This window comes from Budorcas taxicolor, chromosome 8, assembly GCF_023091745.1.
Source record: "Budorcas taxicolor isolate Tak-1 chromosome 8, Takin1.1, whole genome shotgun sequence".
Classification (NCBI taxonomy): domain Eukaryota; kingdom Metazoa; phylum Chordata; class Mammalia; order Artiodactyla; family Bovidae; genus Budorcas; species Budorcas taxicolor.
This window is the reverse complement of record NC_068917.1, coordinates 74,241,269-74,385,447: the sequence shown is the minus strand read 5'-3', so window position 1 is coordinate 74,385,447 and position 144,179 is coordinate 74,241,269. Positions and strand designations below refer to the sequence as shown.

General features: G+C 39.1%; 2 protein-coding genes across 2 annotated transcripts; both read right to left on the bottom strand.

Moving 5' to 3' along the window:
* Nucleotides 1–19,592: 19,592 nt before the first annotated feature.
* ADAMDEC1 (ADAM like decysin 1) lies at nt 19,593–41,684 on the bottom strand. Its single transcript, XM_052645230.1, has 14 exons — nt 41,570–41,684; nt 41,215–41,333; nt 40,330–40,406; nt 38,824–38,902; nt 36,315–36,391; nt 34,897–35,083; nt 34,609–34,671; nt 33,845–33,916; nt 32,671–32,840; nt 32,226–32,307; nt 31,121–31,251; nt 30,159–30,333; nt 24,732–24,815; nt 19,593–19,770 (listed from the first exon to the last, which is right to left on the bottom strand). Exons 1-13 carry the CDS (start codon nt 41,616–41,618, stop codon nt 24,735–24,737), a joined length of 1,362 nt encoding a protein of 453 aa, XP_052501190.1. The 5' UTR covers nt 41,619–41,684; the 3' UTR covers nt 19,593–19,770; nt 24,732–24,734.
* Nucleotides 41,685–62,673: 20,989 nt separating this feature from the next.
* Nucleotides 62,674–136,722, bottom strand: ADAM28 (ADAM metallopeptidase domain 28). The gene is made up of 21 exons (XM_052645216.1): nt 136,671–136,722; nt 129,780–129,883; nt 124,308–124,384; nt 122,461–122,539; nt 120,885–120,961; nt 118,953–119,142; nt 114,255–114,326; nt 112,926–112,997; nt 107,613–107,782; nt 104,567–104,651; nt 100,934–101,064; nt 97,391–97,568; nt 95,541–95,630; nt 84,991–85,186; nt 83,000–83,102; nt 80,408–80,567; nt 79,390–79,470; nt 78,502–78,580; nt 67,270–67,378; nt 66,250–66,328; nt 62,674–62,694 (listed from the first exon to the last, which is right to left on the bottom strand). Exons 1-21 carry the CDS (start codon nt 136,720–136,722, stop codon nt 62,674–62,676), a joined length of 2,205 nt encoding a protein of 734 aa, XP_052501176.1.
* Nucleotides 136,723–144,179: the final 7,457 nt, after the last annotated feature.

Below are 144,179 nucleotides of genomic sequence, written 5' to 3'. Positions count from 1 at the left end.
AGGCTGTATATTGTCCCCCTGCTTATTTAACTTCTATGCAGAGTACATCATGAGAAATGCTGGACTGGAAGAAACACAAGCTGGAATCAAGACATCCAGAAGAAATATCAATAACCTCAGATATGCAGATGACACCACCCTTATGGCAGAAAGTGAAGAGGAGCTAGAAATCCTCTTGATGAAAGTGAAAGAGAGCGAAAAAGTTGGCTTAAAGCTTAACATTCAGAAAATGAAGATCACGGCATCTGGTCCCATCACTTCATGGGAAATAGATGGGGAAACACTGGAAACAGTGTCAGACTTTATTTTTTGGGCTCCAAAATCACTGCAGATGGTGACTGCTGCCATGAAATTAAAAGACGCTTACTCCTTGGAAGAAAAGTTATGACCAACCTAGATAGTATATTCAATAGCAGAGACATTACTTTGCCGACTAAAGTCTGTCTAGTCAAGGCTATGGTTTTTCCAGTGGTCATGTATGGATGTGAGAGTTGGACTGTGAAGAAGGCTGAGCACCAAAGAATTGATGCTTTTGAACTGTGGTGTTGGAGAAGACTCTTGAGAGTCCCTTGGACTGGAAGGAGATCCAACCAGTCCATTCTGAAGGAGATCAACCCTGGGATTTCTTTGGAAGGAATGATGCTAAAGTTGAAGCTCCAGTTTTGGCCACCTCATGCGAAGAGTTGACTCACTGGAAAAGACTCTGAAGCTGGGAGGGATTGGGGGCAGGAGGACTAGGGGACGACTGAGGATGAGATGGCTGGATGGCATCACTGACTCGATGGACGTGAGTCTGAGTGAACTCCGGGAGATGGTGATGGACAGGGAGGCCTGGCGTGCTGCGATTCATGGGGTTGCAAAGAGTTGGACACGACTGAGCGACTTAACTGAACTGAACTACAAAAATATACAAAATTAGATCTCACTTCAGCAGAAGGCACCATTGTCCTTAACACCCATTTTATCTCCCAGTCCTCCCCAGATATCTGAAAGAAACTGAAAAAGGCAGAAGAAAGCCCTCAAACCCCTCAACAAGACCTTTTAATTTTAGTCTTTAAGATTTTCAATAACCGGGAAGAATAGGCAAAGCTAGAGAACGCCCAACAAAATCAGGCCAAATGCCACCTTTTATCACTGCCCTACATGGCTCCAAGCCTCCAACAGCCAACAAAGAAAGGAAGCCACCTGGGCCCTGCTTCAAATGTGGTAAAGAAGACCATTTAGCCCGCTCATGCCTAAAGCCAAGGCCTGCTTCAGGTCCATGTCCCATCTGTGGTATAAAGGGACATTGGAAGGTCGACTGCCCCAATCTCCTTCCAGGAATCCAAACATCCCCTCCTACTCCTGAGCAGGAGTCCTCTGACTCAGCTCTGCCCAGACTCCTTGGACTTACTGCTGAAGTCTGAAGTTACCCAGCCCAGGTTCCAACTCTCATCACATCTAAGGAGCCCAGGGTAACTCTTATAGTGGCAGATAAGCTGGTCTCTTTTCTCATTGACACAGGGCCACTTAATCTGCTATGATTGCCTACTCCGGAAAAACCAAGGTCTCTCAAGTCTCTCTTATGGGGATTGATGGTCTACTATCTACACCATGAATAACTGAGCCTCTACCTTCCACACTTCAAGATACCTCATTTTTCCAATGCTTTCTCATACTCCCTAAATGCCCCACTCTTATTCTTGGGAGAGACTTTCTCTCAAAATTCAAAGCCTCTATTACTATCCCAAGCTCACCCTCTGATGTAGCCTGGCTACTGCTCCTCAACCCCACCTCCTCTTCCCCTGCCCCATTGCCCTCTTTGTCCGTAAACCCCGTACTTCAGGACACAGATAACCCATCTGTTGCTTCTCACCATGATCTAATTCATATCCATCTCAAAGACCCCCTACGTTCCCGTCAGGCGAGTGTATGCTCCTCAGTTCTGTCCCGTCACAACAAAGACTTGGAGCGACGGACACTAAAGCCCTCGGCGTGTCACAGCTCTCGGGAGCGATGGACACTAAAGCCCTCGGCGTGTCACAGCTCTCGGCAGTGACGGACACTAAAGCCGTCGGCGTGTCACAGCTCTCGGGTCTTGGGCAAACCATGTTACAGCTCGTAGACAAATCAGTGTTACAGCTCTATTTTATTTAGAAGATAGCAGGAGAATCCATCCTTGAAGTGTGAGGGCATGTCCACCCAAAGACGCGAAGAGAAGAGAGTGGAGGAGTGCGCCAGTGAGGGAAAGAGAGAGAGAGAGAGAGAGAGAGAGAGAGGGCCCTTTGGCTCCTCTTTTTACATGTTTTCCCCTCCCCCTGGGCCTTCTCTATGCAAATTGGGCTAGCCAGGAGTGCTGTTTGTTCTCCCTGAAGTTCTCACTCCAGTCCTCTGACCTTCCTTTGTTCTATTTTCACTGGCTTTTCCCCTCCTTGTCTTTTAGCCACCACCATTTTGGACTCCTGTTTCCTATTCTAACTACCTAACAGTTCCCCAATCAACCACAACACCCTATCTCCCATAAACATCAACAAGCGTTAAAGCCTATCATCACTAAACTCCTACATCAGGGCCTCTTGCACCCAACTCACTCTCCCTATAACATATATATCCTACCTATCAAAAAGCTAAATGGCTCCTATCGCCTGGTCCAGGACCTGAGACTTATCCATGTGGCTGTTATCCCCATACACCCAGTAGCTCCAAATCCCTATTCTCTCTCTCATTCCCTCTTCCACTACCCACTTCACTGTTCTAGACCTCAAAGATGCCTTCTTTACTATTCCTTTACACCTAGACTCTCAAGACCTCTTTGCTTTTACCTGGACTGATCCAGACAATCATTGCTCCCAACAATTGACATGGACAGTCCTCCCAAAAGGCTTTCGTGATAGCCCTCATTTCTTTGGCCAAGCTCTAGCATCAGACCTAACCTCTCTTGACCTTACTCCAAGTACTGTCCTCCAATATGTGGACAATCTCCTCCTTTGTAGTCCTTCACTTACATACTCTCAACAATACACTATATACAACTTTTCAGTTTTCTAGCTGATTGAGGCTATTGAGTATCTCCCACCAAGGTTCTGCTCTCTCTTCCTAGAGTCATCTGTCTTGAAGTCCTTTTAACACCAATGAAAAGATATATTACTACCAATAGAAAGTCCCCTCTATCCACCCTACCACTCTCTACATCAAAACCAGAGATCCAGTCCTTCTTGGGGTTAGCTGGATATCTATGCCTCTGGATTCCTAATTTCATCCTCTTGGCACAACCCCTATATCAAGCCACCCGAGGAGCTCTTTCAGATCCTATAAAGTTAAAATCAAATATCCTCTCAGCCTTTAACAGCCTTAAGCAAGCCATTCTCTCAGCCCTAGCTCTAACACTTCCTGACCTTTCTCACTCCTTTATACTCTACACTACTGAGAGACACAAAATTGCCCTAGGAGTTTTTAGACAAAATCAGGGCCTCTCTTTCACCCCTGTCACTTACCTGTCAAAGCACTTATATACCACAATTCAAGGATGGCCACTCTGCCTACATACTCTGGCAGCAGCTGCACACCTCGCTCAGAAAAGTGAAAAACTTACTTTCAGAGTACCCACTGTCATTCGTTCACCACATGACTTTAAGGACTTACTTTCTCACAAATCCATGACCCTTCTATCTCCTTCACGCATTCAACTAATTCATGTCACCCTTCTCAAATCTCCCGAGTTTTCCTTTGAACACTGTCCTACTCTCAGCCTTGCCACACTTATCCCTAACTCTTCTGAGCTCCCCCATCCACACTTGCAAAGAGGCATGAGAAGACCTGATGCCCCATTTCTCCCACATTTCCTCAACCCCTTTAAATAACCCTGACTTTACTTGGTATATTGATGGTAGCTCCACTACAACATCAGAAGAAAAAAAAAGTAGCTGGATACGCAATGGTCTCTGATATCAAAATTATTGAATCCCAACCTCTCCCCTTGGGAACCTCTTCCCAAAAGGCAGAACTTATTGCCTAACTTGAGCCCTTACCCTCGCAACTAACAAGAGAGCAAATATATACACTGACTCTAAATATATTTTCCATGTCATACACTCATATGCTGCCATTTGGAAGGAACAAGGGTTCCTATCTACTAAAGGCTCTTCCATAACTAACTCCCCACTTATACTCCAACTTTTAAAAGCAGCTAACATGCCAGTTGAAGTAGGCATCATGCATTGCTGAGGTCACCAGGTGGCCTCAGACTCCAGTTCACAGGGCAATGATGCCTCAGACAGAGAAGCAAAACAAGCCTCACTATGATCATCAACTCAACAACTTATGGTAATCCCCAGCATAAAGCTCCTTTACCTCCCTGAAGAAAAATCACAGTTATTACAAGAGGGAGCTCAACCACAAGGAGACTGGTTACGAAAACAGGGCTGCTATATCCTTCCCCAATCTCAGGCCACACAGATTCTTACAGATATTCATTAGGTCCTACACATAGGCACTAAACTTCTTTGTCATCTCCTAAGACCTCTTATCACCTATCCTAACTTTGGCCACCTCATGCGAAGAGTTGACTCATTGGCAAAGACTCTGATGCTGGGAGGGATTGGGGGCAGGAGGAAAAGGGGATGACAGAGAATGAGATGGCTAGATGGCATCACTGACTCAATGGATGTGAGTCTGAGGTGAACTCTGGGAGTTGGTGATGGATAGGGAGGCCTGGCGTGCTGCAATTCATGGGATCGCAGAGTCGGACATGACTGAGCAACTGAACTGAACTGAACTGAACCTCCTTTCACTCCTACATCAAATTACTCACTCTTTCATAATCTGTTCCTCAGTCTCACCACAGGGAGCCCTGAAGCCTATTCCCTCATTGCCATCACATCAGGCTCAAGGACATAATCCAGGAGAGGACTGGCAAATTGACTTCACTCACATGCCTCCAACATGAAAAATAAAACTCATGCTCACTCTAGTAGACACTTTTCAGTGTGGATTGAGACTTTTCCTACGAGATCAGAAACTGCCTAAGAGATAACACAGTTTGTCATATGAGAAATTGTCCTTTGCTTTGGCCTCCCACTCTCTCTCCAATCCGATAATGGGCCAGCTTTTTTCTCCCAAATCACTCAACAGGTAGCCCAATCCCTTGGCATAACCTGGAAATTACATATTCCTTACTGACCCCAGTCCTCAGGAAAAGTAGCAAAGGCAAATTTTATTCTCAAAATACACCTAAACATACTCTCTCTAGAACTGCAAAGGCCATGGACTGAACTCCTTCCCATGGCTTTGGCTCACCACAGGGCCCGTCTCTTCTCAGTCCTTTTGAGCATCCGAGATCAGGGGCAATAGCCAGGAGTGCCAGCCTACGATGGCACAGGAGCAGCCAAGAGGAGCAACCCCCCCGCCCAATGCCAGGAACGGTGGCTGAGAGGAGCAATCCCACGTCCAAGGAGCGGTATCTGTGTGGGGAGGGTTGAGAGGAGCTACTCCACGTTCAAGGTCAGGGGGGTGGCAGTGAGGAGATACCCCTCGTCCAAGGTAAGGAGCAGCAGCTGCACTTTGCTGGAGCAGCCGTGAAGAGATACCCCACATCCAAGGTAAGAGAAATCCAAGTAAGACGGTAGGTGTTGCGAGAGGCATCAGAGGGCAGTGACACTGAAACCATAATCACAGAAAACTAGTCAGTCTAATCACATGGACCACAGCCTTGTCTAACTCAATGAAACTAAGCCATGCCCTGTGGGGCCACTCAAGATGGGTGGGTCATGGTGGAGAGGTCTGACAGAATGTGGCCCACTGGAGAAGGGAATGGCAAACCACTTCAGTATTCTTGCCTTGAGAACCCCATGAACAGTATGAAAAGGCAAAATGATAGGATACCGAAAGAGGAACTCCCCAGGTCATTAGGTGCCCAATATGCTACTGGAGATCAGTGGAGAAATAACTCCAGAAAGAATGAAGGGATGGAGCCAAAACAAAAACAATACGCAGTTGTGGATGTGACGTGATAGAAGCAAGGTCTGATGCTGTAAAGAGCAATATTGCATAGGAACCTGGAATGTCAGGTCCATGAATCAAGGCAAATTGGAAATGGTCAAACAGGAGATGGCAAGAGTGAACATCAACATTCTAGGAATCAGCGAACTAAAATGGAGTGGAATGGGTGAATTTAACTCAGATGACCATTATATCTACTACTGTGGTGGGCAGGAATCCCTTAGAAGAAATGGAGTAACCATCATGGTCAACAAAAGAGTCCAAAATGCAGTACTTGGATGCACTCTCAAAAACGACAGAAAGATCTCTGTTCGTTTCCAAGGCAAACCATTGAATATCACAGTAATCCAAGTCTAAGCCCCAACCAGTAATGCTAAAGAAACTGAAGTTGAACGGTTCTATGAAGACCTACAAGACCTTTTAGAACTAATACCCAAAAAGATGCCTTTTCATTTTAGGGGACTGGAATGCAAAAGTAGGAAGTCAAGAAACACCTGGAGTAACAGGCAAATTTGACCTTGGCATATGGAATGAACCAGGGCAAAAGCTAACAGAGTTTTGCCAAGAAAATGCACTGGTCATAGCAAACACCCTCTTCCAACAACACAAGAGAAGACTCTACACATGGACATCACCAGATGGTCAACAATGAAATCAGACTGATTATATTCTTTGCAGCCAAAGATGGAGAAGCTCTATACAGTCAGCAAAAACAAGACCAGGACCTGACTGTGGCTCAGATCATGAACTCCTTATTGCCAAATTCAGACTTAAATTGAAGAAAGTAGGGAAAACCACTAGACCATTCAGGTATGACCTCAATCAAATCCCTTATGATTATACAGTGGAAGTGAGAAATAGATTTAAGGGACTAGATCTGATAGACAGAGTGCCTGGTGAACTATGGATGGGGGTTTGTGACATTGTACAGGAGACAGGGATCAAGACCATCCCCATGGAAAAGAAATGCAAAAAAGCAAAATGGCTGTCTGGGGAGGCATTACAAATAGCTGAGAAAAGAAGAGAAGTGAAAAGCAAAGGAGAAAAGAAAGATATAAGCATCTGAATGCAGAGTTCCAAAGAATAGCAAGGAGAGATAAGAAAGCCTTCCTCAGAGATCAATGCAAAGAAATAGAGGAAAAGAGCAGAATGGGAAAGACTAGAGATCTCTTCAAGAAAATTAGAGATACCAAGGGAACATTTCATGCAAAGATGGGCTCGATAAAGGACAGAAATGGTATGGACCTAACAGAAGCAGAAGATATTAAGAAGAGGTGGAAAGAATACAGAGAAGAACTGTACAAAACAGATCTTCACAACCCAGATAATCACAATGGTGTGATCACTCACCTAGAGCCAGACATCTTGGAATGTGAAGTCAAGTGGGCCTTAGAAAGCATCACTACGAACAAAGCTAGTGGAGGTGATGGAATTCCAGTTGAGCTGTTTCAAATCCTGAAAGATGATGCTGGGAAAGTGCTGCACTCAATATGCCAGCAAATTTGGAAAACTCAGCAGTGGCCACAGGACTGGAAAAGGTCAGTTTTCATTCCAATCCCAACGAAAGACAATGCCAAAGAATGCTCAAACTACCACACAATTGCACTCATCTCACATGCTAGTAAAGTAATGTTCAAAATTCTCCAAGCCAGGCTTCAGCAATACATGAACCGTGAACTTCCTGATGTTCAAGCTAGTTTTACAAAAGGCAGAGGAACCAGAGATCAAATTGCCAACATCTGCTGGATCATGGAAAAAGCAAGAGAGTTCCAGAAAAACATCTATTTCTGCTTTATTGACTATGCCAAAGCCTTTGACTATGTGGATCACAATAAACTGTGGAAAATTCTTCAAGAGATGGAAATACCAAACCACCTGACCTGCCTCTTGAGAAATCTGTATGCAGGTCAGGAAGCAAAAGTTAGAACTGGACATGGAACAACAGACTGGTTCAGTCCGTCAAGGCTGTATATTGTCCCCCTGCTTATTTAACTTATATGCAGAGTACATCATGAGAAATGCTGGGCTGGAAGAAACACAAGCTGGAATCAAGATATCCAGGAGAAATATCAATAACCCCAGATATGCAGATGACACCACCCTTATGGCAGAAAGTGAAGAAAAACTAAAGAGCCTCTTGATGAAAGTGAAAGAGGAGAGTGAAAAAGTTGGCTTAAAGCTCAACATTCAGAAAATGAAGATCACAGCATCTTGCCCCATCACTTCATGGGAAATAGATGGGGAAACAGTGGAAATAGTGTCAGACTTTATTTTTTTGGGCTCCAAAATCACTGCAGATGGTGACTGCAGCCATGAAATTAAAAGACGCTTCCTCCTTGGAAGAAAAGTTATGACCAACCTAGATAGCATATTGAAAAGCAGAGACATTACTTTGCCAACAAAGGTCTGTCTAGTCAAGGCTTTGATTTTTCCTGTGGTCATGTATGGAGGTGAGAGTTGGACTGTGAAGAAAGCTGAGCGCTGAAGAATTGATGCTTTTGAACTGTGGTGTTGGAGAAGACTATTGAGAGTCCCTTGGACTGCAAGGAGATCTGACCAGTCCATTCTAAAGGAGATGATCCTTCCATCTTTGGAAGGAATGATGCTAAAGCTGAAACTCCAGTACTTTGGCCACCTCATGCGAAGACTTGACTTGTTGGAAAAGACTCTGATGCTGGGAGGGATTGGGGGCAGGAGGAGAAGGGGACGACAGAGGATGAGATGGCTGGATGGCATCACCGACTCGATGGATGTGAGTTTGAGTGACCTCTGGGGGTTGGTGATGGACAGGGAGCCCTGGCGTGCTGCAATTCATGGGGTCGCACAGAGTCGGACATGACTGAGTGACTGAACTGAACTGAACTGATGCTTATTTTTGGAGGAAGCCTCCTGTTTCTACAGCAATAAATCAGACGTTGTAAAGGAAGTTGCAAGAAATCTGACAGACAGGGCCTCAAGAATATGTCAATGCCTGAGTAATTCCTGGGAAAACTGGTTAAGCAATTGGAATTGGATGCCCTGGGTCCTACCTTTTCTAGACCCTCTCCTTCTATTACACTTATTCTAATTTTCCGCCCATGTTTAATGCGTCTTTTTTCAAAATTTCTTCAGGACTGCTTACTAGCTTTCACCAAACAAACTATCCATGAGCTAACTAACTCAGATTATCTAAGTCAGATTATCAAAAACTTCGACCCCACACAAATCCCCTTGACCCACATTCCAGTCTTTTCTTATGTCACCCCCATCATTTCCCTGTCCCACAAGAAGCAGTTACAGAGGATTGACCTTACGCCCTTTTCCTAAATCAAAAAGGCTAGAATGATAGGGCCCACATGGGGCCTCATTGATAAGATGGCTCATTATGTCAACCTTGCAAACCAATAATAAAATCACAGTGATCCGTGAGACTGACCAAATTGCCCAAATGGCACGCTGTTTTCTCACTGGTGTCTATCTTCTCAAAGCTGAGAGACCACCAGATTGCAGACCTCCAGCTATGTGACCATCCCTTCAGATAACTTTTCACTGATGGGGTAGAAGAAAGACCCTGATAGAAAGGGAGGATGCTGGTTCTCCTTAAGCACCAGTCACCCTCTCTTTTCCCTCTAATAAATTTCCCTTTACTGGCCTGACTGCTGGGCTTCCTCTCTTTTTCTCTGCACTCATCTTATACATCCTAGCTTTGAAAACTTCACTCCACACAAAAATATAACTCTTTTCTTCATGCTTGTCAAAACTTGGAAATAACCAAGTTGTTCTTTAGTATGTAAATGGATAAATACACTGTGATTTCCATCCAGACAATGGAATATTATTCAGGGCTAAAAAAAAAAAAAAAGATATCAAGCATGAAAAGATAGGAAAATGCCTTAAATATACATTACTATTGAAAGAGTGTAAGAAACCAATTTGAAAAAGTTACATACTATATGAGTCTAACTGTATATATGACATTTACAGTGAAAGAAAGCAGATCAGTGATTGCCTGGAACCTGGGGGAGAGGAGGCTTGGGATTGACTGAAAGATGGGCATAAAGGATGGGGAATGGAAATTCTCCGCATGTTAATTGTGATGACATTTGTCAAAATGCATTGAAATAGATCCTTAAAGTAAGTACATTTTATTGTATGCAAATTGTACCTCTATAAAATTGTGTGAAAATACAAAGGGGACAGACGTAGAAAGGGAAATAGAAACTAGAGAAGGGTGCTATCTATCCACTCAAAGAATGGGTGAAAGTGAAGTGAAGTCGCTCAGTCGTGTTCAACTCTGCGACCCCATGGACTGTAGCCCACCAGGCCCCTCCGTCCATGGGATTCTCCAGGCAAGAATACTGGAGTGGGTTGCCATTTCCTTCTCCAGGGGATCTTCCTGACCCAGGGATCGAACCCAGGTCTCCTGCATTGCAGGCAGATGCTTTAACCTCTGAGCCACCAAAGAATGGGTAAATGTTTGCAAATATTTGTCCATCTAGTGGTCACTAAGTCACTCATCACCATATCCTCAGGAAAATATAGGTGAAACCCAGAGACACCTCTTGGGTTGCTTCCATGTTTCAACACATAATGCTGTCTACTTTATACTGGGATTTCAATGGCCAGAAAAAAATTACCTGTTATTTGCTCATTTTTTTCTAGAAGTTTTCATGTTCTAGCAGTATTTAGCTGTTTTCCATAGGAGAGACCAGCAAGGGACTAGGAAGTATATACTTTGTTTCTGACAGCAGGTGTCAGGATTGCCTAATAAAAGAAAAGCATATTCAAAGTTTTTTATTTTTATTTTTTAACAAAAAAGAGAAAGGGACTAATCACCTTGATGTAGCCCATCAGGCTCCTCCATCCATGGGGTTCTGCAGGCAAAAATACTGGAGTGGGTTACCCTTTCCTTCTCCAGGGGATCTTCCTGACCCAGGGATTAAACCCAGGTCTCCCGTATCGCAGGCAGACGCTTTAACCTCTGAGTCACCAGGGAAGACCTAAAATATATGCAGCTAGTATCATTAACACATTGTGAAATTTGACATGAGTGCATTGCCCTCAGTGGCAAGTATACTGGTAAGCTATAGCACTGATTTAATAACAGTTGTTAGAATCTGCCTGCCAAAGCAGGAGCCACAGGAGACACAGGTTCGATCCCTGGGTCTGGGAGGTCCTCTGGAGGAGGAAATGGCAACCCACTCCAGTGTTCTTGCCTGGAGTATCCCCATGGACAGAGGATCCTGGCGGGCTACAGTCCATGAGGTTACAAAGAGTTGGACACGACTGAGCATGCACATTGAAGGGAAAAAGGAAACACTGCCTCATCAAATGTGTTTATGTAAAAAAATACATCCATGTATACTATGAGCAGTATTTCAACTTCAGAAATGTTAAAGTGTGGAAAGATGTTACCCTTAGTACAAAGGAAATATGGTCCCTAACCACATGCTATTTGCAAGTGGCAGGTGAGTTGCATCCCGCCACTGCCTCCCCATGTCCCAGACATCTACCCAGCTCAGTTTCCTTTGCGCAGAGCCTAATTGTGGAGGGTACCTACCAAGCGTCATTATACTTTCTGGCCAATGCTTTAAGAAAACAATAGAGAAGTTTGAGGCCACAGGGTCTGGGATGGTGAAGAATGGTGGTGGCCCCAGTATTTGCTGACGGACACAGGAGGCGGTACACTCCTTTCCATTTATATTTTGGTGTGATTCAGAAGGGAATGGGCTTCTCAGGTAGCGATAGTGGTAGAGAACCCATCACCAGTGCAGGAGATGTAAGAGACAGGGGTTTGATTCCTGGGTTGGGAAGATCCCCTGGAGGAGGGTATGGCAACCCTCTAGTTGCCATGTTGCCAATACTCCACTCCAGTATTCTTGCCTGGAGAATTCCATGGACACAGGAGCCTGGCAAGCTGCAGTCCATAGGGTCGCAAAGGGTCAGACACAAATGAAGCTACTTAGCACACAAGAAGGAAATAAATAATTTTCTCTGCTGTCTGAAAAAGGAGCCCACAGCAGGTGCCTACTGTTTTTTTCCCTTGGCCTACAGTAGGAACTCAATACGTAGAGGGAAAATAAACTAGCTAGCAATCTCCTCACAATGATCATCCGAAGCCTGCAACAGACTTTGATAAACTGTATCTCCCAATGTTAAGCAGAAGCTTTTATTTTTCTTTGCTCACTTTCTTGGAGAAGGCTTTACTATTGAATACTACTTGTTTGCATTTCTTTTCTTTTTTTTTTTTTAAGTAAATTAGCCCCTAATTTTTCTTGTAGCTGAGTTGTGAAAAATATCCTAGCATATCCCAGACAAGAGTCCATCTTCCTCAAACTTACTATTTCTTCTGTTCTGTTTATTTATGAAGGGAAAAAATATTGCCCTAAAAAATCAAATATCAAATGCACACTGAGCATGTTCATGCTCAGTTGCACCCAACTCTTTGTGACCCCATGGGCTGTAGCCCACCAGGCTCCCTTGTCCATGGGATTCTCCAGGCAAGAAAACTGGAGTTGGTTGCCATTTCCTTTGCCAGGGGATCTTCCCAACCCAGGGATCGAACCCAAGCTCCTGTATTGGCAGGTGGATTCTTTACCACTGAGTCACCTGGGGCCTATAACCCAATTTAAAAAATAAATAAAGTTCAGACCAAAAGTAGAACCAAGATACCAGCTTCCTCATTCAACAGTTAACCAGAGAGCAGTTTGTTCTATTGAACTGAATGGATAAAGCTTGGCCAGGGAGGCAGCTTTCAATCCCACCCAGTGGATAAACTTTGTTAAGACGACTTGAAGGAAATGCAGATTGGACCGGTAATTGAGGCTGCAGGAAGGCCTTAATTCAGGGACGGATGCTAAGTAATTGTGGAAGTATATTTCTTCTCTCTGCTGTTGTAACAAGGTCACGTATGCTTCACAAGCACACCGACGGTCGGCAGTAAAGGTATTGTCTCAGGATCATAGAAGCGCTGAGGATTTCCTAGATTAACGGCGGATTTCTACATAGGCTCTGCTGCTATATATATTTTGGCCACACGAGGGCGCACAAAGTCCTAAGTGTTGTCCACAACTTTGCAAGCAGGCTTTGAGTCCGCAACCCATGGCCCTGCCTGGGTCCCTCTTTAAGCTTTCAGACTTCAAATTAAAGTCCACTCGCCCTTCTCCAGAAGTCTTCTGTTTTTTTGTTTGTTTTTTTTTCTCAGATGCAGGAGAAAAGTAGAATAGACGGAGATGCAAGAATAGGAAAAGGCAGGAAATCCTTGCTCCGGGAGGTCCTGCCAATCTCCTTTCCTTGGAGAGCCCCGTCCACTCTGCTCTGTGTCCCCGAAGCCAGGCTGAGCAAATCTGCTGTCTGTGCCCTGTCACTGGAAGCCCGTTCCTTGTCCAGAGCATTCCTGAAAGAGAACGTCCTGCAGGGGAGTAAGCGGCTTTCCTGGAAATTTACAGGGAGGACCCTCGCGGACAGTTCTTAGACGGGATTTTTATTGATGAGTGGAAAAGTTATGACCAACCTAGACAGCATATTAAAAAGTAGAGACATCACTTTGCCAGCAAAGGTCCATCTAGTCAAAGCTATGGTTTTTCCAGTAGTCATGTATGGATATGAGAGTTGGACTATAAAGAAAGCTGAACACCAAAAAATTGAAGCTTTTGAACTGTGGTGTTGGAGAAGACTCTTGAGAGTCCCTTGGACTGAAAGGAGATCAAACCCGTCCAACCTAAAGGATATCAGTCCTGACTATTCATTGGAAGGACTAACGCTGAAGTTGAAACTCCAATACTTTGGCCACCTGATGGGACGAACTGACTCATTTGAAAAGGTCCTGATGCTGGGAAAGATTGAAGACAGGAGGAGAACGGGACAACAGTCTGAGTTGGTGGGATGGCATCACAGACTCAATGGACATGAGTTTGAGTAAAGTCCAGAACTTGGTGATGGACAGGGAGGCCTGGCATGCTGCGGTCCCTGGAGTCACAAAGAGTCAGACACGACTGAGTGACTGAACTGAACTGAACTGAAGCATCAGAAATTGAGGAAGAAACATTAATAGGTAATAACTTAAATAAGTTATCAGCTTATTTATTATGAATTAATAACATAATAATAAAATGAAATCCCTCCCAGTGAAATAAAGGGGAGGCCCAAGGGGAGTGGGAAAAGTACAGAAGATTTCCAGTCCTGGGTCTTCCCTGGAGGTTCAGTGGTTAAGTCTAGCAATGCAGGGGATTCAGCTTCCATCTCTGGTCAGGGAGCTAAGATCCCACATGCTTCAGTGACTAAGAAAATAATCCATAAAAAGAAGTAATATTGTAACAAATTAAAGAAAGACTTTGTAAATGGTGTACATCAAAAAATCAATTTTAAAAAATGCAGTCCTTTGGCTGATGTTTGTCAAAAGAACAGTGCCGCTCTGTGGGAAGACAGCTATGTATGTTTGCTTTTTATAGAGCTATATATCTCTTCCCATTATGAAGATTATAGTAAAGTGTTTTTGTTTTTGTTTTTGTTTTTTTTGAAAAGAACTTTTGTTAGCTCTGCTAAGGGAAACTCAGGAAAGAAGGTATTATTTTTCATTATTCAAGGTTAGCTTGTAACAAGGGAGGAATAACTATATCAGGAATTTTCATGGATCATCAGAAGAAGGAAAATGAATGAGTCCAGCCCAGGAGGACAGTTGGGGCTCCAACATATTGGAAGAAGTTATGCATGCCTCCTATATGATGGATTCGATTCCTTATAAGCAGTCTCTATAAAGCTGAACTAACCATGTAACATTCTAATTTGATTCCACAGCACTGATCTTTCAAACCTTGATTCTCCCTCTCAGTGTCCTCCTATCTGTACCTTGATCCTAATTTCTCACTGATTTCTTAAATTCCATGGACATTATTCTCTCTGAGAAAACAGTACTCTTTTTTTTTTTCCACTCCCAAGATGGGTATGGGAAGACTCTCCCTTTTACAGGTTTATCTTTCTTTGATTATTGTCATTTGTCTAGGAAGTTGCCAAAATCCCGATTAGTTTTATTTCAGAAATTCAAATTTCTGTCCATTTTAGCCAGTCTCTCAGTTCAGTTCAGTTCATTCGCTCAGTTGTGTCGGACTCTTTGCGACCCCATGAATCGCAGCACGCCAGGCCTCCCTGTCCATCACCATCTCCTGGAGTTCACTCAGACTGACGACCATCGAGTCCGTGATGCCATCCAGCCATCTCATCCTCGGTCATCCCCTTCTCCTCCTGCCCCCAATCCCTCCCAGCATCAGAGTCTTTTCCAATGAGTCAACTCTTCGCATGAGGTGGCCAAAGTACTGGAGTTTCAGCTTTAGCATCATTCCTTCCAAAGAAATCCCAGGGTTGATTTCCTTCAGAATGGACTGGTTGGATCTCCTTGCAGTCCAAGGGACTCTCAAGAGTCTTCTCCAACACCACAGTTCAAACGCATTAATTCTTCTGCGCTCAGCCTTCTTCACAGTCCAGCTGTCACATCCATACATGACCACAGGAAAAACCATAGCCTTGACTAGACAGACCTTAGTCGGCAAAGTAATGTCTCTGCTTTTGAATATACTGTCTAGGTTGGTCATAACTTTTCTTCCAAGGAGTAAGCGCCTTTTAATTTCATGGCTGCAGTCACCATCTGCAGTGATTTTGGAGCCCCCCAAAAATAAAGTCTGACACTGTTTCTACTGTTTCCCCATCTATTTCCCATGAAGTGATGGGACCAGATGCCATGATCTTCATTTTCTGAATGTTGAGCTTTAAGCCAAGTTTTTCACTCTCCTCTTTCACTTTCATCAAGAGGCTTTTTAGCTCCTCTTCACTTTCTGCCATAAGGGTGGTGTCATCTGCATATCTGAGGTTATTGATATTTCTCCCAGCAATCTTGATTCCAGCTTGTGTTTCTTCCAGTCCAGTGTTTCTCATGATGTACTCTGCATATAAGTTAAATAAGCAGGGTGACTAAGGCAATGGCACCCCACTCCAGTACTCTTGCCTGGGAAATCCCATGGATGGAGGAGCCTGGTAAACTGTAGTCCATGGGATCGCTGAGTCCGACAGGACTCATTGACTTCCCTTTCACTTTTCACTTTCATGCACTGGAGATGGAAATGGCAACCCACTTCAGTGTTCCTGCCTGGAGAATCCCAGGGACGGGGAAGCCTGGTGGGCTGCCGTCTATGGGGTCGCACAGAGTCAGACACGACTGAAGCGACACAGCAGCAGCAGCAGCAGCAGGTGGTGGTAAACTTGGGGATGAGCAAAGCTGAATAGATGTGAGTGAAGTGAAGCTGCTCAATCATGTGCGACACTTTGAGATCCTGTGGACTGTAGCCTACCAGGCTCCTCTGTTCATGGAATTTTCCAGGCAAGAGTATTGGAGTGGGTTGCCATTTCCTTCTCCAGGGGATCTTCCTGACCCGGGGATCGAATCCAGTCTCCTGCATTGCAGGCAGATTCTTTACCCTGAGCCACCAGGGAAGCCCATAGATGTGAGTAGTGCTCTGTGTTTCTGATATTTTGATGCTGGATGGTCAAAATGAAGAATGATTTTTACAGTCATCTAGAACAGAGTGGTAGCCACTGAGAAAGGGTATTTTCTGATACATCCATTGAGGACAGTAGATTTCTTTCCATTCTGTTCTCTCTGACCCTTACCTTTTCCTTTTGGTGAGCTTCTTGTTTTTTTAATATTTTTTGGTTTTTAAACTTTTGTATTTATTTTTAATTTTTTTATTGAAGCATAGTTAATTTAGAATGCTTTGTTAGTTTCAGGGGTAGAGCAAAGTGAATCCTGTGTGACTATATGAACTCATTTTTAGAGTCTTTACCCATATAGGCCATTACAGAGTGTTCAGTAGAGCTCTCTGTACTATACAATAGGTTCCTACTAGTCATCTATTATATACAGAGTAGTGTGTATGTGTCAATCCCAATCTCCCAATTTATTCCCTCCTGCTTACTCCTTGGTAACCAGGGACCATAGCTCCTCTGTCCTCCACCAGGCTCCTCTGTCCTCCACTGTCTCCCAAAGTTTGTTCAAGTTCATTGCTCCATTAAGTTGGCGATGCTGTCTAACCATCTCATCTTCTGCTGCCCACTTCTCCTTTTGCCTTCAATCTTTCCCGCCATCAGGGTCTTTTTCAATAAGTTGGATATTCATATCAGGTCGCCAAAGTGTTGAAGCTTCAGCTTCAGCTACAATCCTTCCAATGAATATTTAGGGTTGATTTCCTTTAGGATTGACTGATTTGATCTCCTTGCAGTCCAAGGGACTCTCAAGAGTCTTCTCCAGCACCACAGTTCAAAAGCATCAATTCTTTGGGGCTCAGTCTTCTTTATGGTTCAACTCTCACATCCATACATGACTACTGGAAAAACTATAGCTTTGACTATATGGACCTTTGTTTCCAAAGTGATGTCTCTGTTTTTTTTTTTTTTAATTTTTGCAGTATAATTCTATTTATATAAAAATTTTAGTGTGATGGTTAACTTTATGGGTCAGCTTGACTGCACCAACTTGACTGGATGTCATTGGGCCTGGTAAGGCAGATTACCCTCCTTAGGGTAGGTGGGAATCATCTAATCTGTTGAGGATCTGAGTAGAACAAAAGTTGGTGAAAAGAAGAATCTTTGTCTTTTCTTCTTCCTGCTTGCCTGCTCAAACTGGTACATCTCATCTCATTTTCTCCTGCCCTTGGACACCACCAGCTCTCCTGGGTCTCCAACTTGCAAATAGCAGATTTGGGTATTTCTCAGGTTTCATAATTGTGAGCTAATTTCTCCTAACATAAGTCAATCTCTCTTTCTCTTACATAGATACATAGATAGGCAGATGATAGAGACAGACATATATATGTATCTCTTAAAACTTATATTAGAACTCTGCAAACACCATGCATACTGTATTTACATTTGCTTACTCTGTGATATAGATAGATAGATACATATCTATATAGCTCTCTATCTATTTATCTATATCACAGAGTGAATAAATATAAATATAGGATGTATGATGTTTCTCCGAAGAACTCTAAGTTTTGATATAATTTATTAAATATAGTTTATTTAACATAATTTGTTAAGTTTCTCTGCAGAACTCTAAGTTTTAATGTGATTTTTAATTGAAAATTTATACAGGCTGTTTTTTTAGTAATGGTTGTTTCACAACAAGTTCATAATATTCCTGATCATTTTAGCAGTTGACACTCATGAACCAGCATGCTACTTGCTAAATCCCTGTAGCTCAAGCTGTTTTATTATAGGAAACCTCTATCTGTTCATGGAGTGTCGAAGAAATAAGCCTAAAGAAGCCCTTTTTCTTTGGAAGATTTGGGTGGAGTTTCCAAGTGTCTCAGTGGTAAAGAATCTATCTGCCAATGCAGGAGGTGCAGGAGACATGGGTTCCATTCCTGGGTCAGGAAGGTCCCCTGGAGAAGAAAATGGCAACCCACTCCAGTGTTCTTGCCTGGACAATCCCATGGACAGAAGAACCTGGTGGGCTGCAGTCCATGGGGGTCACAAAAGAATCAGACATGACTGAGCAAATAAGCACACACACACACACACACACACACACACACACACATGTGCACACGTACACACACACACACACACAGTGGACAGTTGCGGATATTGACAAATCATGGCTGCAGCATGGCCACCAGTGACATCAGACATACAGTGTCACTGTAACACTTGTAGAGCCAAAGCCACCAACAACGTGAAGGCAAGGAAGGGGGAGGCAGCCAACACCAGCAAGCAGGGCTTTCTGGAAAGCTGCTTGTTTCAGAAAGTTGCTTGCTTTTACCAGTATGTCTAAGTTCTTGTTCTCCTGACCCAGGCATCAGTGGAAATTTGAACATATATTTTGAGTAAATTGTTTTTTTTAAAAAAAGAAAATAGTTCAGAGAAACTTCAAAAAGTTTGTGTGACTGGCCTCAAGTCATTTCATTCTGGGCGTTAAAAGAGAATGTGGCCTTTCTCCTCCCCATTACGATGCCTGGCTCTCTGTGGCAGTGCTGTCAAATGACCAAAGGGAAAATTGTCTAATTATGTAAGGCTTTATCATCTAACACAGACCTACAGCAAAACTGGAAAATATTCATTTTTGAAAATGACCACACAAACAAATTCTTCAAAAAGTTGTGCTTTTATTCACTGTAGTTCATTAAGCCAATAGATGAATGAAGCAATTCTTGGTGGCTAAATGACAGTGTAAGCAATACAAATTAGCATTAAATGTGATGGTGAAAGGATTATACATGATAAGATAAAAAATACTTCATTAGCCTTGACATGATATAGAAAAATATGACACTTCTAAGAGCAAGGAAAGCAGAATACTGAGGAGTAAGAAATGACACATGAGCTTTGCTTTCCTATCTTCCACCAGATTACACTCATCAAATGATTTTATTCTTTCATGGACTAAACTAAAATAAAAGAGGGATTAAAACACAAGTCACTTGCCATTATACAATTCTGAAATGAGCTTGCATAATTCAGTAGAGCATTTTGCAGTGTTTAGTCAAAGACTAATTTCTTCTGTTCTTCAAAGAAAAGAGCTAAACAACAGCTTCAAGATCCTTAAAAAATGCATTTAAAGATCAGACTTATAGGCAGCTTCCCTAAATACATCTATTGACCTGCTGACTGGAGAGGTAAAAATTACAGGAAGTATAAGGACAAGTGAAAAGCAAAATACAGTTACGGACAATGGTAAGACTATGTAAGATTCCTGGCATGTTTGGATTTCTTGATTCTTGTCCTGGCAAGTAGCATCTCAATGAAGCAGATGTTTTGATTCATCCTCTGATCAAAAAAAAATTTGGAAGCCATGGTCTTTATAAATTATAAAATATTATACAATAATAGCAAATATTTATAGAATTTAAATAATTCTAACAACCCTACTGAAAGACAATACCATTAGCTTCATTTTACAGGTGAGAAAATGAAGTAAATAATTTGACTTTAAGTGCTACAAGTATTTTGTACCTAACCTGAGAAAATAATCAAAGTATACCAAGTCCAGGTTCAGTTTTCTTTCCATAATACTAAATTGCCAATATTGGCCAGTAATGGTGCAAGTCCAGCTATCATTCCAAGCCCCTAAAAGAGTTGAATGATTATAGTTTGTGATGATATACTTCTGATCTCTGTCACAAAAGAAGAAGATGGGACTAATTTCTAGCATTTTCTGTAGAGTGGATCACACTAGGGGTTCAACTGAGTGAAATGATACTTGGTAAGAGAATGAATGATGTGTATGCTCAGTAGCTAGTTGTGTCTGACTCTTTGCGACCCCATGGACTATAGCCTGCCAGGCTCCTCTGTCCATGGAATTTTCCAGGAATGAATTCAGAAGCCCTGAATGAGTGCTACTCCTTATCGTATGACTTTGCTGGTCCTTTCCTTGAAGAGATGTTTGTCAGTGATCTTTCAGTTGATTGGATGGGGGTAATTGAATAATTAAGTCTTGTTTGACTCTTGAAACCCCATGGACTGTAGCCTGCCAAGCTCCTCTGTTCTTGGAATTCTCCAGGAAAGAAGTGGGTTGCCATTTCCTCCTCCAGGGGATCTTCCAGACTCAGGGATCGAACTCATATCTCTTGTGTCTCTTGAATTGGCAGGCAAATTCTTTACCACTGACAGAGAAGCCACTTTGAGTTAATTATTCCCTTTATAATCTCTCTACAAGTTCAGTTCCAGAAAAGAAAGTCAACAAAATTAGAAATGAAAATGGAGAAGTCACCACAGACAACACAGAAATACAAAGGATCATGAGAGACTACTATCAGCAACTATATGCCAATAAAATGGACAACTTGGAAGAAATGGACAAATTCTTAGAAAAGTATAACTTTTCAAAACTGAACCAGGAAGAAATAGAAAATCTTAACAGACTCATCACAAACACATAAATTAAAACAGTAATCAGCAATCTTCCAACAAACAAAAGCCCAGGACCAGATGGCTTCACAGCTGAATTCTACTAAAAATTTAGAGAAGAGCTAACACCTATCCTATTCAAACTCTTCCAGAAAATTGCAAAGGAAGGTAAACTTCCAAACTCATTCTATGAGGCCACCATCACCCTAATACCAAAACCAGACAAAGATACAACCCCCCCCCCCCAAAAAAAAAAAGAAAGAAAGAAAGAAAAAAAACTACAGGCCAGTATCACTGATGAATATAGATGCAAAATCCTTAACAAAATTCTAGCAAACAGAATTCAACAACATATTAAAAAGACCATACATCATGACCAAGTGGGCTTTATCCCAGGGATGCAAGAATTATTCAATATTTGCAAATCAATCAATGTAATATACCACATTAACAAATTGAAAGATAAAAACCATTTGAGTATCTCAATAGATGCAGAGAAAGCCTTTGACAAAATTCAATACCCATTTATGTTAACAAAAAACCACCCAGAAAGCAGGAATAGAAGGAACATGCCTCAACATAATAAAAGCTATATATGACAACCCACAGCAAACATTACCCTCAATGGTGAAAAATTGAAAGCAGTTCCCCCAAAGTCAGGAACAAGACAAGAGTGCCCGCTCTCACCACTACTATTCAACACAGTTTTGGAAGTTTTGGCTACAGCAATCAGAGTAGAAAAAGAAATAAAAGGAATCCAGATTGGAAAAGAAGAAGTAAAACTCTACTGTTTGCAGATGACATGATCCTCTACATAGAAAACCCTAAAGACTTCACCAGAAAATTACTAGAGCTAATCAATGAATATAGTAAAGTTTCAGGATATAAAATTAACACAGAGAAATTCCTTGCATTCCTATACACTAACAATGAGAAAATAGAAAGAGAAATTAAGGAAACAACTCCATTCACCATTGCAATGAAAAGAATAAAATACTTAGGAATATATCTACCTAAAAAACAAAAGACCTATACATAGAAAACTATAAAATATTGATGAAAGAAATCAAAGATGACACAGATAGATGGAGAAATATACCATGTTCATGGATCAGAAGAATCAATATAGTGAAGATGAGTATACTGTCCAAAGCTATCTATAGATTCAATGCAATCCCTATCAAGCTACCAACGGTATTTTTCACAGTGCTAGAACAAATAATTTCACAATTTGTATGGAAATACAAAAAACCTCAAATAGCCAAAACAGTCTTGAGAAAGAAGAATAGGCCTGGAGAAATTAACCTGCCTGACTTCAGGCTACACTACAAAGCTACAGTCATCAGGACAGCATGGTACGGGCACAAAGACAGAAATATAGATCAATGGAACAAAATAGAAAGCCCAGAGATAAATCCATGCACCCATGGACACCTTATCTTTGACAAAGGAGGCAAGAATATACAATGGAGAAAAGACAATCTCTTTAACAAGTGGTACTGGGAAAACTGGTCAACCACTTGTAAAAGAATGAAACTAGAACACTTTCTAACACCATACACAAAAATAAACTCAAAATGGATTAAAGATCTAAATGTAAGACCAGAAACTATAAAAATCCTAGAGTGAAACATAGGCAAAACACTCTCTGATGTAAATCACAGCAGGATCCTATGTGGCCCACCTCCCAGCATAATGGAAATAAAAGCAAAAATAAACAAATGGGATCTAATTAAAATTAAAAGCTTTTGCACAATGAAGGAAACTATAAGCAAGGTGAAAAGACAGCCTTCAGAATGGAAAAAAATAATAGCAAATAAAGCAATTGACAGAGAATTAATCTCAAAAATATACAAGCAGCTCCTGCAGCTCAATTCCAGAAAAATAAACGACCCAATCAAAAAATGGGCCAAAGAACTAAACAGATATTTCTCTAAAGAAGACATATGGATGGCAGACAAAAACATGAAAAGATGCTCAACATCACTCATTATCAGAGAAATGCAAATCAAAACCACAATGAGGTACCATCTCATGCCAGTCAGAATGGCTGCTATCAAAAAGTCTACAAACAATAAACTCTGGAGAGGGTGCATAGAAAAGGGAACCCTCTTACACTGTTGGTGGGAATGCAAACTAGCACAGCCACTATGGAGAACAGTGTGGAGATTCCTTAAAAAACTGGAAATAGAACTGCCATATGACCCAGCAATCCCACTGCTGGGCATACACACCGAGGAAACCAGAATTGAAAGAGACATGTGTACCCCAATGTTCATCACAGTGCTGTTTACAATAGCCAGGACATGGAAGCAACCTAGATGTCCATCAGCAGATGAATGGATAAGAAAGCTGTGGTACATATACACAATGGAATATTACTCAGCTAATAAAAAGAATGCATTTAAATCTGTTCTAATGAGGTGGATGAAACTGGAGCCTATTATACAGAGCAAAGTAAGTCAAAAAGAAAAACACCAATACAATACACTAATGCATATATATGGAATTTAAAAAGATGGTAATGATGACCCTATATGCAAGACAGTGAAAGAGACACAGATATAAAGAACAGACTTTTGGACTCTGTGGGAGAAGGCGAGGATGGGATGATTTTAGAGACTAGCATTGAAACATGTATATTATCATATGTGAAATAGATTGCCAGTTCAGGTTTAATGCATGAGACAGAGTGCTCAGGGCTGGTGCACTGGGATGACCCTGATGGATGGGACTGGGGAGGGAAGTAGGAGGGAGGTTCAGGATGGGGAACACATGTACACCCATGGCTGATTCATGTGAATGTATGGCAAAAACCTCAACAATATTGTTAAGTAATTAGCCTCCAATTAAAATAAATAAATTTTTAAAAATTCCAGAAAAGATTCAGGAAATTCAGGAAAGGGTGGTAGTTGGTAAGAATAACTCCATTCATATATAAATAATTTGTCCCAAGTCTTTCCTCCTATTCATGATTTTTGGTTGTTGCTGCCATTTTCAGATTTAGAGACTAGTTTTTACTGAAAGGAATATATCAAAAACAATTAGATTTCCTAGCCCAACTTATGTAGGAGTGTGTAAAATACAAAAATAATCTGTGAATTATGCATTATTGAAGCATTTTTTTTATTTCAAAAAAATCTTTTGGCCATGCCACGCAGCTTATAGTTCCCAGACCAGAGATCGAACCCAGGCCTATGGCAGTGAAAGTACTGTGTCTTAACTACTAGACCACCAGGGAATTCCCTAGGCATTTTAAAAGGAATAAAATTGTCAAATCTTGTAGTGTGTGGTTAAATTTTATCTTCTGACTACCTTGCAATTTCAATGGTCAGCACTTAAACAAGAAAAGAATTTGCTCATCAATTGAGATCTTTGCTTCCCTCATGGTTCAGCTGGTAAAGAATCCACCTGCAATGCAAGAGACCTGGGTTCAATCCCTGGTTTGGGAAGATCCCCTGGATCTACCCACTCCAGTATTCTGGCTTGGAGAATTCCAGGGACTGTATGGTCCAAGGGGTTGCAAAGAGTTGGACACGACTGAGCAACTTTCACTTTCACTTTTCTGTTTGTTATATTACTTTATATTAAACTCATTATTACCTTTCAGAATTTCATACAATTTTAGCACAGGTTTCAGAAGTTCTAGTTTCATGATGACAAAATAGCCACTTTTCTCATTAGTGTATTAGTATATACACAACTCTGAGCTATTTATGTTCATAATAGGGGCTTTTTTTAATTTCTGAAATTAAGTCATTTAAAAACGTAAAATGAAATAAATTGAGTTTTAGCTTTGTTGAACTCAATGTCATATCTTTCTTGAATAACATAAAAATGTGAAAGTTTAAGAACAAAGAAAGAAAAAAAAAAGGTCTTACATGTTATTGCTCAGTCTCTTTTCCACAATTAACTTCACTTTTTAACATACAGGTCATGGCTTCACAGCAAGGATTGGTACATTCCTTTAAAACACACACACACAATGCAAAAGTGGGTTCAAGCATTTTTTCCCTATAGATTAGGTGCACAGAATTCTGGTATAAGATGACAATGAAATTTCACTTTTTAAACTAAATTACTCTGCTATACCAATTCGAGTTGAAATGACCAAGGAAATTTAATGATAGAAAAAAAATGCTGAGTAATGAAAACTATCTCTTAAAAGGAGAAACATAGAATAATCCAAGAATTATCCCAAATAAATTCACCTAGATGATATTATATGTAAGTTAATTTGAAATTCAAGGGAGAATATTTCTATTCTCTTCAAACAGCTTGACAATAGAGAAAAAAATTATTTTTAATTCTCAATTCTTTTTATCAAGCCTGCATAATCCTGATAATGAGATCTGGTAATGAATATATACACCATACCATTCTCACTTGTGTGTATAAATGCAAAAACTTGAGTAAAATATTAGCCAAATACTAGCCTATTGATATAATAATTCTCCATTACAAACTCTGCAGAGCCTTTTGTCACCAAAAATGCAAGGGTGTCTCAACAGTACAGAATAAAGTAACATTATCCATTATATTAAAAGACTGAGGGAAGAAAACAACTAATACTAATGTGATAGATGGCAAAAATTAGTACAAATTAGGCAACCATTATTTAATTATTAGTAAACTATGAACAGTGTTTTGATCATCATGATAAAGAAAATCTATCTGGTGAATAGTAAAAACACATCCAACAAAGTATAAAACAAGAATTATTTTTATGCTATATTATTATGTAAATTCTGATAAATGCTATGAGACAAAAATATATGAATATAATCAGATATATAATAATTATCTATAAACAATAATAATGTTTTCACTGTTTATATATGATATAATTCTTGAGCTAGAAAAGAAAGAGGATCAACTCTAAAAACATTGAGTTAGTTACTAAGATAGCTGTTTAAGATAATAATAAAATAATGTCAAGAACAGTAATAAATGAGAACCTAAATAAAAAGAAAACATATGTATTAACAGCAAAAAGAAAAAAAATTAAAATATTTCAAAATAAACTTTCAAAAAGTTCAAGAACTGCATCAAGAATTTTTTATTTAACTTCTCTGAAAAACTCCAAAGGCAACTTATCTTTTAAGACAATACTTAATACTGTGAAAACACCAGTGGCCTTTAGAGTGAACTGTGAATTTTACAAATATCAACCAGAATCTCAACTGTATTTGCAGGCAAACTGACAAAAAATAAAACTAAAACCAAGATATTTATGGAAGAATGAACACTAAAAAATTACTATGCAAACACTGCAAAAAAAATGTCAGTGAAGAAATTTTCCATTACTGATATTAAAGTGTGTTACATAGTTAGAATCATTAAAATAGCATGATGGTTGTTTGATAATATCTAGACAGAAAGAATGATTATCTTTATTAAAAATAATAAGATAGCATGTAAGATCCTGGAAAATGGATTTTGCATTAAAGAATTCTATATAAAGTATATATACTACTTTTTAGATAAAAAACAGCTATTTAAAAATTCAGTTGTTCTTAAGTTTGGACTGTTTAGCTCTCTTATTCAGCTACAGAAGAAGAAAATCAACAAGATATGGAAAGAATATGGGAACTGGATAATATAGTTAAAGAAAATAAGATATCAAACACCATATAATAGTAGTTTCTCCCCTCCTGTTCTCTTCCCACTCTCCCTGTGTATGTGTGTGTGTGTGTGTGTGTGTATGCTGAACACAGAGCATTTTACCTGTTGAAATTAGAAATACCAAAGATTGTGAACAATTTCAGTTATCCTCCACTCTAGAAACCATATGGGAATATAAGTAAGAATGAGATAAACATAAATCTAAATTATTATAAAGCATCAGATCACTTGTAAAATTTCATCTCATTATAATTAACAGAATATTTACATTATTCTTTGTGATTAAGTTGCACCGTGTAAACTTTTAATATAATTTAATAACTTAAAATTTCTTTTTGTTTTGTTTTTCTTTTTTGATGTACAGGGTTAGTTGCTTCTTGGGATCTTCTCAGATCATGGATGGAACCCATGTCTTCTGCACGGGCAGGCAAATTCTTTACCACTCAGCCACCAGGGGAGCCCTCAATGACTTAAAATTTCTGAATAAATAAACAGCATAGAATGATTATATATCTTCCCCATTGTCACAAAGCCTCTTAAAGTAATGGGTAAATCTTGGGTTGCAACAGGTTTCACCAACTACTAGCTTTGTATTCTTGGATCTAGTTACTTAGCTTTTCTGAGTTTCACTTCTTTTCTAAATTGGGAAAATAACAAACCTGTTTTGCAGGTTTGTTGTGAGTAATAAAGGAGACTGTGATTATGAAAGCATTCGGCAGATTGACATGTAAAAAGTCTCTTCAAATCGTAATTCATTTTTTTAGTCTTAAATAGAATGCTTTCTTTCAGAAACCTAGTCTGATACTGCTAATGAACATTCTATCAGAGATATGCTTTAGGGTACACTGATTTCTCCAAGGGGTTAGATTTTTATGAAGATTAGCCAGAAGTATAGTAATTATCTTAGATGTTCTATGTTAATCCATCTTCTACAGACTTGTGTGATTTTTCTTTTTCCTCTTTACGTTTTAATTTCTCTTTCTCACACACTGCTTGATGCTGCTGCTGCTAAGTCGGGTCAGTCGTGTCCGACTCTGTGCGATCCCACAGACGGCAGCCCAACAGGCTCCCCTGTCCCTGGGATTCTCCAGGCAAGAACACTGGAGTGGGTTGCCATTTCCTTCTCCAACGCATGAAAGTGAAAAGTTAAAGTGAAGTCGCGCAGTCGTGTCCGACTCTTAGCGACCCTATGGACCGCAGCCTACCGGTCTCCTCCGTCCATGGGATTCTCCAGGCAAGATTACTGGAGTGGGTTGCCATTGCCTTCTCCAACTGCTTGATGAAAGAAGGCCAATTCTCTCTCAATGGAGAGAATTTACTTCTGGATTTTCAATTGTTGCATCTGTGTGTACATACTTTGTCTTTCAGTTGTGTCTTACTCTTGGTGGCCCCATGGACTGTATCCCTCCAGGCTCCTCTCTGTTCATGGGATTTTCCAGGCAAGAATACTGGAGTGGGGTGCCATTTCCTCCTTCAGGGGCTCTTCCAGACCCAGGGATATAACCCACATCTCCTGCATTGGCAGGCAGATTCTTTACCACTGAGCCACATGGGAAACCCCTTTTTAATTGTTATTGTTCAACAAAACAATCAGCTGGGAGTTTATGTTATTTAGAAATTTGACTAATACATTTAAGAAAGTTCATAAGTGACATGTATAGTTAAGGATTTACTTTTTAAAAGAATGTACACTTGCTTTATAATGTGTTAGTTTCTACTGTACAGCAAAGTAGAGTATAGCAGAAACTATATGCTTATGTATATCCCCTCTTTATTGGATTTCCTTCCCCTTTAGGACACCACAGAGCACTACAGAGTTCCCTGTGCTAGACAATAGGTTCTCATTAGTTATCGATTTTCTGGAGAAGGATATAGCAACCCACTCCAGTATTCTTGCCTGGAGAATCCTGTGGATGGAGGAGCCTGGTGGGCTGCTGTCCATAGGGTCGCACAAAGTCAGACATGACTGAAGCAACTTAGCATGCATTGGAGAAGGAAATGGCAACCCACTCCAGTATTCTTGCCTGGAGAATCCCAGGGACAGGGGAACCTGGTGGACTGCCATCTATGGGGTCACACAGAGTCGAACATGACTGAAGCAATTTAGCAGTAGCAGCAGCAGCAGCAGTAGTTATCTATTTTATACATAATATCAATAGTGTTTATATATCAGTTCCAATGTCCCAGTTCATCCCACACCCCTGGCCCCTAGAATCCATACATCCATTCTCTATGTCTGTATCTCTATTTCTGCTTTGCAAATAAGTTCATCTGTATCACTTTTCTAGATTCCACATGTAAGTGATACCATATGACATTTGTTTTTCTCTTTCTGAGTTACTTCACTCTGTATGACAGTCTCTAGGTTCATCCACATATCTGCAAATTGCACAATTTTGTTCCTTTTTTGTGGCTGAGTAATATTCCATTATATATATATGTACCACATTTTCTTTATTCCTCCACCAATGGACATTTAGGTTGCTTCCACATCCTGGCTATTGTAAATAGGGCTACAATGAACATTATGATGCTTGTATCTTTTTGAATTATGGTTTTCTTCAGATACATGCTCAGGAGTGGGATTGCTGGGGCATATGGTAGCTCTGGGGGCTTCTCAAGTGGTGCTAGTGGTAAAGAACCTGCCTGCCAATGCAGGAGACTAAAAGACAAGGGTTCAATCCCTGGGTTGGGAAAATACCCTGAAGAATGTCATGGCAACCCACTCCGGTACTTTTGCTTGGAGAATTTCATGGGCAGAGGAGCCTGGTGGACTATGGTCTATAGGGTCACAAAGGATCAGACACCACTGAAGCGACTTAGCATACACACACAGTAGTGATATGTTTAGATTTTTAAGGAACCTCCATACTGTTCTCGATAGTGACTGTACCAATTTACATTCTCACCAGCAGTGTAGGAGGGTTCCCTCTTTTTCCACATCCTCTCCAGCATTTATTGTTTGTAGATTGTTTAATGATGACCATTCTGAGCAGTGTGAAGTGATACCTCATTATAGTTTTGACTTGCATTTCTCTAATATTTAGTGATGTTGAGCATCTTTTCATGTATTTTTTGGCCATCTGTATATCTTCTTTGGAGAAATGTCTATTAAGGTCTACCTATTTAAAGATTTTTTTTTTCTTTTTTTACACTGAGCTGCATGAACTGTTTGTATCACAATGGATCTTAGTCCCTTGTTACTTGTTTCTTTTGCAAATTTTTTTTCCATTCTGAGAGTTGTCTTTTCACCTTAATGATTTACCTCTTTTCATTGATATTCTTATACAATCATATAATAAGCATATCCTGGCTTTTGAAATGCTTTTCAAAAGATGGCTAAAGTCAGTACTGAAAACAAATACAAGCCTACTTTTTACTAAGATGCCAAGTTTGTCTTTAGAAAGAATTTCCAAAAGATCATTTTAAAAGGAAAAAAAAGATAACATTATGAATACCACAGGGAGCTCAGCCCAGTGCTCTGTAATGACCTTGATGTGTGGGATGTGGTTGCGACTGGAGAGAGGTGCAAGAGGGAAATGATATATGTATACATATAGCTGATTCACGCTGTGCAGCAGAAACCGACACAATATTGTAAAGCAATTATACTCTAATTAAAACTAAAAAGAAAGTCACAATAACTCTCTAGTAAATTTTTTAGACCGCAGATATTTGCATACCTCAGAAGAGCCACAATCACAGTCTTCACCTACTTCCAAAAGTTGGTTCCCACACACTGGTTTTGTCCTATTTTTAGGAACCAATGCTTGCAGTAGGCATCTTGGCTTTTGAGATAACATGTATTTTTTAAAATGTGAGCGACTAAGTGTACTGAAATCCTTTGGGAATTTTGAACTGTAACCAGAAGAAAAATGAGAAAGACCATGTTATATACAGTGATAAGTTAACATAAGAATCTGACTTGTCTTACTAGCTCAACAAAAACTCCAAATTTAGTATAAATGAACCATGTTATATGTGGAGTGTGATAGAGCATGAATACTACTCTCATTGGAAAATTCTTTTTCTAGATACCCAGTTGTAGGAGTTGGAAGAATTTCAGATTCAATTCTGCCCTAGATGGCAGCAGTGATGAGCTTCACCATTTGTTATCATTCACTCATCTCACTATTGAAGGCTGAGACGTAAGTGATAATAACAAGGAATAGTGAAAGGAAGTGACTGTAGACTTAGAGGTTCAATGAAGATATTTAACTTCCTATTTATGAGCACTTCAACAGTAAGATATGTTTATTGATTTTTCTATCACAAGTCCTTACAAAGTGCTTAGAATTAAAAGGCAACATTAATAACATAAAAATGAATTAATTGATGACAGGGATTTATAAGGATGTTCTCATCTTAATTATATAAATATTTTTAGAAAAGACTGTTTTAAGCTAAAATTATTTTAAGTTAGATTAACATGATCACTATACTTATAAACTCTACCTTGGTATATTTGGAAATCTTAAATAATGAGTTCTGCTAGCTGGTAAATCCTGTGCATCAAGAAGCTAGAGCATGAATTAGTTGGAAACATAGCCATTACATTAAAAAATGTTCATCCAATTATACAGCCTGCATCTGAATTCTTCAAGATTTAAGAATTTTGTTTTCCTCTAGAGTGACAAGGTCTCACCTTAGATATTTATTCATCACACAACTCCCAGAGGGACACTTGGTGTTATATGGAACATCAGGCATACCGAGGACATGACCTAATTCATGTGACATCACTGCTACAAGAGAGACACTGTTCTTTCTCTTAGCCTGGTGAAAAAAATATATATATTATTTGTGATTTTATTCAATTATTTGTTCATTATCACTGATGTTTGGTATTACAAAGAATAATAGTTTGACATGGAAATTATTGAATCATTGAGCTTCTTCCCCTGTCATTGGTAATTGTAAATTGTAGACATTTGAGACAATTGACAGGACATTGTAAACATTAAAAATGTTTACACTTCAAACATCAAAAATGACATTGTAAACATTTGAAATGATTTGCCATTGGAAATCTAACCGCTGAGCCAGTGCTCAATCAATATGGATTATTAATAAACCATGGTTTAATCATGATAATTCCATTATTCATTGTTGTTGTTTAGTTGCTAAATGGAGTCTGACTCTTTTGTGACTCCATGAACTGTAGCCCTCCAAGCTCCTCTGTCTACTCATTTCCCAGACAAGAATACTGGAGTGGGTTACCATTTCCTTCTCCAAGGGATCACCCCAACCCAGGGATAGGTCTCACACTGGCAAGGAGATTCTTTACCAACAAGCCACCAGGGAAGCTCATTCTTCACAGAAAGTACTAAAAGATATCACACTATGTCCTCAATTCCAAACAATGTTGCTATGATGCCTATGACACTGGCAGTGTTTGGCCGTGTGACACTGACATGAACTTTGTCCAACTTCCCTGGCCATAGATACTAGTGATGATTAATTTGAAGTTACCTCAAATCCCAGAGGGCACCTGGATTTTATTTTTGTTCTGATCTTCCTCTTCTAATTCCCTAACACCAACTAAAGAGTGAAACCTCTGGGAGGGTCAATGTAAAGAGATATTCTGTTTCATAATCCAAGGAATCCTCAGTATAGTGATCTACTAATACAGGTTCATTTCTACTTTTATTTACTGACTCAGAAAATATACATTGTGCTAACTCTAAATAAGACATTGTGCTTGTCTTCATGGAGGTTGTAGAGCCTCAGGGATCTATATGTTTACAAACCTCAATAACAGCGACGGATGATGGGGAGCACAAGGAATTCGAGGCTGCCAGTCCTGAAATTCGAGTTTTGAAGCCAACTCCACTGCGTGAAAGTTACAGGTACATTGTCACAATATGAGTCTTTTGAACCATCAGCTTCTGTCAACTCTGTCTGAGACTTTCCTAGTTCCCCTACCCTTTTCATGTTCATGAGGTCCCAGAAAAGCCACTGCTATTCTATAGCAATTAGAATGACCACATATGGTTATCCCACATCCAAGAGTTGATTTTAGTGATCTGACATGCGTCTGCAACAATCCCACAGGTGAGTTGCTAATAATAGAACTTTAGGCTCTCTGATCACTGAACAGGGAGGCAGAATTGAATAGGAATCTCTGCTAAGAAACCTTTGGGATAACTATCTTCTCTGTCAAAATAGACCTGGCCTTGGCCAGTGTGTGCTTACCTGAGTAGCTGAGCGTGGTCATGGGTCTTCATTTTCCCCAGGTTAGAACGATGCCATTTCAGAAAGTTGTTAAAGGTGACACCTGTGCTGGGTACCACCTTTATCTTGTCACTGTTAGACCATATTTCCATACCTACCAAGGACACTTGAACATCTATGGTATTGTAAATCTGAGGGAAGAACATTTTTCATTATGAACATGTTTGATATTTCTTTTTTAAAAAATTATTGAAGTACAGCTGATTTACAATGTTATGGTAATATCTGCTGTATAGCAAAGTGACTGAGTTTTGTTTGTTTGTTCTCAGTTATACATATATGTGTGTGTCAGGCAAGCGTATGTGCCTCAGTTCTATCTCATCGCAACAAAGATTTGGAGTGACAGACATTAAAGCCCTTGGCGCGTCATAGCTCTTGGGTCTTGGACAGACTGTGTTATAGCTCTCAGGTCTCGAACAGACCATGTTATAGCTCTTAGACAAATCAGTGTTACAGCTCCATGTTACAGCTCTATTTTATCTAGAAAATAGTAGGCAAATCCATCCTCAAGGCATGAAGTCATGTTGACCCAAAGACGGAAGAGAAGAGCAGCGCTCGGGAGAGAGAGAGAAAGAGAGAGACCCCTGGCCCTTTGGCTCCTCCTTTTACATGTTCCCACCCTCCCTGCCCCGGGCCTGCCCTATTTAAATTGGGCTAGCCAGGAGTGTTGTTCTACCTGAGGTCCTCACTCTCGTCCTCGGACCTTCCTTTGTTCTATTTTCATGGGCTTTTCCCTTCCTTGTCTTTTAGCCAAAGCCATTCTAGGCTCCTGTTTTCTGTTCTAACTACCTAACATATATATGTTCTTTTTCATCCTTTTCCATTATGGTTTATCCTAGAATATTGTATGTAGTTCCCTGTGCTATACAGTAGGAAAGATTTATTTAGTTTTTTAAAGATATTTCACTGATTGCAAGTGATGGATAAATGTATCTCATTTTGAAAACAGAAAACCTAGAAGTTGCCTTTGCTACAGTATACAGTGATTTTACTTTGATGTTAATCCTTGTCTACCAAATTTCCCCAAACTGCTGACCTTAATCCATTGTAATTCTACCAATTCTTATTTGCTTAAAATATGGAAAAGCCCTAAACTCCTACATGGAAACATATGTTTATAGAACAAATATCTTACCACATTGAGTAGGTTTATCACATCAAACACAAAGCTTCTTATCACAGTTATATTCTCATTATACATCTTATACTGTAAAATACAAAATGCAAAGAGTAATTAAAATCACAAATTAAAGTGAGAAAGCTGATGGGGATTTTTTAGTTTAAGAAAACATACACATTTCAATGTAAATAAGTGTCTGTTCATTCCATATCTACCTTAATGAGACTTATCTAAGAATCTGTTTCAACAAATTCTATTTCAAATGTAAGAAGTTTTTGGCAAAAGAAAACTTAAGCATTCATATAAAATATAAATTCAAATTAAGCTGAATAAATCATATTAATTTTAATGTTTTCAAGCCAATTGGATATTTTTAAAATTTGATTATGAAACATAAATTCTCATATTTTAATATATGAATGTAATTAATAAATTATAGATGATTTTATATCTATTTTATATTTACATGTTCTAGTGAGAATTTTAAAAAGATATTAATAACCAACTCTTTTATGTTTCCAGTTATTGTGGTTATTTCACTGTTGCTCTCTGCCATTAAGTTTATTTCCCATATCTGAGTACCTTGGCAGCATCACAGATGAATTTTAAAAGAGCGGGAATGAATGAAAACTATTTCTGACATGGCAGGTAGAACAGATAAGACAATCACATGGACAGGCTTCGTATTTTTCATGAGACTAGTTTATTGCTTGCATCTGCTTGATAAGAAAACTGAAAAGTTGACTTAACTACCCAAGAAGCACTCATTTCATACTCACAAAGGCGTTATCGAGCACCAAAAGCAGATCAATGTATTTCTCAGCCTGAAGAAATTCTTCTATCTTTATGAAGAATGAAAGAACATTGTTAATAATGTCTTCAACCTAAGAGATTAAAAAGCTTACAAAAAGATTTATTTATTTATTTTCCTTCAGAGGAAAAGTAAATTGAGGAATATGTAAATAAGGGTTGGACTTTACTCACACAAGCCATTTCTTGGTATACCAGTATTTCATACATCATTACTGGGTCAGTCGAAATGAATGATGGTGGGAAACTGCACTCACCTCTGGAATTTTGAGTGACCTTGAGGTTCGAATAAGGTCCTGTGTCCTGCCAGCATTTCTTACACCACAGGTGTGATTAGCTGGGTTGAGCTCCTCCTGATTGTATGTGAGTACAGCATGTTCTTCTCGGTCTGTGCTTTTCAGAGGCTTTATCATATATCTTTGATCATGATGTGTAAAATAGCCCCTGTGAGACACAGAGGCTCATATTTCAAGATTCTCTGCCAGAGTCACGCCCACTGACCAGAGTGAAGGTATTCCTCTCCCTCAATACCAAGCTCACACGTAGTTTTCATTCATATGTCTTACAGCTAACTTTTGCTAATCTAAGTTATAATCAGTGTTTGTCAATACAAAAATAGATCCTATTTTAATTACCCAGGGCATCCTGAACAAGAAGTACTACGATGAAGCTATCCCCCCAAATTTGAAATTTATACCAGGAGCTCAGTAAATATTTGTCCATAGTTTATTTTCACATTTAGCAAATATTTCTTGGCAGATCCCAGGAGTACAAGGGAGAATGTAGTAAAGGAGTAGATATGTTTCAAAGGATACCTTGCAAAGGAGTAGATATCTTATAGATACCAAGAACCCCAAAGAGAAAGATTGATGAGCAGATCAGCCAGAGGAACAAGTTGGAACTAGTAGTAACTTAAAGATTTTCTCTTCTTAGAAGGAAAATTAGTTCAGAAATATATAGTGAAACTGTATGATGAAATATTAGAAAGCCAACACAGCTATTAAAAACAATTATATCTACAAAAGCATTGTATGATATGGGAAAAAGCTTTTGATGTCATGTGGTATGTCCCATGTTGGACAAAGAATCATGTGTTTTGTTTTACATTTCAGTCATATAAATGATATTTTTGTTTATCTGTATAAAAGACTGAACCATGACCAAACATTAATAATAGTGACACAGAGGTAAAAATTTTTAGTGGCTATTTTCTTATTTGTGCTTTTGCACCCTTTACAAATTTTCCCTAACTGGCAAGAATCACTTTGTAAACAGAAATACCACACAGATACACAAACACACTCATACCCACAAACTTCTAAAAATTATGTTTGATGTGACAACTGCAGGGTAGCATCTTTAAGAAGATAAAACAGATGGTTTCAGGGAATGAAGGGTGGATGGATAATAAATATGAAAGTGAATCCAGATGTCATCATGCTCCTGAAATTAGTACTTGTTTAAAAATTATTAACTCTAACTTTTACTAGAACTTCAGATAATGAGATAATTGCAAGGATGCTACATTATTCTTCACTTTAACCACATAGATTCAGCATTTTATCAATGGAGACAATTTTAACAAAATAGTAAGAAGACATGGTGTCCAGGAAGACTCAATATTATGTAACAATATAGTGCTTGATGTTTAATATTTTTACAAGTTGTAACTCACCTCAATCCATCACAAGTACTAATGCTGGCAACAGAGTCCTTTTCATTTAGGATGTGTCCTTTATAGTAGCAGTGTTCCTAAGGTTGGAAAAAAAATTTTTAACTACAAAAATAAATGTATCACAGTTGTGCTGAAAACTCTTATCTTGAATATGTAAGAATGTTCTTCAAATAGTGGCTGTAACCAGACTAGCTCCCAGAAACAAAAACATGGAGAATCTCAGCAGTTTTATGGACCTCTCCATCTATGACCTTGGAAACTCTCCATATTTGGTGGTTGAGCAGTCTTTGTGACACTAATTCACACTAAAGAAAAGTTCAGGAAATTTGAACGTAAATGGACTAAGTAGGCACTGCACTTGAGAAGTAACCAGTTGCTTTATGTGGTCTACAGCACTCCCCAAGAACTCTCAGGTTCGAGTGCCAACTTTGGAGAACTTAGTACCCTGTGCAAGCTCCACTATGCATTACATATCAATAAAACGAGGTATTCATTTTTCTAAATTCTAGAGTCCTCAAGAGACCATACCACCATGTCTGAGACCCTCTGGTTTATGGGTCCAACTCATTTTTTTAAAAACTGGTGTGTCAGTGGTAGCCCTTTACTAACCTCAAAAGCCCAGAGAATTTTTCTACAGCTAGAAATTCAGACTGGCTTCCTGGGTGACTCAGTGGTAAAGTCTGCCTGCCAAGCAGGAAACACAGATTGGATCCCTGGGTTGGGAAGATCCCCTGGAGAAGGAAATGGTATCCCACTCCAGAATTCTTGCTTGGGAAATCCCGTGGACAGAGGAGCTTGGTGGGCTAGAGTCCATGGGGTCACAAAGAGCTGGACACGACTGAGTGACTAAGCCACCACACAGAGATTCAGACATTTTGGCACTTCATATAAGCAAAGTAGGGGATCACTTGTGTAGAACAGTCCAAGAAAGCTAATGAATAAACTCTTGTTCAAAACAAATTGACTTTCCTCAGGGTCTGACATTCCATCTGTGTCTTTCTTGCCTTTACAAGAAACCTTGTCATTATAACATTTTCATTATAACAAGGTCATTAACATTTTCTTGTAGACAAGTTGGAAAAGGTATCATATTAAGATGTCACTGGCCCTTCACACTAAATAAAGTCACTCAGTCATGTCCAACTCTTTGCAACCCCATGGACTGTAGCCTGCCAGGCTCCTCTGTCCATGGGATTTTCCAGGCAAGAGTACTGGAGTGGGTTACCGTTTCCTTCTTCAGGCCATCTTCCCGACCCAGGGATCGAACCTGGGTCTCCAGCATTGCAGACAGGTGTTTTACCATCTGAGCCACCAGGGAAGCCACACTTAAGTATGAATTAATTTGTCAGATACTTTCCCCAAAGGTCAGTGTTAGCAAAACTCCAGATGCCCTTGAAATAAGAGAGTAAGAATGGAACAAAGGGTCGTTCTGTGGCCAAAGTCTTGTTTGTTTTTTTACAGAGACATAGATGTTTGGGACCGGAGAAGGAAATGGCACCCCACTCCAGTACTCTTGCCTGGAAAATCCCATGGATGGAGGAGCCTGGTAGGCTGCAGTCCATGGGGTCGCTAAGAGTTGGACCAGACTGAAGTGACTTAGCAGCAGCAGCAGCAGATATTTGGGACACCACAGAGGGTGGCTCTGAGAAAAGCCCTAGCTTGATAGTACTCATGACTGAGCCTTTTTTTAAAATTAAATTTATTTATTTTTAATTGAAAGATAATTGCTTTACAGTATTGTATTGGTTTCTGCCAAACATCAACATGAATCAACCATAGGTATACATATGACTGAGCCTTTTTATGTTCTCTTCGTGTTCCTTACTTGACCTTGATCCTCTATGTCTGACACCTACACCTTGGCATCATTTCTATGATGGTGTTTTAACTGGATAAAAATTTTATTAGCTAAATAATATACCATCGTAAATCTCAGGATAAATGCATTTATCACTACAAAACAGTAAATAATGGCATAACATTTTGAGTACCTAGGAGAGAATATTTCTAACCTGGTGATAAAATGGTTTAAGGGAAAATAGATTTTTCGTTGCTTCTTAAAGTGCAACACTTGAGGGACTTCCCTGGTGGTCTGGTGGTGAAGAATCTGCCTTGCAATGCAGAGGTTGTGGGTTCACTCCTTGGTCAGGGAACTAAGATCCCACATGCCGAGGAGCAACTAAGCCCGTGCACCACAACTAGAGAGTCCATGCACCACAATGAAATATTGACCATGATGCAATGAAGATCCCGTGAGCCACAATTAAGATCCAACACACTCAAATACGTGAATATTTTAAAAAGTTTAATGCAACACTTGAGAGCCTCCTACTACTCCTATCTTTTTAAAAAGATATAATTCTTTTTTTCACCTGTTGTCTCCTTGGTCATAGATGAGCCCCTCGCTTTCAAGTCCTTTGATTTTTTTTTAAGTTGACCTTGGACTTATGAATCTCATGATGTAAGCAGCTGATCCAAGTTAAGAGTCCCAGAAAGCATTCAGACCTACCATGTTCTGAGGTCTTGTGGTGATTTCTTCTCCACCAGGTGAGTAATATGTTTCAGTGTAGTCTGGTCCCAGGAGATGCCTGTAGAGAGCAGAAAGGTGAACAATACTCTCATGGTGATAATTAAGGCTAATATCCCTGATGCGATCTTCAGCACTACAGGAATGATAATGTTTACATTGAGAAAGAGCTGACTTTCTGCTGCACTGATCTTTTTCCAATATCATGAGTCTGCTCGTAGAGCAAATCAAACATTCAGTTATACCTCTTTGGAGGACAGAAATGTCTTCCAATACTTTACTAACACAGAAATCAGAGAGTGATTTTTCTAACTTCAAATGTATTATTGGGATTCTTTGCACCAAGAACGCAGCCTCTAAGCAATCTCGGAAGGGTGTTGGGTCACAAGTACACATAAAGGACCACTGCATTCAGGGAGAAGTTTACTGACTATTATAGAACTTGGTGTAACCCTATCCCCTGAGTATCTCAAGGCTGTGTGCCCTGAATTAGCCTTAGATATAAAAGCAGAGACATTGCTTTGCTGACAAAGGTCCATCTAGTCAAAGCTATGGTTTTTCCAGTAGTCATGTATGGATGTAAGAGCTGGACCATAAAGAAAACTGAGTGCCAAAGAATTGATGATTTTGTACTGTGGTGTTGGACTTCTCTGCTAGAGAGTCCCTTGGATTGCAAGGAGATCAAACCAGTCAATCCTAAAGGAAATCAGTTCTGAATATTCATTGGAAGGACTGATGCTGAAGCTGAAACTCCAATACTTTGTCCACCTGATGCAAAGAACTGACTCATTTGAAAAGACCCTGATGCTGGAAAAGATTGAAGGCGGGAGGAGAAGGGGATGACAGATGAGATGGTTGGATGGCTTCACCAACTCGATGGACATGAGTTTGAGCAAGCTCTGGGAGTTGGTGACGGACAGGGAAGCCTGGTGTGCTGCAGTCCATGGAGTCGCAAAGAGTTGGACATGACTGAGCGACTGAACAAAACTGAGCTGAAGTGATGTATCAAATGGATAACTAATGAGAACTCACTGTATAGCACAGGGAACTCTACTCAATGTTCTGTGGCGACCTAAATGGGAAGGAAATTCAAGAAAGGGGATATACATATACGTATAGCTGATTAACTTTTCTGTACAGTAGAAACTAACATAATATTTCAAAGAAAATATACTCCAATTAAATAAAAGTACTGGAAAGTCACATCAAAGGTTTGAGTTTTTCTGGCTAGAATATATTTGCAGCAAATTCCAAAATTACCAAGGAAGAAAGTCGTTTGTGCAGCTGCCTTTGTTTTATACTTTGCATATAATTTGCTAGAGAAACATCAAGCTTCTTTGATAATATTAGCACAAACTATTAGCATCCAATGATCAATATGCTTCATGTCTTCTTTGTGAAATTACACTATATAGAGTTTCAAGATTTATTTTCCTACAATTTTTTTAGAATAATCCAGCGATTAGACGTGCAGAAAATACAACTTACTCAGCTTTTTGTAGGGAAAGAATGACTTCTTCTCCATTTAACATGATCTGATATTGAAGTTCAGGTTCATATCTTTCCTAAAAATATTTAATAACAATGATAATTTACATTTCTGAATCTATCTAAAATAATTATAATGATATAGGTAGCTGTACTGAATAATAATTTAAAATGCATGTAAGATAAAAGCAGTTCTCATGCTTCTAAAAGTTCTCATGCTTCTAAAATATGTAAAAGAAAACACAAATTTTACACCAAGATAGATTTCCAAAAAGTACAATAACATGGTAATAATACAGATCAAATTCACTCTAATATGTAAGATAGGGACTTATCATTTGCTCTAACGTATGGTATACAGTTCTGTACCCTAATGGATCCTAATAGGGTAATAATAAGGTATATATTTTTACTGCTTTAAAGCTAAACCAAATACACTAAAAAAGCTCAAACAAAAAACATACTAAAAATTAAAGTAAAAATTATAAAATGAGGAAAATATTTGCAAAAAGGTAATAGCCAAAGAGTATCTTCAACACAGTAAAAAAAAAAAAAAAAAAAAACTTGCAAATTAATGAGATAAATTTATCTCCCAGAAATGGCTGCCATTCCTGTCTTCCTTTATTTTGTTCTCCCCACAAACTTGGAGAAATGTCCAAGTTGCTTTATTCTTTCTGATCCAGGGAGTCAGTTAACTTCCTTCCTGCTGCCTCAGTGCAAAAAACCATTTGAAGAAAACCTATGCCCTTTCCAGGGCAAAGGGGAGCTTTTGTATAAATGGATTTCAAAATTAAACTATTAGATGTTGACTGTGACATCACTTCTACTAGCAAAAAGATCATTTACTGTCTCATTAGATGACACCATAGTCAATCCATTGCTTACCTCTTTGCTATGCTTCTCTGTTTGGTTATTCTGTATCTCTCTTTTGTGTAAAATGTGTAGTTTCTTAGGATGAACTACTTCATACAGGTCTGATTCAAGTGTTTGTCTTATGGCTATTGCTAGAGAAAGAGACAGAATATTGATATAAAATATGTAAATATTTTTGTTGACTGGTTTATTGAAATCGCATGGAAGACAATTCCCATTGAGAAGAGGAATGCTGAGAAGAATAATTTCCTTCTTCTGCTTAAGCTTTGATAATAAAAAAAGTTTTCTTTAGCTTTCTCTCCCTCTCCTGGAAAGACATGACAATGATGAAATAATTCTTTGGAATTGTCAGTATATTAGTGCTTACCTTGAGTCTGAATGATGAGCCCAAGGATGGAGAGCAGGACTAAAGACATGCTGGCTACTGCAGGTAGCTGAGAAGTCCTGCCCAGCACAGAGTTGTGATCTCCCCAGTTGTCCAGTTTTATCTCCCCTACTTCACTGTCCAGCTTTATCTTCCCCCTACTTCTCTTTACAAATTGAAAAAAAAAGTTTTAAAAACCTCAAACCTTCTTTGGAAGTTTGGGGAATATTTCCTAATGGCTTTGAAAAGTTGCCAAGACATTGCACTGTCAAGATCATGAGAATGTTCCTCATTTCTGAGAGGTATTTATGTCTGTGGTTACATCTTGTTAAGGACTCACATTTGGGCAACTGCTTGGCCCTGGTGCTCCAATAGCATGGGAAAGTACCTACTAAGACTGAGATATCTGTATATATAAGACAATCTATCAGTCTCAGTCTGTACATGTTTTGAAAAAGTGTGTGTTGATTTTCTGGACCAGCAAAAGATATAAATGCTTATAGAGAAAACTCAAATTGAGGGAAAAGTAGTTGGTCACCCAATGGCCCAACATTATGTTTATATTTCTTTGATTTCAGATGACTTTTTTTTGGATAAAATACTAGAAACAGTATTATTTAGTAAAAAAGGTAAAACAATTTGAGATTCTTGGTATCCATTGACCTGGTATTTCTCAGAGTTAACTCTAAATTATATTCCTATTAGTGGAGTTTGCCCAATTTAAAAATCTATGCCCTTTAACTACTGAGTTTTTTTGTTTTACTGATACATTTGGAAGTTTGCAAGCATCAGATTGTAAGTTTTATAGTAATCTCTCCATGTCTATGCTTCTCTTTGTTTTTCTACATTCTTTTGAGTCATTTAAGTTTTCTCTATAATTTTCTATATCTTTTGCTGGTCTAGAAGATCAACATTCTACACGTATCCTAGTATGCATGCATGCATGCTAAGTCTCTCCAGTCATGACTGTGTGATCCCATGACTGTGTGATCCCATGACTGTGTGATCCCATGGACAGCAGCCCACCATGCTCCTCTGCCCATGGGACTCTCCAGGCAAGAATACTGGAGTGAGTTTCCATTTCCTTCTCTGATTTAATTGCTAAGTCACGTCTAACTCTTTGGAACCCCATGGACCTTAGCCCACCAGGCCCCTCTGTCCATGGGATTTGCCAGGCAAGAATACCGGAGTGGGTTGCCATTTCCTTCTCCCATATCCTATAGTAGTTACCGATAAAATTTAGCAAAATGAAATCCTAATAACATCTAACTACCATCAAATAATACAAGATCCTGAAATGGTGTAACTCTTATCAGCATCCCACCCCTAGCCACCTTACATGTTGTTGTCAGGTGTTTTAATTCTACCATGATTTTCATCCCCTGGTCATTATAGTTAGTTTTGTGTTTTATACAGATGCTATTTGAAATTACTCATAAGCATACCATCTTCTTTTCTCCAAGGTTCTTTTTTGTAAAACATATTTTCTAACAAATCATCTCTTAGAGTAAACAGTACTGTGTTTTAAAATTCTTTCCCAGGAGACTATATTTATTTCACTATATTCTTTAATGGTAGTTAGGTGGGAATACAGTTTTAGGATGACAATAAATGTATCAGCATTTGGGAACTACTATTTTACTGGGGTTTTTTTTGGGGGGGGACCTCATATTACTGTTGAAAATTCTGCTTTCAGGCTATTAAAAAACAAATTAATTTTTTTTTTTTTTTTTGCTATTTATACAAATAACAGGGCTTCCCAGGTGGTGCTAGTGGTAAAAGTACTTGCCTACCAATGCAGAAGACATAAGACATGCAGGTTCGATGCCGGGGTTGGGAAGAGCCTCTGGAGGAGGGCATGACAATTCACTCCAGTATTCTTGACTGAAGAATCCCATGGACAGAGCAGCCTGGTGGGCTACAGTCCATAGAGTCACAAAGAGTCGGACATGACTGAAGCAACTTAGCAGCAGCAGCATACTACTAATATTGCAAGATAAATTAAATATTTATTGAGATCATGTTAATTTGAGTTTACACTAAATTAATACTGCATTTCTGGGCATTTCAAGATGACCCTGATACTGTCCTTGAAAATGAAAGTGTAAGTTGTTCAGTGGTTTCCAATTGAACACCAATTCTCCCACATTGCGGGTGGATTCTTGACCGTCTGAGCCACCAGGGAGGCCCAAGAATACTGGAGTGGGTAGTCTATCCCCTTCTCCAGCAGATCTTCCTGATCCAGGAACTGAACCGGATCTACTGCTTTGCAAGTGGATTCTTTACCAGCTGAGCTACCAGGGAAGCCCGATACTATCCTTAGTATTCCTGTAATAAAGTCTAATAATAGAGATTAATCTACAAATAGATACAGTATATGCAAATGGTAAATATTGTGACATAGGCTTGTGCATTATATTCAGGTAGATTTTAGAATACATCATTTGGTGCGGGGGGGTGAGGGTGCAGGGAGAGGGTCAGATTATTAGCTAGAAAAGAAACAGTGGAAGGAGTATTTTGGTGAGCGAAAACTAAGTGATAAAAGCCAATGGATATGTAGAAAACACAAATGTATGTATAACTACAGTCCATTTCCATGACTTGAATACAGCATAAAAAGTATGTATTCACCCCATCCTGGTATTCTTGCCTGGGAAATCCCACGAACAGAGGAGCCTGGTGGGCTATGATCTACAGGATTTCAAAGAGTTGGAAACAACTTAGTGACTAACCAACAACAAGCTTATGGAGAGACAAATATTAAAGGCCTTGAAGACAATGGTTCATATTGGTACATATCTTAGAAATAGTTAGGTCATAAAATTATCACATTTGCTAATTGATTAGATGTAGCAACTAAGAGATATAGAAAAATCTTGAATGATATTTAAGGTGGAGTTTGAGCAACTGTATGAATTTTACAGATGCCATCTTCCAGTTTGGTCAGTTAGTGGGAGTTGCAGTTTAGTTAAAACTCTTAAAGGGAGGATATATAAATCCTGGTGTGTCCTTCAGGAGGACGGTACCCTGAAGATAACAGATGTTTAAAAATATGAATGTTCAGTGAAAGAAGTTTGTAAACTGCACTATCTGCCCAAGATACTGATGCTGTTTGTCAGACAGTTGAGTATCAGTCTATAAATTAAAGCTGGGGAAATAGCAGTGAAAGAGTTGTTTACTTAATGCATCTGGAGGGAACAAGGAATGATATATACATGTACTTTCTGAATAAAATATTCAAGGAATTACTAAACATAGGGCTTAATTTATGACCATAAAACTAAGAAATCATGGCAAATATCCTGACCACAGAGAATTTTGTTCCCATAAAACTCAACAACTTAACAGTAATTGGAAAGTTTCATAATAAACTATACTTGGTGATTAGGGAAGTTGTTTAAATACTGTTTCACTAGAAATAAAACAGCAACATAAATAAAAATGACAAAATCCCTTAAAATGTAAATATTTTTCATGCATTCTTTTATTTGGTAACTGTAATAGATTTCAGTCTTTGATTCAAAGATTATGATTCCCAATTTATAGATGACTGAAAGATACTTAGTACAAATCACCCAGAAGGTATGTAATGTAATATCTGTCTCTTAAGTCACTGACGTAGAAGCATTGCTTGATATGAGAAGTAAAATATTTTAAATATTTTATTGAGGGAGATATTCATGATGGCTTCAGTTGCTTCAAGGAAAAAGTCTATTTTAAAAATATGAGAGGATAGTGATTAGTGGGTTGAGTGAGAGGTTTGAGATGAGAAGAGAGGGTGTAGAATAATTAAACATAGGGGTTGATACATATACACTATTGATATTATGTATGAAATAGGTATCTAGTGACAATATACTGTATAGCACAGGGAACTCTACTTAGTGCACTCTGGTGTCCTGAATGGGAAGAAAGTACAAAAGGAGGGGATATATGTATGTGTATATACATGTATGGGCTTCCCAAGTGGTGCTAGTGGTAAAGAACTCACCTGCCAATGCAGGAGATGTGACAGACCCAGGGAGATTCAATCCCTGGGTCAGGAAGATCCCCTGGAGGAGTGCAAGGTAGCCCACTCAAGTCTTCTTGCCCATAATTAAAATTTATTTATACTCATCAACTAAATAATTGACAATTATTTCTCCCCCAAATAAAAGAATTCACCTGGCTCTCATATTCCTTCCTCTTTCCCAAGTCCGACATTGTGTTGATATTACCTAGACTTCAATTCAGTTCAGTTCAGTCTCTCTCTGACTCTTTGCGACCCCATGGACTGCAGCACACCAGGCCTCCCTGTCCATTGCCAACTCCCAGGGTTTACTCAAACTCATGTCCATTGAGTCAGTGATGCCATCCAACCATCTCATTCTCTGTTGTCCCCTTCTCCTGCCTTCAATCTTTCATAGCATCAGGGGCTTTACAAATGAGTCAGTTCTTCACATCAGGTGACCAAAGTATTGCAGTTTCAGCTTCAATATCAGTCCTTCCAATGAATAATCAGGACTGATTTCCTTTAGGATGGACTGGTGAGATCTTCTTGCTGTCCAAGGAACTCTCAAGAGTCTTCTCCAACACCATAGTTCAAAAGCATCAGTTCCTTGGTGCTCAGCTTTCTTTGTGGTCCAACTCTTACATGCATACATGACTACTGGAAAAACCATAGCTTTCACTAGATGGACCTTTGTTGGCAAAGTAATGTCTCTGCTTTTTAGTATGTTGTCTAGGTTGATCATAACTTTTCTTCCAAGAAACAAGTGTCTTTTAGTTTCATGGCTGCAGTCACCATCTGCAGTGATTTTGGAGTTCAAGAAAATAAAGTCTGTCACTGTTTCCACTGTTTCCTCATCTATTTGCCATGATCATGAATCAAAGCAAATTGGAAGTGCTCAAACAAGAGATGATGAGTGAAGATCGACATTTTAGGAATCAGCAAACTAAAATGGACTGGAATGGGTGAATTTAACTCAGATGATCATTATATCTACTACTGTGGGAAAGAATCCCTTCAAAGAAATGGAGTAGCCTACAAAGTCAACAAAAGAGTCCAAAATGCAATACGTGGATGTAATCTCAAAAAGAACAGAATGATCTCAGTTTGTTTCTAAGGCAAACCATTCAATATCACAGTAATCCAAGTCTGTGTCCTGACCAGTGATGCTGAAGAAATTGAACAGTTCTATGAAGAACTACAAGACATTCTAGAATTAACACCCCCCAAAGATGTCTTTTTCATTATAGGCGGCTGGAATGCAAAAGTAGGGAGTCAAGAAATGCCTGGAGTAACAGGCAAATTTGATCTTGGAGTACAGAATGAAATAGGGCAAAAGCTAACAGTGTTTTGCCTAAAGAACGCACTGGTCATAGCAAACACCCTCTTCCAACAACAAAGAGAAGACTCTACACGTGGACATCATCAGATGGTCAATACCAAAATCAGATTGATTATATTTTTTGCAGATTTTGATGCTGGAAGGGATTGGGGGCAGGAGGAGAAGGGGACAACCGAGGATGATATGGTTGGATGGCATCACTGACTCGATGGACGCGAGTCTGAGTGAACTCTGGGAGTTGGTGATGGACAGGGAGGCCTGGCGTGCTGCAGTTCATGGGGTCGCAAAGAGTCGGACATGACTGGGCGACTGAACTGAAAGATGGAGAAGCTCTATACAGTCAGCCAAAAAAAAAAAAAAAAAAAAGACCAGGAGCTGACTGTGGCTCAGATCATTAACTCCTTATTGGCAAATTCAGACTTAAATTTAAGAAAGTAGGGAAAACCACTAGACCATTCAGGTACGACCTCAATCAAATCCCTTAAGGTTATACAGAGAAAGTGACAGATAGATTCAAGGGATTACATCTGATAGAGAGAGTGCCTACCGAACTATGGATGGAGGTTCATGACACTGTACAGGAGACAGGGATCAAGACCATCCCCAAGAAAAAGAAATGCAAAAAGGCAAAATGGTTGTCTGAGGAGGCCTTACAAATAGCTGTGAATAGAAAAGAAGTGAAAGGTAAAGGAGAAAAGGGAAGATATACCCATTTGAATGCAGAGTTCCAAAGAATAGCAAGGAGAGATAGGAAAGCTTTCCTCAGTGATCAACGCAAAGAGATAGAGGAAAACAACAGAATGGGAAAGTCTAGAGATCTCTTCAAGAAAATTAGAGATACCAACGGAACATTTCATGCAAAGATGGGCACAATAAATGACAGAAATTGTATGGACCTAATAAAAGCAGAAGATATTAAGAAGAAGTGGCAAGAATACACAGAAGAACTGTACAAAAAAATCTTCATGACCCAGATTATCACGATGGTGTGATCACCAACCTAGAGCTAGACATTGTGGAATGTGTGCAAAGTCAAGTGGGCCTTAGGAGGCATCACTACAAACAAAGATAGTGGAGGTGATGGAATTCCAGTTGAGATATTTTAAGTCGTAAAAGATGATGCTGTGAAAGCACTACCTAGACTTACACTGTCTAAAAAATAGTCACTAGCCACATGTGGCTATTAAGGTTAACATTAATTTAAATATAATTGAAACATTCAGTTCCACGGTCACAGAAGTCATATCTCAAGTACTCAATAACTATGTTGCTGGTGACTCCCATGTTGCAGGGTGATGATATAGAAGACGTCCATCAAAACAAAAAGTTTTCTTGGAGAGAATTACCTAGATTTTCAAATCAGGGAAATTATCAATACACTTTTGGGGGGCTATAATGATTTTGTTTTAGGATACATACATTTTATCAAGGTATTTGATCATCTCTGTTTCATATATCTCTTGTGGTATACTCTGGATTTTCTTTCTTCTTATTTATTAATTTATATAAAAGGCTTTCAAGTGGGTCTTTATGTCATTAATTTTTATAGCCCGTAATGCTTGAGAATATTTTTGAATCAAACTCTGATAATTGAATAAAGAGTTTGGTTGGGCATAAAATCATAGTTCTAAGTTCTTTTCCTTCAGTATTTTAAAATTGCTATTGTATTTTCTTCTTGCATCTATTACAGCTGTTGGAAAATGTAGTATCAATATAATCTTGGTTGTTTTCTATGTGATATACTATTTCTCTTGGAATCATTGGATTTTTTTCCTTTGTTTTAATGTTCCTAAATTTTCTATAACTAGCTAGGGGCACAATTTTTTAAAAATGTTTTGCTCCTCTTCTTCTTTTGACTTTCCATGGTTTTTCTCACACTATGCTCTTTTCTCTTTCTTAAGTCTGGAAAATTCATTTCCATTATTCAAGTTATTTCCTTATCTCTACTTTTTTGAATTTTCTGTCTTTGGGGAATTTTTATTATTTGGATTTTAATATTTCTACTATCATTTATCTTTGGAAATGTTTGCTTCCTTAATGTGTTATTTTGGGGTCAGCTACCTCATTTTTACATGACACTTACTTATTCCATTAAGCAATACATGTAGAGATGGACAGCCCCAGATGTTGTCAGCTAGAAAAGCTAGAAAGTAGGAAGTTGATAAGTCTCCCACAGGCTGAAAAACCTCAAAGACCAGGAAAAAAGTCAGTTACTCAACACTCACAGACAGTTCTCAGAACTTCACCTTTTGCACCTAGAGAAACAGCATTAGTAAGGAAAAGTCCTTCATGGTTAACTTCCTCTGTCAGTTAGAGCTGATGGGGTGGGAAAGCAACTTTCAGGGGTTAGTCTCATTTTCTCTGAATTCTTACTGCTCAGGGTTTCTCTTTTGCCCTGATTTTATCCCTGAGTCCGCCAGGGCTTATCCCAGTTGTGGTAGGTAGAGTAGACAACAGTGCGTAGTCAAAGCAAAGCTGGCCAACAGCCAGTGGAGCACAATGCATCCTGTTCCTGTCTTATTTACCCTCTCACAGACTTGCCCAAGCTGCCTCCTGATCCAAGCCAAAACCACACACAGAAATCTAAAAACAAGCCCACAGTCACTCCCACATTATCCAGGGAAGTCTTCCAGTAGTCTTAAGTTCTTCTTGGACCAAAGAAATAGTCAGCTGGGCCACATCAGCTCTTTGCTCCAAATCCCTGGATGATTTTTAAATATAAGCAAGATACACATGTTTTCTTTCCTCACTAAATTTGCTTAGAATTAGATCATTCTGTTGAATGAGTCCCTCAAAACCCCTTTCTAGTTATAAAACCAATTCATATCAAAGTCACTTCTTTTTTCCTATTTGCTTCTCTATTTAGTGTTTCAAGAAAAAAGCAGAAGCCTAAATCAAACAGCTCTTGTATCTTTAGTTGTGAGACCCACACATTGCTAACGGAGGTATTATTTGAGGTCACTTGAGCCTTTGCATGTGGAAGATTTATCATCTCAAGAGAAATTAGAAGGCTCAAATGCAAGTTTGATTATGGCATTATCTTCAGTTACAACAAAATAAAAGGTGCCTAGGAGTCAGTTCTTTGCATCAGGTGGCCAAAGTATTGGAGCTTCAGCTTCAGCATCAGTCCTTCCAATGAATAGTCAGGACTGATTTCCTTTAGGATTGACTGGTTGGATCTCCTTGCAGTCCAAGGGACTCTCAAGAGTCTTCAACACCACAGTTCAAAAGCATCAATTCTTCAGCATTCAGCTTTCTTTATGGTCCAACTCACATGTCCATACATGATCACTGGAAAAGACCCTGATGCTGGGAAAAATTGAAGGCAGAAGGAGAAGGGGATGACAGAGGATGAGATGATTAGATGTATCACCAACTTGATGGACATGAGTTTTAGCAAGCTCTGGGTGTTGGTGATGGATAGGGAAGCCTGGTGTGCTGCAGTCCATGGGGTCGCAACAATTCAGACACGACTAAGTGACTGAAATGAACTGAAGATACCACTACACACCTATTAGAATGGCCAAAATCCAGAGCACTGATAGCATCAAATGCTGGGGAGGATGTAAAGCAATAGGAGTTCTCATTATATGCTAGTGGAAAAGCAAAATGTTTCAGCCACTTTGGAAGACAGTTTAGCATAACTGTACAGTCCAGCAATCTCACTCCTTGGTATTTAGCCAAATGAATGAAAATTTAAGTTTGTGTAAATACCTGAATATGGACAATTACAGCAGCTTTCTCATAACTGCCATAAATTGGAATTAACTAAGATATCCTTCAGTAGTTGAATGGATAAACAAATAGCAGTATATCTAGAAATGGAATTTTATTCAGCAGTAAAAATAAATGAACTACTGAGAATGAAAAGACATGGAAGAAGCAAATGCATATGACCACGTGACAGAAGCCAATATGAGAAAAGTTACATACCTTTTGATTTCAACTGTATGACAATGGTTTCCAGGGGCTGGGACAGTGGGAGGAAAGAATCTTCAGAAAAAAGAGGCAAGTACCTTACAAATGCTTCCCAGGTGGCTCAGTGGTCAAGAATCTGCCTGCCAATGCAGGAGATGCAGGTTTGATCACTGGATCAGGAAGATTACCTGAAGAAGGGAATGACAACCCAGCAACCCACTCCAGTATTCTTGCCTGGAAAATCCCATGGATAGAGGAGCCTGGGGGCTACAGTCCATGGGGTTCCAAAAGAGTCAGACATGACTTAGAGACTAAACAATAACAACCATACAGTACTTTGTCTAGTACTCTAATGGTGGCTATATGGCATCGTTGTGTGTTTGTCCCATCCCTAGGACACAAAACACTAAAGATGGACCCTACATCAAGGCTGTATATTGTCACCCTGTTTATTTAACTTACATGCAGTGTACATCATGAGAAACACTGGGCTGGAAGAAGCACAAGCTGGAATCAAGATTGCCGGGAGAAATATCAATAACCTCAGATATGCAGATGACACCACCCTTATGGCAGAAAGTGAAGAGGAACAAAAAAGCCTCTTGATGAAAGTGAAAGTGGAGAGCGAAAAAGTTGGCTTAAAGCTCAACATTTAGAAAACTAAGATCATGGCATCTGGTCCCATCACTTCATGGGAAATAGATGGGGAAACAGTGGAAACAGTGTCAGACTTTATTTTGGGGGGCTCCAAAATCACGACAGGCAGATGATGATTGCAGCCATGAAATTAAAAGACGCTTACTCCTCGGAGGAAAAGTTATGACCAACCAAGATAGCATATTGAAAAGCAGAGACATTACTTTGCCAACAAAGGTCTGTCTAGTCAAGGCTATGGTTTTTCCTGTGGTCATGTATGGATGTGAGAGTTGGACTGTGAAGAAAGCTGAGCGCCGAAAAATTGATGCTTTTGAACTGTGGTGTTGGAGAAGACTTGAGAGTCCCTTGGACTGCAAGGAGATCCGACCAGTCCATTCTAAAGGAGATCAGTCCTGGGTGCTCTTTGGAAGGAATGATGCTAAAGCTGAAATTCCAGTACTTTGGCCACCTCATGCAAAGAATTGACTTATTGGAAAAGACTCTGATGCTGGGAGTGACTGGGGGCAGGAGGAGAAGGGGACGACAGAGGATGAGATGGCTGGATGGCATCACCGACTCAATGGACGTGAGTTTGAGTGAACTCCGGGAGTTGGTGATGGGCAGGGAGGCCTGGCGTGCTGCAATTCATGGGGTCGCAAAGAGTCAGACATGACTGAGCGACTGAACTGAACTGAACTGAATGTAAATAAAGGGTTTTGAATTGTAATGATATGTCAATGTAGTTTCATCTACTGTGACACATGTACAACTCCAGTGGGGAATGTTGATAATGGGGGAGGTTGTGCATGTGAGGGGCAGGGCGCATATGGGAAATCTCTGTACCTTCCAGTCAATTTTACTGTGAACCTAAAACTTCTCTAGAAAATAAAATCTTTGTCTCTTCTCTACAGACATGGGAATAAACCAAAATAAGATGAGTGAACCGTGACTGTTTGCTGCAGCTAATCAGATTATCCCAATTGCTTTGGTTTCTGCTATAGTTGCATATAGGCTTCCCTGGCTGTTCAGTGGTAAAGAATCCTCCTGCAATGCAGGAGTTAGATTCCTGGGTCAGGAAGATTCCCTGGAGGAGGGCATGGCATCCCACTGCAGTATTCTTGTCTGGAGAATCCCATGAACAGAGAAGTCTGGCAGGCTGCTGTTCATAGGTTCACAAAGACAGAAGTAATTGAGCACACATGCATAGTTGCATATATTCTGTTGCTTATACTTGATATGCTTATACAATTTCTCATTCAGCAACCACCAAGATAAATATAAGCATCTCAAATATAAATATTGTTTGTTCTTGATTCTTTACAAGTTGTTTCTGTTAATTTTTATAGTTCATGTGCAGTTCAGTTGCATCAGCCATGTCCGACTCTTTGTGGTCCTATGGACTGCAGCCCACCAGGTTCCTCCATCCATGTGCTTCTCCAGGCAAGAATACTGAAGTAGGTTGTCATGCCCTTCTCCAGGGGATCTTCCCTACCCAGAGATCCAAACTGCATCTCCTGCATTGCAGCTGGATTCTTGACTGCTGAGCTGCCAGGGAAGCATTTGTATGGCACTAGCCTATTTATTCTGCAGATTCGTTCCTCCCACATCCCTAGCCAAGCAGGAAGAACTGTGTTCCTTCTGAATCATTGATTTTTATTATTTGACTGGCTGGTTTGTTTTCCCAGTAGTCATGTATGGATGTGAGAGTTGGACCATAAAGAAGGCTAAGCGCTGACGAATTGATGCTTTTGAACTGTGGTGTTGGAGAACTCTTGAGACTCCCTTGGACTGCAAGGAGATCCAACCAGTCCATCATGAAGGAAATCAATCCCAAATATTCATTGGAAGGACTGATGCTGAAGCTGAAGTGCCAATACTTTCACCACCTGATGAGAAGGGCTGATTCATTAGAAAAGACCCTGATACTGGGAAAGATTAAAGGCAGGAAGAGAAGGGGACAACAGAGGACAAGATGGCTGTGGCATCACTGACCTGATGGACATGAGTTTGAGCTAGCTCTGGAAGTTGGTGATGGACAGGGAAGCCTGGCGTGCTCCAGTCTATGCAGTCGCAAAGGACTAAACAACTGAACTGAACTTAGCTGGCTGGCTTTGTCCTGTTTATGTAATTTTATTATCTTTGTTGATAGTACATTAATTTTACTTTATGGACACTATAAATCTCCTATCAATCTTGTTTACTTCTCTTGTTTGTTTGCTTTTTTTTTCCCCAATAGTTTGGAAGAGAACTTGGAGCACATACTTATCAACCATGTAGGGCTGTATGTTTTATGTTTCACTGGTCTCATCTTACCCATGGCTTTATGGTTTCTGGAACGTTATTGCTTTTTTTCCCTAGGTGAGATTTTTATTTTTTTCACTTTTTATTTTGTATTGAGATATAGCCAAGTAACAGACACTGTTGTGATAGTTTCAGGTGAACAGTGAAAGTACTCAGCCATATATACTCATGTATCCAGTCTCCCCCAAAATCCCCTCCCATTCAGGCTGCCACTTAACATTGAACAGAGTTCCCTGTGCTATAAAGTAGGTCCTTTTTGGTTACCCATTCTAAATATAGCAGTGTGTACATGTCCGTCCCCAAATCCCTAACTATCCCTTCCCTCCATCCTTTTCCCAGGCAACCACTGAAATATCTTGTTTTGCTTTCTAATTTTCTTTTATGCTTTTTGAAACCTGCTCAATTTGTGTGTGCAATGTATATAAATATATAAAAAGACTCAAAAATAAGTAAATAAGTAAATAAAATGCATTATTGAGTAAATAAAATGCTTTATTTCAGTCTAACCTTGATAAACCTATGGAACCATGACTTTATATATGCTATTGTTGAATCTCATTATCTTCCTAGAATGTCCCTTTCTTTTTATTTCCTTTATAGGCCTGACAAACCTACCATTTTAAGGATTAAATGGTACCTTCCTGAGAGACTTCTCATTCCCTTCTTTGACAAATTTTTCCCATGAGCTCCTTTATGCTGTTATTTTAGCAATGATTATATTTCCATATTTATTTATGTCATTTTTTAGAATGAGGCTGTGAGCCCTGGGACAGCTTGGAAAGAGGTTAATATTTCTGTCCTCTAGGTCAACATAATATAAATAAACTGGCATTTTTATAGATGTTTTAATTAAAGAACAAGAAACACAGGTAAGTGTAAGTTGCATAATGCATAAAACTAGAATCTGGACAGAAGACTTCTATTAAAGACTTGTTGACTATATAACATTTCAACACTCTTTGCTAATCATTAGTGGCCAGACTGGAGAGAAGAAATAGTAGTGGAGAGCCAAGAGACATAAGATTTGACTTCAACATCAGACAGATTGTCACTAGTAATATTGTAGAAAAGAAATGATAGCTGGAGATAAAATCGGATTTCCATACTTGGTACTATTAACACTAAATGTGCTTTCCTGTGCAAGATAGTTTTGCTGTAGACAGTTTGTGTAGAAGGAACTAAACTCTTTGATTCAGAAGAGTTGGGTTTGAGTCCCTATTTCAACACTTCCTAGCTGAGTAATCTAGAGAAAAATATTCTCATTTTATTTTTGTTTTCTCATCGTAAAATGCATGCTTGCATGCTTAGCTGCTTAGTCATGTCTGACTTTTTGTGATCCCCATGGACTATAGTCCACCAGGCTCTTCCATCCATGGGATTCTCCCGGCAAGAATACTGGAATGGTTTGTCATTTCCTTCTCCAGGGATTATTCCTGACCCAGGGATTGAACCCAGGTCTCCTGCATTATAGGCAGATTCTTTACCATCTGAGCTACCAGGGAAGCCCCAGTGAAGACAATGTTAGAAGAATTAAATGAAGACATCTGTGCACATGTATGTACACAGACTTGTATAAATCATATTGCATTCTATAATTATAAATTTTTACATTACCCTATGGTATTCTAACCTTTTAAAAAAATCGCCAAATTTACAATCAGTTTTAATTTTTCTTTTTTATAACAGTTTTATACATTCAGTGCTTGTTGATTTCCCCCAACTATCATTTCAGGGTCATTTCACATGGCAGCCCCAAATCCTCAACAGTGTTGAGTTTAACCCAGAAGTTTTGACTGAGATTTAGATGTAATGGAAGAAAAGGAATATGAATGAGGATACGAAGAAAATTCTAAAAGCACTTCATAGGCAGAATAACCGCAGAGAAAAATAGGGTCTCATTGATGAAATATCTACAAATAATAAGTAACTCGGCCCTATTTCCTGCTCAAAGACATGTGAAACAGTAGGCTGTACAGAGAGGGCCACACCTTTGACAAAGCCAAGAATGTAATTATGTTATGGGTAGATCCTAGACATATGGACATTATCTGCCCTTCTACACAGTGGACATTTATTTCTCTTCTTTTCTCTTTTCCTTTTTTCAAAGAAAAACACGTGTCTTAGAAAATCCTATTTAGATATTGGCAATTGATGAATTGTTCATTGCATTTCATAGGCATGGAAATTTAAAGATGCCCACAGAGTTCAAGTGATTTACTAAGTCTAAAAGGTTCAGTTCCGTTCAGTCGCTCAGTCGTGTGCGACTATTTGCGACCCCATGAATTGCAGCGTGCTAGGCCTCCCTGTCCATCACCAAGTTCCGGAGTTCACTCAGACTCAGTCCATCGAGTCAGTGATGCCATCCAGCCATCTCATCCTCTGTCATCCCCTTTTCCTCCTGCCCCCAATCCCTCTCAGCATCAAAGTCTTTTCCAATGAGTCAACTCTTCGCATGAGGTGGCCAAAGTACTGGAATTTCAGCTTTAGCATCATTCCTTCCAAAGAAATCCCAGGGCTGATCTCCTTCAGAATGGACTGGTTGGATCTCCTTGCAGTCCAAGGAACTCTAGTTAATCGTAAAACCAGGGGAATTGTCTCTGCTTTTATCCCGATGTGTTGTATATTTCCCCCACATAGCAATTTTGTTGTTGTTGTTGTTCAGTCACTAAGTTGCATCTGACTTTTTGTGACCCCATGGACTGCAGCATGCCAGGCTTCCCTGTCCTTCACCATCTCCTGGAGTTTGCTCAAACTCATGTTCATTGAGCTGGTGATGCCATCCAACCATCTTATCCTCTATCATCCCCTCCTCCTCCTGCCTTCAATCTTTCCCAACATCAGCGTCTTTTCCAATGAGTCAGTTCTTTGCATCAGGTGGCCAAAGTATTGGAGTTTCAGCATCAGTCCTTCCAATGAATATTCAGGGTTGATTTTCTTTAAAATTAACTGAGTTTGATCTCCTTGCTGTCCAAGGGACTCTCAAGAGTAAATGCCAGCACCACAATTCAAAAGCATAAATTCATTTTTTTACTTTTCCTTATGCTTTTCTGTGCATTTTCTTCAATTTTCTCTTGACTTTCTCCAGTTCCCCATCTGACACTTCAGCTTTCCACTAGATCTGCTCAGCCTGCCATTGGAAAATAGGACCAAAGGAATGTCTGCCTAGAACTGACTCCTGTGGACTCCGTTCTGGTTATAGTTACAACAAGCCCCCAGAGACACACAAATCACAGTGAGCTACTTCACAGAAGTTGAAGAGTTTACAAAGCCAGACTGGTGACAGTGCTTTGACTTAGAAGGGAAAATGTTATGAGTTGAGTCGTAACACTTGGCCTGCGACTCAGGGTCCTTGTCTATGAAAGTGTTAGTCACTCAGTCATGTCCGACTCTTTGCAACCCCATGGACTGTAGCCCTCCTACCAGGCTCCTGTGTTTATAGAATTCTCCAGGCAAGAATACTGGAGTGGGTGGCCATTCCCTTCCCCGGGGATCTTCTCAACCCAGGGATTGAACCCAGTTTTCCTATATTGCCGGCAGATTCTTTAACATCTGAGCCACCAGGGAAGCCCCTTCTCTATGAGAAATGCAACAGTTTTTTTTGCAGTTGAGGGGCTGAGATCCCATTCCTCAGAAGTTACTAGGATGACCAGATGGAGACCACTATCTATAGTCAGATTATCATCACCCTCTTTTTCATTTAGACAAACTTATGGGCTTTCTTTAGATCCCCATTAAGGTTATACAATAAGGATTTCAACACTAAGTTCACATGGATGCTTGGTAAGGCTGAGAAAACAACCTGAGTTGTGGTTTTTACTAAGAAAAGAACAGCAAGAACTTTGCTTTAAAACAAGGTTCTAAAATTCTAAGACTAAAGTGAATAAAATTATCACTTAAAAGGACACTCATCAAGAAGCAAAGTGTGAAAAGCATGTCTGGGTTAGGAAATGAGAAAGTCTGAACACAATGATAGTGTGTATGAGGATGTGGACACCCAGAGATTGTCTCTAACAGTTGTAAACAGAAAATATATTAAAATGATATTAGGGGACTTCCCTGGCAGTCCAGTGGTTAAGACTTCACTTTTCCAGTTAGGCAGCTAAGATCCGACATGCTTTATGGCCAAAAAACCAAAACATAAAACAGAAGCAATGTTGTAACAACTTCAATAAAGACTTGAAAAATACTTTATAAAAATTGATATTAGGCTACTCAGACTTTAAAGGGCTTCCCTTGTAGCTCAACTGGTAAAGAATATGCCTGCAATGCCGGAGATCTGGGTTCAATCCCTGGGTTGGGAAGATCCCCTAGAGAAGGGAAAGGCTACCCACTCCAGTATTCTGGCCTGGAGAATTCCATGAACTGTATAGTCCATGGGGTCACAAAGAGTCGGACATGACTGAGTGACTTTCACTTCACATCAGGCTTTAAAAAGAATGATATTCTGAAATATTCTACAGCATGGATGAACTTTGAAAACGTTGTGCTAAGTGAAATAAATAAGTTACAAGAAAGAAAAAAAATACTGTATAATCCCACCTATTACGGTACCTAGAATCAGCACATTTATATGGACAGAAGGTAGAAGAAAGGTTATCAGGGCCTGGGGGAAGTAATAATGGGAAGTTATTTAATGGATACAGAACTTCTGTTTGAGGTAATGAATGAGTTCTGAAAATAGATAGTGGTGATGGGTACACAGCATTGTGAATGTACTTAATGCCACTGAATTGTGAAGTTGGAACTGGTTAAAATGGCAAATTTTATATATATATTTTTTCAAGAGAACAACTAGGTTTTAAAAAACAGGCAAAGGAACCAAATAAACATTTATCCAAAGAAGACAGACAAATGACTAGCAGGTATATAAAAAGGTGCTCAACTTCACTGATCGTCAGGGAAATGCAAATCAAAATCACAATGAAATATCACCTCATACCTGTTAGGATGGCTAGTATTGAAAAGGCCAGAGACAACGTGAGTTGGTGACGGTGTCGAGAAAAGGGAAACTTCGTGCACTGTTAGTTGGAGTGTAAATTGGGGCACCACTATGGAAAACAGTACCAAGATTTCTCAGAAAAATTAAAAATGGAACTACCATATGTTTCAGCACTTCCATCTCTGGATATTTATATAAAAGAAGTGAAATCAGGATCTCAAAGAGTTATCTGCAATCCCTTGTTCATTGCAGCATGTTTCATAATACCCCAAATGTGAAACAATGTAAATGCCCATCAATAAATGAATGAATTTTTTTAAACATGGTTTTTCCAGTAGTCATCTACGGATGTGAGAGTTGGACTGTGAAGAAGGCTGAGTGCAGAAGAATTGATGCTTTTGAACTATGGTGTTGGAGAAGACTCTTGAGAGTCCCTTGGACTGCAAGGAGATCCAACCAGTCCATTCTGAAGGAGATCAGTCCTGGGTGTTCTTTGTAAGGAATGATGCTAAAGCTGAAGCTCCAGTACTTTGGCCACCTCATGCGAAGAGTTGACTCATTGGAAAAGACTCTGATGCTGGGAGGGATTGGGGGCAGGAGGAGAAGGGGACGACCGAGGACGAAATGGCTGGATGACATCACGGATTCGATGGACGTGAGTCTGAGTGAACTCCGGAACTTGGTGATGGACAGGGAGGCCTGGCGTGCTGCGATTCATGGGGTCACAAAGAGTCGGACACGACTGAGCGACTGAACTGAACTGAACTGATATACATACAATGGAATATTACTTAATCTTTAAAAATGAAGGAAATCCTGTCATAGGCAACAGCATGGGTGAACCTGGAGGACATTATGCTAAATAAAATAAATGAATCACAGAAGAACAAATATTGCATGATTCCATTTATATGGGGTATATAAAATAGGCAAACTCATGGAAGCAAAGCATAAAATTGTGATTTCAAGATTAGGAGTGGATGGGGAATGGGGAATTGCTAATCAATAGGTATAAAATTTCCATTTTGAAAGAGGAATAAGAATATAGAGCTGCTATATAATATTGTACTTATATTAATAGATAACAATATTTTATGGTATATTTAAATATCTGTCAAGAGGACAGATGTTATGTCAAATGTTCTTACCACAATACATTTTTAAAAATTTATTTTAAAAAAAGAATATGGACTTCAACACTAGGTGTGATAGAGAAAAGAGTTAAATTGTTTTTTCAGATTTTTTTTCATATGAACTATGTTTTAAAGTCTTTATTGAATTTGTTGCATACGTCTGTTTTACATTTTAGCTTATTAGCCATGGGGAATGTGGAATTTTAGCTCCCAGACCAGGGATTGAACTTGTAACTCCTGCACTGCAAGGTGAAATCTTCACCACTGGACAGCCAGGGAAGTCCTAAGAGTTAAATTTTAAAAAAGAGACACTTTCATAATAAATTGCATACTATAGTTTTCTGCTGCTTAGTAACTTAGTGGAAATTAAATCCAGGGCTAATTGCTAAGCAATGTCTAAAGTTGTCATTGGCAAAGCAAGGTCTTTTTCTGAAAGCAATATGTGGCAGTGATGATGAAGAGGAAAGCATATATCCCAATAATAGAAGCAGTTACTTTATTAATCAGGATGGCTTCCGTGGCAAGTAAGAGCAAATCTAACTTGACAAATTTTATTGGTCATAAACAGAAGTCCCAAGACAGTACACAATGACTCAGGCAGTTATTAATCTACCAATTTTTGACAGCGTTAAAAGACCAGGTTGTATTCTTTTCCTCTTTCTGCTCTATCTTATTCAGTCTATCATATCCAGAAAGAACTAGGATACCTTTCTTAGAAATTCCCTAACATATCTCTAGACTTGTCCCATCAGCAAAAATGCTACTGTGTTTGTTTTGTTTTTAATATTCCTTGGTCCAAAGCCTACTTCAATGCCGTTATCTCAGAAAGAAGGATAAGAAGACAATAATAAAAAAAAAAAAGAGTAAATGACTAAATGGAATTAGACCACTAAGAAAAACACAGTTTTTCTTTTAGGAAACTCTGCATATAAAACTCCTTAATAAATGCTTTTAAAGAGTGATGTCAGCATCATGACAATGTGAGATGTTCCCTTTGTCTCTTTCCTTCAATCTACAAACAGTAAAACATCCATAACTCAAAGGTGTCTTTGTCCAACACACATGGGCAGCAGAGCATTCCACATAGCTGTCCTTCTAAAAGGTGGGTGGACTAGAAGACAGAGGAGGCGAGACAAGGGAAAGAGCAGATGCCGTGCCTGCCATCTTGGATCCCTCCAGCTGAGCCCACAGCTCCAGAGAACCAGGTAGCTTCAGGGGAGGCAATCTATACAATGCTGGCCTCCTGGCTGCAGGAGATGGTTGTGGCCAAGGGAACCAGAGAGCAGTGGGCATGCAATCTCAGCCCTCCAACTGTGGATGCACCTGTAACTCTGCCTCCTCCATCTGCAGTAATGGTACACACACCTCCAAATCAATCAACCATTGGTAAGGAAATGAGATTATTGTGATTGATTTAGTGTGACAGAAATTTATTCAGGAGATGGAGTTAGGATTACCATTTTTTTTTAAATTTTATATTGCAATATAGTTGATTTACAATGTTGTGTTAATGTTAGGTATACAGTATAAGTGATTTAATTATACACACTTCATGTATCTACAGAGGATGAGACGGTTGGATAGCATCACTGACTCAATTGACATGAGTTTGAACAAGCTCTGGAAGATGGTAAAAGACAGGGGAAAAAAAAAAAAAGACAGGGAAGCCTGGCGTGCTACAGTCCATTATGTCACGAAGAGTTGGACATGACTGAGTGACTGAAGAACAACATATATCTATTCCTTTTCAGATACTTTTCCCATAGAGGTTATTACAGAGATTTTTTTTAATATGAAAAAATGAAAAAAAAAATTGAGTTCTGAAAGGGAAGAAAGTTTTAGTAGGCAATCTACCAACTCTGTTCCATCACTAGTCAACTAAGCCAATGGTTACTGTTGGCAATGTGATTGCAGCATTGACAAATCATTTGATTACTTTTAAAATGCTGGTATCTGGATGTTTATGCAAGATTTCTCAATTTTTAAATATTGGCAATACATTCAAAACATTTGAAAATACTTTTTTGGCCAAAATTATTCAGGCCAAATAAAATAAATCTGCAGTCCAAAAACATCCTGCAAGTCACCAATTTACAAACTCTGGTTTATGTTAGTAATTTATTTCTGGTTTATGTTAGTAATTTATTTAACTAAAACTTTTCTACTTAGTAATGTTCACTTTATGCTTGCCAATAACTGAATTATACAAATTCCTATAAAAATTTAGTTAATAAAGCTTAATCAGTTGTAGTGAACTTCCAATTACACAGCTAATAGGGACTGCAGAAGATAATGTAGGAAAAAGATATTATATAAACCAGAGAAGGTTTATATAATATTTTTTTTTAACTAAGGGTTCTAGTTTGACAGTTTCACGGTTCAAACAGTTAAGATGTTGCTACTTATTTAATGATGAGTGTGCAATTTTCCCCCAGTTTCCTGTGATTTCTTATTTTTTATCATCAATAGAGGGTGAATTAATTCCTAGCAAGTGAGAAAATAAAGGTGCACAAGTCCTTTAACAAATATTAGGCAGCATCATGGTCAAAAACGGGGTGTGGGAAAGATTAGGAAATTCACCTACTTAGAAATATCAGCTTCATAGCTCATTGTTTAGAATCATCCTCTTTCCCATAAGTATGGAGAACAGAAAATTTTAATTCATACAAAGACAATCAAGAGTATGTCTCTCTTGAAATTTTGTGTCATTAAAGTGTAATCCAGAAATAGTAGCCTTGCTGGGTATTGATGGCAAATAATAGTGAGGAAGTAAGTACATTTCTCTTCCATCCAGATTGTCCAGTCTTCCAAGTTGATCATTTACCCGGCAACACTTGTTTAGGTGTTACTTCAGATTTTTGGATTGGAGTCCTAAAGAAAGACAAAACTCTTAAATAATGATTTTTTCCTAAAAATGTAGATATTCTTTAACCTTTAACTATTAAGAAGTTAAAATGAATTCTTTGTAGTCACATGTTCTTTTCTATAGATTCTGTGATACTTCACAATGAAGGAGTGGAAACACAGGAGGGTAGAGAAAGAAAAAGAGAAAAACATCACACTGGGATCAAACTATCCATATGGGTACTTCTAGGAAAGAAGGTGAGGATCAGAAGAGCAGTGATATCATGCTGAGTGTTTTTCTGTGGGAAATTTTCTCCATCTCACTATCCCTGGGTAATATTTCTGAGAAAACAAAGAATATTGGGGTCATCACTTTCTAGTAAAGACCCTTACATCTTCTTTCTCTTGGTTATTGTCCAAACTAGAGGGCAAACAGATACTAAAGCCTATTGCACAGTTATAGAGATACTGTCCTCAGTGAACATCTTCTTGGAAGACATGGTTAGAATTTCTGTCCTTGATTCTAGGAGTGCTACAAGATTGTAACAGTTTGACTATGTACCACTAATCTTAGGTTTAGACACTGGATTACCCTTGAAAACAGTAGAAGAAAGTCCTTTTATGTTTCTATGCTATAATAGAAACAAAAATAATGGTCAGCATTAAAAATGTTATTCACTTCTTGTCTTTACTGTACTCATTTCCTTATTTCAGTCGTTCCTTACTTCCTTGTCACTTACCTTTTTTAAAAGATTTTTTTGATGTGGACCCTTTTTAGAGACTACAGAATTTGTTACAATATTGCTTCCATTTTTTTTTTTAATGTTTTGGTTCTTTGCTCATGGGGCATGTGGGATCCTAGGACCCCAATCAGGGACTGAACCTATATCCCCGCATTGGAAGGTAAAGTCCCAACCAGTGGACCACTAGGGAAGTCTTGGCCACTTATTTTAATTTCTACCTCTCAGGGTCCAGTACAGACTCCAACCACTTGGTCAGTGGATTTTCCTCTTACTATACCATTTGTAGCCCATTCCTTACCCCTTCACCATACTTTTCTCTGTAGCATCATCTACTTTGGCACCCATCACATATAAGGCATTCCCTAGTGGCTCAGACAGTAAAGAATTCGCCTGCAATGTGGGAGACCTGGGTTCAGTCTCTGAGTCAGGAAGATCCCCTGGAGGAGGGCATGGTAACCCAGCTCAGTATTCTTGCCTGGAGAATGCCCATGGACAGAGGGTCACAAAGAGTCAGACATGACTGAGCAACTAAGCACACACAGCACAGGTGCTCCATATGTATATGACTTGCTTTCCCAGCAAAAATGCAAAAATCATTGAAAAAATGACCTTAAGTTTTAGTTCTTTCTCATTTACTCACAATAGAGTACCAAGTAGGAGGCAAGATTCTCAGGATCCAGTTGAATGAATGACTCTACCTCTTCATGGGTTTTGGCTTTTATTCTGGATTTCCCTTTATGGACTCTTTTTTGTACACTTCCTCCTCTAGAAAACTGTGACTAGTAGAGGCCTTATTCTATCTAGAATAAGGAAGTAAAATCTAATTTATAACACAGTTTTATGTCCTCCAAACTATGCATCTAGAGACTATCCTTTGAAGGAGACAATTCATCCTCTACAGCAGAACCATGTATCCCTTTTTAACAATTATATAACAGAACTATTTTTAACAGTCAAAATAATAGCCATACTAATTTATAAATAGTGAGGAGGGAGGTCTTGCTTTCTCCAATATTCCTTTGGGCTAAAATCTCTCACGTTAGCATAGAGCATCCTAGAATGGAACCCAGAGTTTGAAAGACATCATTCACATTGGGCACAAGGGTTCTTGCAAACATTGCCAGTGACCATCTGATACTTACAAGAAAAGAGGATGATACAGATATAGAAATCAGTGGTGGAGGAAAACTTGGATTTGTAGGTAGCTAACACGAAGGTTAAAAAAAAATAATTAAAAAATGGGGCCTTGAAAATAGGTGTGCTTAAAAGAAAGGTTTATGTGGCTCGGCTGGTAAAGAATCCACCCGCAATGTGGGAGACCTTGGTTTGATCCCTGGGTTGGAAAGATCCCCTGGGGAAGGGAAAGGGTACCCACTCCAGTGTTCTGGCCTAGAGAATTCCATAGACTGTATAGTCCATGGGGTTGCAAAGATTCAGACACAACTGAGTGACTTTCACTAAATCATTTTCAGATATAGAAAACTAGGAATAATCTAAACCTGTATATTTACATACGGGCTTCCTGAGTCTTCTCAGGTGGTGCGAAGGGTAAAGAACCTGCCTGCTAATGCAGGAGATGCAAGAGATGCAGGTTCAGTCCCTCAGTTGGGAAGATCCTCTGGAAGAGGGCATGGCAACCCCTTCCAGTGTTCTTGCCTGGAGAATCCCATGGACAGAGGAGCCCAACAGGCTATGGTCCATGAAGTCACAAAGAGTCAGACATGACAAAAGTGACTTACCATGCATGCACATATGTTTACTGCTTTCATATAGGTGTGTACATACAGTTCAGAAATAAACTCAATGCCAACAGACATAGAAAGCTATGTTCATCATATGTCCATAAAATATTTATATTAAACTCTGAAAATTGTAAAGCACTATAAAATTTAAAGAATCTTTCATTTGATAAGAACATATAAATTTTAAAAAGTGAAATAATAAGTTTCTTAATTTCAGCTTCCAAATAAGCACCTTTTCTGATAATGTGAGCTCAGAACTAAGATGGCACCAAGAAACTGGAGGGACAATCATAGTGACCCAGTCTCTGCACTCTGCTGGGTACAAAGCTATCAGAGATGGTTATGTTTCCATCAAAAACATTATTATCAATGTCACTATCATTAACCAATTGCTATCTAAATTTCTAAACTTGCAGGATACAACTAGGGCATTAAAGATTATACATATTACATGTATTGTCATAAAAGTGTACATGTTGTTGCTGTTATAGTCGTTAAGTCATGTCCAACTCTTTGAACTATTGCCTGCCAGGGTCTTCTGTCCATGGGATTCTCCAGGCAAGAATACTGGAGTGGGTTGCCATGTCCTCTTGCAGGGGATCTTCCTGACCCAGGGATCGAAACCTCGTCTGATGTCTCCTGCATTGGCAGGCAGATTCTTTACCACTAGTACCACCTGGGAAGCCCACAAGTATACATATTATCATCATTATCACGATATTGCAAAAGGAATAAGGAATTGACCTAGAATCACACAGAGAGAGATAAAGAGAGGGAGAGGAAGCTGGCATCTACCTTTCTTTTGTTTTTTTTTTTTTTTAATTCTCTTTGCCTTTTGTAAACCACAGCAAAGTGGCTCTACATTTTAGAGAGAAAAGCAACCTCTACATTTTAGAGAGAGTCTTTTGCATTTAACAAAAGGCAAAGGTGAACTTTCTGAATGTGTAGTTACAAAACTTGCAGTCCTTGCTACATACCAGTACTACATACTAGTGAGATAGATTTGTAAAACACTGCTGAGTAGAAATGACAGCTAAAGAGAGAGAGAGGATCATAAGCTGGGGTCCACAGAAAACACACTACAGACTCTGGTTCACCTCTTGGGGTTGAACAGTCTTCGCCATCTGTGGTTTCTTCTTCTGATTGTGTAGGCCGGTCTCAGTGGTAGACAGTGGCCTGTATGTAAAAGCACAGCATTTACAGTGACTTTGCAGTGTTTTTACCACAAGAGGGAGATTTGAGAGAAGTCTGCTCCTTTCCTTTGCCCTTCTGTGTCCTTCTTGGTAACTGCTGGGCTTTTCGTCTGCTCCCTAGGACATCCTCCGGGTTTCCCTTTTCTGTAATTCATAATGATCACCACTGATTTTCTTTTTGATTCTCTACCAAGCCATGATATCTAATCATGATGGTCTTGAGTCCAGTTTTTATCTAAATTATGTCTTTTAAGTAAATAAAGATTTATTTTATTCATTAAATATTTATCAGAAGCCCATTCTGAGTGAATAAGTCAGTCTTCTGAAAATGCTGGAAAGATACTGTAGTGTCAGGATTATGTTTTAAAGACTGATGTAGGTGCAAATCTAGATTTCATTACTTAGGTTGTAAGACTTTAAACATGCTTGCTTACCTCCCTGAGCTTCTGTTTCCACATCAGTAAAAATGTGAAGTCCCTAACCTTGCAGGATTGTTGTGAGGATAAATATATACCTTTTCATCTATAAAGTGGAAATACTAATAAGTAAATCTTGTTTCCTTGTGAAGATTAAATGTTCTTATGAAGATTAAATGACATAATATATGCAAAAGGGCTAACCAAGGTGCTCGCTATAAAGCTGTCATCAATACATTTTAAAGACTGTATTTGTATAATGAGTGTTAAAATATTTAATAATGAGAGCTCTTCTTATTATGAATTATAAACAGTGATTAAACAGAAGAAAAAAAGCAGGTCTTCCTGTGAAAAATGCCCCCAATAAACAGAATACCAAGCATCTGGCCTGAGAAAAATGTATCTGTAGTTATCTCTGAGTACTTGAAGCAAACTAAAATGAGATGAAATTTGATAATTTGGGTCCTTACATTTGTAGTGAATTAGCTGTCCCCAAAGCAGGGCCTACCTCTGGACTAACTTCTGCTTTTCTCTGGAGCTTCGGCATCGGATTACTATAGCAACCACCACAAATATGAGAGCCACAGGGAACAGCACCCCAACCACAATGGAGAAGTCTGCAACAGAGAACAAGGGCCTCATGAAAATATACTCAGTTCACAAATACACATCACACTGGTCCTGATTTCTTTATCACAAACGTCATCGATCCTTTTTCCAAAGAACATGTGTTCCCTGGAAAATCTCTCATAGCCAGTAAAATGAAAATGTATCTTGATAATGATTATCATAATGTTATTTAGATAAAGGGGCTAAAGAGGATCTATGCAGAACATTTTACGAGATTAGTAAAGCATCAAAATAACTGAGAATGCTTAGAAGGAATAAATTGAAAACAAAAGGCTGGAAGATCAGAAAGTGTATGAAGTTAAGGGGGATGGCAGAAGAGGAAAGAAACATTTTTTAAAATTCAACCTTGGAATAAAGCATGTAAAAATAACCTGAAGTCCTGAAATCCTACTCCTCTCAGGAGCAAATAAGAAGCTGAGACATAAAAAAGAGAACAAATGGATAATTGATAACTGATAGACAGATGGGACATAAGTGAGTGTTCTATTGATGTTTACTCTATATTAGAATTATATTTGGGGGGGTTATAAGATCACTTCATGGGAAATAGATGGGGAAACAGTGGAAACAGTGGCTGACTTTATTTTGGGGGGCTCCAAAATCACTGCAGATGGTGACTGCAGCCATGAAATTAAAAGATGCTTACTCCTTGGAAGGAAAGTTATGACCAACCTAGATAGCATATTCAAAAGCAGAGACATTACTTTGCCAACAAAAGTCTGTCTAGTCAAGGCTATGGTTTTTCCAGTGGTCATGTGAGAGCTGGACTGTGAAGAAAGCTGAGTGCCGAAGAATTGATGCTTTTGAGCTGTGGTGTTGGAGAAGACTCTTGAGAGTCCCTTGGACTGCAAGGAGATCCAACCAGTCCATCCTAAAAGAGATCAGCCCTGGGTGTTCTTTGGAAGGAATGATGCTAAAGCTGAAACTCCAGTACTTTGGCCACCCCATGCTAAAAGTTGACTCATTGGAAAAGACTCTGATGCTGGGAGGGATTGAGGGCAGGAGGAGAAGGGGACGACCGAGGATGAGATGGCTGGATGGCATCACTGACTCGATGGACGTGGGTTTGGGTGAACTCCTGGAGTTGGTAATGGATAGGGAGGCCTGGCATACTGCGATTCATGGGGTCGCAAAGAGTTGGACACGACTGAGTGACTGAACTGAACTGAAGATGTTTTCTATTTTATCTACAGCCTAGTTAATGAGTGCAACTTTAATCTTCTGTTATCTCATATATTAATTTCTCATAATAATCTGAAACCACAAAGACCGGGGGTACAAGTTTGAAGAGCAATGCCAACAGCTACTGACTGTTCTCTTATTACAGAGATCACTAAATCAATAATAAGAATACTTTTTTGGCATAAATGCAAGAAAAGCTCACAAACGTGAACACACATGCATGCAAAAAGGTAGAGACCTCAGAAGTAGAATTCTAGGTAAGATAATAATTGTTTAAATACTAAATACTCTCTACCCTCCATAAAAATTTCTATCCAAAAAACCAAAGGAAATGCAATTATAAGGTATTTGTGTTAGAAATAGTATAGATATGTTCAGAACTTTTTTAGTGTACTTGCACTAATAACACTGTAGCTAATTTCAAAAGAGTGACATAGTCCAGAGGAAATAAAGACAAACTCAGCAGTACTTCACAGACACCCATAATTTGAAAGGTCATGGTCTAGATATAAAGCTGGGGCGTGACAGATGGAGAGTATTATAACAGGAAGCAGCTTTATAGTTGAAGATGGCAGTGTCTGAACAGAAAACCCAGTCTTTTCTATTTCTGGAAACGTAGGTCTAGGAAATTTGAACCAGCTCTCTCACTAAAAACAGCAAATTGAACTAAAAAAAAAAAAAGCTTCCTAAAAACACAGAAGTGCTAAAGAATAGGGGGAAATTACTCTGGAGTGAGAGAAAATTAGTTTGGAGTGAGAGAGCAGGAACCCAGAAAGACAGAAAGGAAAATGATTCTGGATGAAAGCCCAGAAATGCACAAAAGAATGAAGAGTAAATAAACCAAGACTGAACCTTAATGTAAACTGTAGACTTTGGGTGATAATCATGCCTCCATGTAGGTTCATTAACTATAACAAACATTGCACTCTGGTGCGGGATGTTAGTGGTGGGGATGACTGTGCACGTTTGGGGCAGAATACATGGGAAACCTTTGTACTTTCTACTCAGTTTTCCTGTGGAGTTAAAATCAGCTCTAAAAAGTAAAGTCTATATTAAAAGAAATAAACTGGAAATTTTTATGATGGCCACTAAAAGAATACAAAATAAATGCATAATCTCCAAATTAATAAAAAGAAAACTGGAGTGATTAAAATCCTTATGACGCCCATAAGATAAGAAAGAAGAGAAAAAGGAAGAGACCAGATAGGAAGAATACACCCAAGTATATCAGTAATTACATTTAATTTAAATGGACCAGATTTTTAAAAAATTATTATCAATCTAAATTTTTTTAATTTTTATTTTTACTGTATTTTACTTTACAATACTGTATTGGTTTTGCCATACATTGAAAATTTTAAATATATTTGTATTTTTAAAATGAGAGGCAGATGTAAAACATGAGGTTTCAGAAAGGATGAAAATAAAAGTAAGAAAAAAGTTAGACCAAAATAAATATGGTACAGCTACATTTTTCTCCATGATCTGTAGACTTTAAAAGGCAAGAAAGCTAGAGATACACACAAGCATTTCATAATGACTAGAGTGTTAATTCACTGGGAAGACATACAATTCTAAGTCTTTTTGTAGTGGATATCAAGGTCTCAAAATATATAGGCATTAATAGACCCAGAATTTTCTTGGGCTGCAAAATCACTGCAGATGGTGACTGTAGGCATGAAATTAAAAGATGCTTTCTCTTTGGAAGAAAAGCTATGACAAACCTAGACAGCATACTAAAAAGCAAAGACATTACTTTACTGACAAAGGTCTGTCTAGTCAAAGCTGTGATTGTTCCAGTAGTCATGAATGAATGTGAGAGTTGGACCGTAAAGAAAGTGGAGTGTTGAAGAATTGATGCTTTTGAACTGCGGTGCTAGAGAAGACTCTTGAGAGTTCCTTGAGCTGCAAGGAGATCCAACCAGTCAATCCTAAAGCAAATGAGTCCTGAATATTCATTGAAAGGACTGATGTTGAAGCTGAAACTCCAATACTTTGGCCACCTGATGCAAAGAGCTGACTCATTGGAAAAGATTCTGATGCTGGGAGAGATTGAAGGCAGGAGGAGAAGGGGACGACAGAGGGTGAGATGGTTGGATGGCATCACCAACTCGATGGACATGAGTTTGAGCAAGCTCTGGGAGTTGGTGATAAACAGAGAAGACTTCAGTCCATGGGGTCACAAAAATTGGACATGACTGAGTGACTGGACTGAACTGAACTGAATAGAACCAGAAGTGATAGCCACGTTCATAATTACAGTGGGGATTTTAACACTTGTGGCTCTGTAATTGGTACAACAAACAAACCAGATATCAGTAAGGATTAATATATTACACACAACTAACAAACATGGATTAAAAAACATGGAAAATACTGCACATAACTGCATAATACATATTTTTTTGTGCACAGACAGAACACCTACAATATGGGCATATGCTGAGTCATAGAAAGTGTCAATAAATTTCAACACATTCTCAACACTGTAGATTTTCTGATCTCTATGGAATTATGCTGCATATAATGTTAACAATAGCTAGATAATCTGTATATGCATATACATTAAGAAATATACAACTAAACATTTCAAGGGCAAAGAAGAAAGCAAATGGAAAATTGAAAATAATTTAAGTCAAATGATAATGAAAATATCAGTTACCATATGGGCTACAAACTGAAAACTAAAGAGGCAAAGATTTCTTTCAAGAATTTTAAGATGAAATAAATTTAAGGAAAGGGAATTGTATAAAGCAGACATTGAAATAGCAAAAAAAAAAAAAAAGTTTGAAAAAGAAAAACAAACCATAAAAAAATAATTAAAGTTTTAAAATTTTGTTAGGATAATACAAAAAAAGATAAAAAAGCATGCTACAGATCCTATAGATATTGAAAAAATAAGTAAGTATTATGAGGAATTTTAAACCAAAACATTGAAATTCAAGTGAACGAGGAAAATGTCTAGTAAAATATACTAAAACTTGTATAAGAAGATATAAAAAACCTGAAGGTTCTTATAACTACTAAAGACATTGGATCTTTAATTAAAATATTGCTCAGAACTCTAGGCCTCTTTTGGTACTGACAAGTTCTAAACGGATGTTTAAGGAGAGTCTTCCATTCTTATATAAATTTTTCCAGAGAATTTAGATAAATGAGAACACTCCACTTTACTTAACATGATTAACATAATCCTGTATGCAGATTTATAAAGACACAATGAGAAAATTATAGGCATCACCCATGAACATAAAATAATACCAGACATCACCCATCAGTATCTATTCAGTTTAGTTCAGTTCAGTCGCTCAGTCTGTTCGACTTTTTGAGACCCCATGAATTGCAGCTCGCCAGGCCTCCTGTCCATCACCAACTCCCGGAGTTCACTCAAGCTCATGTCCATCGAGTCGGTGATGCCAATCAGCCATTTCATCTTCTGTCATCCCCTTCTCCTCCTGCCACCAATCCCTCCCAGCATCAGAGTCTTTTCCAGTGAGTCAACTCTTCGCATGAGGTGGTCAAAGTACTGGAGTTTCAGCTTTAGCATCATTCCTCCCAAAGAACACCCAGGACTGATCTCCTTTAGAATGGACTGGTTGGCTGTCCTTGCAGTCCAAGAGACTGTCAAGAGTCTTCTACAACACCACTGTTCAAAAGCATCAATTCTTTGGCATTCAGCTTTCTTCACAGTCCAACTCTCACATCCATACATGACTACTGGAAAAACCATAGCCTTGTCTAGATGGACCTTTGTTGGCAAAGTCTGCTTTTGAATATACTCTCTAGGTTGGCCATAACTTTCCTTTCATGGAGTAAGAGTCTTTTAATTTAATGGATGCAATCACCATCTGCAGTGATTTTGGAGCCCCCAAAAATAAAGTCTGCCACTGTTTCCACTGTTTCCCCATCTATTTCCCATGAAGTGATGGGACCTGATGCCATGATCTTTGTTTTCTGGATGTTGAGCTTTAAGCCAACTTTTTCACTTTCCTCTTTCACTTTCATCAATAAGCTTTTTAGTTCCTCTTCACTTTCTGCCATAACAGTGGTGTCATCTGCATATCTGAGGCTACTGATATTTCTCCTGGCAATCTTGATTCTAGCTTGTGTTTCTTCCAGCCCAGCGTTTCTCATGATGTACTCTGCATAGAATTAAATAAGCAGGGTGACAATACACAGCCTTCACATACTCCTTTTCCTATTTGGAACCAGTCTGTTGTTCCATGTCCAGTTCTAACTGTTGCCTCCGGACCTGCATATAGGTTTCTCAAGAGGTAGGTCACGTGGTCTGGTATTCCCATCTCTTTCAGAATTTTCCACAGTTTACTGTGATCCACAGAGTCAAAGGCTTTGGCATAGTCGATAAAGCAGAAATAGGTGTTTTTCTGGAACTCTCTTGCTTTTTTGATGATCCAGTGGATGTTGGCAATTTGATCTCTGGTTCCTCTGCCTTTTCTAAAACCAGCTTGAACATCTGGAAGTTCATGGTTCACATATTGCTGAAGTCTGGCTTGGAGAATTTTGAGCATTACTTTACTAGCATGTGAGATGAGTGCAATTGTGAGGTAGTTTGAGCATTCTTTGGCATTGTCTTTCTTTGGGATTGGAATGAAAACTGACCTTTTCCAGTCCTGTGGCCACTGCTGAGCTTTCCAACTTTGATGGCATATTGAGTACAGCACTTTCACAGCATCATCTTTCAGGATTTGAAAGAGCTCAACTGGAATTCCATCACCTCCACTAGCTTTGTTCATAGCGATGCTTTCTAAGGCCCACTTGACTTCACATTTCAGGATGTCTGGCTCTAGATGAGTGATCACACCATTGTGATTATCTGGGTCGTGAAGCTCTTTTTTGTACAGTTCTTTGTATTCTTGCCACCTCTTCTTAATATATTTTGCTTCTGTTAGGTCCATACCATTTCTGTCCTTTATCGAGCCCATCTTTGCATGAAATGTTCCCTTGGTATCTCTAATTTTCTTGGAGAGATCACTAGTCTTTCCCATTCTGTTGTTTTCCTCTATTTCTTTGCCCTGATTTGTGAGGAAGGCTTCCTTATCTCTTCTTGCTATTCTTTGGAACTGCATTCAGATGCTTATATCTTTCCTTTTCTCCATTGCTTTTCACTTCTCTTCTTTTCACAGCTATTTGTAAGGCCTCCACAGACAGCCATTTTGCTTTTCTGCATTTCTTTTCCATGGGGATGGTCTTGATCCCTGTCTCCTGTACAATGTCATGAACTTCCGTCCATAGTTCATCAGGCACTCTATCTATCAGATCTAGTCCCTTAAATCTATTTCTCACTTCCACTGTATTATCATAAGGGATTTGATTGAGGTCATACCTGAATGGTCTAGTGGTTTTCCCTACTTTCTTCAATTTAAGTCTGAATTTGGCAATAAGGAGTTCATGATCTGAGCCACAGTCAGGTCCTGGTCTTGTTTTTGCTGACTGTATAGAGCTTCTCCATCTTTGGCTGCAAAGAATATAATCAATCTGATTTCAGTGTTGACCATCTGGTGATGTCCATGTGTAGAGCCTTCTCTTGTGTTGTTGGAAGAGGGTGTTTACTATGACCAGTGCATTCTCTTGGCAAAACTCTATTAGTCTTTGCCCTGCTTCATTCCGTATTCCAAGGCCAAATTTGCCCATTACTCCAGGTATTTCTTGACTTCCTACTTTTGCATTCCAGTCCCCTAGAATGAAAAGGCATCTTTTTGGGTGTTAGTTCTAAAAGGTCTTGTAGGTCTTCATAGAACCGTTCAACTTCAGTTCTTCAGAGTTACTGGTTGGGCATAGACTTGGAAAACTGTGATATTGAATGGTTTGCCTTGGAAACGAATAGAGATCATTCTGTCATTTTTGAGATTGCTTTCAAGTATTGCATTTTGGACTCTTTTGCTGACCATGATGGCTACTCCATTTCTCCTAAGGGATTCCTGCCCTCAGTAGTAGATATAATGGTCATCTGAGTTAAATTCACCAATTCCAGTCCATTTTAGTTTGCTGATTCCTAGAATGTCGATGTTCACTCTTGCCATCTCCTGTTTGACCACTTCCAATTTGCCTTGATTCATGGACCTGACATTCCAGGTTCCTATGCAATATTGCTCTTTACAGTATTGGACCTTGCTTCTATCACCAGTCACATCCACAACTGGGTATTGTTTTTGCTTTGGCTCCATCCCTTCATTCTTTCTGGAGTTATTTCTCCCCTGATCTCCAGTAGCATATTGGGCACCTACCAACCTGGGAGTTCTCTTTCAGTATCCTATCATTTTGTCTTTTCATACTGTTCATGGGATTCTCCAGGCAAGAATACCTAAGTGGTTTGCCATTCCCTTCTCCAGTGGACCACATTCTATCAGACCTCTCCACCATGACCTGCTCATCTTGGGTGACCCCACACGGCATGGCTTAGTTTCATTGAGTTAGACAAGGCTGTGGTCCGTGTGATTAGACTGACTGGTTTCCTGTGATTATGGTTTCAGTGTCACTGCCCTCTGATGCCCTCTTGCAACACCTACGGTCTTACTTGGGTTTCTCTCACCTTGGATGTGGGGTTTCTCTTCATGGCTCCAGTGTGTCTATAAAAGCTATTAAATATTTCCATGTTGGGTTTATGCAAGGAATGCAAAGTTAGATAAATGTTCAAGTATCAATCAATTTATTTTGCAATACCAACAAAGTAAAGAGTTAAAAATCTTAACCAATACAGAAAATGTACTTGATACGATTCTTAGCAAACTAGAAATAGAAGTGAATTTTCTTAGATGAAGAGGATCTAATATGAAAGAATACCTTTAGATAACAGGGCAAAATACTGAAAGTCTTTCCTAAGATTGGGAAAGAAGTAAAGAGGCTTGCTATCTCTTGCTACTTCTGTTCAACATTGCACAATGTTGAAAAAAGTACAAGAAATTAAAATTGTGACTGTTAGAGAGGAAGTAGCAAAACTGTCATTTTTCTCAAACAGTATGATTGAATATGTGGAAAAGATAAAAGAATTCATAAGTTACTAAAATTATTGACAGGTTAGCAGAGGTGCTTCATATAAAAACAAACATACAAAAATTAGTTGAGGTTCTATATTCTCAGTTCAGTTCAGTTCAGTCGCTCAGTCGTGTCTGACTCTCCATGACCCCATGGGCTGCAGCCTACCAGGCTTCTCCATCCATGGGATTTTTCAGGCGAGAGTACTGGAGAGGGGTGCCATTGCCTTCTCTGATGTACTCTGCATATAAGTTAAATAAGCAGGGTGACAATACACAGCCTTGACATACTCCTTTTCCTATTTGGAACCAGTTTGTTGTTCCATGTCCAGTTCTAACTGTTGCTTCCTGACCTGCATATAGGTTTCTCAAGAGGTAGGTCAGGTGGTCTGGTATTCCCATACTTTCAGAATTTTCCACAGTTTATTGTGATCCACACAGTCAATGGCTTTGGCATAGTCAATAAAGCAGAAATAGATGTTTTTCTGGTACTCTCTTGCTTTTTTGATGATCCAGCGGATGTTGGCAATTTGATCTCTGGTTCCTCTGCCTTTCCTAAATCTAGCTTGAACAATTGGAAGTTCACGGTTCATGTATTGCTGAAGCCTGGCTTGGAGAATTTTGAGCATTTATTTACTAGCGTGTGAGATGGATGCAATTAATAAATCCAATTAATATATATTATATATAAAAATTCTATGGTGAAAATCATTGAATATTATTTGGCAAAATTAGAGAATGCTAAGTAAATGGATACTTATTTCATGTACTGAGTTTGGACTTCAATATTTTATATATGCTCATTCTTCCCCAAGTGAATCTATAGACACAGTTTAGACTAACTTTAAATTCCAACAGGAATTGTGTGTGTAACTTGAAAATCTGACTGTAAAATATATGTGGAAGTACAAAAGCTAATAGCCAACACATTCTTGAAGAACAAAATTAAAGGACTGCCTCTAAGATAACAAACTTATCTTAAAGATACAATAATAAAAAGAATATTATACTGGCATGTGTATGGTCAGTCATGTCAGACTCTTTGTGACCCCATGGACTGTAGCCTACCAGGCTCCTCTGTCCCTGGGATTCTCCAGGCAAGAATACTGGAGTGAGTTGTCATTTCCTCCTCCAGGAAGAGGAAATTTCCTCCTAATCCAGGAACTGAACTCACATCTCCTGAAATGGCAGGAGGATTCTTTATCACTGAGTCAACTATGAAGGCCTTATGCTGGCATATGGATAGTCAAATAGAACCCCCAGAAAAGTAGAAATATCTCAGAGAGACACACATGCGGACACATATGCTTTTATTGGAAAATTGGTACTATAAAGCATTAAGGAAGCATATATTACACGGGCTTCCCAGGTGGTGCTAGTGGTAAAGAACCCACTTGCCAGTTCAGGAGACACAAGAGACAAGGGATTGATCCCTGGGTCAGGAAGATCCTCTGGAGAAAGGCATGGCAACCCACCCCAGTATTCTTGCCTGGAGAATCCTATGGACAAAGAAGCCTGGTGGGTTACAGTCCATGGGATCACAAAGAGTTGGACACTACTGAAATGATTTAGCACAACACAGATCTATTACATAAATGATGGTGTGACAATTGAGTATCTATCTGGGATAAAAGTGAAATTGAACACTTGCATCATACACAGAATAATTCCAGATACATTATAGATTTAAATTTGAAAAAGCAATAAAATAATCCTTTTCGGAAGATCATATATGGATATACATTCATTACTTTAGGATAGAAAAAAATTCCTTAAAAAGGACACAAAAAGGAAAACTAATCATCAAGGAAATGATAAACAAATTGACTACATTACAATTAAAATCTTCTTTAATCACATGACATCACAAAGAGTGAGAAAACACAGAATGAATGGAGTTATTTGCAGCACATATAACTGAAAAATAGCTTATATCGAATATATTAAAACTTAAGTTAATAGGGGGTCAGGGAGATACCCAAAAGAAAAATACACAAAATGGCATGAACAAATATTTCATAAAAGAGAAAATACCAATGGCCAAAAAAATTAAGAAAGGATTCTATCATTATTACTAGCTATAAAAATAATTTAAACGAAAATTTCAATGCGTTATCACTACTGACCCACAAGAGTTGCTAAAATATAACAATTCTATTTATGCCAAATCGCTTAAAGGTTGTAAAGCAAAAGGAAGAGGTCCTGAGGAGGAGCAGCTGTTTCTAAAGTAAATGTAATGAAGAGCTCTGTCCTCAGGGCAAGGTATTCATCACCATGGCAACTGGAGGTGAGGCTCTCTGGCTGTTTCCACAATGAAGGTCTGAGGTCTATAGGAAGATCTGCCTACGGATAGAGCTCTCAGGCAGATCTCCAGTCAGGAGAGGTTAAGGTCCAACAAGCATGCACACATGCCAAGAAAACCCCTGTGAGCTAATTCAAGTCAACCTAATCCCACATTCAATGAAGGATCATATATCCTGAAGAAAAATAGCACAGTGCAATATAAGAGAAGAGAGGGTGAAAAAAAAATTTCAACTCAGAAGAAATAGAGGTAATCTGGAGAAGAGACTGAACCTGCAAAAATAATAAGTCATATTCTTAGAGAGTTTTATGAGGATATTATACCTAGTATACCTTCAGTCGAGGCTGTTAGGAAAATGGGACAATCGTAAAGCAAGAAAACTCAGAAAATTAGAATGAAATGACAAATATAAAATTTCAAGGATTGTTTTGGTAAAATATAAAAACATAAGAGGGTGGGAAATATGGTTTAAAACTTGGATGAGAAACTTTGGAGATTAATATCGTGGATTTATTACCTACAGAACAGGAATTCCAAGAAGAAAGAGAAAAAGGCATGGAATCTTGCATAATAGGAAATAAATACTTGGAAGAGGTGAGCAATTTTCTCAAGTTAGACATGCAATGTTACGTACTGAAGACCGTGGAAGAACTAGAGCAGTCAGGAGGGGCCCATCCTTCTTTACACTGACACTGGAGCTCGTGGTCACACACCTAGAGGAGCAACGGTTCTGTCAGTTTTCTCACTGAACTAATGCTCAACACAAGGGCTTATTCATCCATAATTAAGTACATTTCAAAAAAAAAAAAATTAAACAAAACAAAAGAATAACCCCCTGCTCTGCAGCCTTTCAACTACCTATATAATTTAAGCATCAATAATAGGAATTTCATAATGCCATCTGCAGCAACATAGATGAACTTAGAGAAATGTCATCCTGAGTGAAGTAAGTCAGGCAGAGAAGGAGAAATATCATATGACAGGCTTATATGTGGAATCTAAAAGAACTGATAAAAATGAACTTAACAAAACAGAAAGAGACTCACAGACTTAAGGGAATGAAATTATGGTTGTTGGGGGGAAGGGATAGTTAGGGAGTTTGGGATGGAAATGTATACCTTGCTATATTTAAAATGGATAACCAGCAAAGACCTACTTACAGCATAGGAAACTCTGCTCAGTGTTATGCGGCAGGCTGGATGGGAGGGGAGTTTGGGAGAGAATGGATATGTGTGTGTGTGTGAGACCAAGTCCCTTTGATATTCGCCTGAAACTACCACAACATCATTTGTTTAATTGGCTATATGCCAATACAAAATAAAAAGTTAAAAAAAAAACAGGAATTTCAGTATCAGGTTCTTTGAAGGACGTTTTCATTGAATCAAAGTACTAAAGAGTTAGATAAACTTAATTGTTTTAATCATTCAACACTGAAACACTACATTAACATCACCCAAACTGTCTGACCTAAAATGACATAAGATTGAACAAGCTTTGGGAAACACTGTCAAGACTTACTTACAGCGTGTCCTTTGCACTTAGAGGAGCAATTTGCTGATTTGTAAGTTCTTTCCATATCCACACATTCTGCATTAATGCAAACCTGAAAGTGATGTGAAAAACACAAAACTGACATGAATGTCCAAAGATATCACTTATGCAAACTGTTGACTCTTCAGGAGTTAATCTTATATTTTTAGCTACTATTAATGCTATCAAGAGCTTCCCAGGTGCTCAGTGGATAAAGAATCTGCCTGCAATGCAGGAGATGCAGGAGATGTGGGTTCAGTCCCTTGATCTGGAAGATCCCCTAGAGGAGGAAATGGCAATCCACTCCAGTATTCTTACCTGGGAAATCCCATGGACAGAGGAGCCTGGCAGGCTACAGTCCACAGGGTCACAAAGAATCAGAAAAGACAGAAGCAACTAAGCATGCACGCACGCATTGTCATCAAACTTACTCTTTATTCGAGAAATCACAACATCCTTTTCAAAATAGGAAGATAGAATCTAGGTAATTTTTGTAATAAAATATTTAGGAAGTCCTCTCCAAAGAAAATTTCCTTACTTCATTCCTCATGGATTATTCCCTTAATCCACCTCTTTAGTTCAGCTCTGTAGACTGATAGTTAGCACTGAGCTAAGCATTGCACATGATACAAGGTACTGATTCCAAGCAAAATTAACATGGAAAACATGTTAATATCATATCATCTTTAAGATTAAAATAAAAATTTGTGTAAAAATAAGTAGTATTGTTATGATTATATTTATTATTGTCAGTGGCTATCATTTGCTGAGAACCTACCAATTTAGGGGCAGTAAAACTTGCCCAAATTTAACATCCTAGTGCTAAGCACATAATAGGTACTTATTAAATCACACTGAAGGGAAGAACACACTCATGCATACATGAATGGCATAAACATTGCTTTGAAAATTGTGCTCCATGAAACACAGGGAGGCCCTGAGAAGACAATAAACAAAACAAAAAACAAACAGAAAGAACATTCTGAGTAAAAGCCGCAATTTCAACTCACCTTCTTATCTCCACATTTGGTTCCATTGATTACCATGCCAATTTCTTCTCTGCTGTCTTCAGGAGCAAATAGTTTACATGTCAGGAATGTGGCTATCCGTCCTTTCCAGGGCAGATAATCTGAGCCACCATGGCAGAACAACTTCCCACACATGACATCTCTGAGGAAAAGCCAAAATTTGCTGCAGTTGAAACACCAGGATCCAAACTGCAGTTTTATACAAATATAAATCACCTCCTGGACTATCAATATTTAACTAATGGTATTTTTCCCTAAGGCAGAGACTCCAAGTTCTCCTTTATACCAGTTTTCCCCTTATTCTTAAGTAATAGAACCACCATATTCAATGGTTTGCAAGGCCTGGTGTTGCTAAAAAAAACAAACAAACAAACAACAACAACAAAACCCTTGTCTCCCAGATTCCCTAATTTTGGCCAGTCACCTAAATTCTGGCTAGTGGGAAGGATGCAGAACCTTAACTTCAGAATCTTGAAGGTGGCCTTATGTGAGGGTATGTGTTGTTGTTGATGTTTAGTCACTAAGTTGTGTCTGACTCTTTGGGACCCCATGGACTGCAGCGCACTAGGCTTCCCTCTCCTTCACTATATCCCACAGTTTACTCAAATTCATGTCCACTGAGTTGGTGATTCTCTTCAACCATCTCACCCTCTGCTTCCCCTTTCCCTTTTGCCTTCCATCTTTTCCAGCATCAGGGTCTTTTCCAGTGAGTCAGTTCTTTGCATCAGGTGACCAAAGTATTGGAGCTTCAGCTTCAACATCAGTTCTTAACATCAAGGAGGGCACCTAGGAAGTCAGTTTCTGTCTTGTTTCAGGTAAGGTTATTTATTTCATGAATTGCAGCAGAATAATTCTCTTGACTATAGTTGTATCAGTATAAGGCTGAGCCTTGGATGGCATTCCAAGGCATCATGTAGGTTCCTGAAAGAACCCCTGCGAATTCAGATGAAACTGCCAGGGGATCACTAACACCTTGCATTCACTAGCAAGGGGAAGAAAGTCAATGTCAGCAATATTGGAATCAATTGCTTTTATGTAAAATTTAGAGGAAAGTTGTGAAAAAAGTCTTCTGAGAGTGTTAGAATCAGATTCTTCTGATTACTCTGGTGGCTTTTAGAAAAAATACCACTGAGGAGCAGAGAAAGGCCTGCATTCTTTCCAGACTTGAGATGGTATTTTTCTTGAATCATTTAGGTAGAGCTTTAAGAGGAAGGCTCTAAAAAGGTGAAAGTTGCTTGGTCATATCTGACTCTGCGACCCCATGGACTGTAGCCTACCAACTTTGTCTATCCGTGGAATTTTCCAGGCAAGAATACTGGAGCGGGTTGCCATTTCCTTCTCCAGGGGATCTTCCCAATCCAGAGACTCAACCCAGGTCTCCTGCATCACAGGCAGACTTTCTATCCTCTGCACCACCAAGGAAGCCCTAGGAAGGCTCTAGGACCTAGGGAATTTCAGGCTTACTTCTCACTACAAGCAAAAATTATTAAGAAGTGATCAGAAGGCCAGTCTGTGGGAAGAAATGAAATGCTTATGCCTTTGGTTGCAGAAATTATCCAGTATTCACACAAGCATTTATACAGGACAAGGGTGTGTGTACACTTTACAGAGGAAAGATGGAATTACCCTAGCCTTTTTTCCCTATCATAACTTCTCATACTAAATATTGCTACCCACTCACCCTACTCCCACACACATATAGACTTTTATTAATATATTCTCCCCTGATTTCCTATAAAGGAGAGCCCACAAGGCATGACCATCTTTGAGGCTCAGACTCCCCAAAAGATGATCTTCTGTCCAAAACAGTTTGTTTGGTAATAACTATCATTGAGAAAAATTAGTGTTATTTCAACAGAAAAAAATTTGGAGAAATGCTGATCTTTTTCATTCAGTGTCTTGGTACACATTAGTTTGCACATGCAAAGTTTGGAACAGGTATTTCACCTATTATCATTTAATTTTTAAAAATCATCTTAGAACTGTAGAATCCAAGGGAAATATATAGAAAAATCTCAAGTTCATTGATTACAGTGTTTATCTTTTCTTTTTTAAGACTATCAATTTTTTTATGGAAAACAAATTCTTTAGGTCAGTTGTCAATCTTTTCCCTTACTGTATTTTTTTCTTTATGGAATGCCATGGTAAGTTAAAAACAAAAAAACAAAAAACTGTACAATCATTGTGTTGCTTATTCCTCTGAGAAGATACATATTTCTACCATAGAATCATCATGAAATGCAGTAGATGGAAAAGCATCTGAAGCATACTGGAGAATAAGTGTACACATTTCCAACAAGGCCCATTTACTCTCGTATGTTCCTTCTCAAACATTCATTCTATTTAACAGCAGCTATACTTGGTGTCCTTTGAAGCAGGCATTATAAGAGATTGAAAAATGGGAATCATTCCCTATTTACGTTTGTAACTCATTGCCTAGCCTAAAATAAAGCAAGTAATAGTCACTCAATGCATGTTTATCAAATAAATGATGTCCAAATTACTTTCTCTTTAAATGAGATAAATCAGCATGTGTGAAAATGAGCGGGAAGTTCAAATAGCAAGGCCACTTACTTTGCTTTACAGGGAATGTGTGTGTTGTTCACTTTTTGACAGTATCCATGAGTTGACCCAACTTCATTGTGTCTAAAACATGACTTATCTGCAACCTGGGCTCCTGGGATCAAACAAGGTCAGTCAGGTCATAGATGGAAAGAAGAGAGGTAAGTAGTTCAGTGCTACAAAGGATTCATGAAACAGAAAGCCAGCATGAAGAACACGATTTTAGCATCATACCTCTTCTTGGAAATACAGTTTACTTTGATATGATATCAAGAGAAATGTCTGGAGTTAAAAAATTTTTTTGGATGGCCTATTTTTGAATGATGGCTATCTAAATATTTGGAAATATCTGTAAGACTGAAGACTTAGCTAGAAGAGCCATAGTTATCCTAGCAGCAGCCCACAGGCAGACACTGGAATGCTGTCCTGTTGGAGGGTACACATGTGACAGGTACACCCTATGCTTAGTCAGACTTCTACTCTGCCAGGAAGTAATATGCATCACAAGTTTAATTTCTCATGCAATCTTCATCAGATGGGCAATCAATGGTTAAGAGCTGTGTGATATGGTTAATTGCCTTGAACTTTCAATTTGCTCTGTGTAAAAATGATGACTCTATGATAGTGTGCCCTCACAATGTTATTATGAGGATTTTTTAAAAGTTTTTAGGATTTTATCTTTTTGAAAAAACAAACTTTATTTATTTAAATGTTTGACCACACCTGGAGTCATGTGGGATCTTAGTTCCCCTACCAAGGATTGAACCCACATCCTCTGCATTGGAAGACAGAGTCTTAACCATTGGACCACCAAGGAAGTCCACTATTAAGAAGATTAAATGAGTTAATCTATATGAGCCACTGAAAAGAGTGCCTGATCAGTAGAACATGGTGTATAAATATTACCCATTCTTATTAGTATTCTCATTTTGTTAATAAAGGTACAGAGGGTGGTATTGGTTAAAGCCACAAAGAGAGATGAAAAATCAGACTTCAAATCAAGTACTATTGAGTCAAATGCCTCTATCCTTCTTTTTCTAATGCCTCTACTCCTTCTCTCTCCTCTACTTTAAAGATCAATAAGGAAGACCTAGAAAATATGAATCCAGCCTTTGAAAAAACAACAATGAAGTTAAAAATAATAAAAAGCCTATGGAGTCTAGGACTAGCAGATACAAACTATTATAGGATGGTTGAGAAATAAGGTCCCATCGTGTAGCTCAGGGAACTACATTCAATATCCTGTAATAAACCATAATGGAAAGAAATACAAAAAACTGTCACTGTTTGCAGATGACATGATACTATATAGAAAATCCTAAAGATGCTACCAGAAAACTACTCATCAATGAATTTGAGCTCCTCAATGAATTTGAAAACTACTAGAGCTCATCAATGTATTTGGTAAAGTTGCAGGATACAAAATTAATACACAGAAATCTTGCATACCTATACACTCACAACAAAAGATCAGAACAAAAGATTAATCAATGGAACAGAATAGAAAGTCCAGAGATAAACTTACATGCCTATGGTCACCTAATCTATGATCAAAGAGGCAAGAATATACACTGGAGAAAAGACAGTCTCTTCAGTAAGTAGTGCTGGGAAAACTGGACAGCTACATGTAAAAGAATGAAATTAGAACACTTACTAACACCACACACAAAAATAAACTCAAAATGGGTTAAAGACCTGAACGTAAGGCCAGATGCTATAAAACTCTTAAAGGAAAATATAAGCAGTTCACACTTTGACATAAATCACAAGATCTTTTTTGACCCACCTCCTAAAGTGATGAAAATAGATGCAAAATTAAAAAATGAAACCTAATTAAATGTAAAAGCTTTTTGCACAGTAAAGGAAACCATAAAGGAAGGACGAAAGGGACAGAATGCTACTTCAGCCATGATGAAACACTGTCACTTGGAATGATACGGTTTTCCTGTGTATGGACACGGAGAGAGGCAGACATGCCAGTGACACTGGGCTTGTCCTCGTACCTGGTCCCCAGAGGTCAGTGCACTGCTGCTCCAGGGTGGGGCACGTTCCCACCCAGCAGTAGCCTTTCCCATTCTGGCAAGGGAAGCCATTGATTTGGTATCGATCACTGGGGCAAAGAGTAGATTTGCCATCACACATTTCAGGCAGGTCACACTCATCTTTTGCCGGTCTGCACACCTCACCAGCCTTTTTTAACTGTAGGGAAATAAAAATGTAGACATGGACTTTTTCCACCTGACCTACCACAATATCTCAAATTGATGCAAATTATATTTTCCCTGTGGCCTTTAATTAGCAATGTGTACCTAGAGGTATTGTTCTATTTTAGTTTATATTTGTATTGTATAAGCCAAAACCATCTCCTATAATGTCTCTTCCACTGACTTTGGCCAAGCCCTGAGTTGTTAAAGCAATCAATACTTCTGAATTTGTAGAGCAACTGCTATAAAAATAACAATGAAAAAATACTTTAGAACACCCAGCAATATTATAGATGCAAAGAAGGAAGTTACCTTTCCCTTTGTTAAATGCATCTTTCTCAAGTTTTTCAAGAAGATTTGTGATAAGGAAGATAAGCTTCAAAACACAGATCAGCATGCTCTGAGATTTTCCCAGGCATCGAGTTTCCTAATCCTGAATTCCTTTTAGTGTAATTTTAGATATTTCTTTTTCACTCACATCTTCTTATGGAATGATTTATTAGGAGGGAGAAACAAACCAAAACTATTCATTTGCTGTGTTAATTCCATTAAAATCTATTACTGCAAATCTTGCTCTTATTTGCTCAGAGAAATGTTAGTCAAAGAAATCCTGCCATTCAGGCAGATCTAAAGAGGCCTGTGTGGATACTGGAATCACCTCCTTCCTTAGCTGAAGCAACTAGGTATGTTTTCACTATAGTGTTCTTGCCTGAGAAATCTCATGGACAGAGAGGTCTTGCGAGCTACAGTCCATGGGGTTGCAGAGTCAGATATGACTCAGTGACTAAATGACCACCACTTCACATCAAGAAATTTTTAATATCTTTACACTGGTGAGAGCATAAAATCAAAATTTTCATTGGGGCCTATGAGACCCTGCAAAGCCCCTCTGCTCCAGTCAGACTAACTTTCTTATCTGATGTCACATAAACCATGCTTTACCTTCTGTTTATTCTTTCCTTATCTGGATTTTTTTTTTCTTTCTGTTTATATAAAATCTGCTCTACTTCCCAAACAGTTTGAAACCCTAATTTTTCCATGAAAACTCCTCTGATCCCTTCAATGTGGATCATTGCTCCTCTTTTCCACATGTAGTAGGAAAACAACCCAGAATTTGGATATGAAAGACACATAATTTGAATATGAAAGATACATACTTGGCTCTGCTAGTGGCTAGATGTGTACCCTTAGCAAGTGAGTTTAATCTTAACTTTATAAGCCATTATGAAAATTAAGTGAAAAAATATGTGGAAAGTAATATACCCAAAGGTTATATATCATTATAATATCTACCTGGCATTTAATCATGTATAGTATTTTCATCCATTTCAGGTATGTATAAATATATCCTCACCCTAAGGAAACAGCAAATATTTTGAGGAAAAATACCACTGTGTGTGTGTGTGTGTGTGTGTGTGTGTGTGTGTGTGTGTGTGTGTGTGTGCAATGCAAGAGACACAGAAGTTGCGGGTTTGATCCCTGGGTCAGGAAGATCCCCTGAAGGAGGAAAATGGCAATCCACTCCAGTAGTTTTGCATGAAAAATGCTATGGACATGTTAGGTAGTTAGAATAGGAAAAAGGAGTCCAAAATGGTGGTGTCTAAAAGACAAAGAAAGGGGAAAGCCTGCAAAAATGGATCAAAAGAAAACCCGTGGACTGGATTGAGACCTTCAGGTGGAAAAAACATACCCACTTCTTGGCTAGCTCAGTTTTCATAGGGCAGGCTCAGTGGGGAGGAAACAAATGCATAAAAGGAGGAAGCCAAGATGGATTAAGGCCTCTCCTTTGGGGTCAGCCCACCCTCACGCCTTGAGGGTGTACTATCCTTTGCTTGCCAAATAAAGCTGAGCTATAACTGAACTGTAACACTGGTCCGCCGTTTCAAATCTTTGTTGCAGTGAGACAGAACCAAGAAAATTACACAATCCCCTGACATATCTGGTGCCGTGACCCAGATGTAACCTGGCTGAAACAACCTCAGCTCACCCCCAGTGAGGCGGAGACCAAGCACAGCAGAAGACCAACTTGGTGAAAGCTCACATGCTGGAAGCTGAACGTGAAGGAAACCCAGCACACTGGAAATGACAAGAAGCCCAGTGTGCTGGAAACAGGGACAGAAAAAACAAACTTAGATAAAAGCTCATGAGGCTCAGTCTCAGATTCCAGAAGACCTCCAGTATAGGTAGGAGGTCCTCGCCCCTATGGCTGGATGGACATATGGCTAACAGAATCTTAATTCCTTTACCGTCTCTTGTTTCTTATTTCCTCGAACCCCCTGTGAACAGATGAATGGCCGTGGGCACAACTTAGGGATTCTGGCAGGGGCTACTCCTCAGTGTGTCCTGAAAGCTCCACTATCTGCTCTGCCCTAGTAGCTGTTACCCAAGTGGGTGGGGGTTCTTTGGCCCTTAACCTCCTTTGTGCCTAGAATCAGGCCAATGAAAATTGTGGGCACAGGTCAGGCATTTAGCAGTTTTTCCAGCAAGTTATGAAAGGGGTTCCTTGGCATCTTTTTCCCACTGTTTTTTCTCCCATCCTTTAGCTCCTCTCTCCATCCATGCCTCTGTTTACAAAGTACTGGGCAGGTCATCATCTTTCCATTTCTGAAAGTTGTGTTTGAAACTGTTTGCCTAAGATTGGGACTGAAACCCATGTGGCAGAAACTCTGTGCTATGCTTAGTCACTCAGGCGTGTCCAATCAGGACTTGAGCCCAGCCAAAACTCATGGTGCCTGGTTTTAGCACCTAATGAAGCTCAGGTTCTTAATCTCTCAGTGCAAAACAGTCTGGTGAGAGACACAGCGATAAGTAACAGGTAGATTTGTTTGAATTCACAGGGAAGCATAGTCCACAGAGTGTGTGCCATCACAGAGGGTATATATAGTGGCCATGAAATGTGGTGTGGTTAGTTTTTATGGGTTGGGTGATTTCATATGCTAATGAGTGGGAGGATCATTCCAACATTTGGGGAAACACTCCTTGGTCTTTTGATAGTGCCTTAGAACTGTCATGTTGCCTCCAGATGTGTCATTTAGCTTGCAGATTGAAGGCTTTTAGTTGAATTTGACTTGTCTGCATCTTGGACCCATTTGATTTTAATTGGTTTATGTTATGCCCTTGGGCTATATCAGTCTTTCAAAAGTTGTGCCCTGCCTGCTTCAGTCCTGTTTCATGCTCTTTTCATGAGCCCTGTCCAGGCTCATAGTGTTGCCTCTACAGTCTTTTGGCAGGACAGCCAGAAAATAGCTAGCTCCTGGGAGGGAAATACTGTATAATATCCAATCTCTCTAGAGATTCACACCTTCATCTTCCATGTTTCCCACAACAGATGCAACAACAGCACCTCTCAGTGAACCTGCTAGGATGGGTGACAGGCCCACAATGCCCGCTAGAAGTTAATCTGTTGGTGGCATCCCTTCAAGGGCAACTGGGCTTCCAGGGACAATGTTTGCCGCTTTGGGAGTTAACCCTGCAGATTGTTTGGGCCCAAACCCTTACCACCCTTCTCCTAAAGCTACAAACATACCCCTGGATCAAATCTCCACTCCATTTTATGGAACATCTGATCTGTTGCCTCTTATCATTTTGTCCTTAAGCCACGTACTAACTCCTACAACATTAAACCTGCCCCTGCTGTAGGCAACATTGCTCCACCCAGCTTATTATTAGAATACTCTTAAAGCCCCTAACAAGACCAGATAACCTGCTCCTTTGTCATTACTTCTGTTATTACCTAAAGTGACAATGAAATGTTTACCATTGGAAATACCCTAAACTGCTCTGGAAGACTAAGGGAGGAAATCAGTGACTTACATTTCATCAGAGAAATAAGAGGATAAGGTTTATGGTTATTTCCTCAGATTCCCCATCCCAGGGCACAGGCTTAGACTGCTTTACATCATAGTATCTATTCCCATCTGTGGTGGACAAACCAGCAATGAGTTAAGATTACAACCCCTTAATCCTACTCAACACTAGTCACACTAGAGTCATTGGGAATGCCCAGTTCCAGCTTGGGTGTCCCAGGAGGTAAACCTGCCTCAAGCTGCCTAGGAATCTGGTCCTTGGGAGGTTGTCATGCCTCCACCTGCTTGGGGATCCACAAGTCCAGGGGTCCCAGGAGGTCTACATGGCTTGACCTGCCCAGGGACCCAATTCTCAGGAGGTTGCCATGCCTCAACCTGCCTGGGGATTCAATCTCCAGGAAGTTGTCACATCTCAACCTGCCTGGGGATCTGCACTCTGACCCAAGTATGCCTGCCTCTCAGGTTACAACAGTACTGGGTAGGATAAGCTTCAGATAGACTCACCCCTAAGGAAGTCCACCCAAGGAAACAGAAGGAAGCCTATTAGTTGTGGGACTTTGCCCAGTCTCAGCAATAACTCAGGAGTCCAGTAAGAACCCTACTGTCTTTCTGGAAAGTCTAAAAGAGGCCCTCCAAAAGTTTATCAACTTAGACGTTTATGAGGAACAGGTGATCTTAAAGGACAAATTCCTGTCCCAGTATACATCAAACCCCTAGTTGCAACAGCTACAGACAGCATCAGGACCCTGCTGCCTCTTTAGATGAGATGGTCCAGACAGCCACCAATACCTTTTATAACAGAGAACAGGAGAAGAGGGCCAAGGCCCAGGAAAGGGAAAGAAGGAAAGAAATAAGGCATGCCCAGATGCTGGCTGTCTTCCAGGGAAGCCCTATGGCAAATTCCTAGTCCTTGAAGGACAAGGCACAAGGCACAAGCCTAAACTGTAGACAGGTGGTACATTGGGCCAAAGAGTGTTCAAACTGTGACAAGTCTGCTAAAACGGCTTGCTACAAACACCATCAATTGGGACACTGGGTGGCACTCTGCCCTTGGGACCCAAGAGCCTCAAGGTCAAGCACCAAGCCTTCCCTCTTGATGGTTCAACAGGACTGAAGTGGCCTGCTCCAGCCAGCCTACCTGTCACAGATAACCTTCATGGAGCCAGAGCCAAGGGTCCAACCAAATGTGGCAGGTAGGTCCAAGAATTTCTTGGTTGACACAAGGCTACCTACCCTGTCCTGACCTCCTGCTCTGGAGCATTCTCCTCCCAAACCTGTGCCATTTTTGTTGCTACAGGAAAAACAATAACAAAAAGATTCACCCAAGCACTTCTATGTTGCTGGGATGGACAAATATTTTCCCACCAGTTTCTGGTGGTCCCTGAGTGTCCTACTCCTTTATTGGGAAGAGATCTCTCCCTGCTTTTGAAATCTTGTAGCTACTGCAGTCCTGATAGAAGATGCTTTAAAACTCTTTTTTAGGGGCAAATTAGCTATTTTTACCAGCCACCAAGTGAAACAACTCCTGAATGGGAGAGTCCATTTATGGATGTCTGATCAAAGGATCCTCAGATATCAAGTAGTGCTGATGGAAAATTCAGGCCTGACTGTATCCTCTTGTGAGGTTCTTAATCCAGCTATGTTCCTGCCTAGCCCCGAGGACTCTCTCCCCTTTCACTCTTGCCTAGAAACTTTGGTCCACTGGACCAAACCCCAGAAGTGATTGTCAGAAGATCCTCTGACCAATCCTGAGGAAATCTGGTACACTGATGGAAGTAGCTTTGGATGGAAAAAGAAGAGCTGGATATGAAGTAGTCTCCAATTTTGAGACCATAGAGGCTAAACCTTTGCCACCCGGTGCTTCAGCCCAATTGGCTGAGCTAATAGCCCTGACTCAAGCTCTACAGCTGGGAAAAGGGAAAAGAGTAGCCATTTACACTGACTCCAATTATGCCTTTCTGGTGCTACATGCACATGCTGCTATTTCAGGAAGAAAGAGGCCACTAGACCATACAAGGGTCCCCAATCAAATATGGTGATCAAATCCTTAGGTTCTTGGAGGCAGTCCATCAGCCTGCTGAGGTTTCAGTCTCCCATTGTAAAGGACACCAAAAAGAGAGCAGCATTACAAAACAATGACCTAATAGGTGTTGCCACCTTAGTTCCACAGACTAATTTTCCAGAAACCCCTTCATATTCTGAAAGTGAGACTCTTAAAGCTAAGAGTGAGCGCTTTCAAGAAGATCATATGGGGTGGTTCCAAAAGGAGGGACTCCTTTTCCTGCCTGGGAACCTTCAGTGGTAGTTGGTTAACTCCTTATATGCCACCACTCATTTAGGGGAGTAAGTAGAGTAAATGTCGCTCAGTCATGTCCGACTCTTTGCGACCCCATGGACTGTAGCCTACCAGGTTCCTCCATCCATGGGATTTTCCAGGCAAGAATACTGGAGTGGGTTGCCATTTCCATCTCCAGGAGATCTTCCCAACACAGGGATCGAACCCAGGTCTCCCACGTTGTAGGCAGACGCTTTACCATCTGAGCCACTGGGGAAGTCTATTTAGGGGAGAAGGCCCTCCAAAGATTACTAGCAAGGGCCTTCAGAGGGACAGGCCTCCAAATGACTATAAGGCAAGTGGTCTCTTGTCCCACTTTCTAATTAAACAACTTCCAAGCAGCTTGAGGACCCCAACTGGCCCAGCCTGTCCAATGACATGGGACCGACCCAGGAGAGGACTGGCAGATCGACTTCCCCCAGATGCCAATTTCTCAAGGGTATAAATACCTACTAGTTATGATAGATACATTCGCAGGATGGATTTAAGGCTTTCCCACCCACATTGAGAAGGCTGAGGAAGTGGTTAAAAAAAAACTGTTCCATGAAATCATTTCAAGATTTGGTCTGCCCAGCTCATTACAAAGTGACAATGGGACATCATTTACTTCTAAGGTCACCCAAGGGGTCTCTAAAGCATTGGGCATTACTTATTACCTTCATTGTGCCTGGAGCCCTTAGTCTTCAGGAAAAGTAGAAAGAGCCAACCAATTCTTAAAATCAATGATAAAAAAGATAACTTAGGAGACCTCCCTGGGATGGAAGGAGGCTTTACCAATATCTCTCCTCTGTACCCATATTGCCCCTAAGGAACAGGTTGGTCTTAGTCCTTATGAGATACTATATGGGAGACTTTTTGTTTATGTCAATGACCTCTTCCTAGATCCAGAGGTTCAGACCCCCCAGTCTTAATCCATGGACTTTGGGCAATTCCAACAAGATATGCACTTGTGGGTTGTCAACCAGGACCCAAAAGATTCTAAGGACCTACCACAATATGCTCCAGTGACTCAAGTCCAAGTTAAAGTCTGGAAAGATGGGTCCCCAAAGGCTCAACTCCAGCCCAAATGGAAGAGCCCCCTATCCTGTAATACTTTCTACCCCCACAACAGTCAAGGTACCAGGACACAACTCCTGGATTTACTACTAATGAGTCAAGCTGTGGAAGAAAACAGAAGAGGACACTCAATACACCTGTAAGCCCCTAGGAGATCTCAGATAACTATTCAGGACTAAAGATGAGTGCCATTCTAATGAACACCTCCAAAATTAAGTTTCTGGGGATGAGATTTCTCAGGATAGCTCTAAAGAACCAACACAGCTTGGCAGGGGTGGTACTCCAAAATACAGAAATATCCAGAAGATGATAGATTTCCTGATCCCTGAACAAGAAGGGACTTGAGCCATCTTGAATGAGATGTGTTGTTTCTGAGTAAATACCTCCAGCTAAGTTAAAGTCTCACAATCCTCAAGGAAAACATTCAAATCCTAAGGGATCTCAAAGAATGAGCTCAAAGAACAAGCTGGAGGGTTCTCAAAGTGGCTACAATCTCTCTTTGGGGGATCTTTCTCTTGGCAAGGGGGCAAATGGAGTTGGCTTAATGCCCCTACTGCAGAAGGCAATGGCAACCCACTCCAGTTCTCTTGCCTGGAAAATCCCATGGATGGAGGAGCCTGGTAGGCTGCCGTCCATGGGGTCGCTAAGAGTCAGACACGACTGAGTGACTTCACTTTCATTTTTCACTTTCATGCATTGGAGAAGGAAATGGCAACCCACTCCAGTGTTCTTGTCTGGAGAATCCCAGGGATGGGGGAGCCTGGTGGGCTGCTGTCTATGGGGTTGCATAGAGTCAGACATGACTGAAGCGACTTAGCAGCAGCAGCAATGCCCCTACTAATCCCTGTTATCACCATATTGATGCTGCTTATGATTGCTCCATGTGTTATCAATTGTTTAACCCATTTTGTCTCTGCCCAGGCCAACAAGCTACAAAATGCAGTGCCAGTTCAATAAGGATAGATGAAACCACACCCAACCATGGAAAATATCACTCATCCTTAGATGGACACTGCTATAAGGACTCTGAGGCTTGAGACTAGAAAGAGGGGGAGGTCCAATGCACCTCGCATCCTAGCTCATCAGAAAGTAGCCAGAGAGAACCTGATGCCCCTATTCCCAAAGAATTCGGTATCCCATCTCTTGAGGGGGGAATGTTAGGTAGTTAGAATAGGAAAAAGGAGTCCAAAATGGCAGTGGCTAAAAAAAGAAAAGGAAAAGCCTGCAAAAATGGAACAAAAGAAAACCTGTGGACTGGAGTGAGAACTTCCTGTGAAACCAACATACCCGCTTCTTGGCTAGCCCAATTTGCATAAGGCAGGCTCAGTAGGCAGGAAACAAATGAATAAAAGGAGGAAGCCAAGACAGATTGAAGCCTCTCCTTTGGGGTCGGCCAACCCTCACGCCTTGATAGGTGTACTATCCTTTGCTTGCTGAATAAACTGAGCTGTAACAGAGCTGTAACACTGGTCAGCCATTTCAAATCCTTGTTGTGGCAAGACAGAAATGAGGAAATTACACACTCCCCCGACAGACAAGAGGAGCTTGGCAGACTACAGTCCAAAGGATTACAAAGAATCAGACACTACTGAGTGACTAAGCACAGCACACACGGCTTGTTAGAAACAAGCTAATTTTTTTTTTTTTAATCACCCATAATCTCTAACAAATGGGACTTAATAACTACTTGCTGAATACTACTTACATTCTCCAATTTTCTTCCTTTTGGCTTTCTTTATTTCTTTCCTCTCCCTCCAACATCAAAACAAAACAAAACCAACACAAACAAAAAACACCTATCCCAAACACTACCTATAACCCAGCATGCCATCTGCATATTCCTTTTTCACATGATTACCATGCATTTAAAATGTATGCAATTCTTTGTTAAGTGAGCATGAATCAGATCCTAGACCTTGACAATCAGTCTAATTAAGAAAACAGATAAATAATCGTAATACAGAATTCTATGCCGTAGTAGAATGTAATATGCTAAACTCTTAACTGGAAGAGAAATTCAAAAAAGCCCCACAGAGAAACTGACAGAGCATCCTCATCCTAAGTCTTTTTTGCTAAGAATTTCACCTGGAAGTGACTTCAAGGGATGAAGATAAAGGAACCCCTATATTATTCAAAATAAACTTTCCCACTAAGCCATTATTAAAATGTGAAATAAATTCATATTTTATGGCAAGACAAGAAAAATTTAAACATAAAAAAGTATCTCTGCCCTATGGCCTCCTCTCTCCCCTGAATGTGCATTGTGTATCTACATTAGGATGAATCAAACCTCCCCATGGGCAGAAATACCTGCTCAACCATAAAGAGCAACATCCTCCCAGCACCAACAAGACAACTCCTTAAAAATAACTTTCCTTCTTGAGCTTGTAAGGGGCCATGATGGCACTTAGATCTGGATTGTGCAAATTATCGATAATATGTTAATTAATGTATTTGTCTTGAAAAACTTACACCACTGTGCTTTGACTCCTAATGGGGCTCACTGGTTTCCAGAGCATTGTGAGATGCTTTTCCCCAGTTACGATCCTCAATTTGACTAGAATAAAATTTTCCATTTCTTTCTTAGATTAACTGATTCATTTTTTGTCGACAAAGGGTATATGCAAAGAGTTACTGGACTTGGTCCAAGAAGATCCCATGGCATCAGAAGAAACAGTTAGGTAGGAATAACCAAAAATTGGCTTTCAGTTCAGTTCAGTTCAGTCGCTCAGTCGTGTCCGACTCTTTGCGACCCCATGAATCGCAGCATGCCAAGCCTCCCTGTCCATCACCAACTCCCAGAGTTCACTCAGATTCATGTCCATCAAGTCAGTGATGCCTTTAGAACTGGTCATATTTGCAGTTTGCCATTTAGTGGCTACAGTATTTTGTATATTTTCTGTTCTGAGACTCTATCCTCTCAAAAACAAAATTAAATAATATCTACCTCAAAGGGCTGTCAGAGAATTAAAGAGCCCATGTTTGCAAAGTGTTCAGTGAGGACTTGAGAGATGGTAGCTAACATTATTTTACAGACAGAAAAATATTACTTTGCCTATTTCATTTAACATAACCTCTAAAATAAGATTTTAATACAGAAAAAAACAAAAAGCAAACATAATTATTAAGGTATAAATAAATAATAATCTTACCTGGCATTTTTCACAGCATTCTCCGAATGCACATTGAACATTTTCTTTCACTTTGCATGTTTTTGCATCACAGCAAATGTTGGTACATTCCTAAGAAATCCAGAAACAAATGTAAATGCCAGATTAGCTTTTGGTCTCATTTTTGCACTATTCATAATATAATTTATTCATCACACAGACATTCCTTTGATATGGTCTGAAAATAATTTGGGTGAAAAACACAAGCTTAACATTAGAAATATTGAGTTTATCTAAATTCAACTTCTGTCTTTTTTTATATATATCTTTTCTAGCTTCTCCAATCTACCAGATTAATACTGAACATGGTCTATTTTTGGTGAAATATGAAATAAAACAAAATAAAGGGATAGTTTTTGAAAATCAAATTCTTCTAACTAATGGACATAATTAGTTCAGCTAATCAGTTTTGTATCTATCCAGCAGTAAGCTTAAGCTCTAGAGCATGTACAGAAAATCTAAAAATATAGTTCTTTATTCAAGTTTGACATTTAACTCAATTCTCTGTAAGGCAATATACTTTATCTTCTTCTCTCCTCCTTGTTTCTGGGAAATCAGACACTACACAAGGCATGGGGGAAAATCCTGCTGGGGAACCTCCCCTTGTAGCTGTTTAGATTCAGTCAAAAGGTGTGATGTATTTAGAGTCACAAATTTTTAGTGTTGAAACTGTTGACCTTATTTCAAACAAACATCCTCTGGGAAAGTTTCCTTTTTCCCACAGAAAAAATAAATGTGTAATCCTATTTTGAAGTTAGGCTTCTCAGGTGGTGAAGTAATAAAGAATCCATCTGCCAGTGCAGGAGATACAGGAGACAGAGTTGGATCCCTGGGTTGGGAAGATCCCTTGGAGGAGGAAATAGCAACTCATTCCAGTATCTTTGCCTGGAAAATCCCGTGGACAGAGGAGCCTGGTGGGCTACAGCCCATGGGGTTGAAGAGTTGGACACTGAGCAAGCATGCACAGTTTTCAAGTTACTGAAAGGCTCACACCCTAAGGGCTTGGCCTGGTACTCACTTGAATGTTAATAAGATAGGGGCAAAGGTCTCATTCAGAGTCCTGGCTGCCCTGTCAAGAGGGTGGGACCAAGCCAGGCACTTCGAACGATAACAATTTCTGAGTCCCAAAGCAGTAAGAAATGATTGAATCCCAGGGCAGGGAGGCTCCAGGGTTGCTAAAACAAACACACCTAACACCTGAATCCAGATTTTGGCTCCTCCATTTACCAGCCCAATCACCCTAAGCAAGCTATTTCCACTCTCTGAGATCTAGCATAGAGCTGGGTCTAAAGTAACTGCCTAGTTAAGTCTTAGGCACTTAAGAAACATGAGGTATTTCTCCCAAAAAAGGAGGGTTGAGAACATGAAGCCCAAGCTGGCGGGTGGAATTTATAAAACAGAAGATGGGGAAGGAATCTTGAGAAGGAAACAAGAAAGATCTTAAGCAATTCAGCGTTTTTTTTTTGTGAGAAAGGTTGACCTGACCACTGTCTACAAACACAAATCTACAAAATTACAGGAAACACAAGGTTCATTTGGGTTTCCCAGGTGGGAAAGTCGTAAAGGACAGGCTGCCAGTGCAGGAGATGTAAGAGACTCCTGTTCAATCCCTGGATGGGGAAGATCCCCTGGAGGAGGGCATGGCAATCCACTCCAGTATTCTTGCGTGGAGAGTCCTATGGACAGAGACATATGGCAGGCTACGGTCCATGGGGTCCCAAAGACTCAGACATTACTGAAGCGACTTAGCACGCACACATATGTTCTTTTACAGTTCATCTCTTAAGCAATTGAAAAACAAACTAAATCATTTTAAAAAGAGCTGATGGTACCTCAGGGGTCCCACAATCACAGTCTTCTCCCATTTCTACCAACTGGTTCCCACAGATCGGGGTGGATATGATATCTGTAGGCAGTGGAACATTAAAGAGGCAATTGGATAATTTATCTTCAAAGAATTTTTCAAAGCTGGCCCGGCTGCAGGAACTGAAGGCTGTAGGTATATTTTTGCTGTAAAGGTAAGGAAAGAGAAAACAATACAATCACACTGAGTAGATAGGGAGAACCATCAGATGCTGAGTGTGATATACTCAAAATATAACCCAAAAGAGTGAATGAAATCCACTCAGAAGCTGCTAAATCATGAGCTCATTTTTTTGTGCCTGAATTAGCTCACCTGGGCAAGTAGAAACACCTCCAGCTTAATGAGCAAGTATGGCCACATCTCAAAATAGAGCATCCAGGCTGCTGTTTAATAAACTGAAAATTCTTCTAATTTATTCTGATAATCTCATTCATTCAGCCTTAGGTCATTTTGGTTGAGAAACACTAAAGGCACTAAAATTATGTTTACTTATATGTTTAAGAATTCACTTTCCTTCAGAGGAAGTTAAATTGATAGCCTCTTTTCATTCCACAAATAAGGATGAGGTTTAAAAAGGCAGTGGTGGGAAGAGAGGAGGGAAGGAATGGGGGTTTGGAATTAACAGAGGCAAACTTTCATATATAGAATGGACAAACAACAAGGTCTTACTGTGTGGCACAGGAAACTATATTCAATATTCTGTGACAAACCATAATGGGAAAGAATATGAAAAATAATATATATATATACATGTGCATATATATACATATGTATATACATATATATATATGAGTCACTTTGCTGTACAGAAGAATATAGCATTGTAAATCAACTGTACTTAAATAAAAATTAAAAAAAATTTTTAATAAAAATGCAGTGATATCTGGAAGAGATAGCATAAGATATGTAACTGGCCTGCAAGTCATATTCTATTCTGTGGAAGAGCATGGGAGACTTAACTTTAGCCTATGTGAACTGAGAGAGGGAAATACAAGAGAAAATGAACACATCAAAGGAACTGTGGGGTTTTTAAAGATAAAATTCCAGGGCAGTTTTGCCTCAGAAGAGGCAGGAGTATGTAATCTCTTTTTAAAGACTTTCTCTTCATCTTCCTGTGAGAACATTCTTTTTTTAAAAAAAAATTCTGTTAGAGTATGTTTGATGCATAATGCTGTGCTAGTTTCAGGTATACAGATACAAAGTGAATCAGTTATATATATAAGTCCATTCTTTTTAAGATTCTATTCCCATACAGGCCATTACAAAATACTGAGTAGAGTTCCCTGTGCTATACAGTAGGTCCTTACTAGATATCTATTTTATGTATAGTAGAGTGTATATGTCAATCTCAATCTCCCAATATATTCCCCACCTAAACCCCTGGTAACATAAGTTTGTTTTCTACATCTGTAACTTTATTTCTGTTTTATAGATAAGTTCATTTATACCCTATTTTTAGATTCCATGTATAAGTGATATCATATATTTGTCTTTGACTTCACTCAATATGACAATCTCTAGATCCCTCTATGTTACTGTAAATGCCATTATTTCATTCTTTTTATGATTAAGTAATATTTCATATGAACCACATCTTCTTTATCCATTCCTCTGTCAATGGACAGTCAAGTTGCTTCCATATCCTTGCTATTGTAAATTATGCTGCAATAAACATTAGGGTGCATGTATCTTTCTGAATTATGTTTTTCTCAATATAGATACCCAAGAGAGGGACTGCTGGATGGTATGGTAGCTCTAATTTTATTGTTTTGAGGAACCTTCATACTGTTTTCCATAGTGACTGCACCAATTTATGTTCCCCCCAGTGTAGGAGGGTTCCGTTTTCTCCACACTCTCTCCAGCATTTACTGTTTGTAATTATTTTTTTTAAATAAATGTACTTTTTATAATTATTTTACTTATTTACTTTTGGTTGTGTTGTGTCTTCGTTGCTGGACGCAGATTTTGTCTAGTTATGGCATGTGGAAGCTACTCTTTATTGCTGTGGCTTCTCTTGCTGTGGAGCGCAGTCTCTAGGTGCACAGGCTTCAGTAGTTGCGGCTTGCAGGCTCTAGAGGGGCTTAGCATTTGTGGCGCACGGGCTTACTTGCTCCATAGCATATGGGATCTTTCCGGACCAGTGACGGAACTGCTGTTGCCTGCATTGCAAAGCAGACTTCTAGCCACTGAACCACCAGGGAAGCCCTATTTGCAGATTTTTTTGACTTTCCCTGGTGGCTCAGATAGTAAAGCGTCTGTCTACAATGTGGGAGACCTGGGTTCAATCCCTGGGTCAGGAAGATTCCCTGGAGAAGGGAATGGCAACCCACTCCAGTACTCTTGCCTAGAAAATCCCATGGATGGAGGAGCCTTGTGCAGGCTACTGTCCATGGGGTCGCAAAGAGTTGGATATGACTGAGCGACTTCACTTTATTCTGAGCAGTGTGAGGTGATACCGCATTGTAGTTTTGATTTGCCTTTCTCTGATAATGAGTGAGTTGAGCACCTTCCCATGTGCTTTTTAGCTGTCTGTATGTCTTCTTTGGAAAAATATACATTTAGATCTTCTGCCCATTTTTTGATTGGATTGTCTGTTTTTTTAAATATGGAGCTACATGAGTGGTTTTTTGAAGGTTAATCCCTTGTCAGTTGTTTCATTTGCAAATATTTTTTTTCCCATTCCGAGGGTTATCTTTTCATTCTATGGTTTCCTTTGCTGTGCAAAAGCTTCTAAGTTTAATTAGATCCCATTTGTTTATTTTTGTTTTTATTTTCAATCCTCTAGGAGGTGGATAGAAAAAGATCCTGCTGTGTTATGTCAGGAGTGTTCTACCTATATTTTCCTCTAAGAGTTTTATAGTACTACACCTTACATATAGGTCTTTAGTCCAGTTTGAGTTTACTTTTGTGTATGGTGTTAGTAAGTGTTCTAATTTCCTCTTCTTTAATTAGATTTTTCTTCTAAAACTTTTCCCTCATGAGCAATCAATCTGAATTCATTGAAACTGTGGTAAATGCTAATGATCTTCTGAACCCAGATCTTGTGCACCTAAGATGAGGATAGAGTGACATGTCACCCCAAGAGCAAAGAGACAATATGTTTAAACTATGTTTCAGGTAATGAAAAATATTACATGATATATATAGTACCGTGTGATGGTATGGGGCTTCCTTGATGGCTCAGATGCTAGAGTTTGCCTGCAATGCAGGAGACCTGGGTTCGATACCTGGCTTGGGAAAACCCTCTGGAGAAGGAAATGGCCATTCATTCCAGTGTTTTTGCCTGGAGAATTCCAAGGACAGAGGAGCCTGGTGGGCTACAGTACTTGGCATCACAAAGAGTGTGACGGTATAGGTAGACTGGTATAGACCCACAACCATGATCATGTCCTGATGCTGCTATTTAATAATTTGAAAGTTTGAACAGGTTGCTGAAGATGACAGAAAAGAATAGCATAGCCCAGAGTGAACCCAAAACAAGAATAAGTATCATCTTCCCAGAAAGGCTTACCTTAATGATCCGTCCATCACACATTCTATAGAAGGGCACTTGCAATTGTAGTTGTCATGAAACATTCCGAAGTTATGGCCCATTTCATGGGCCATGGTTCCTGCAACCTGAAGTGTGTCGTCACTGTGATCCTGAGGATAAGAATAGAGAGACAGATCCTCTGGTTTGCAAACTGAATTATCATTCAGGAAATAATTAAATATTTTTACTGTAGCCAAGTGGAGTAGAGAGTCTGATTTTAGCTTCAGCCTCCTCACCCTGTCAACGTGGTCTACTGGAGAAGGAAATGACAAACCGCTTGAATATTCTTGCCTTGAGAACCCCATGAACAGTATGAAAAGGCAAAAGATATGATGCCAGAAGATGAGCCCCCCCACCTCATCTTCTGTAGGTGTCCAATATGCTACTGGGGAAGAGCAGAGAAATAGCTCCAGAAAGAGTGAAGAGGCTGGGCCAAAGCGGAAATGCATTGTGCATTTGTGCGGATGCAGTTGTGCACGCATCTGGTGGTGAAAGTGAAGTCCAGTGCTGTAAAGAACAAAATTGCATAGGAGGTCCATGAATCAAGATAAACTGGAAGTGGTCAAACAGGAGATGACAGAATGAACATCAACATTTTAGGAATCAGTGAGCTAAATTGGATGGGAATAGGCGAATTTAATTCAGATGATCATTATATCTACTCCTGTGGATGAGAATCCTTTAGAAGAATGGAGTAGCCTTCACAATCAACAAAAGAGTCCAAAATGCAGTACGAGTGCAGCCTCAAAAAATGACAGAATGATCTTGGTTCATTTCCAAGGCAAACCATTCAACATCACAGTAATCCAAGTCTATGTCCCTAATGCCAAAGAAACTGATGTTGAATGGTTCTATGAAGACCTACAAGACCTTTTAGAACTAACACCAAAAAAAGATGTCTTTTTCATCATAGGGGATTGGAATACAAAAATAGGAAGTCAAGAGATACCTGGAGTAACAGGAAAGTTTTGTCTTGAAGTACAAAATGAAGCAGTGTGTGTGTATGTGTGTGTGAGTTGCTCAGTCATGTCTGACTCTGCAACCCTATGGACTGTAGCCTGCTAGGCTCCTCTGTCCAAGGGATTCTCCAGGCAAGAGTATTGGAATGGATTGCCATTTCCTTCTCCAAAATGAAGCAGAGCAAAGGCTAATAGAGTTTGCCAAGAGAATGCACTGGTCATAGAATACCCTCTGCCAACAACACAAGAGATGACTCTACTCATCAGATAGTGGAATACAAGAATCAGATTGATTATATTATTTGCAGACAAAGATGGAGAGGCTCTACACAGTCAGAAGAAATGGGACCTGGAGCTGACTGTGACTCAGATCATGAGCTCCTTATTGCAAAATTCAGACTTAAGTTGAAGAAAGTAGGGAAAACCACTAAGCCATTCAGATATGACCTAAATCAAATTCCTTATGATTATACAATGGATATGCAAATAGATTCAAGGGGTTAGATCTGATAGAGTGCCTGAAGAACTATGGACAGGGGTTCATAACATTGTACAGGAGGCAGTGATCAAAACCATCCCAAAGAAAAAGAAATTCAAGAAGCAAAATGGTTGTCTGAGGAGGCCTTACAAATAGCTGAAAAAAGAAGAGAAGTGAAAGGCAAAGGAGAAAGGGAAAGATATACCCAAATGAATGTAGAGTTCCAGAGAATAGCAAGGAGAGATAATAAAGCCTTCTTAAGTGAACAATGCAAGGAAATAGAGGAAAAATAGAGGGAAGCCTGGTGTGCTGCAGTCCTTGGGATTGCAAAAAGTCAGACTGAACTGAGTGACTGAACAATAGCAACAACAAAGGTAAAACAGATAAGCAGAGATGTATAATAAATCCCAGCAACCATTAAAAAGAAAAATCAACAAAAATCTAATAATGGAGGTAAATGAAATTATTTTTTGAATATTCAATTCTAAAAAGGCAGAAAAAATAGGAGAGATGGTATAGGAAACATCTAGCAAGATGACAGATCTTAGTTCAACAATATCAGTAATGTATTACATATAAATTACTTAAGCATACAATGTAAAATGCATATTTTCAGACTAGATTAAAAAAAAAACCCAGGTGTACACTGTCTAGTATAAATCTTCTTTAAATGGAAAGAAGTCCATATGTTAAAAATTAAAGGAAGGAAAACGTTGTATCAAGTAAACCATCCACAAAGTATTATAATCATATCAGATAAGGTAGACTTTACAACAGGAATAATTCAGGAAAAAGAGGAACATTCTATGATAAATAGATCAAATCTAAATTGACCTGAATATCTAAATAATACTTGAGTCCAAAAAGAAATCAAAATGAAGATTATAAAAAATATTAACTTAATAAAAATGAAAACACACATATCCAAATATCTCAGATGCAGCTAAAACAGTGCATAGTAAGAAATTAATAGCATTAAATGATCATATTTGAAAAGAAGAAAAGTCTCAAGTTCATGATTTAAAATTCTTCCTTACTTAACTAAAAAAGAACAAATTAAATACAGAGAAAGCAAGAAAAGAATCAATAGTCAAGACAAGAATGGAAATCAATGAAATAGAAACCAGGAAAACCATAGGAGCATTAGTAAAGCTAAAACTGATTCTCTGGGATCAATAAAATTGATATACCCTAGCCAAACTGATCATGGGGAAACCCTCCCCCACTCCACACACACACAAATTACTAATATCATGAATGACAGAGGGGAAATCACTATATATTCTACATACATTAAAAAGATAGTAAGGAAATATCATCAACAAATTTATGCCAACTTAAATTAAATGGACAACTTTCCTTGAAACACAAACTACCATGGCTTACTTAAGAAGAGATAAATAACCTAAGTAGCTCTGTATCTATTGAAGAACTGATTGCATGCTTAAAAACCTTGCAACAAAAAATATCTGGCCTGTATGGTTTTACTGGTGAATTGTACTGAACATTTTACTATGTTATACTACCGATTTGGGGCTTCCCTGGTGCTTAGGGGTAAAGAATCTGCCTGCCAATGCAAGAGATGTAAGAGATGTAGGTTTGATCCCTGGGTCGGGAACATCCCCCAGAGGAGGAAATGGCAACCCTCTCCATTATTCTTGCCTGGGAAATCCCATGGACAAAGAAGCCTGGTAGGCTATAGTCTATGGTGTGGCAAAACAGTCAGACACGACTTAGCAACTAAACAACAACAATACTGATTTTACTCAAATATTCTAGAAACAAACCTGATTTTATTCAAATATTCAATAAAATTGAAAACTGCACATCACTGTATATGGTCAAGTTTATACTGATATTTGCCCTGAGAGCAAAACCTGAAAAATACATATTATAGGAAAAGACAACTACAGACTAATATCCCAAATATAGACGCAAAAATCCTCATGATATGTTAACATGTTGAATTTAGCAATATATACAAGATATAATACATTATGACCATGCCAGGTTTATGGTGAATGTGCAAGATTGAGTCAATATTTGAAATTCAATCAATGTTATTTCCCACATCAACAGATTAAATGAGAAAAACAATATTTTCTCCATAGATTCAGCACAACAGCCCTTGACAGACTTGAACTGTAGAACCAGCAATTTTATCTTTAAACAAACCATAATGACGCCAGCAGAAAAATCAGGAGAGCACATTGTAGACAGGTAAGCAAGGCCCACAGTTGTTCCAGAAAATGCTACTGTCCTGTGAAAAAGAAAGAAATTGATATAACTTATGATTCTAATTGGGCTTCCCAGGTGGGGCTAGTGGTAAATAATTGCCAATACAGGATACATAAGAGACTCTGATTCCTGGGTGGGAAAGATCCCCTGGAGGAGGAAATGGCAACCAACTCCTATATTCTTGCCTGGAGAATCCCATGAAATGGGCTATGGTCCGCGGGGTTGCAAAAAGTCAGACACAACTGAAACAACGTAGCAGGCACTCATGATTCTAATAATAGACATTTTTTCTGTAGACAGTTCCTCTAGAATGCTGATTAGCAGAGAAACTCACGATACTTTTTTTATATGATGGCTGTCATACCATCTAAGCCCAGGCATCTGGGTGTAACCACTGTTAATATTTTTGCTTTATAAATATAAATTAAATTATATATGTATATAAATATATGTTAAAGTGAAATATCTTTCATTTTAATTTATATTTTCCTCATATATTTTCATATATGTTTACTTTGATTTTCTTTTAGTACTGCTATAGCTGTAGCTGGATTTGGAATTTGGGCCCATTCTGAAAGCTTTTGTATCATTGAAATATGCAATTGAAATGAAATTTCATTACACAATTGAAATATCTATCCTGTTTAAGAGATATTTTAACTACTTGCATTTGTTCACATAGATAATATATTTGGTCTTTAGTCATTTTAATTTCTTTTATTTAAATTTATTCCATTTTGTTTTCCTTTCAATTTGTAATTATACCATGTGCTTTTTTGGTTATTACTGTTGTGCTATCTGTTCAAGATGGTCACTGTGGTCTGTCTCTAGAAATTTGCAAAGTATGCATTATTTTTCAAATTCCCTTAGTAGATGCAAAATTTGAACCTGTATTTTCCCGTTTATCAAGATCATGAATGGAAAGTGTACATTTTGCCATAAAAAAATGAGGAAATTAGAGAACTTCCACTTTCCGTTCCTTACGGCATTATCTGTTATTTTGAAATGATACTTTGTGTCATTCATGATACTTTAAATATTTATGGCATTTGTATTCTCTTTTAAAATTATATTAGAAAATTTTTATATTCAAGTCTACATTCTTGTGGATTTAATTCTTGCTCCTAGCTCATTTATAAAAAATAAAATTCTCCTCCATTATGGAGTTCACTATTTTGCTTTCTCTTTCCAGTGGAGAGAGTTCATTTGGAATCTTAGAGTCTGTATTAGATTCCTACCTGATGATGCACAGGTATAGGTGTATTTTGTTAATTTGTCAGAAAAATGGTAAGACTCAATTTACACATGATAGCACAGTTATTTCCTCTACCATTATCTTTTTAGTCCTTTTATCCTGTTTATTCTGGTCTATTCAGGAAATCTACTCTTGATATTGGATTACCATGCCTTATCTGTACAATCTGTCATCCTGGCCATGATTTATATCTCTCTACCTTAATTATTTCACAACAGTAGATTCTACTACAATTTGAGCTTTATCCTGGAGCCAGTGTTCAGTTCAGTTCAGTTCAGTCGCTCAGTTGCATCTGACTCTTTGCAACCCCATGAATCGCAGCACACCAGGCCTCCCTGTCCATCACCAACTCCCGGAGTTTACCCAAACTCATGTCCATCGAGTTGGTGATGCCATCCTCTGTCATCCCCTTCTCCTCCTGCCCCCAATCCCTCCCAGCATGAGAGTCTTTCCCAATGAGTCAATTCTTTGCATGAGGTGGCCAAAGTACTGGAGTTTCAGCTTTAGCTTCAGTCCTTCCAATGAACACTCAGGACTGATCTCCTTTAGAATGGACTGGTTGGAAAGAGTCTTCTCCAACACCACAGCTCAAAAGCATCAATTCTTTGGTGCTCAGCTTTGTTCACAATCCAACTCTCACATCCATACATGACCACTGGGAAAACCATAGCCTTGACTAGACGGACCTTCGTTGGCAAAGTAGTCTCTGCTTTTGAATATGCTGTCTAGGTTGGTCATAACTTTCCTTTCAAGGAGTAAGTGACTTTTAATTTCATGGCTGCAATCACCATCTGCAGTGATTTTGGAGCCCCAAAAAATAAAGTCTGCCACTGTTTCCACTGTTTCCCCATCTATTTCCCATGAAGTGATGGGACCAGATGCCATGATCTTAGTTTTCTGAACGTTGAGCTTTAAGCCAACTTCTTCACTCTCCTCTTTCGCTTTCATCAAGAGACATTTTAGTTCCTCTTCACTATCTGCCATAAGGGTGGTGTCATCTGCATATCTGAGGTTACTAGCCAGTCTAGTAAAAGTTTAATTCCCATCTTGTTATGTTTGTAGCTCAGTCATTAAATATCGATACTTCTGTTGTGTTAGTAGTTCCAAAAAATAAGGTATGTCTTGTGCTGAGTCTTTGAGTCTGGAATTCTACTTTCCAAACTAAGAGACTGTGGTGGCTATCCTTCAAAGATAACCCCAATGAACCAGCTTTGCAGTATTCATATCCTGTGTAGCTGCTGCTGCTGTTATTCAGTCGCTAAGTAGTATCCAACTCTTTGTGACCCTATGGACTATAGTCCACCAGGCTCCTCAGTCCTTGGGATTTTCCAGGCAAGAATACTGGAGTTGGTTGCCATTTCCTCCTCCAGGGGATCTTCCCAACCCAAGGATTAAAACTGTGTCTCCTGCATTGGCAAGCAGGTTATTTACTGCTGAGACATCAGGGAAGCCCCCATTATCTAAACCCTGTCTTTCTGTTCTGTTACAGACCAAATAACAATAAAAAAAGCTTCTGATGAATCTTTGCTCCCATATAACTTCTCTCTTTAAAAAAAAAAAGAAAAGAAGACCACATGCAACGTAAGATCCAAAAGAATATTTTGTAAACTTTTAGCACCCTATGTGTAAATCTGTAATGTTTCGAGATACCATTTGCTTTGCCAAGACTTTCCAAGCTGTCTATGCCAGATACCACAGAATATAAAAAGGGGGAAAATCTATACATACGTGAGTAGCTGAGCAACATCATGGTGCTTTCTCTTCAGGAGGACAGCTGTCCTCCATTTAGCAAAATTTTCTAAAGTGAGGCTTGCTTTGGAAGATATATCTATCTTGTCTTTGTCATTCCAGATCTCCATCCCAATTAAGGCCACGTAAGTATTGAGCTTTTTATAAAGCTGTTAAAAAAGAAAAAAATAGCAAAGCAACTATTCATTATGGCGCTATTATCTTTTAATATTTTCTATGTACTCCAGATTTTCAAACTTATTTACAACTACACTGTAAAAACCTTATTTCCAGACATACTTGTGTAATGGAAGTTACCATCTCTTTTGGCAGACGCTAGCATCCCCGTTTGTAGGCAAGACAGACACTTAGTTCAGGTGTATAAACTTTTTTTGGTGACAAAGGGTCTGTTGAAACAAACTTTTCCTGCTTCCAACCTCAAGAAATATCAAAATATCCTGCTAGTAGTTCATGACTATGATTTCACTATAAATGTATTTCCTCAATTGCAATGTAACATTCTCAGAGTCATAATTTTTCAGAATTAACAAGCTTGGCTATATTTAAAATGGATAACCAACAAGGACCTACCGTACAGCACAAAGAACTCTGTTCAGTGTTATGTAGCAGCCTGAATGGGAGAGGAGTTTGGAGGAGAATGGATACACATATATGTATGGCTGAGTCCCTTCACTGTTCACCTGAAACTATCACAATATTGTTCATTGGCTATACTTCAATACAAAATAAAATGTTAAAAAAAATCTTGCTATGGAAAATAAATAAATTTTTAAAACGAATTAGCAAGCTTGACTCAGTGCTGATTTGAACATCAGAAAAGGAAAAAGCTACATGGAAAAGTCCTGCATACAAATGAGTTACAATAAAGTAAGGGACCTCTGTTATCCGACGAATTGAACCAAAGAATCTACAGCACATATAGGATACCTTTAGAAATAACCAGTTACGCTTATGAGCCAATACACTTACTTCACAGATAAAAACTTATATTGCTACTGTAGTTTGTAAAACCACACAGTGTCGGTCAAAGAGTACAAACTTCCAGTTATAAGATAAGTAAGTTCTGGGGATCTAATGTACAATATGGGGATTACAGTTTATGATAATGTATTCTATGCTTCAAAATTGCAAAAAGGGTAGATCTCTAAATGTTCTCATCATTAAAAAAAAAAAAACAAAAAGCTGATGGAATCATGTGACATGATGGAGGTGTTAGCCTACCTATCAGGTTAGCCAAACTAATCATTTTGCAATATACCAAATCAGCATATTGAATGCCTTAAATCTGTCCAATATAATAGGTCAAATATATCTCAATAAAGCTGGGGAAAACCACAGTTAAGACTTTCTCTTGGGGAAACTCCGTGCTAAGAAATTGGAGAAGACATTTTTTAAAAAAGAAAACAAGAAAAGTGTTGAGGTATGCAGTTATCATCAAAAGGGAGGTAAAAATCTAACCAGATTAAAATATTGCTTTGCTTGTTTTCCAACTTTCTTATTTCTCTCTTCCTTTTTTTCACCCACCTGACAAAACTTCAGCACTGGTTAAAATAAAGTGTCCTTTCTGTTTCTCCTCCATCAAGCTCTGATTTCAGATAGGGGAAAGCAAATGATGCTGACTGCTTTCACTCAGAAGACATGACTACTAACCTCAAGTGGTCTGAACCACCCTCCAGCAAACCTGCTGTATTTCCAAAGTCCATTCACTCTCACAGCCTTCTGCACATGCCTCTCTTTCTTAAACATTCTGGCACTCTCTTTCAAGTCCCCACTTTGAGCAGAGTTATTGAAGAGTACAGATGCAACCAGAAGAGAATTTCCACAAGCTCCACCCATCCACTCACACTGGTCTACATCTGTTCAAACAACCTGTACTTCCCCTTCTTCACTGTATGAATGACAGGTCTGTGAGCCCAAGGCCAATTTCCTCCCTTATGCACCAGACCTACCATCTCACCCCATATCAGAGATTCCTCTAGCAATTTTTCCATCTTCTTTGCATTGTCAGTGTTTAGCCTTCTGCGCAATGATTCTCATCAGAATCAAAAAGATGCCTCATTGTGGTGGGGGGATTTCTCTTTGTGATTTTTCCTCCTTTGAATTATGCCCCATTTCTCTGCTCCCATTTATAGCAAAAACTTCCAGAAAAAAAAAAAATCTGTATTTGCTGTTTCTAAGTTCACTTCTCTCATTGTTTCTGGACTCCCTAAAATCATGATTTTTACAGTGTGTTGCTTCATCCAGGAGAACAATAATTTCTCCTTTGTTAAATCCAATGGCCAGTCCCTGGTCCTCAGGAGCATCTCACATCATTGATTATGTCTTCCCTTGATAGATATTTGTTTCAGGTAGCTTCCACAACCACAACTTTTCCTCTTCTTTTCTTTACTGTCTATTCCTTGGTCTCACTTCCTCCCCTCTTGCTCCTCCTCAAAGAAGTCTTTCAAGGATATATTTTTGTGTCCTTTTCCTGCTTACCTACACCCATTTCCCTGGTGATTTTACAAATATTTTCTGTAAAGGTCCAGATAGAAAATATTTTAGGCTTTGAGGCCACATGGTCTTGGCTGCAATTACTCACCACCTTTGGTATTGCAGCAGGAGAGCAACCAGAGACAATGTAAACAAATGGGCATGGCTATGATTGAATAAAGCTTTATTTTATAAAGAGGCAACAGCCCACAGTTGGTCCACATGCCACAGTTTGCTGACCCATCTTATGCCACCTATGTGTGCTATACACATAGCTAATTCACACTATTGTAGAAACTAACCCAGCATTGTAAAACAATTAGAATCCAACTTAAAAATAAATTAAAAATAAATAAATAATGACCAAGTTTAAAAAAAGTATAGATTTATATCTTCACCCAGACCTTGCCCTGAACTCCAATCTTGTGTCTTCAGGATTTACACCTAGAAGTCTTTGTGCAAAAAGCTACCTCAAAGTTGATGTGTCCAAAATGGAAAGCCTAATGTCTTCTCTGAAAGGTTGCCATTGTCCCCCCACCATTGCTTCACATTCTTGAAGTTGCTCAGGTCAAAACCCTTGATGGCACCTGACTTCTCTCTTTTTTATGCTTCTTATATCCCATCCACCTTCTAAACTCAAGTCACTCTATCCAGAGATCAGACCTTCTCAATAGGTCACCCATCACTGGTTTCTCTCAAGCCACCACCATCTCTTAGCCTGAATTATGACACAGTTCCCATACCTGGCCTTGTTTCTGCTCTTACACTCCTTCAGTTTATCGTCAACAGAACAGCCAAAGTCATCTTTTTAAGAACACAGATCTAAACATGTCACATCTCAGTTCAGGCTTTCTAGTGTCTTCCTCACTCATTAAGAATAACAAAGTCCTAAATAACATCTGTGATCACTTATCTGTGGAATCTAAAATATAACATAAATGAACTTACTCATGAAATAGAAACAGACTCTCAGACATAGAGAACCGACTTGTAGTTGCCAAGGGGGAGAGGGTGGCATGGGGGAGTGGATTAGGAGTTTGAGATTAGCTGACACAAGCTATTATTTATAGGATGGATAAACAACAAGGTCCTACTGTGTAGCACAGGAAACTATACTCAGTATAAATCGTACATACTTTGAAATGGTTTATCCTGTGATAAACCATAATGAAAAAGAATATAAAAAGAATGTACATAAATGTATAACTGAATCACTTTGCTGTACAGCAGAAATTAATACAAAATTGTAAATCAACTATGTTTTAATTAAAAAAAAATAGCAAAGTCCTTTCAAAGGCTCACTAGGGCCTTCAAGTTTTGGCCACCACTACCTTTAGATGTCATCTCCCTCTCTTGGCCCTGGCCTTCCACTTACTCCTCAAGCCAGGCAATCTAGGTTCTGCACTCAGGTCATTTGCTCTTCCTAGGGTTATATCTGTTTCTTTCCTACAAGTCTCTGTTCAAATATTACCCTATTAGAGATGACGTCCCTATTTAACACAGCACCCAAGATATCTCGCCTCAGGACTTCACTGGTGGTTCTCTGGTAAAGAAACCATCTTCCAATGCAGGGTGACTGCAGTTTGATCCCTGATCAGGGAACTAAGATCCCACATGCTGCAGGCAACTAAACGCTCACACCATAACCAGAGGGCCCATGCATCGCAACCAGAGTAGTGTGCATGCCCCGACGAAGAACCTGAGTGCTGCAACAAAGAATTAACATAGCCAAAAACAAGAAAAAAAAAACAAAAAACACAAAACACCAAACCACAATGCATGCATCTAAATCTTTCTCTTCCTTTCTCTTTCTCTCTTTTTAAAACCTGTTTTATTATTCTTTATAGCACATATCATCATCTTACACACTCTTCATTTGACTTGTTTGCCTCTTTGAACAAGAATGCTAACTTCCTGAAGGGAAGAATAATGCCTTGAAGAAAGAGATATTTGTCAGTTTTGTTCACCTTTTTATTTCCATAATCTAGAAAAATACTTGGCACAAAGTAAGTGCTCAATAAACATGGCCACTTCTTGGGGTCTCTTAAGAGGACTCAGCATACTCTTTGTGGTGAGAAAATGAGATATGACCTTGGTTACTGAGTCCACCTTCATTTCATTTTTATTGTTACAGTATTTGCAGGACCACAGGTGATTCAGCCCTTTCAACGAAGTAGGCTAACCATATGTTCAACTAACAAGGTTTCAATAGAAGAGATATAAAAATAATTTTAATGGAAATTAGATGATAAAACCATGTTTGAGGAACTGAATCAACAGTTGTACAATGAAAATAGGCTTGGAAATCTAACCAATCTAAGATTAAGTCTTCTCTCTATTGTTTTCTAACTTTGTGATTTTAGGCAAGTTATTTTGTATCTTAGAAGCTAATTCCTTAGCTATAAATTAAGTTTAATAATATATTAGGGTTGTACAAAGTTTAAATGAGATAATGTATTGAAAGCTGCTATTGTACCAGAGTTTGGCTTATCTCATTGGTTGGTTAGTTGGTTTTTCCATTTGGTTTTCTATTGGGATTTGTATGTCAGCATTTTCTTACTGGGCTTTAGAAAAACAAAGACCATGAAACAAAACCACCTTCTAAATCTTGATGGACCTGAGAATAATGCGGCAAGTAGGTGAGATACTTCTCTATCATGTAATATTAATATTCAATGAAGTAGCCAAAGTCAGGGTCACCTTTCAAGAGACAGTCAGCCATATTCTCAGAAGTATTGGTTTTTCTTCCCTGTCTCATGAAATGACCAATGAAACCACCTAGCAAATTGTTAAAACTACCCTCAATAAAATATATCATACCATGTTGATGTAATTGACCATCTCAAATACCGTCTTTCTTATTTCCTCTTGATCTTGATTGTGCCTTTTAAACTAAAAAACAGCACAGACAAAATATAGACATTGATAGAAATGAATGTAATTAGAAGACTAAAAATAGCAATTTCACTAATTTTATTTATTATAATTAATGATCAATTATAAAAGTTGACACTTATTAAAAACAAAACACTTCCTTATTTCTCTAGCTAAATGAAAGCACTTTAGAAGATGATGCTTCATCCTATAAAGTACTAGTTCAGTGTAAAGCTCTAAGGAACTATTCTTAAAGTATTTTCAGTTAAATACCATGGCTTCTTAAACTGTAGAACTAATACAAGGAAGAGTCTATTCATTTAAAGAAATATGAGCAGTAAATGAATTTATATAATAAGAAAGGTCAAAACTTTATATAATAAGTATATATGTATATATATATATATAAAACTTTATATCATAAGAGGTCAAAATTTTCTATAATAAGAGAGGCCAAAAATGAATTAACTTACTCATATTATCATAAGTTTTCCTTTGTGATCACATATGTGAAATTCAGGTTTAGAATAATCAATATATTAAAATGCATTCAAAACTATAACCAAAGTTCCATGTGTTATGTAACTAAATGAAAAGTTCTTTACAGAGTTTTCTATTAGAGTCCTTGTCTTCTTTTTTTTGTGATGAACATTTTTCCGAGTTAAGAATCTAGCCCTTTATCAGTCACACATGCTACAGATGATTTTTCTCAGTTTGTGGTCCTAAGTCTTTTATAGGCTGGTTAGCCAAAGGAATAGTTTTAACTTTCACTTTGGATTCTGCAGGTCAGGTATCTGCAAACTAAGAACCTAATCTGGCCCATGACATGCTTTTGTAAATAAAGCTTTATTTCAAATTTTTTAAAAAAAGATTAACAATGAATATTACCAAAAAGTGCCTTTTTCAGAAAATTCTATTAGTTTTTTTTAAATTTATCACTCCCTGATAAGCATAAACTTTAATTTACCAATGATTTAACTACTTAACATAAAGAATTTAATTAGATTAAAGAATTTAATTAGAAAATAAGTTTGGAATTCTTGAGACAATAAGAAAGGAGCATTATAGTACAAAAACATCAGTTTATGCATATTATGTTAGGTACTCTTTCCTTAAAAGGTAAAATATCAGCCTAAATGCATATAAAATTTCTAAATTTATAAAAAAGAACAGTTCATATTCATTATTTTAAGAACATATCCATTATTTAATATCTTGCATAATAAACTTATGCAGTATAGCATTTTAAAAGACTCATTTATCTGATATAATTACCTCACCATGGTCCAGGACCAAATAATATTCTACATATTTCTTTTTTTCCCAAGCTTTCTGGTCTTTGGATGTCTGTAAAAACCATAAAAAGGAAAATTATGAAGGCAATGTCTCTATCTGCAAGAATCATTCTTAAATTTGAAATGTGTAATCTAATAAGAGTTGGTTGGTATCTGGGAAAGAAGACAATACTACCATTTTGACTCTAACTAACCACCAGAATCATCTTATAGACTAGACTTAGAACGTCAGAGGTGGAAGAGACATTGGTGATATTCTAGTCTGGGCCCTTCATTTTTACCAGAGTGTAAAGGATTGCATAAATAATTAATCAGTTCAGTTCAGTCACTCAGTCGTGTCCGACTCTTTGCAATCCCGTGGACTGTAGCATGCCAGGCTTCCCTGTCCAACACCAACCCCCAGAGCTTGCTCAAACTCATGTCCATCAAGCCAGTGATGCCATCCAACCATCTCATCCTCTGTCATTCCCTTCTCCTCCTGCCTTAAATCTTTCCCAGCATCAGGGTCTTTGCAAATGAGTCAGTTCTTCCCATCAGGTGGCCAAAGTATTGGAGCTTCAACTACAGCATCAGTCCTTCCAATGAATATTCAGGACTGATCTCCTTTAGGATGGACTGGTTGGATCTCCTTGCAGTCCAAGGGACTCTCAAGAGTCTTCTCCAACACCACAGTTCAAAAGCATCAATTCTTCGGCACTCAGCTTTCTTTATAGTCCAACTCTCATATCTATACATGACTCTTGGAAAGACATAACTTTGACTAGATGGACTTCTGTTGGTAAAGTAATGTCTCTGCTTTTTAATATGCTGTCTAGGTTGGTTATATGGCACCCCACTCCAGTACTCTTGCCTGGAAAATCCCACGGATGGAGGAGCCTGGTAGCTGCAGTCCATGGGATCGCGAAGAGTCAGACAAAACTGAGCGACTTCACTTTCATGCATTGGAGAAGGAAATGGCAACCCACTCCAGTGTTCTTGCCTGGAGAATCCCAGGGACAGGGGAGCCTGGTAGGCTTCCATCTATGGAGTCGCACAGAGTTGGACAGTACTGAAGTGACTTAGCGGCAGCTTAGCAGCAGGTTGGTTATAGCTTTTATTCCAAGGAGCAAAAGTCTTTTAATTTCACGGCTGCAATCACCACCTGCAGTGATTTTGCAGCCCAAGAAAACAGAGTCTGTCACTGTTTCCAATGTTTCACTATCTATTTGCCATGTTGATGAGACCAGATGCCATGATCTTAGTTTTCCGAATGTTGAGCTTTAAGCCAACTTTTTCACTCTCCTCTTACACTTTCATCAAGAGGCTCTTCTTTGCTTTCTGCCTTAAGGGTGGTGTTATCAGCATATCTGAGGTTATTGCTATTTCTCCCGGCAATCTTGATTCCAGCTTGTGCTTCTTCCAGCCCAGCATTTCTCATGATGTACTCTGCATAGAAGTTAAATAAGTAGGGTGACAATATACAGCCTTGACATACTTCTTTTCCTATTTGGAACCAGTTTGTTGTTCCGTGTCCAGTTCTAATTGTTGCTTCCTGAACTGCATACAGATTTCTCAAGAGGCAAGTCAGGTGGTCTGGTATTCCCATCTCTTTAAGAACTTTCCACAGTTTATTGTGATCCACACAGTCAAAGGCTTTGGCATAGTCAATAAAGCAGAAATAGATGTTTTTATGGAACTCTCTTGCTTTTTTGATGATCCAGCAGATGTTGGCAATTTGATCTGTGGTTTCTCTGTCTTATTCTAAAACCATCTCGTACATCTAGAAATTCACGGTTCACATACTATTGAAGACTGGCTTGGAGAATTTTGATCATTACTTGACTAGCATGTGAGATAAGTGTAATTGTGTGGTAGTATGAGCATTCTTTGGCATTGCCTTTCTTTGGGATCAGAATGAAAACTGACCTTTTCCAGTCCTGTGGCCATTGCTGAGTTTTCCAAATTTGCTGGCATATTGAGTGTCGCATTTCTGCAGCATCATCTTTTAGGATTTGAAATAGCTCAACTGGAATTCCATCACCTCCTCTAGCTTTGTTCATAGCGATGCTTCCTAAGGCCCACTTGACTTCCCATTCCAGAATGTCTGGCTCTGAGTTGGTGATCACACTATCGTGATTATCTGAGTCATGAAGATCTTTTCTGTATAGTTCTTCTGTTTTTTCTTGCCACTCCTCTTAATATCTTCTGCTTCTGTTAGGTCCACTCCATTTCTGTCCTTTATTGTGCCCATCTTTGCACGAAATGTTCTGGTTCCTCTGCCTTTTCTAAAACCAGGCTTCCCTTCTGGCTCATCTGGTAAAGAATCCACCTGTAATGCAGTAGACCTGGGCTCATCCCTGGGTTGGGAAGATCCCCCAGGAAAGGGAAAGCCTACCCAGTCCAGTATTCTGGCCTGGAATATTCCATGGACTCTATAGTCCATGGGGTCACAAAAAGTCAGACACGACTGAGTGACTTTCACTTATCACTTATATAGACACACACAACTAATTAATAGGAATACTAAAAATAAAACCAAAGTCTTCAGATTTTTTGAACAGTGGGCTTTCTCCACTAGTTTGCCATGAAATAGACATGTTAGCTTCAGCATTCTCTTAGGGTCTGGTATTTTTTTGGTTTCCTCGTATTCCTGTCCAAATAAGTAGCCCCTCCTTTACCAAGGGTTCAAAGCCAGGAGTCACCATAGCAACTAGTCTGTCCTTTGCCTCTCAAACAGAGCTTCATTTCCCTTGCACATTCCAAGCTTCCCTCATTTCAGTTTCTTTCTCTCCACAAAACAAAGCAAAAACCATGTTTCACAGTAGATTTGTTACTGACCTAAGTCCTTGAACTCTTTGTGTGTGTGTGTGTGTGTGTGTGTGCGTGTGTGTGTGTGTGTGTGTGTGTGTGGTATGCAGTATCTTAATTCTCTGACCAGGTGATGAATCCATGTCTTGGGAGCAAGGAGTCTTAACCACTGACCACCAGGGAAGTCCTTGAACTCTTTAATCAGTAGTAATTGATAAGAGGCCAGACGAAAAATTCAGACAAGAGTTAGATGCGTGAAGTAGGCGGTTACTTGTAGCAGTCTGGCCTCTTAAGGCCAAAGCTGGAGATATGCATTTGATGGTAACTAGTGCAAAGTTCCTATTTAAATAAGACATAGCACTGGATGAGATTATCCAGGGAGGATATGTAGATAAAGCAAAGAATGGGATGCAAGATTGAGCTACATGAGGCCTCGAATATTTAGTGGTCCAGCAGAGGTGGGATAACAGTGAGAGGACCTGAGGAGGAGTACCAAAATGAAACAGTAAGATATAATAAGAGTGAGGATATTTGTACGTGATTACCAAGGAATTGAGGCAGAAAGACTAGGGACCTGTATCAAGCTTAACCAGGAGATCAACATACATGGAAATTCATGGCTCAGAGTGATTCTTCTGGGCTCTTGGATATCATAGCACTGGTAGAACTTAGTGCTCAGTACCCAGTCTCTCAGTTGTGTCCTTTTTGTGACCTCATGGACTGCAGCCTGACAGGCTCTTCTGTCAATGGGGTTTTTCAAGCAAGACTACTGCAGTGGGTTGCCATTTTCTTCTCCAGGGGATCTTCCCAACCCAGGGATCAAACCCATGTCTTTTGTAATGGCAGGTGGATTCTTTACTGCTGAACCACCTGGGAAGCCTGTAGAATTTAAATCCACAGAATGTTGAATCCAACAGAGATTCTATTTTATTCAGACCTCTTCTGTCCAGGTCTTATGGATTCTGAGAACATGTATAAGAGATGATTGGATGTGAAGTGTATCCTGAAGAAAATGAAGGTTAATGATGACAAAGTTTTTGTGTATATATTTATAGTTTCCATGCTGGCTTCATGGTGACTCAGAAGGTAAAGAATTAACTTCCAACCCAGGTTCATTCCCTGGGTTGGACTCATCCTCTGGTATTGACTACCCACTCTAGTATTTTTGCCTGGAGAATTCCATGGACAGAAGAGCATGGCAGGCAACAGTACATAGGGTCAAATAGAGTTGGACACAACTGAGCGACTAACACTAACACTTCCAACACAAGCCACATTCATTTTCTTGTGTGACCAGAAGCTGAATTCCAGGTTTAACAGAATGTTCTAAGTTGCAGATCCCATATTTATTGTGCTCACTGCCGTATCCCCAAGACTTACAGCAGTAGTTTAAGAAAGATTTGTTGAATAAATTCATTCATGGAGACAACAAGGTATTTTATCTCAAAACAATAATAATACTTTATTCCCTTGTTGTATGATGTAGCATTGTGAAAGCTGTCTGCTTCTAGGAGACCAGCATTATATCTATGCATCTTTTTAACCCTTGAACACAACATATTGTTAATAATAGTCATTGTTGTTGTTTATTAGCTAAGTCATGTCCAGTTTTTTGCAACCCCATGAACTGTAGCCCACAAGGCTAGGCTCTTCTATCCACAGGATTTCCCAGGCAACAATACTGGAGTGGGTTGCCATTTCCTTCTTCAGATCCATATGTACTTATTAAATAAATCATCAATGTACAATGAGGTTTTAATGTCTCCGTAACCTACTAGTTTCAACAATGATTATAAAGTTTCAGTCAATTGGACTTAATAGGTTTGGAACCCAGAGCAACCAGGATGAGATATATAAGAACACTGAAAATAAAAAATAAAAGTAGGCATACAGCCAGACTGGTAGATGAGATTGCCTTCAGATGAATTCCAGGTGCCCATATTGTGTCATTCATCCCACAGGACCTATTAGTCTTCTGTTCTTCAGGATTGTGCTTGAAGAGCGCGTGTTCTTGTTCATCCTGGTTTGTGAGGCTTAAAGGTTTGATGAAGTACTTTTGATCTCCCTGACTGAAGTAACCCCTGAAAAACAGAAGAGTCTAAGCTTCTTAAAAATATTCCAGTTTTGAGTGTTAAAGACTTGTAGACTCTAAAAAGTGATTACCCCCAAAGGATTCCAAACTCAGGGCAGTACAATATAGGATAACATTACAGCTGAAGACACCCTTAGAGATCACCTAAACTTGTTTTCTCTATGAGGAAACTGGACCTGTTGGGGAGAAGTGACTACTGCAGTCAGATTGCTATGCTGCTGGTGCTATAGGGAAATTTTGTGACCTTCAGTCCAGTGGCCTTCCAATTCCCATGCATTGTCTGCTCTAGAGGTACACTGACAATTAAAGAGACTTTGGAGTCTTATAGCAAGGGATAAAATTCTGGGTCTATGACTTAAAGTCATATAACCTCAGTTTCTCCATCTACTAAATGGGAATAATAATATCTACTGAACAGTATAGTTGCAACGGCTGAAGGAGATAAGATGCAAAGCACACAATCAATGAATATTATCATTTTCTTCTCACTTCTCTCTGCTGAAATCCTGAGCTAGGATTCACTTAACCATTATTTAGGGAGCACCCATTATTCACTAGACATTGGAGCAAGGGCAAAAGGTAAAAAGGAAAACAGTCATGCTCTCTCATCTCATGGATCTTATATTAAAATAAGGAAGATGGAAGTGAAACAAATGATCACATTGGATCTACAAATACACATAATTATACAAAGCATATGTAATATATACAATTACAGCAGAAAATTGCTAGGAAGGAAAAGTCCAAGAACATACAGTAGAAGGGAGACTGGACTAAGTGTACATGGAATTAGAAGAGTGGATGTACAGAGATAAGTGAGATGACTTCAATATTTATTTATTTTGTTGATTTGACTGTGCCAGGTCTTAGTTGTGGCATGTGAGATTTTTAGTTGTGGCATGTGGGATCTAGTTTACTGATCAAGGATCAAACCTGGGTGCCCTGCATTAGGAACAGGGAATCTGAGCCACTGGACCACCAGGGAAGTTCCACTTAGGTGATTTATTGCAGTGGTCTGCATAAAGGTTCATGGCAGTTTGGACTAGGACAGAGACAATAGTGAATAATCTCAGGGAATATCTAGAACACATAATCAACAGGGTTCATTAAATGAATTGAAAATGTGTATTTGAAAGAAGTCATCAAAGAACCTAGGTTTCCAGATTAAGCAAGTAGTTGGTTGACTATAACATTCACTGAGATGGAAATCACTGGAAAAATACCACATTAGGGATGAAATCATTTGTAGTATATTAAGACTGAGATTTCCTTGAAATCTCCAGATGTGGAGAGATATGGAGTTATGGAAGAAGAAATGAGATAATCAAGTCTGGGCATCAGAAGAGATATCTTATGTAGACAGATACATGGCAAGTCATAAACATCCAGAAACAAATGGATGTCATAAGAATGGATAGGACATACTAGAAAGAGTTTAGTGAAGAGAGAAGGTTTCATTCCCTAAAGGTTCTGACTCTAAAACTAGGACTCGATAACCTATATTTTGAAAACAAGCAGACAAAAACAACTCTGCGAGCAATTCAGGGATGTAATTTATAAACTACTATCAAGAAAAGTCATGTTTCCTGCAAATTTCAAAGTTTTTGGGCCGTTAGAATTCAAACTCAACTGTAGTACAATTAATTATATTTGAGATTTTTTAGATTATTCGCACATATCATCATCATCATCATCACAGGAACATACAAACCATCATGAAGCCTTCCTTACCTTAGACCTCTACATGTGCTGATGCTAGCATCAGAAACTTTTTCCTTAACAATGTGTCCTTGATAATAACAGTTATCCTAGGAAAAAGGGAAAAGAGGGTTGACAAAGGACAAGTGTGCATGTATTTTAGACTGGCAACTAAATTTGAGTTTGAAATCTTGAAATGGGATCAAAAATGTTTTCAAACCATTTTATGCTAAACACCAGTCAATTAGAGCTGTAAAAAAATTTTTAAACCAGCCTTCTGTGGATAAAATTTTCATCATTTAGTTGATGATCCCAAATGCCTAGGAGGCTTTTACTATACCTTGTTGTAAATTTTATTGTTGCAAAAGAAGAATGCCAGGGATGAATAGAGTCTGGGAAAAAACCAACTCATAGATGTAAGTTTAAAACCTGAGTCCCTGAAATACCAGACATTCATTCTTTCCCTGGATAATTGTTCATTAAATTTTCCTAACACCAACAAGCTCTTTTCAGTGAATGGATTATTCAGATCATGTTGTTATTTCTTGATTTATCCCAAGAGTGCCACCAGGCTAACTGGATTAATATTAATATAACAACTCTGTCTCCACTCAAAGCAAAATGCTCAACCTTAATGCTTTTTCACATGGATGTCCTTCAGTCAAATTCACCTTTCTACTTTGGGACAGGCAGCATGTTGGCCAACGTAAACCTCTACATTGCCAAGGAAGAGAATTCTTGAAGACCTTTCTCAGAAAAGATGGCAAAGATAAAACACCCCTTGTACCTCTTCATCCTGTCTTCTCTGAATAAGAGTCTAAAGTGGAAATTATTTAGGGAATTCTACAATTCTAATGTTGAGGATATAGGGTTGAGTTTGAGAGACTACATGACACTGAGAGGTGGTTGGCACTAAGTGAAAACACCAGATGCACGTAATTCTGTATTTTTCTAATGAAAACAACAAGCCCCTTCTGCCTACTCTCCTATAAGGAGTGCTTGAAGGCTGGAAAGGTGGTCAAGGAATGGTTTGTTCTTGTCAAACTGTAAAAATGTTGGAGGATCTGTTAAGAATTACTACTGCTTCTGTTTTGTAAGTTCATTTGAATCATTTTTACTTAGATTGCACAAAGTGATATCATATGATAGTATCTTTGTCTGCCTTACTTTACTTTGTATGATAATCTCTAGGTCCATCCATATCCTGCAGTTAGCATAATTTCATTCTTTTATATTCTATTATATATATGTACCACATCTTATACATACTACTATATATATAATAATAATCAACTATAGCACAGGGAACTCTACTTAATAATCTGTAACAATCTATATGTGAAAAGAATCTGGAAAACAACAGATACATGTATATGTATGACTGAATCACTTCTGTTATACACCTGAAAGTTGCTGTACAACTTTACAATGCTCTCAATCAACTCTACTCCAATAAAAAAATTTTTAAAATAATGAATTATTACAGCTGAAAGAAACAACATTGCTATAACACCATTTCACTTTCACTAATTGTCTGGCAAAGACACTGCCTCTGGGTATGTGGGTCACACCCCCCAATTAACAGTGAATCTAGGATACTCTGCTTTACCATGATCTGTGGGCTCGTGGTGACTGCCTTTCCACTGGAATTATAATATGTTTCTGTGTAGCCTGGTGCAAGGAGATTCCTGGGGGAGAAAAAGAAATGTCATGTTTATTCATGCTAACTGCGAAGTCCAGTGATTCAACTGAGAGATTTTCCTGGATGTGGTGAGCTTTTCCTCCTAGTCCCCCAAAACGAATCCAACATGAAAGAGGTGCTTAAACTGGAGGGAGTGAGAAAGGCAGGGAAATTCCTGAGTAGTGTGCAAAAATGTCTGTTTCCTCATCAAACTTTGCATGCTTGTCAGAGGAGCCATTAGAGGAAGAAATAGAACCAAAATGGGCAAGATTGATAAAAATGACTGAAAAGAGCGAGGCTCGCCCCACCCCCAGCTTCAGATGACTGCCTTTTTCACCCAGTCCTTGTCAGTTACCAGTAACAGTTAACGATTGCAGCAGTGGAAAGTGTATTGAAAATTGACTTGCACTTGGCAGTTAAGAACCTTTCAGCATTTTTTTTAATTTTTAATTTTTAATTTTTTTAATTTTAAAATCTTTAATTCTTACATGCGTTCCCAAACATGAACCCCCCTCCCACCTCCCTCCCCATAACATCTCTCTGGGTCATCCCCATGCACCAGCCCCAAGCATGCTGTATCCTGCGTCAGACATAGACTGGTGATTCGATTCTTACATGATAGTATACATGTTAGAATGCCATTCTCCCAAATCATCCCACCCTCTCCCTCTCCCTCTGAGTCCAAAAGTCCGTTATACACATCTGTGTCTTTTTTGCTGTCTTGCATACAGGGTCATCATTGACATCAGCTTCTTAAAATTCTTTCAATGACTCACCAGCAAATAGGAGTCTGAACATTTTTTTTTTAAAGAGGCAGGGCAAGGAGAAAAGAGGATAACTAATATGTATTAGATGCTGTCTCTATCCTGGCCGCTGGAATAGATATATTATGTGTAACGTTTAATCATTTCAACAGTCGAACAAGATAAATATTACATTCCTTATATTTCAGATGAGATTAAATAGTGACAAAGAATCTATCCAGGTCTGCCTGAATTCAAAGCCTGTACAATTTCCATTGCATCAAACTATTTGCATGTCTAGTCAGTTGTGACTTTTTGTAAAAGGTAATAGTCTATTTGAGGGAGAGAAAGCATCTTGTTGTTCCTATATTGAACAGTTTAGGGATTAAAAACCTTGAAGGAGTAGAACGAGGGAAAACTACTTTAGAAACAGTGTAGACATAGGGTGATCAAGATCTGGATGGAATGTGGCAGTGAAGTTTGAAAAGCAACTTTGAATTTAGATGAACTGACTGAAGGAATCAGAGACAATGGAGTGTTTGAGAACATGGAAGGTTGGTAGATGTGGGTAGAAAGCAAATTGGTGTTGCAATTAGGAGACCCCAATTTTAATTTTACTGCTGACTTGAATTTTGGCTCTGGAATTTAACACATATACGTCTTTTTCCTAATAAAAATAGTTGCAAAAGGTTTTGATAGCTAATCTTTCAGTGTTAAAATAATAAAATGCAATAATGCATGGGAAGATTTAAAACTCTATGCTATTTCATAGAAATTGCTAAAATATATGTCTGCTTGCATTGTGTTTTATGACTCCAACTCTCAGAACGCTAGCCAACTGTGGTTTTACTCAATGTGTCTCTACTACTTCAGTAGGAACAAATATTCATGGAACCCATTGGGCCAATTGAGAGTAAAAGCTGAATATCCAAGATTTCTAGGAGCCCCTAGGTAGTAACAGGCTCAATTAACATACTTTCCATATGCTAACTGGTTGTTGGTGAGGATAACATCAGAAGTAAAGGCACTTACTTGTTTTTTTTCAAGTAAAGCACTGCGATTTTTCCATTAACCGTCATTTCATACTTCAATTCAGTTTCAAAATTTTCCTGAAAAAATACAGACATTTATTGGTAATTAAAAACACACATACACATATTCATTTGGCTATGTTCATCACTAGAAACAATGCCTGTTTTTTTTCCCCAGTAATTGCTGTAATCCCAAATGTCTACTTCTGTCACTTTTAACAAATCAAACAACTGCCAATTGACTAGACAAATTATCTGAGATCTTTACGCCAAGCCATCTATCCATCCATCCAGTTGCTCATTCTACAAAGACTGAGTGCTGGTTACATGCCAGACACTGTTTAATTCTGGGAATGGGCTTCTAAGCAGGAAAAATTGGTACCTACTATCAAAAAACTTATAGCCTTGTGAAAAAGACAATAAAAGTGAGTTGCTTGTGATAAGGGGCATAAATATGGAAGCAGGGTAGGATGTCTGATATTTAAAGGGCAGGAAATGCTTTCCTGAGGAAATAATGAAAGCTGAGATATGAATTGATCAGGTGATGCAGCATGGGGAAGTGGTTTGAGAAGAAAAACTAGTATGCACACAGACCCAAAGACCTGCAAACCTCTCACTAACGTCTTTTCTTGATAGTGCTGTGTCTTTGTGGCTGTGCACGCTTTCTCTAGTTGTGGTGAGTGGGGGCTACTCTTCACTGCGATGCACAAGATTGTCATTGGGGTGATTTCTCTTGTTGAGGAGCCTGGGCTCCGTGGCGCCCAGGCTTCAGTAGTTGCAGCCCAAGGGCTCTGGAGAATGGAATCAGCAGTTGTGCATGCGGAATGTGGAACCATTCCAACCAGGGATAGAACCCTTATCTCCTGCATTGGTAGGCAGATTCTTATTACCGTTCCCCCAAGAAAGTCCTCACTAATGTGGTCTATAGGTCTTCTCAAGGCTAAGTGGAGGGCAGAATATGGGAAAAAATAACACAAATTTGTACCTGAAGGCAGGAAGAGGTCATTGGGAAGAAAATACAGTCTCAAGTGTTCAGAAAGAGAAGACAATGTCCCTTCTAGTACACTGTGTAGAAAAGAACTATTTTAAGTTTAGATTTATATATACAGGAGGAGACAGGTCTCTATCAAAGGATTTTTAAAAGATCTTATCAAGTACTGAATTTTTACTTTGTTCTATAAACCAGGATTATAAGCCATGGTGGCACATAATATCTACCGATTCTCTGGGAAGTGCTAGGACATTGTTATTATTAAAGAGCTCCAATATGGCAGACCAAATGCGATGGAGCACCACTTATGAGCTGAGTGCTGTTTCCACTGCTGTGTTGCACTTAAGGTCAAGCTTTCCTGTCTCCTCCCTCTCCTGAGAAAGGGAATTGCACCTAAGCTCATCCAAGGACAACAGAAAGTTAGAGCCATCTAGACCTCCCTGGTGGCGAAGTGGATAAGAATCCACCTGCCAGTGCAGGGGACGCGGGTTCAATCCCTGCTCTGAGAAGATTCCATATGCCGCAGCTGCAACTATGCCCGTGAGTCACAGCAGTTGAGCCCATGATTTCAACAACTACTGAAGCTCACAAGCCTTATAGCCCATGCTCTACAATAAGAGAAACTACTGCAATGAGAAGCCTGTGCACTGCAACAAAGACCATGCACAGCCAAAATAATAATAATAAATAAAATAAATAAACTTTTTTTTTTTAAAAAAGAAAGAGCCATCCATTCAAAATATTGTACAGGGATTTGCCATCTCCAAGGTCATTTATTTCAGCCCGAATTTCCTTTAAGTGATCAGCTTTTAAAGGCTCATCTGGTGTTAAAAATCCAGGACTATAAATATCCTACACTGTGGGTCTAAATGAGGGGAAGCTGTTGTAATTCAGTTCATTTTCATGAATAACAGGAGCTGCAAAAAGCCTGAAGGTTGAAAACAAATGTCATGGGGAATTATTGTCACCACTTTTTGTTCAGGTTTAAGAAAGGCCAGACAGAATGAAAATATCAGGAGAATACTAGATTTGACCTTCCATACAGAAGAGCCTTCCCAATATCTATTTTCTGTCTTGAAAGTTTTGTGGTAGATAGTGAGCTAAAATATTGGGTTGACCAAAATGTTTGTTTAGGTTTTTCTGATAGAAACCCAAAAGAACTTTTTGGCCAACCCAATATTCGTTGGAAGTTATTTCAGAAAAGATAATTGTGGAATTGAAGTTTTAGCTGACATTAGCATAAAGGGTGTGGATGAAAGGAAACAGCAAAAAAGAAAAGCAGAGACTATGCGAAAGAGGGCTTCCCTGGTGGCTCAGTGGTAAAGAATCACCTGCCAGTGCAGAAGACACAGTAGACATGGGTTTGATCCCCTAGAGAAGGAAATGGCACCCACTCCATTTTATTGCCTGGAAAATCCCATGGACAGAGGAGCCTGATGGGCTACCAACCATGGGGTCGCAAAGAGTCAGACATGACTGAGTGAGCCCTAGAGAGTGAGGACTGGGTAACGATACAACTGCACTTCTCAAGTAGAAGTTCATGGTGAAGGACAATGCCTGCTAGTAAGAAGCGTGTCTTATTTCTCGTCTACCTAGGTTTTGAATTAGGGGTTGGGAGAGGAAATTGGCACCTTGATTTGGAGAGATTCTACTAGAAGGAAATGACTTGGAGCCCACTGAGTAAGATTAGCTGGGCACAGGGATATACTAATAAAATTTCCCTCTTAAACACCATGGGTAAGGACTATCGGGTTGATTGGGAAGGTCATAGTTCTGGATGTTTCTGGGATGGAAGCAGAACCAGATAATGGCAAGCGATCACACCAAGAAAACCCGAGAAGTCCAAGGAGTTTCTTAATTCTAGTGACACAGCTGTGATCACAACATATGGTAATCTAAGCTCTAGAAAGTTGGACCAAGGTAAAGTCTGAAATTGTTTGCACTATAGGGGAGGCACTGCGGTGCTGGGCTTTACGGGTGGTTCAGTTTGTAAAGAATCCACCTGCAATACGGGAGACCTGGGTTCAATCCCAATAGAGAAGATCCCCTGGGGGAAGGCATAGCAACCCACTCCAGTACCCTTGCCTGGAGAATCCCCATGGACAGAGGAGCCTGGCAGACTACACGCCGTGGGGTCACAAAGAGTCGGACACGACTGAGTGACTAAGCACAGCACACATTGTGGTGCCAGATATTCTACTTTGTGTCATAGGCTGACAGCAAGATGGTTTTGGCCTCTAGGGAAATGTGTGATCTGAAGGCAGAATCCTAGGAAGAATAATGATCAACTTTAGAATGTAAGTTTCAACACCAGGGACCTTGACTAAGTATTTGCTGAATATGCATCTATGCAGGTATATAGGAAATGTATTCCACTTATTCATTCATCTATTTGTTTACTTATTTATTTGCTCACTTATCCCACAAAAGCTTATTCAAGCCTCTTTATGCCATATATGTAACATCCAGTCAAGAATACAATCATGAATAAAATCTTCAAAATTCTACCTTGGCTATTAGTGCCTCCTCCAGAAAAGCTTTCAAAGGATTACTTCACTCCAGCTCAAATCTTAAGTGACTTGGACAAATGTGATGAAGTCAGAGAGATGGGGCCATGTTCTTGGCATACCTGACAGGTAATGCTTATGCCTTAGTGGTCTGGTCCAGAAGGGGGCACAGTTGTATAATAATAAGTACAAGAGTCCTCTATCTTGCTTTAAGTGAGCTCAGTTATCTGACTCTTTGCAAAGCCACAGACTGTAGCCCATGAGGCCCCTCTGTGAGACTTTCCTGGCAAAAATACTATAATTGGGTTGCCATCTCCTCCTCCAGGGGATTTTTTCGACACAAGGATCAAGCCCACATCTCCTGTGTCTCCTGCACTGCAGGCAGATTGCCTTGAGAAGTGATCAATTCAGACTGAGATCTGTGTAGGTCCCCTAGGTCAGGCATTAGAAATTCTCAATGTTTCAAGAAATTGCTAATTAATTATTTGCACAAGGAAGACCAGAAGTCTCAATACAGAAATCAGCAAGATCATTTCCAAGAACTTGGTTTCCACCTCAAAGTACTCAGTAAGAAAGGTAGCTGGCATTTTTAAGATACTGCCAGAGAGCTTTCGAAGAAAGTAATATTGACACAGAAGCCAATACACATGGTTCCTAATGGTTCCTATATAAATTTAGCAGAAACATTTTGTTGAGAGACCATTATTTTGGGAAAGAGAGTCTTCTCTGACTTTAGTTGTTATACATGTGTTTGCGTCAGAAAGAATAACCTGTGAGGAACTTTGTCCAGTTGGGGAATATGAACTTCCAGTGAGTTTCATCTTACAGTAGGTAGATGTAAAAGTTATTTCCATCTCATATATTTGTATTTTCCTGGCTCTCAGCAAAAGAATTGCAGATGTAAATAATTAGAAAATTGCTGTGGAGTGAATCATCATGTTTCAGCTTCCATCTTTTGACTGAGAATGTGTGTTTCGTCAAGTGGTAAGAATTCTACAAACTTTAATAACCACTTCTTTTGAAAAAAGCAGGGTAAATTTTGTGTTTAATTACAGTAATTAATCCTCATTTGCTACACATCTATGCATGCATTCACCCATAATATTTTATTCTTTGACTTCAATTTTAGTGTTCACAGTTTTGTTTGTATGTGGAGCCTGGCAGGGGTCCATGAGGTTGCAAGAGTTGGACACGACTTACTGATTAAACCACCATCACCATGTATCTAAAGATGATGATAGATAGAGATAAAAAATACTGTATAAAATTCTTTAAAAGTAACAGAATGAATTATGAATTGCCATAAGTAATTAAACTTTGCTCTCTGTGTGACCTTGGATAGTTTATTTCAACTGTCAGAATTTTAGCATCAAAATAAAGCTAATAATAGAATGTTGGGTTAATTGGGAATGAAGATTAATAAAGATAATATTGGTCAAAAACATACACAAATGTGCATATGTCTATCTACAAAAATGTATATACTTATACATGAAATATATTTCTTTATATATATATGAAAGTGAAAGTGAAGTCACTCAGTCATGTCCGACTCTTTGCAACCCCATGGACTGTAGTCTACCAGGTTTCTGCGTCCATGGGATTTTCCAGGCAAGAGTACTGGAGTATGTTGCCATTTCCTTCTCCAGGGTATCTTCCTGACCCAGGGATTGAACCCAGGTCTCCCGCATTGCAGGTAGATGTTTTACCCTCTGAGCAACCAAGGAAGTGTGTATATCCATATCTGACTGTTTGCAACCCCATGGACTAAAGCCCACAAGGCTCTTCTGTCCATGGAATTTCCCAGGCAAAAATACTAGAGTGGGGCGCCATTTCCTCTTCCAGGGATCTTCCCAACCCAGGGCTAGAACCAGAGTCTCCTGCATTGGCAGGTGGATTCTTTACCTCTGAAACACCAGGGAAGCCCATATATTTGTGTGTGTGTATATATTCTTTATTAAATCAAAAGTTGTACCTGTTGACCTGGATCCTTGACCTCTCTTTTATGTCGTGGATGAAGTCTTTTAGGATAAACCACTTCATAGTTTTTCACTCCTGGAAGCTCTTTTATAGAATTTACTGAGAAAAAAAAAAAGTTGGAGAAGATTCAGCTAAGCAGAACTAACATAGGCTACTAGATAATGGCCTTCCTGATGGCATTGCTGATGAATGATGCCACATGCAAGGGCTTTAACTGAGTTATATGAGAGAATTACACAAGTGCCAACCTCAGAAACAACCAGCAAAAGCAGAAACCCTCTCTTTCTCTCATATCTTTAACCTATATCTTCAGACATTTTTTCCACTGAAAGTTTACCAGAGTTTCTCAGCTTAGTGAATATATTTCTTTGGAAATTCCCCACTTCTCTTTGCCTCTAGGATCCCCTAGAGGAATGGAGCAAACAGTACAGACAAAAACCAGGAGAGGAGAGAATGAATCAAACTAATCCTCCAGAAAGCTAATCAGTGTCAGAATAATCTAACTGAAGCACTCTGAAACTACACAGTGTTATAAAGATTAAATAATGAATGGATGCCATTTCAGATTCAAGTATATTTCTGTTGGGTTTTTCAACAGCAATATTTTTTAGTAGTGAAAGAAACTGAATCAGTAAGAAAAGTCTCCAGTACCAGCTCCACAGATTGGGCTGGCTTTTGCAGTACAGACAAACCTTCGTGTTTTTGCATACAAATACCAAAAGAGAAAAAGAAAATTGGAGAAGCAGACAATTAGAACAGTAGCACTGGTCAGGAAGGAAAATTTTTGAGCCTGCAGTTATGTTGAAAGAGAATTGGAAAGCTTCAATTTTCTATCTGCATCTTGAGATCTCATATCAATGTTGCTTCTAGAAGTTTTCTTTTTTTTTTTTTTTTAGAGAAATTCAGATTTCCCAAAGCCAACACAAGATTTTCTATTTTCTATTTTATTTGCCCACATGGCTCAGCACAGAATGTAGGTACAGGGAAATCAAGGTGCACAACTTGGTTTGAAACTTCTGGCCAACCCAGAAGTTAGGTTCTAACTGTGACTGCAAAGGCTTTAAATGACTAGAGGGTATTCTTAGCTTACTAAAACAGGTAAATTTAAGGCCTTCCCCGGTGATCCAGTGGTTAAGAATCAGCCTGCCGATGCAGGAAACAAGGGTTTCATCCCTAGCCTGGGAACTAAGATCACACGCGCTGAGAGCCTGTGTACTAGGAAAAAAACCCAAGGCAGCCAGAAATTTAAAAATTATAATAATAAAAATAAATAATTAAATAAAACAGGCAAACCTCAGTTCTATGATAATACAAATTTATGTGACTGTGGCTGATCTTATAGCAAAGAAAACAGTATTAATCAACTTGCATGAGTGTACATCTATTCCAATGATGCTCCAGAGAAGAAAAGTGCTTATTTTTTCAAAGTTTCTTCAGAAACTAAAGTAGAAACTTTCCAAAATTGCCTAGTGATGTTGATTTTGTTTTATCATTTTAGGGTGGCTTTCATTCATCTGACCATTCTTAGAGCCATTTGCATTTAACTCTGAAGGATAGGAAAAGCGATTAAATTGGCAAAGAGCTCACTGGGTTCAAAATGGAGTGCTTAAGTAATGAAATGGCTTTTCTTTCACCAACTCAAGATTTACCCTTACAAACATTCCCAAAACACTTAAAGCCATGACATCAACACTTACCTTAACTTTGGGTTTAGTTTGGGTTTTTAAATTGTTCAGAAAAAGTGGTCAAATTAAATGATCTCTAAGGACAATTCAAGCAGTCTGGGCATCTTTTATTTTTATTTAGTTAATTTTTGGTAAAGGAAAATAATAGCATTAGTTTTAAAAGTTCATAACTGAAGTTCAAAATCTTAAAGGAATATTAAATCAGTCATTTTCTTTCCATCTGGTGAAAATTGTCATTGTTGTTATTGTTCAGTCCCTCAGTCGCTAAGTTGTATCCAGCTTTTTGTGACCCCATGGACTGCACAACACCAGGCTTCCTTGTTCTTCATCATCTCCCAGAGCTTGCTCAAGTTCATGTCCACTGAGTCAGTGATGCCACCCAACCATTTTGTCCTCTGTTGTCCCCTTCTCCTCCTGCCTTCAATCTTTCCCAGCATCAGGGTCATTTCTAATGGGTTGGCTCTTCACATCAGGTGGCCAAAGCATTGATCACTTCAGCATCAGTCCTTCCAATGAATATTCAGGACTTATTTCCTTTAGGATTGATCTCCTTGCAGGTTTGATTTCCTTGCAGTCCAAGGGACTCTCGAGAGTCTTCTCCAATACCACAGTTCAAAAGCATCAATTCTCTGGCACTCATCCTTCTTTATGGTCCAGTTCTCACATCCATACATGACTACTGGAAAAACCATAGCTTTTACTATATGGATCTTTGTCAGCAAAGTAATGTCTCTGCTTTTTAATGTGCTTGTTCCTTGGAAGAAAATCTATGGCAAATCTAGACAGCTTATTAAAAATCAGAGACATTACTCTACCCAGAAGTTAACTGATGGTAGCAACACAATTCCCTACAGCTTCCCATCACTCTGTATATAAATACACCAAAGGCACCCACGTGCTGGCTGGTGATTGTGTCCAATCGACACAATTAGTTCCATTAAAATGGAGCTCATGAAGCCATACATTCCAGCAATGTTGCAACCAGAGTAACTCTTCTAAAAATGCTGCATGAAAAATGGCTTTCATTCATAATACACATTATTCTGATGGGGAATAGTAGTCCAAGCTGCCCTCAGGTCATAAAAAAATAACTATTCAACTAATTCTTTTTATAAAAGCAGAGGGTGATAACACTCACATGCTCCCCACCAGAGGAGGTGAGTGGAAACAGGCAAATCCATCCAACACAAGTTTTCTCTGATGTCCACATTGATCTCCATGCACCCAGTTCGTAATCCAAATTCTAACATTTCATGAAATCAGAAGTCATCAACTGACTCTTAAATGTGAAGTCTAAATATGTAAATCTGTGGATAAATGTCTTTCCAACTCTTTGTTTGATGGGCAAACACTTCCAGTGGACAACCAAATTAAATCAATGAATAAACTAAACTAGCAGAGTTTTTTGAAAGCTTCCAGCAACCTCTCGTATTTTTTTCAGTTTGAAGGGAACAGATTTCCAGCTCTTAATGCTCTTACAACACAGGACATCTCTAAGGAAAACAGATAGAATTTCCTTTAATGGCCCTTCTTTTTCTGAAACCAAGAAGGTCCCTGAAAGATTGAGACTTGAGATATAACGAATCATGCAGCAGGAAAAGAGAGGCAATGGACCCAAGTGTTAATTGGCTCATTCATCCTTGAGTGTGATGGAGATACTGCAGCCTCCTCCCAGCTGAAGAACATCAGGCTAATTACTCTGAAGCCTGTGGAATGATCGCAACTAACTGCCATCCAGGAATTCCACAAATCTAAGACAAAACACAATATGTTTCCATGAATTCAACACTTGCGTTTCTCTCTCCCACAAAATTCACAAACTAGATTAGTTCTAGCAGAACTGGATCAAAAAAGAAAATTGTTATTTGGGGTTGGGTTAGATCATTATTTTCACTGTTTAATAGTTTTAGAAAAGTTAACATATTTTGAGACTATTAATCCCTTTTTATTTGGAAATAAATTCAAATGTATATGAGAGTTGCAAGAATAGGAATAGTACAAACAACATCCTTTGCCCAGATTTACCTGATTCGCAGATTCACCCTTTTCAAAACATGCTGATGAATGAGAAATAAAGTATTCTTGTAAGCCACCAATATTTTGAGGTTGTTCTTACTAAAATTTTGCATATTCTCAGTCTCTCACATATATACATATGTCATATACATGTGTGTATATATACATATACACACATTTTTTCCTAACCATTTGAGGATTTAAGTTCTGGAATTCTCTGTACCCCATCAAACTATCAGATGATTTTAAACTTTATGTAATAAAAAAAGTACAGACACTAAGGGAAAAAGCACATCCTAATTAAGTCTATCATTTTGATTATTAAGATTAAATTACAGATGTTCTTTTTGGTCTTCCAGTTACCTGATGAAAGCAATAAGAAATTGCTAATTTGAAGTAAAATTATTTCAAAAGGTACCGTATTCCCTGGGTATTATGCGGAAATAAAGACCTTTCCCCTTGGTCTCAGTTCTTCACCCCCAAGCACCTGCCACATTCTTTAAATTTTTTCCCCCTTTCCACAAGGAAGTCTCAAGTTATTTTTCTTGAGAGATTGTAAAGCTCAATGCAAACAGTTGGCCTGATTTTACTTCATTTTTAAATTTCACATATTTAAGAACTGGCCAAAAGTATGCTGGGAGTGGCTCTTGTTTATTCTCCGGGTGATGAGGGCAGAGAAACAAACAAACAAACAAAAAGGAGATGGGAAAATGAAAATTGTTTTACTTCTTACATTTGGCTGGAAAAGAAATTAATATGGGAATGATATCAGGGTATTTCAGTGACCATAGAAACACTCTGGAAAATACACATAGGAAGGTAAGAAGAAAGGGAGCTTTCTATTCCAGATGGAAGATGGGGGCAGGGGAGCTTTCTGTAAGGACTCTCCTCCCCATCCTCACAAAAGCCACTTCAGCACCTTGGTCTCCCACCACCAAGCATTCAGCGATATCGTACTTTTAGACACAAATTCTAAAAATATTGTCTCTTGGGGCAATTGTTGTGAATGCAAAGATAGGGGAACAGAACCATTTGGTATGCCCAGTTTCATCAAAAAGGCTATAATGTGGGTGGCACCCAGTGTCAGCTATGCTCTTCTGTTAATGGATCCAGCTTGATCTTTATGCTGTTGGATAAGGCTAGTACACAAACAATTCTTATGTTTCAACCAAGCAAAGGGCCCCAGAGGGTTTTTAGTGCTTGTATTTTCAGAAAATGTCGGAAAAGAAGGTGTCTAGTAAGTTTGATTTTTTAAAAATAGGAATTTTAAGTCCATAATTTAAATATCTAGCACAATTTTTAAATTAACTTTTCTTGGAGCATAGTTACTTTATAATGTGTTAGCTTCTGCTTCACAGCAAGGTGAATCAGCTATATGTATACATATATGCCTTCTTTTTAAAATTTCTTTCCTTTTTTTTTTTCTTGTCCAGCACTGTTCTATACTGAAAGATACAATGTAAAACCTTCCCAGATCTAGGAAAGAAATCAGAAACCAGGGTAAAAAGAAAATAATTTTTAGTGACAAGTACTGAGTGGGTGCAAGCGGTAGGAGAGCCTTTCCCTTCCTAAATTCATCCTTCTTGTTGATAAGTTAGTTTCATTTCTAGGTCACAACAAACATTCTAAAACCCAAGAAAACATTTACCAGGGAAGGAGTCTCAGGCACTGACGCTAATGTGCTGACTTCAATAAGCTCTAGAGCCAGAAATAATTAAAGGAAATGTGTTATCCGATCTAACATACCAGGGCTTCCCAGGTGGCTCTAGTGGTAAAGAATCTGCCTGCCAACACCAGAGATGTAAGAGAATTGGTCTCAACCCCTGGGTCGGGAAGATCCCCTAGAAGAGGGCACGGCAACTCATTCCAGTTATTCTTGCCTGGAGAATCTCATGGACTGAAGCAACTTAACATGCATGCACATATATTTATAAATATATTTATTTGGCTATGCTAGGTCCTACTTGCAGCACTCAGAATTTGCAGCAACCCAAATTCTTACTTTTAGCATGTGGGATCCAGTTCCCTGACCAGGGTCCCCTATATTGAGAGCGCAGAGTCTTAGCCACTGTACCACCAGGGAAATCCCTATTTTTTAATTCTTAAACTAAAAATTGTTGCTTGCCATCTGGCACTACAAGAATGAAGTCACTAGCCATTCTAGTAACTGATCTTCAATACACAGCCTGAAACAAGAGTTCAGGGCAAAGATGAGAAATGAGACAGTTGGCTCTGGGAGAAACTAGCAGAACAGACCTTCAGACAGTTAGATACTTTTAGAAGATATTATAAGCCTAATTTCTTGCATTTTCCCATATCTAGAAAAGCACTAAAATCATTGTTGATTGAAAAAAAGGCACAATATGAAATTTGTGAATGAAGCCTTATTTGTGCCTTTTTTTTCAATCAACAAATGTTTGATTTGAAAAATGAAAGTGAATAATCAACTTAAGTTTAATGGCAGCATTGTTTTGATCAAGTAATATCACAGTGCTTTATAAATATGAAATATTTATTTCTAATGCATCATATTTATTTCTAATTCAATGTATTTATTATCACCAAAAATGAGAGGACTAAATATAAAAAGGGGTAAGAAGGCAAGAGGAGAAGGGGCGACATAGAATGAGATGATTGGATGCCATCACTGACTCAATGAGCATGAGTTGGAGCAAATGCTGGGAGATGGTGAAGGACAGGAAAGCCTGACCTGCTGTTGTCCATGTGGTCACAAAAAGTCGGGGACATGACTGAGCAACTGAACAACAAATACAAAAATGTGACCGAAACGAAAAGAGTCAAACTGGCCCCAACAATAATAACGGATACTTTCTGAAGCCTCCTGCACTGTAATAACCAGTCAAATCTGCCTCATCTTAACTACTCTAAAAATGACAAGGTTGATTTTGAGACCTTCCATTCTTTGACTCAAAGATTATATTCATTGGTTAAATGATGGTGAATGAAATCTGCCCTCTGACTTCCCTATTCTCAGATTAGATGTGTAAATAGTGATCAAGAAGTCCCTTGCTTCTCTTTTATACTGTTTATATCAGTCAGAGCCCCCCAAAACAACAGATTAAGCCTGCCAAACTTGTTAGTAAAGCTGGTGAAAAAAAACTGTTGGGAGAAGATGAAAAGCAAGCAGGTATTTAACAGAATCTGTAAAGAAGTTAAACGCCTACCTGGAAGTGGAGCAAAGAGTAAGGTGGCCGTCAGAAGAAGCCGTTGCCACATGCTGGGTGTTCCCAGGAGCCTGGTATCCACTCTTCTCACTCAAGCAGACTGCCCTCCTGGTCTGCCCCTTCCTCCTTTCAAGTGAGACAGACCGAAACCCCAGGGTTCATTCTTGTCTCTGCTTCAGGAAGTGTTTACTAAAGGTGTTGCACAACCTTGGAGCTGTGGTCCTGTGACAATGGCACAGCAGGCGGAAGTTCTGGCTGCTGCCTGGCTCCAAGATCCCTTTATCCTATGCTATTGTTTCTCTGTCCTTCCCCACGTTCCCCACTTAAAAGTAGTCCCTGTCCAGTAAAATTCTATATTCCCAGAAGTCACCAGGAGAACGGCTTCAATGAGGTTGACAAATATGTGTACTTATTATCTGTATAAGAAATATACTTGTATGTACACTCTGCTGCTGCTGCTGCTGCTGCTAAGTCGCTTCAGTCGTGTCCGACTCTGTGCGACCCCATAGACGGCAGCCCACCAGGCTCCCCCGTCCCTGGGATTCTCTAGGCAAGAATACTGGAGTGGGTTGCCATTTCCTTCCCCAATGCATGAAAGTGAAAAGTGAAAGGGAAGTCGCTCAGTTGTGTCCGACTCTTAGCGACCCCGTGGACTGCAGCCCACCAGGCTCCTCCATCCATGGGATTTTCCAGGCAAGAGTACTGGAGTGGGGTGCCACTGCCTTCTCCAAATAGATAACCAGCAAGGACCTACTGTACAGCACAGAGAACTCTCCTCAATATTTTGAAATAAACTCTAAGGGGAAAGGATATGAAAAAGAAGTAGGTCATGATATAATAGAGTTTCCTTCCCATTTAGGGTATCATGGAACACCTACAGTGTGAATTTATGTAAAATTATCTTTCCCATTATCTTGTATCCTTAGCCTCTTCTTCCACAATAGTGATCTCGGGGAACTTAAACTATCATGAAATAAGAATGTATGACTCTATAAGCTCAAGGCTTTTGAGCTTCCCAAGGGTATTCATATCATCAATAACAACCAGGAAAGAGGGGTTAGGGGAAGCCTTTAAGACTCAAAGAATGTAATTTCCAGAAAACTATTAGGAGTTATCACAGGTAGTAGTGAGTCCAAATTGGCATGTCCAGCTCTCACACTGTATGGCTAACTAAACAGCTGACATTTACTAGAGCCGCTTACTAAATTCCAGGTCCTTTATGTTTATTATCATATTGATTCTTATAATACTCCTGTTTAATAAATATCTTACTTCTATTTTGTATAAGAAAAAAAAATTGGGTTTAAAAGTTTAAAAATTCAAGAGATTGAGACTCAGTTTTCCTTATTTTATAGAATAAAAAGATTAAGCAGCTTGCCCAAAGTCACCTATCTAGTAAGTGGCAGAAGTGGGATTTGAACTTGTATTGTCTGATCCCTTACTTACCTGCTTTCTGACTTATACTGATTTATACACCCAGTTATATTTCTGTTGAGAAATAAATATACAGTTCCTATTTTTTTTAAATCCTGTGTCAGGAAGATCTTGTGAAGAAGGGAATGGCTACACAATCAAGTATTCTTGCCTGGAAAATTCCATGGGCAGAGGAGCCTAGCAGTCTAGAGTTCATGCGGTCACAAGAGTCAGCACGACTGAGTGACTAACACTTTCTTGCACTTTACCTTATTCACTTTAATCAATTATAAAGAAGCTGTTTTAGTCAGTATCTGCCTTAGCTTTACCTTCTTCCTCAGATGGCTCAGAAGTCTCACTGGTCTATTTTAAAGTCCAGCCTACAGGGGTGGATTCAGGAGGTAATATAATGATGAGAACTCAGGCATGGAGAAATATGAAGGAAGAGCATTTTGGCAGAAGGAAGAGACAATGCAAAAGGATTCAAGCTGAAGCACAGCTGACATACCCAAGAAAAAAGAGAGCTGACGTAGCTGGAGGAACCGAAAGAGAGGAAAAGAGGAAATTGGGTATGTGGGCCCAGGGCCAGATAATGTTGGGCTTTTAAGTATCTTATTTCAAGTGCTATGGGAAGATCTTGGTGGTGATTGAGCAGAGGGCAATATATGTTACCTCACGTTTCTAAAAGATTATTCATACAGCAAAGAGAGTAATGGAATCAGAAAGGGATCAGGAAATGGAAGAAGAAATAATTAGGAAGTGACTAAGACATGTTAGTCAAAGTGAAGTCGCTCAGTCGTGTCCAACTCTTTGCCACCCCATGGACTGTAGCCTGCCAGGCTCCTCCATCCATGGGATTTTCTAGGCAAGAATACTGCAATAGGTTGCCATTTCCTTCTCCAGGGGATCTTCCCTACCCAGGGATCAAACCTGGGTCTCCTGCATTGCAGGCAGATGCTTTACTGTCTGAGCCACCAAGGACGCTTAGAGGCAGAATATTCAGTTGTTAATTAGAAAAAATAGATTCAGATTTCAGACTAGAGATCTATTTCAGAAAATGATAGATTACATATATTGAGCTTTCATATGTGAATCAACACTTTTTATGTTCACATTGTTCCTATGGACTAGGTAATAGTTTCATTATAATTTTAAAGAATAGTTGTGTCCCCTTCAGGAGCACAGTTCACTGGGAGATGATTGCCAGAAAAAGAAAATCCTTTAGGCATGCTGGCTGGGAACAGATTGATAGTGAAAGGATCTAGCACCAAGCAGGAAACAATGAGGATCAATGCACCAGGGAGCATCTGTCTTGGGCTCTGGCTTTTCACTGTTGCTTTGGGTGTGTATTTTGGAGCACACTATCTGTACCATAGTAGGATACCCTTTCTTCTTATTCTCCACCCTGCTGCACACCTCAAAAAAGAAACTCCTGAAATAGACACAGATAAATGGGTTGGAGAGGTGTTCAAGGTTTTAAACATCTTATCCTTATCTTTTAGGAGTAGATGGACCTAAAACTGGGAGTGGAATGATGGGGAAAATAAGGACCCAATTATAGGTAGGTTACTAAGACTCTTAGATTGTATCTGATTAAATAATCATAATAGTTCTGCTGTGTTCTCTGTATGCTTATGTCATTCAAGGCCTTCAAAATATCTTGAAAAATAATTATTTAGAACCATCAAGATTAGCCCACCAGGCTTCTCCTTCCATGGGATTCTCCAGGCAAGAACACTGGTAGAGATGGCCATGCCCTCCTCCAAGGGATCTCCCCTACCCAAGGATGGAACCCATGTCTTCTGCATCTCCTGCATTGGCAGGTGGATTCTTTACCACTAGTGCCACGTAGGAAGCCCATCAAGATATGTGAATGAGAAATCATGTCCTGAACTCTGTCCCCTTGGGTAGAGTTGAGGTGGGCGTGTTGTCACTGAAGCTCTAGGAGGACCTTACCATCACAGTTTCATCTCTCTGGACCATTATAGCTCTATTCCTATTCACTTGGGGGTGAAAGAGAAATAGTACACATGGAAGACTGTATTCTTCCTCAAAACGACTTCACAAAAATCCCTTCAGGCCAGAATATTCCCTATTCTTTCTACTTTTCATACTGATTATTTCAAAGAACATCAGATCAAAAGAAAAGCAAATGATGTTAGTATTGGAACTAGGAAAAAAGGATGATTTAGTCACCACCAACTTCACCCCACTCAAGGGGATGCAAAGTCTTCTTAGTAGGAAGAGAGAAGGGAGCAAAAACTTCCTGGGTGATTAGAATGCACCAGTTGCTTTATATTAAATGTATCATCTTCACCACAACCCAGAGAAGGAAGTGTCATTAAAATACCAAAAACTTGACATTGATCTTCTCTAAGCATGTGCGGCAGATCTTGAGACCACTGGGCATAGGATCTTCAGTGTGTTTTTATTCAATTAAAATATTCTTAAACTTCTACACTCTTACAGTTAGTTGCTTTTGGAACAAACAGAAAAGTACCATTCCTATAACCCAGAGACAGACTATAGGGTCATCAAACACTGAGGCTCGTTTGTTTTCCCTGTGCCCAGAAGTGAACTACACGGATTTGGCACTGAGTAAATAAGTAGCTTCCAGAGATGCTATTAAAGGTACGTTGTAGGGCATAAGGAACTCAGGTTTTAACATGGCTGAATACATTCCTTTTGTCTGCTCTATAGATATACTGTATGTATGTGTGCTCCAACACCCTTTGGACTGTAGCCTGTCAGGCTTCTCGGTCCATGAGATTTTTCAGGCAAGTATACTGCATGCATGTTGAAAATGTATCAGATCACATCTCTAGAAAAGAACAAACAAAAATATAAGCTTAGAGTTTAAGACAGATTGGTCGTCAAATTCAAGACTTTAAAATATTTTCTGTATTTTAAACAAATAATTTCTTAGAGTGAGAATCACTCTAAGAAAATTGTCTGAAATATAATTCAGATATGCATCAAGATGCTAATTGCAGTATCTAAAATGGATAAAAGTAAAAAGATAGGTATATGGTCAATGACATAATTAATGAACTATTAAACCACTTAAAACAACATTTAATATCATGGGAAATCTTAACATTATAATATTGGAATAAAAATGAAGCCATAAATGTATATACAAAATGGTTACAGCTAAATAAAAACTTCAAAAACTTATTTGGAGTTTTAAAAAAAAGAAGAAGCAAAAAAATTCCCAAATATTTAGAGAGGCATTTCTGTATGTGCTGGGAAAGTGAGTGTTTTCACTACTTTTCTTTTTTGTATTTTTTAATTATTGCTATTTTTTTTACCATTATTCTTGCAATTTAAAAATTGCATAAAATAAACACAAAAATCAGATTATTTTCCAAAAACCATAGACAGACCTTTTTTCCTCTAAACTGAGCTTTCCTTTAGGATACACATTAGTCATCATTGCACCCCCAAAACCCCAACACAATGCTTGGAAAGTAGTAGTTATTGATACCTAATTAGGGATTTGAAGAAGGATCATTCAAAAAACAAGCAGAGCCCCTGAACCACAAGGAGCAGCTGAGTCTTAGAAGAAATAAAAGAGCTGTTGGTCTGTCAAAACTAGAACGAAGGTAAAGCCTTAATGGTGTCCTATTCTAACTTATCATGTTCCCACTTGTGGTGATGTAAAGTGTGACACAAAGGAAAGAAAGCTATTTGCTTTTAAGCTCTGTAAATACATTTTTACATAAGAAAGCCAAGAGGTTTTGCTATCTCTTTTCAGGTACTATATTTACAGAGATATTATTTTCTTGCTTGCTGCTGCTGCTGCTAAGTCGCTTCAGTCGAGTCCGACTCTGTGCAACCCCATAGACGGCAGCCCACCAGGCTCCCCCGTCCCTGGGATTCTCCAGGCAAGAACACTGGAGTGGGTTGCCATTTCCTTCTCCAATGTATGAAAGTGAAAAGTGAAAGTGAAGTCACTCAGTCGTGTCCGACTCTCAGCGACCCCATGGACTGCAGTCTTCCAGGCTCCTCCATCCATGGGATTTTCCAGGCAAGAGTACTGGAGTGGGGTGCCGTTTTCTTGCTTAGGCTTTACTATTATAATCAGCCAATATCCCTCTCACCTTGAATCAGTTCAGTTCAGTTGCTCAGTCATATCTGACTCTGTGACTCCATGGACTGCAGCACGCCAGGCCTCCCTGTCCATCACCAACTCCCAGAGTTTACCTAAACTCATGTCCATTGAGTTGGTGATGCCATCCAACCATCTCATCCTCTGTGGTTCCCTTTTTCTCCTGCCTTCAATCTTTCCCAGCATCAGGGTCTTTTCAAATAAGTCAGTTCTTCACATCAGGTGACAAAGTATTGAAGTTTCAGCTTCAACATCAGTCCTTCCAATAAATATTCAGGAATGATTTCCTTTAGGATGGACTGAGTGGATCTCCTTGCAGTCCAAGGGACTCTCAAGAGTCTTCTCCAACACAACAGTTCAAATGCTTCAATTATTTAGCTCTCAGTTTTCTTTATAGTCCAACTCTCACATCCATATATGACCACTGGAAAAACCATAGTTTTGACTAAATGGACCTTTGTTGGCAAAGTAATGTCTGTGCTTTTCAATATACTGTCTAGGAAGGTCATAGCTTTTCTTCCAAGGAGCAACCGTCTTTTAATTTCATGGCTGCAATCACCATCTGCAGCTATTTTGGAGCCCCCAAAAAAGAAAGTCTGTCTCTGTTTTCACTGTTTCCCCATCTACTTGCCATGAAGTGATGGGACTGGATGCCATGATCTTTGTTTTCTGAATGATAAGTTTTAAGCCAATTTTTTCACTCTCCTCTTTCACTTTCATCAAGAGGCTCTTTAGTTCTTCTTCACTTTCTGCCATAAGGGTGGTGTCATCTGCATATCTGAAGTTATTGATATTTCTCCTGGCAATCTTGATTCCAGCTTGTGTTTCTTCCAACCCAGCGTTTCTCATGATGCACTCTGCATATAAGTTAAATAAGCAGGGTGACAATGTACAGCCTTGACCTACTCCTTTCCCTATTTGGAACCAGTCTGTTGTTCCATATCCAGTCACCTTGAATGATTGGCTATTATTTAAGATATGGTATGTTTCATTTGTTGTCATTGTTATTTGGTCACTAAGTCATGTCTGACTATTTTGGGACTCCATGGACTATCCCATCAGACCCCTCTGTCCATGGGATTTCCCAGACAAGAATACTGGAGTGGTATATAACATGAAATGGCTGTTTCTGTCATCATACAGTATATAAATTAAAAAGCAGTAGCTAATCAATCAGAGAAGGCAATGGCAACCCACTCCCGTGTTCTTGCCTGGAGAATCCCAGGGACAGGGGAGCCTGGTGGGCTGCTGTCTATGGGGTCGCACAGAGTCCAACACAACTGAAGTGACTTAGCAGCAGCAGTAGCTAATCAGTAGAGATTTATTTAGTCCAATCAAACCGATGCATTATTTGCATAATCTGATGTACTTAACAAGCAGACAGGGTTGTCAAAACACTCTATCCTCTAGGCAGAATAAAAATAGACATTGTCCATCTCTATATCTGTGATTCCTCTGTTCCTCTCTCTATGCCCCATTGCTGACCTGCACTCTCCCTTATCTCTCATCTAGCATAAAAATTAAAATTAAGATGCCATATTATGTGTGCTTTAACATCCTGCAAAAAGCAAAAAGGGTCTGGATTGATCCAACTATAAATTTCCCTTTCTATTCTAGTTTCATGGGTATGATCTCAGGCGGCCTCAGCCTGCAATGGCTTGAAATAGGGCTTGGGTTCCCAGCCAGAGGTTGAGGCTGGGTTGCGATAGTGAAAAGCACCAGATCCTAGCCACTAGATCAGGGGTAGGTGACAAGTGTAATGGCCTTCAGCTTTGTAGAAAAGAATTTCCACAAAGACAGCAAGTAATGAAGCAAGTAAAATATTTATTAAAAGGAAAAAATACACTACTGTGGATATGCACACAGGCAGACTCAGAGGGAGAGTCCCTGAGTTGCACCTGCAAGGCAGTTTAAATCACTTACATGGGGCATTTCTTCTGGTTTTCCTTTAGCCAATCATTATAATTTGCCTTTTTCACAGTTTA

Bases quoted from the DNA above. Each gene is read 5' to 3' on its own strand.
- ADAMDEC1 (XM_052645230.1), bottom strand. From the start codon at position 41,618: ATGTCTTTAGTCCTGCTCTCCATCCTTGGGCTCATCATTCAGACTCAA. The intron at 41,334-41,569 runs GTAAGCACTAAT...CTCTTTCTCTAG, and splicing joins GCTCATCATTCAGACTCAAG to CAATAGCCATAAGACAAACA. The intron at 34,672-34,896 runs GTGAGTGCAGTT...TTCTTCATAAAG, and splicing joins GGTCACTCAAAATTCCAGAG to ATAGAAGAATTTCTTCAGGC.
- ADAM28 (XM_052645216.1), bottom strand. From the start codon at position 136,722: ATGTGGCAACGGCTTCTTCTGACGGCCACCTTACTCTTTGCTCCACTT. The intron at 122,540-124,307 runs GTAAGTGCCTTT...TTTCTCCCCCAG, and splicing joins CTTTACTTGAAAAAAAACAA to GAATCTCCTTGCACCAGGCT. The intron at 97,569-100,933 runs GTAAGCCTTTCT...TTACCTTTACAG, and splicing joins GTGATGGACGGATCATTAAG to CAAAAATATACCTACAGCCT.